Here is a 121,397-nt window from a genome sequence, read left to right on the forward strand (position 1 = left end):
GGCATATAGACACTATTTGCTGGCACATAAACCTAATGTGCATATTTACAAGAAATATTAATCTTACATTCACATTTCATAACTATTAGGCACATAAAACCCCATTCTATAACAATATGCACATATAACTTATGTGTGTGCATACATAGTTTATACAGTTGACACATAGAAGGTATGTGTGCGCGTGATAACAATAGCATTTCTTCTTCATATGAATTTTAAGCGATTTGAAGCAAATAGAATTAACGTTTGGATTTTTTTCAGTGTAGAAGCACCCCACACTCCGGAAGAAAAAAATATTTTCCAAAATAGGAAAATATTTTTTTTTTAGTGTGTTTTGCGCTGTGCGCTAAATGTAAGTACAGGTTTGCCCGCTACTCGGGATCTTATTTGCCCGGCGTACCCTTCGTTTCAGGGCGGCCTAGGTGCTTCTACAGAATTTCGGATTTTCGTTTCACAACAAAAGTAAACAAACAAATAAACTAAATTTACCAACTTTTATTTGCTGTGTCCACTCTCCCTGCACTGCACTACACGCTGATGATTAATCGGTTGCTGCTGGCGACGTGCGGTATCTTCCGACCGGCCGGGTCAACAACGGCCGCGTTCTCCTTCGGTCGTATCTTCGTTGGCTGCTCCGGCAGCGGTCCTTGTCTTTTAGCTAGGGAGGTGAGCTTGGCTCCTTTGTTGGAACCTCCCTAGCGACGGTGGTGATGAATCACCGGATTCTTTGCTCCCCGCAAAGAATCCCGGAAGACACCGCAGTGTTCTTCCCAGGGGGAGCCTTTGTCCACCCTGCTTCACCCTCCTTGGCTATTAGCTGGGAAGGAGAGCAAAGCTCGTTCGGCTTATCCTTCCCAGCGAGGGCGGATTGGTGCGTCTGGATCCTTTGCGGTTAGCCGGGGAAGCGAAAATTCCTTGATGATTAGCTTCCCCCGACGGCGATCCAGAACCACAAAATAAACAAGCGCAGAAACCACGGGCCAGCACTTTACGACGGATAACTTTCCGTCACACACGCGCACTTCACACTACGGCTATTGTGGCTGGAAACTGTCCCGAACTGGTGTAACGGGGACGTCTGAATTTCACCGTGGTCTGTCACTATCTGCCTCTTCACGATGGCCGCCTTTTTCACTCGACTATCACAAACCGCCAACCGCCTTGTCGCACAGCTGTCAACGATGAGCAGCATAACCAGTACACACGAATTTTTGCAAGAGGAGAGCGGTAGCCTACCTAAGCCCTATGTTACTAATTCACAAACATAAAACAAAAATTATCTAACCTATCTGTATGACTAAAACCGTTCACAAACGCGAAAATGAACAAAAATTTACAACTAAATGTGAACGGTACCGAACAGCGGTGAGCATAATTTTACGTAAACAATACACTCTACGGAGTGTATACGCAAAAAAGGGTATATTTCCACCCAGTGCTAAATTGTTACCCTGACGGGTTACACGTGGCAAACGATTCATCAGGAGCAGCACGATGTATGCTTTGTATAAAATGAGTCCTATGGAAGCGCTATGTTCAACATATCCGGACACATCACGGTGATTGGCTATTCGATTGGAACTTCTATGATAAGATACTTGGATCGGTTTTTGGTATCCCCGATGTTCCCATACCAGCCACGTGTGATAAAAATTTGGCCCTTGACAGTTAACTATTCGAACACATGCCTTTCATGTGAGCAACTTCAGCTCCTGTGTGCCTCAGGCACACTTTCGTAACGTACTTGTTCACATTATCCGGGATGCGTCATAATATCCGGAACATTATACTTTGGTCTTCCGGACGTCATGTCACAGTATCCGTTCCGTCTGTTGTTACTTGTCTCTAGGTCTCATGCTACACATAATGCATACTGTTGCTACTTCACTGCTCGATCTGATAATTTAGGAAGTTTTCCTTTGCGATTGAGTTTTTAAGAAATTTAAGGGATATCTGATGATGGAGAAGTTAATGTAGAACTCAATTGCTGTGATGCTAGTGTATTTGCATTTTTTGAATATCTCTGTTTCAAGATCATGATAACTTGGACTACCCAAAGATGGATTCTTTTAGAACACTCCAGCTAGACGGCGCTAGTATTTTTTTGAACTTATGCATTTTAAGAACATGATTATTTCGAAGGCCTTTGACATTTTACATTTTATCAAAGACTACTCGATAGTGGACATTTGGGTTTTTCCACAATAGGTAACGCTAGTGAACATCCAAATGAACATGCACATTTTTTAACATCGTGCATCCAGATAATCCGCCTTATTCTGCATTACGATAGATTGATTTTTCGGACAAATATAGTTTGATCAAATTCTACTCGTTGCTCAATTGCTGGCGTTATTAAGAATGTATATCACATTCATTTTAAAAAGCAACCCATCGTAATGCACAATATCCAGATGATGACTGTGAATTTTTTGAGAATGCGCTATTCATGCGGGCAGCTTTAACATATTTGTGTTATCAGGCACGGCCGGTTGTACTCTTCATTATGAGTTGCATTTTAAAGTACACTCAAAAAAAAGTAAACGTTATGCCTATTGATTTTACACATAAATTTTTGCAATTAACGGAAGCATATAGACTCTATTTGCTGACACATAAACCTAATGTGTGTATTTACAAGAAATATTAATCTTACATTCACATTTCATAACTATTAGGCACATAAAACCCCATTCTATAACAATATGCACATATAACTTATGTGTGTGCATACATAGTTTATACAGTTGACACATAGAATGTATGTGTGCGCGAGATAACAATAGCATTTCTTCTTCATATGAATTTTAAGCGGTTTGAAGCAAATAGAATTAACGTTTGGATTTTTTTCAGTGTACGATTTACACATGTCAGGCTTTCGTCATGGGTACAGCACGTCAACGGAACGTCAAAATTAGTAACATGCAGTTAAATGGCATTCAGATAGCATCAACGGCATGGAACATTTCGACGTACGGAACGTGTGAATGGGCACACGAGAAACGCATTTAACTCATCTTGACGTAAAGATGACGTTGGCGTTCTTTGCCATCGACGGAAGCTGTTCAGCTCTGCCAGAGTTTATGCAAATTGCGACGCACAGTGGGACGAAATATATTGATATTTGCGACGAAACTACACACAGAAAAAAATATTGGTAGAAGTAAGAGTGTTCCGCTCTTAGCAAAAAACAACCAACACCTACTATTAGGTTAAAAGAAAATTCAAATTAATCAAGAAAAATAATCAAAATAATAGTTTTCCTTTTAAACTACTGAAGAATAGTAATCAAAATGAAAGTTTTATTTTCAAACTAAGAGTATGCGTTGGTTATTTTTGCTAAAAGTGAAAAACTATTTTTACCAACATTTTTTTTCTGTGTGTATGGTATGGCATTTCATTGTCTTCGGAAACCCAGTAACGGTCAACCGGAAATGAGCCGGAGTTCTGACTGGTTCTAATTCGTATTTCGGCTCCAGTGATACAACCGATTCTACTAGAATCGGATGTGTCACTGAAGTCAGACCGACCTAAGTGACATTGTATTGGTTTCGAGAAAAATGAGCTTAAAGTTTAAATCTCAGCATCCTTTACATTACAATTCGGGGCCCATATTATTGGCTCGAATCAAAACTCGTCGAAATGTCATTTGACGATAGGTTCATCCGGAGTGTTCATTTGTGTTTACCTTTTGCTAGCGTTGCCAATTTTATTTTGTGTCCAGCACCCAATGTGGCTACGCCACATCGCTTTTGCGCGTGCTGTCCGACTTCGCTACCGCTCAGTCGGACTTAAACTAGGGATAGCCCCTATGTTTGAGTAAGCCGGGCAAACGAGTGGATCACAGGTTCGCTTGCTTCCGACGGCGGGTCGGTGGCCACCTAGCTCGGGCCTCGGTTATGCGGCTAAGCCGCATCGAAATGGTACCCCTTAAACATTCTAACTTGAATCGGTTGTGTCATCGGAGCCGGAATACGAATTAGATCCAGCCAGCATTCCGGCTGAGTTAAACTGGGAAGTTTAGTAAAATTTAATCTGGAAATAAATTTTTTTTGGCAGCGCTCCAGCACCCCGTTGATTTCACCACCTGGGCGCCAGGTTGACGATATGAAATGAACTTTGTTTACTTTCGACAAGTTTTGATTCGAGCCAACAACATCCAGCCACAATTCGAAATTAATTTTAACCAAAATTCATTCTAATTGTAACATATTACAACTCTTTTTTTCTAATTTTTAATTACATGTCAAATAAAACTTATAGCTATTTACATTCTTCTCATTTGCTGGTACGCTTGTCATGTAGCATATCATTGACGAAATTTCTTTGAGGATTTGCTGGCGGGTGCGTCTATTTTGTTGTTGGAAAACCGGGTATATCCAGTCCTCATGTTGCAGCTGTAAAAGCCGTCGATCCATGCCCAGAAAAACGCTTCGTTGGTAAGTCCAAATGAGTTTGTTTTCGCTGCATTTAAATAGGTGGTGCTCGATGCTATCCGTCTGACCAGGACAAATGTTGCAGTTAGGGTCAGCTCTCCTGTTCACCCTATACAAAAACTCGTTGGTTACAATTTTGCGATGTACCACAGAAAACCACATTGATCGTTGGTGTGAGTTTAAAAATTTGGAGTGAATGTTTTTAAAGATTGTCTTCCAATCACGTTGAGGATTTCCCCGTACTATTTTTGGCTCCTTTAGCTGTTTTAAAAAGTGGTGGTATATTGTACTTGAATCCGGTGCTCTAGCTATTTCTTCGGTCAGGAATGCTGTCTCTTTGACTACTGTTCGGATGTGCTCGTATTTTCGTGGAATGCACGACAAATTTGGAGGATTTGCGTTGTGCTCTAGAAAACTCCACAAAAAGGGTAGATCCGATCCGATTTGTATCATGCGGTTGGTTAGCAGGGCCTTTGCTTTGATGGACGGTGAATGTAAATTTAAACCACCTTGGCATTTTGGGAGTATTAGTGTTTCGAAGGCAATTCTGGTCCAATTTTTCCCGTACCACAGGAAGGAGCCGATCCGCGAAATGAATTTTCCAGCGTATTTATTCGGTAGGGGGATCACTGATGCCGTGAACCAGATTTTCGACGTTATGAACGTGTTCAGCAAAATTATTTTCTGTATGAGATTTAGATTTCTGGAGTTGTTCATCCACATACATGTTTGTACTCCCCGTAGTACCGCAATCCAATTTTGTTCTACCGTGCTCGAGAAGTCTTCCGCGAAGTGTATTCCGAGAATTTTCACTGAAGTCTGCGTTTGCAACCACTCACTTTGTGGTGTTATATCCAATAAACCGATCCTCAAGGCTTTTGTTTTCTGGGTGTTGAGTTTTGCTCCTGAAACAGCTGTGAAGTCAGCAAAGATGTTTATGATTGCGAGTAACTGAGATTCACTTTCGATGAACATAGAGATATCATCCGCATATGCATTTAATACTGCACGAGGGAATTGTCTCCGCAGCTTATCAAGCAATGGTTGTAGGTAGATGACAAACAGAATCATTGAGAGTGGGTCACCTTGGCGCACTGACCTTTGAATTTTGATCTCACTTCCCAATTTACCGTTGACCAGAACTCTCGAGAAACTATTATTCATGCAGAACATGAGGAGGTTTATCAGTTCCGGATTGAAATTCATTTGTTCCATGGTTCTTGCAAGAAAGTTGTACTCCACTCTATCGAAGGCATGATCGAGGTCAAATGCTACCAGCATCGAGTTTCCATGCTGTTGTTTTAGCTCACAAATGCGGTCCAGTATGCGGGCGGTAGCCTCAAAAATGTTCCGCTTTCCGTTGCAGCATTTTTGATTTTTTGATAACACCAGTGGAAGGAGGGGACTTATTCTGTTCTTCAGTATCCTAGTGAAGATTTTGTAGTCAGCGTTCAGAAGTGAAATCGGCCTGTACGATTTTATGCTGTCGTCGCTTTTCTTCTTTTTGACTAGCACAATGACACCGTCAAAAAACTCCTTAGGGGCTTGAGAGGACAAGGCTTCATTTATTATAAAGGTGAACTCTCGCTGAATTACTTGCCACGATTTTAAATAAAATTCCTTTGGTAGACCGTCAATGCCAGGAGATTTTCGTGAGCTGCTTGCTTTAATTGCTTGTAAAATCTCGTTGGATGAAATTTCACTCACTATACGCTGGTTGTCCTCATTGTCGTTTGCGATGCGTAGTGTTGGGTTGAAATTTTCGTTTACTGTAGTATGCGTGGAGGAGTACAGATTCGCGAAATATTCCTGTACGCTTTGGCGTATTTCATTAGGCTCCCTTATAGTATCAGCGTCAATCTGCAGCGTTTTGATCGAAGTTTCAGCTCGTCGAGTCTTTTAATTTTCTACGTGGAATATTGATGTACTTTCGCCTCGGATGTATGCTTCGTTCCAACTCCTTGTTTGTTGTGCATAGTTTCGTTGAAGCGACAGCATTTTCCCTTTAATGTGGTTGATAGCACTTAGCTGGCTGGAATCGCCATAATAGCGGTCATAGGATGAACGAAGCAGAGCATAATACAATTCCATTGTGTCGCAGAAGGAACGTCTTTTTATCGATGCTTTCCATTTGAGGAAGGAAATAAGTTTTGGTTTAACGTATTTGATCCACCAATCGATCCAGGTGCGGAAATTCCTTCGGTTTCTTGTCCAATGAGCCCATTTGACGTGAAGTTCATCTATAACTGCTGGATCGTTTACTAAATTTGGGTGCATATGCCATACACCCCGACCTGGTGGATTCCCGAGCGTGGGAAGCACTGTGCGGATAATGTATGCTTTATGATCCGAGAAGGCGGTTGCAGCAAAATGTGCTGTTCTTATCCACTGGCGTATGTTGGGAGTGAGAAGAATCCGGTCTATCCTGGAGGCAGAGTCAGATCTGATGAAGGAAAATTCGACATGTTGACGATGTATAAGCTCCCAGCTGCCGTCAACTCCTGAGGCAACCATGAATCTTTTAAGCATTGGACTGTGTGTATTTGAACCGGTGGCGTCTTTTTGATTCACTACAGAGTTGAAATCACCCCCGATGATTGCAGTGTTCGTTGCATTGTAGAAGTAGTATGGTAGCACATTGTTGTAGATATTCTCCCGAGCGTTTCTATTTTGCGTTCCCGACGGGGCATAAACGTTAATGAAAGTAACATCATTTATCCGTGCGCTGATTATTCTTGAATCTATGCTTCTATCAATGTGAGTGAATGAGAAAAAATTTCGTGCTGCAATCGCTGTTCCTCTTCTGTGCTCGTCCACATTATACTCAATGCTGAAACCTGGTATGCTGAGGCTTGTCGTTGCCACCTCTTGCAGAAAGATAATATCTAGTTCAGCAGACCGGATGAAGGAATTCAGGGCATCAAGCTTTGTTCCGTTTGTTACTGCGTTCATGTTGATTGTAGCAATCTTGTAGCTCATCATATCAGCCATTTCCATTGTAGAGAGGGTGGTTCGTTGGCATGTTTGTGCGACGAGCTAAACGTTGTCACGATAGTGGCAGGAACACGAAGACCTTCGAAGCAATTTATTGAGGCGGCAGTAGCAGCGAGAGCTGAGAATGGTGAAATTTTGCTGAGGATGGCAGTATCATATGTTGCTTCGGCGGGACATATACTGCCCAAAATGCTTACCGAGGAAACTGAAATCGATGCTGTCATATTCGTTCTATGCAAAGTTCCATCACAGCGTGCAGACGCTTGTAGAGAGTTCGATTGATTGCCCCGACAGGCCGGACAGCTGATGGGTGCCGTTGTGATGTCTACGTGAACTTGGAATGATGGAAGCAGGGAGGCAATAGGCGCAGCTTGCATATCCAGTTTGTTGCTGCGGTGTTGAGACAAGCAGCTAGTCAAAATTTTTCTGGCGATGGTCGCTTGCATAAACATTTGAGCGTTGCAAGATTGAGACGGATGGTTAACGAGTGAAACTGCAGCAAAATAATACTGCCTCCTGCATTTGTTCACGTTTGGTTGACACGACGAATAGTAGCAGGGCTCAGCAGCAACGGGGGAGCTGGGAACGGTGAAAACTTGCTGAGGATGGCAGTATCTAAATTTGCTTCGACGGGACATATACTGTCCAAAATGCTTACCGGGGTAGCCAGAATCTTTGCTTGCAGATCCAGTTTGTTGCGAGGCAAACACAGTTAAGGTATTTTGCCTTCTGCATTTGTTTATCTCTCGCCGACACGATGAATAATAACAGGGCTCAGCGGCATCACGAGAAGAATAGCCGGGCGGTTTCCGAAACATCAAATGATTGCCCCGACAGGACGGAAAACTGGTGGGTGCAGTTGTGGTGGCGACGTGAGCTGGGAGCAAAAAAAGCAGGGAATCGAAATACGCTGCTTGCACACCCAGTTTATTGTTGCAGTGTTGAGACGCGTATATTGTCAAATTTTCCTTAACGACAGGTGTTTGCATAATCATTTGAATGTTGCTCCAACTGCACGGGTAGTTGACGAATGCAAACGCAGTATATGTATACTGCATTCTGCATTTGTTTTTATTTCGCGGACTCGACGAATAGTAGCAGGGTACAGCAGGAGCGGGGGAAGCTGCGAACGGTGAAAACTTGCTGAGGTTGGTAGTATCAAGAATTGCTTCGGCGGGACATATACTGTCCAAAATGCTTACCGAGGAAACTAAAAACACTGCTGGCATATTCGTTTTCCGCAAAGTTCTATCACAGCAGACGGACGATTGCAGAAGCATTGAATGATTGCCCCAATAGGACGGACAGCTGGTGGGTGCCGTTGTGTTGTCAATGTGAACTGGGAACGGTGGAAACAGGGAAGCAAAAGGCGCTGCTGGCATATCCAGTTTGTTGCTGCAGTATTGAGACGGGTAGCTATCCAAAATTTGTCCGGCGATGGACGCTTGCATAAACATTTGAGTGTTGCACAATCGAGACGGATGGTTGACGAGTGAAACTGCAGCAAAATAATACTGCCTCCTGCATTTGTTCATGTTTGGTTGACACGACGAATAGTAGCAGGGCTCAGCAGCAGCGGGGGAGCTGGGAACGGTGGAAACTGGCTGAGGGTGGCAGTATCTAAATTTGCTTCGACGGGACATATACTGTCCAAAATGCTTACCGGGGCAACCAGAATCTCTGCTTGCAGATCTAGTTTGTTGTGAGGCAATTGACAATGGTTCCTGCAGATTTCTATCCTTTACGTTGTGTTGGAATTTACGGTTGTTTCGAAATACGTCGGTGGCGAGAGCAGGTAAAAAGTTAGCACTCCTTTTTTGGCAGAGATGAAACCAGTTATAGGTAGCAGTGGTGAAAGGCGGAGAGGAATAAACTATCACATTCGTTTTTTTGTTGTTGATATGACGAGGCTGGTTTAGGTTGGTTTTCCTACTTATTGTTTGTTGCGCGAAGTCGATCGAGTGAGATGTGGCTCTAGCCGTGTTTCGAGCCGGGACGGTCTTTTTTCGTTGTTCTTCCTTTCATTTTCAAGAGGTGATGCCGACCTTTTTGTGCTCACTGTGCTTGTTTTGTTTTTATCTGCGCTCAATTCGTTGCTTTCGTCTGCGAAGCCGGCAAACGGACTCGTAATGTTTACGATTTGACAATCGTTCGTGGATTGGGAAGTACTAATAGTCTCTGCTTGTTGCTGACCACTGCTCTGATGTGATGGCTCGTCTACCATTGCGGTATCACTACCAGCCAAAGATATAATTGACCCATGGTGAGGTGCGCCTTTTTTTAACCCTGCGGAGCTGGCATTTGGCTGACGAAAAGTTTACTACTGAAACGACCGGCTGTCACCGTTTTTTACAATTTCGGCCAGTGTTAAACGACCGCTGACGCTCGGTTTCATAGATTTTGCATACTCAGAGCACTTTTGAGCATAGTTGCAATGTTTGCATGTGGCGACTTGACCTTTGTAGGTTATGAGAGTCATAGTCGTGTCCACCGTCACATATGACGGTATCGGTTTAACAAGTTTCATTCGCATTATCCTAACTCCGTTTGGGACACCAGGAAAGAAATCTTTCCAGACTTCATCACGGATTGACATGATTTCACCGTACTCACGCAACCGGTATGCTAGCTGCCTGTTCGTTGTGCTCGGGCGGAGGTCATGAACTCTAACCTCAATAGATCCATCTTCCATTGACAGTGGAATGCTGTAGGATTTCCCGTCGTGTTCTAGCTGGTGCTTCATGTTGTGTTCTTGTACTATGTCCTGTGCTGTTTTAGCGGAATCGGTGCCCACGAAGACACGTCCGTTGCTGACTTGCAAGTGCTGTAGTTTAGTCGCTTCGATAGCGAGATTTTTTGTGATGAATTCTGCGATCGCGGGAAGGTTCAGTTTAGTCGGTACAACTTTGAAGTTGATGACAAATGTTTTGTCAACCGATGATGCCATATTGGCAGTTGCTGGTTCCGAATATCGGAATTAAACTTCTTTTACTATGCCGGACTAAGTCCGCGAATTTCTTGATAGAAAAACCAATATCGTTGTCGTCAAAACGCGTGTGCTCACGACAACAGTTTGCTGTCAACTATGGCTACTAGAATCGGATGTGTCACTGAAGTCAGACCGACCTAAGTGACATTGTATTGGTTTCGAGAAAAATGAGCTTAAAGTTTAAATCTCAGCATCCTTTACATTACAATTCGAAATTAATTTTAACCAAAAATTCATTCTAATTGTAACATATTACAACTTACAAAAGTGGAATGTAGCTGAAGAAATTATTTATCCAGTGCTATCATTATCTCACTTTTTGATATTTTGCAATATAGTCCGGGTGGGGTGACAAATTTGAGATCATATACTCAGATAAAATATATCTTTTTCATTTATTGTTTAAATAGTTAGGCTTCTAAGGAAGGTTTGTACAAAAACTTATTTTGAGAAACTGTCGAAGATGCAAAATGGCTATCTCTTAAGAGAAAAAAAATATAAGGTGAAACAGAAGTAGGGTTATTGTGCCCTAATTCATCTTGGCTTCTGTATTCATCCCACCCATCTGAATACATTAGTTAGAGCAGTGTCTGCTATCTCTATGGTAGGATGAATAAGGGTGCGTCGTGCTCGACTTTTGGTTCCGCTGAAATGCGAGTATTTAACAATTTTTAAAAAAGATTTTTTATGTTACTTTGAAACGAAGCAAGGCTGCTGATACCTATTTTAGCACAATCCAATCACTGTAAGTCGAGTGTGACATTCTGACTAATGAGATGAATAAGGGCACGTCTACCCTACATATCGGGAACCTCGATTCGGGATACCACCTTGTAAAGAGTTTTTGGCTATAACTTTTTAACATTTTTGCATAGTTTTAGAAAGTTGTAGATGTTTTAAAAACCAACTTTTTTGGGGAACATTCCGACTCATTAATTCTTCGTTTTAAGGATTCATGACTTTTGTACCTTATGTGACCAAAATTCTCACTCACTTTTATCAGAGATGGCGGAAAACGACTTTCACAAACTTAGTCTCAAATGAAAGATACAACGTTCCCATCGACTGCTATTAAATTTATACTAGATCCAGCAGTAATGTATCAACATTCTACATAAGCTGATTGATTTTTATGAGGATCTAACAAACGATTGTTATTATTGTTATTTGTTATTTATCAGTGTGCAATCGGGCTGTCTCAACAACCTATTTCTGCAACCTACGTGCATTGAATGTACACCTACCGTCTCTCCGTTGCACTTGACAGTGTGTGCAGTGCTTTATGGTCACACCTATGACCGCGCACCCGGCTTCCCATGAGCGTTTTGGCGGCTCAGAGGTGTCCTTCCATGTTGCTCAGGGATACATTGCTCCTATACACATCCATGCATACAGGCATACATACGGGCTTACATTCATACATACATACAAACTATTTGGCGCAAGTTTAGAGCGTATAACGTCGTGACATCTAGTCTGTCATCCTATGGAAAATCATCCTACCATCGCCTTGGGGTCAACGTCATATTAGAAAAATTCGAGTTGAATCCGCTTCTGTCTCTTCCTAATCTCCTTTTTGTCTCCTAGGTCCGAAGCGGATCAATCGACTATTAATTGAAACGGTAAACATACTAGCAGTATTAGTCCTTACTCGCGAATACTTTTCCTACAACTGTGCTATTTCTTCTCTATCTTATAACATAACTCGATTATCCCTGTTCTAGTCAATATACATATTCATTACATTATGGACCAGGCAAACCCTTGATTTTTCTATTATTATTATCCTGAGTAGCTATACCAGTGAAGGTATTTTAGGATTTCGCAAAAAGAATCTCTGCCAATAAAGGCGTAAGCAATATTTATCCACATAAAGTTTGCTCGAATCTAATGTCCGCCTGGTTCGACTCGAATAGACCACACCGACCCGAAAGGGTTGCTTATCATTTCTGAGTGTGCTCGGTCGAGTTTAATAATCATAAGAACAAATCCTGAATAATTAACTATCTCTTAGGTGCCAGTCCTGCACTCCTTTCCTGAACTAGCCTCATACTCACGATCAAAAGAGTCGACAACTAGTAGGATCCACATGTCCACATGTCCACCCAAGCGAATTGATCAACTTGCAAGTAGGAGCACATATCTACAAACCAGCCAAGAAGACTTCCGAGTCAATGAGAATGGACCATGCCAGTCGAAGGCCACAGGCCCAGCGCCATCTCGTACAGTGTCATTGTCATTTCTCAGCCCACCCCCTGTCATCCGCCGATCTATACTCTGTCAAGATGAGAACCTACAAAGCCTAACTGTTCGTATGTACTAGTCCGTATAGATTTTGGTTTGCTGAAACGAAACAAGAAAAGCAAAACAATTGTGATTAGTATCGTAGTTATAAGTAAACGATTTCTGTCTGTTTCCCTGTTCGCAGTCCTTCCTCCTGTTCCTGATCTGTTTGGGCCACTGGCTTTCCGTTTCCTTGGCCGTCACGCTCGATCCGCACCGATCAGCACACATCATAGCAGGAGAAACAAATTAAAAGACAAAACAAAACAAAATGAAAATAAATGGACGTCTGCTATCTGTGCCTAAATTGATGTTGCTTCTCAGTTTTGCACGACCCAGGGGGGACTTGGCCTTGATCCCAATGCTCTGTCACCGATGTTACGTGATATTCGTTATGGAATATTCTTTGTTTGGGGGCCATTCATAAACAATATTGTACTTTTTTTTCCGCTGATACGTCTAAAATTCATTTTTAGTTTTTATCCCGTTACGTGACGCTCTTCCTCTATTGTCAATATCCAACATCATTTGAATGGTCCCCTGGTGATATATTTAGAGCAGACAATCCAATGAAAAATAGGATTGACAGGATTTTAGTGCGCTCTTGGCGCCTTGGGTCACATCTTCAAGTTTGTTATACATACTAAGAATACCAAAGCATGTGATGTGATGACCGGGAGATTAGAGAAGCAACTCCTCCCCTTCCCCCCTATGAGGATCTAACACACGATGTGGAAAAAACTGCTTTCTTCGTTTTCGATTATTGCGCATTCTCTGCCCAACCTTAAACTTAGCTGATGACACTTAATCACGAAAACATAAACTGGAGCTAAAAAATACTTGTGTTCCCCACGTTTCAGTTTGCGACCAAGGTGCGGTAATTGATGAAAATAATTTAATCAAATATTGTATGGTTTACTTTGATGATGGATTGATTTTTAGAAATGTGCGGCATCTCTCCCCAAATTACCCTATGATAATTTCAGTATAAGGGGCGAACAAAGCGTGATTGGAAAATCGATTGCCTTGCACAGTTGTGATTCGCTGGTTGGGCCACACCCTCTGTCCTACTAACGAATTTGATTCGCTAGTTGAACCGAAAATGTGTCTGCTCACATCTCTAATTAATGTCAGTTTGAATGTCAAAATGAATTTGACACGAGATTTTGACATTCATATGCTTTTTAGTGGGACAATGGTCCAGCTAGCTGAGGCCCAACTAAAAAGCGGTCCAGTTAAAAAGTGACCAACTAACGAATCACGACTGTACGCAGTTCTCCTGGGATCGATTCTCAAACCCGCGCACAGGTTTAGAAATTTTTCTAACCCACCAAAGAGACAAATGACCAAAGGGTTAAAATCTATAATTGAAACAAAAAAATAGTGTTACATTGGAAATATATTAATTTGGTATAACCAAGGATGCATAATGCCTACCTTTTCTGCGGCTGTAATTTTTCTGCCTACATTCTCATTTCTCTCTTTATGCTGCTGTCGTCCGCTAGTGCAGGACGTCCAGCGCTGTACGGCTGCCTGTGTGATAAGCAGTAACATGACAAGAAACTACTGTCCCCAGTACAGCCACCAGACGCGAGCGGTACAGCTTCTCTTTCCTTATTTTACATTTTTTAATATTTTCAATCTTTTTAATATTTTTATTCAAAAATGACGCCAATGAATGCGGCTCACTTACTCCACGGCTGGCATCAACGCTTTCGTGTGCGGGCCTCTCCCTTTGACTATGCAGAGAAAAATGTACAAAGTGAGAGAACAAACTTTACTACGCCACACTCTCACCGAGCAGTCGGAGTACAGCAGCAAAACAAAAATGTATTCTACTGCTGTACGGGAAAATGAACTCGGTTTGGTTACCGTTCTGGCAAGAGCTGTAGTGATGCGTCGCTGTAGCGGGCTGTACGGCTTGTGCAAATGTAAATATACCGAAAAAAAATGTAGTTTATCGGTACCGTTGGCATCCCTGGGTATAACCTTTAAACGGTATAATAGACGAATCCGTTGTAATGAAAAATAAATCTAAATAAATAAAGCCTTTATATGGTTTGATGAAAATTTGACAGTTTCCCGCTTAAAATGTTGATATTCTATGACTTTATTGTGAAATTCATAAGCTTAAATTTAATTTTATGATAACTTGCGCAAAAGAGTAACTTTTGCATATACAAATTGCAGATGTTTCAATGTTATCCATTTCATGAATTTTAAGTATTTTCCAGATTTTTGCAACTACTTAGACACTGGTTTGACCTGAAGATATAACACTGAACCCTTCAAACATTCGAAGAAATGCAACTTTTTAACAAAATTATTAACTTGTAATTTGTATGTTCACAAGATACCTTTTGTAATATTGAAGCTTATAATGCCCATACATCAAAGCTTGGAGCTATTTCCAACAATAATGGGATTTGACAAAATTACAGAAGTTTGAATCAAGCGTTTTGGGGAGCAAAATCTGCTCGACATTTATTTTGCACCATTTTACGTTATTGACCAATACATCGTTCGCCATTACATCGTTCACTGTTACATCGTTCGCCTCACGTTGTTCGTCTTACGTCGTTCGCTATTACATCGTTCGTCATCACGTGGAGTCCAGCACATCATATTTCAACACGTCTTTGCTATTACATCATTTCGCGTACGTCGCTTCAATGTTGCGATCAGTCGTGTAATATTACAATACTGAACCGAGCGCTCCTTCGTGTAATATCACAGTTCTGAATCTAAAGAGTGATGTGCAGCGATTATGATGTAATATCACAAGATTTTTTTTGCTGTGTTTAATGAATGTTATTGTAAATTGAATCATTACACGAAACTGTCAACAAATCACACAAATGATAACTTTTTATTTCGTGCCATTCTACGACATACCGACGACATTGTTCACAAGGGGCTCACTTACTATCCAACGTTCTTGGCAAGCCACTTTCTGATGCTTGTAATAACAAAATTTCAATTCGATTTTTGTTGATAAATTAATAGCCCTGAAAAAAGCCTTTTGTTTGGGCAGTGCTCGAAATTTACTTGGAGCTGGTGTAAATATATGGTAACAGTATTGGTGCCACCTGAGACGGCGTGCAACTCTTCTGACAGCAGGAAACGGACGGCGGTTTGAATTTCGCGGGACATGCTGCAAACGAACTGCTGCATGCTGATGCTGCAAAAGAACTGAGCGTGAGCATTTATTTTTTTTTGTCGTGACTTACGACTTACCTTTCAATATAGGGGCCCCTTTTCAAAATTTCGGAAGAAAAATGATGTAAGATTTTGAACGCTTATATCTTTTGTTGTACTGAATGGATTTAATCAATTTCTTCGGCATTTTGTCGAAAATATTTGTACTAATGTTGTATTAAATTTTGGAATATGTAGGACATTCATTATCAACGGAAAAATAGTATTTTGAATAATCTTTCGAAAATGACTCGGAAAAGTGAAAATTTTCTGCCCATCCGGCACACAGCCGTCAATATGGTGCAGCAACCGAACAATAAAATAATGAAAAGTTTATATATAGGTCCACTACATGTTTGTTCCTATGATTATTCGTATTGGGTTGCCTGACGAGAGCAGTTGGTGGGGGAAAGCAGGCATATTAGTTTTGGTTATGCCATTAGAAGCCGGACGGAAAGGAAAGGCTCATGCACGCCACGAGAACGAGCGAGAAAGTGATAGTAGTGCATATTAGCGAAAGCGTTACGTGCATTTTGAACCTTAATAACTTTTCTTCTACTAAACGGATTGCTAATCTTGTTTCATAAATCGGAAGGAAAACGTTCAATGCTTGCTACCGATACGTTGTTTGCTATATAAAATTTGTTTAAATAGTTCAAAAACTACTTTAAATGAGAATCAACATTAATGATAAAACCTATAAATAGGGGTGTCGCAGCTTTTCTCAAAGCCAGACGTGTGTAAGACGCAGTGCATAACAGACGTGCGTGGTCGTGAGAAGCTGCATCGGACGACCAATCAAATCGGTTACCACCGGAGAGAAGAAAAACGGTGGTGGCGGTGAGAAGGCCAAAGGCTATGAAACGCAGTCACTGAAAAGGCGGTAGTAACTGCCACTAAAAATGCCACCAAAACATCGAAGGCTGCAAAGCGTACTCATTCGAAAGGGGTAAGATCATATGTATGTACGCAGTAAAAACAATCGGCAAGGTTTGAATTGTTTCAAAAGATTCTCGTCTTGTATCAACATAGTTATCAACAAACCGTCCTTATTAGGACGAATGCAAAATGGAAAAAGAATTTAATTAGAAAGTTTCTTTTATTAACTAGTGTTAAGTTTGCGCTTGTTAATTCTGTACGTTTACCAGTGAATCATAAGAAAATGTTTTTCTAATCTACAAACCCGAAGGTTTTTGCAAATCCTTCCAAGAAAATCAGTGAATGTGGCAACTGCCACTAAGCGAAAGCTACACCAAAACGAATGATGAAAATATTTTCATTTGTCGAACAAAAGGATGGCCTTCCATCTGCATTGTGAAGTCAATAAATAGGAACGCCTTGATGCGAAACGTGCTCATTCGGTGTGAGCTGCGAAAGGGGAAATATCGTATGTATGTACGCAGTAAGAACAATCGTCGGCAAGGTTTGAATTGTTTCAACAGATTCTCGTCTTGTATCAACATAGTTATCTACAAACCGTCCTTCCCAAGTAACAATCTTAATGCTTAGTAGATTTATTCAGATTTTATCATAGTTTTATCATGGAAACTTTCACAAGCTGTGATTTTAAAATAGTTTTATGCGGTCGGCATAAAATAAAGTCAACAAGTATTCTTTTAATCCAGTTTATAACTACTACGATAAAACTTGAATCAATCAAATACAACAAGGTTTTATGATATACTTGTTTATAATCATTTTAAACATTCAAGCACTATAAAGGCAATATTAAAACTTCGATAAAACCGTCATTCTTATTAGGGATATGTGATGCGCCCACAAATTATTGCAGTGACAGTTTACTTAAAATCTAAACGATTGTCTCGAAGTCACAGAATGTGCGCGTGGAAAGCATATGAGGCGAGTGGAACATACAAAAGGAAAGTTAAGGAAAATATAAAGGGAATTCTTAATACAGCGATGCAGAATAACGCTTCATCGAATGCTCCGCATGATATCAGTATTGAATACCCTATCACAGAATTGCTAAATGAAACGGATGGTGAAGTGAGGATTGGCTTAGAATCATATGCGAATACAGAAAATGAAAATTTTATTGACGTTGCCGAATTTTATGAAGATGAGACACTCGCTAACATGGATTTTCTGAAGGATCTTAAGCTTTGGGCTCTATCTTCCAACATAAGACACAATGTAATGAAAGAGCTATTAAAAATACTGAACAAACGGTTATCCAATATACTTCCACAAGATCCACGAACGCTTCTTAAAACAGCACAATCAGTAGCATTAATCCCGGTTGGAGATGGTCATTATTGGCATCATGGGTTTAAGCCTTGCATAGAAAAAGTGTTCAGTGAAATATTGGAACCAATGAATATTTCAGTAAAATTTAATTTGGATGGCTTACCAGTGTACAAAAGCTCCAAAGATGAGTTTTGGCCTATATTATTCAACATCGATGAATATCCTCACATCAAACCAATGGTTATAGGCATCTACGGAGGAAAACATAAACCTACGGACTTAAATGCTTTTCTTAACCCGTTTGTCGAAGAAATGAACGACGTTTGTAAAAATGGCATGTTCGTCAATGGGCACAAAATCATTGTAAAAATTCTTTGTTTCGTGTGCGATTCGCCTGCTAGAGCTTTCGTGAAGGGTGAGTAGTACTAAAATTTTATTTAAACAAAGCGTATTTTACGTTGTCATATTTTATACACAGGGGTAGCGAACTTCAACGCTCAGAATGGATGCCAGAAGTGTGTCACCCAAGGAGAATATTCGTATGTGTCACATACAAATTACTATCCACAGATTAGTTGTCCTGCGCGAACTGATGCCGACTTCCGAACTAAAACATATGGAACACATCATAAAAACGACTCACCATTGTTAAAACTTCCGATAGACATGATAAAAGACTTCCCAATAGGAGATTCACTTCATCTGAATCCACAATTGTCAGAGCGAATTGCGTCAAAGATCTCGGAGTTTTTCTCGATGAACAACTGACGTTTAAACAGCATATCAGCTATATTGTCGCAAAGGCATCACGCTGTTTGGGGTTCATAATGAGAATATCTAAGCACTTTTCAGATATTTACTGCTTGAAATCTCTCTACTGCTCACTCGTTCGATCAACTCTGGAATATTGTTCAGTTGTGTGGAACCCTCATTATCTCAACGGCGTCCATCGAATTGAGGCAGTACAGCGCAGATTTGTTCGGTTTGCCCTTCGTCGATTGCCTTGGAGCAACCCTCACCAGCTGCCAAGTTATGAAAGCCGGGGTTTGCTTATTGGACTCGATACATTGCAAGTGCGACGGGATCTATTCCGTGCTATGACGATTTCGGATATTTTGCAAGATCGAATTGACTGCCCCGAGCTTCTCAGTGCGATAAACATGAACGTTCGCCCTCGCGCCCTTCGCAATAATTTATTCCTCCGATTACCTCTTCGCCGGACTAACTATGGAGTGAACGGTGCCATCATTGGTTTGCAGCGGACTTTCAACAGAGTTTCATCCGAGTTCGATCTTCACATTCCACGTAGCAGATTACAATTTGACTTTTTAAATAGATTAAGAAATTATCATTAGGACCACACTGTGTCTGTTGATATTAATTATAAAATAAAATAAAAAAAATAAAAAATAAAAAATCTGATCGACCTTGGGATCATGAAAAAATTTCTTCTTGGATGACGTGATGGGAAAATTGGGTCTTACAGAACTAAATTCTCGGCTCAAATGTCAGCTGAAATATCTAAGAAATTGTTACAGCTCCGGATGCCTGTAGAGATTCATCGATCGGTACGTGGTTTGGATTGCCTTTCTCACTGGAAAGGTCTCGAATTCCGTACATTTTTGCATTATATTTCCATTGTTGTCTTGAAACCTGTGCTCCCGTCAGACGTATATGAACATTTTCTAGTATTCTTTTGTGCTATTACAATTTGTTCGTCCAACCTGTATTCAACAATGCAAGATTTAGCTCATGAATTGTTGACGCATTTCATTGAACTGTATAAAAGTATTTATGGAGTAGATTATATAGCAAGCAATGTTCATAACCTAATCCACTTAGTCGATGACGTTAAACGCTTCGGTCCGTTATATAAATTCAACGCATATCCGTTTGAAAACAAACTATTTGAAATAAAAAATCTAATTCGAACCGGTAGCAAACCATTAGTACAGATCGCAAAACGTCTAAGTGAGTTGAATCAGGTTACTACAAACGCTAATTTGAACCCAAAAAAGAACCAACCAGTTCTGCACAACGAAATGCATTCATTTCCAAAAAACATCAATCAAAATCAAGGGATTTCTAAAGAGCAATCAAAAAAATTCTCTAAAATTAAATGGGAAACATTCTCCTTGAGTGCAGATTCTACTAATAAATGGTTTTTGGCGACCGACAATCAAATAGTAGGATTAGATTGTGTAACTGAAGAAGATGATATGGTTCAGATCACAGGATCTAGCTTAAACAATATTTACCCTTTCTTTAAAACACCTATTTGTTCAAATGTACTTAATATCTATCAATCTGATAACAAAACCTACTCTGCAAAATCATATGACATTTCCAAAATAAAATGTAAAATGATCACCATTCCCCTTAACGATACGCATTCCGTTTTCTTTCCGCTTCTTCATACTTTGTGATGTTTAGAATGATATAAGAAGAGTCAAACTAAATAAAACATAAAACATTAATCCAATTTATTTAAACGTACCATTTCAACGTAACATCATCATAGTACAAATTTGCTTTAAGAATTTTATTGGGCACCCTGTTGAAGGCTATGTTGACGGGCACCATACTGCAATCTTTTTGGACGATTCTTATGTTTAGATACTGTTTTAGATAGCAATCGTTGTTTGCTAATTTTCAGTACCCGTTTGAAAAATTCATCGCATTTCATGGCTGTGAAACTACTATCCGCTTGAAGAACAAGTTTCAAAAATAGTAGTCTGACTCTTCTGTAAGTCATGAATGGAATTTTCATCTGCGGCTCAGACTCCTCGTTAAGTTCTACTGATGCAGTGTTGTCTCTGGAGATACCAGTCCATGTACATCTTGTAAGGAACTGTCGAGTCATAAAATAATCGATAAGACGATAGCAGCAATCAATACCATCCTCCTTTGAGGTTGTGCCGCAAATGTAGCTCATGTTTTTAACGTATCTGCTTATGACAGTTTCGTCCTTTAGAATACTCTCCAAGTCATCCAACATCTCCAATGACTCGACAGGTTTAAAAAAATCTTTTGTGTAAACTTCTGAAGCACTTTTATCAGGACCTGATTCCATTTGCATCACTTTTTCATTCAGATAATCAAAACTTGCCTTCAATTGAGCAAGGACGGTGATCATTTTATTCTGATTATCAATGATGCGTGCTTGGTTGGTTGCGATGTCTTCCAATGATACCGCTTGGCAGCTAGTGTTATCAATAGTCTCTATATTTGCAGCACTCATTTCTTCTTCAAGCACTGTTGACGGTAAATAAAAGGTGTTCGGAGTGCCAGTATCTTCCTGTGGTGAAGTAACCTGCGATTTATTTATGATTGCAATTAATGTTTTAGTCAACCTTTAATCTTAACTTACCAAAGTGCCTGGAACTTCACCTTGAACGGATTGAAAGTTATAGTCAGCGGGTTGCAAAATTCCGTTGAAGTCTTTCAGGAAATGTTTCATGCTCGTTTTTGGTGCAACTCTTCGTGTGCATGAATTTTTGAAAGAAACCATTTCCTCTGTTTCGGTGTCGGAAAGTGCTTCCATTCGTTCAAGCTCGCTTTCTGCTTCCAGCAGTGTCCGGTACTCTCGTTTCTGAATGCAGACCATCTGTTGCCATTTGGATGTCGGATGAGAGTACTCATCCCGAAGCAATTTGGCAGCACCTGTTGCCTTTGGCCACCACAAGATACCATCTTTCTCCCAGGCGGAAGGAACAATGCAAAGACACTGCTCACCTTCCTCCATAGTTTGCAAAATTTTGAATGACATGCTTCAAAATTTTCTAAATATAACAATATCACTTGATTTATTTATTAGTTTTTTTTACATTTGAGCGAAAAAAATTTGTCTGCAAACAAACGTCACTTTTCACACACGGCAAAATTATATTACCCATTTTATGAAAACAAAGTACCCTGTTTCTAAAATTGTCAGAAGCTGTCTAAAATGAACTCAGGTTAAACCTAAAGTGGACCATATATGAGCAGAAATATTGATAGTAAAGCAAATATTGATCAATATATTGATGGTGTAAAGCCATTTTGAAAATATTTATTATATGCAATTCAAATGAGATTAAAGCAGTCTTTTCAATATTTTTATTGACAAGATTCCTGTCTCGTGTAGAGTCTGATTAAATCGGACGCTACACGAGCAGATATATTGATAATGCACCAATTATTGATCAATACCTTGATAGTGTAAGGGCATTTTGAAAATATCGATCCTGTAGAATTCACCATTGTCAATAAAAAAATATTGACAAAACTGCTTCAATACGTTAATCCCATTTGATTTCTATATGATCAATATTTTTAAGATGCCCTTACACCATCAATATATTGATCAATAAGAGATTTATTGACATTATTTCTGCTCGTGTAGGGTCCACATTGCACCATTAATATATTGGACACTATTTGGTTTGTTGTCAATATTTGTGCTCATATGGGTGTACTAAATGGGATTGACGTATTGAAGCTGTCTAGTCAATATTTTTATTGACAATACTTTTGAATACTTTGGGTACGCTTATTAAAGCAGTCTTGTCAATATTTTTATTGACGATATTCTTGTCTTCATTTGCCTGTCATTGACATTCCAATCAAGCACGAGACCTGTCAATGGTCCTCGTTCAAAGATTCGCAGAAATTTTTCTCGAATTGAGTACTTTTGACAGGTCTCGTGCTCGATGGAAATGACTCTGACAGATAAATAGGTTCTCGAGAAAATGAGCATTTTTCAACAACGTTTGATGACAATATACCAATTTGGAATAAGTCAAGGAGTGATTTCAAAAGAGTTGAAATGTATTGATTATTAGTATCAAAAAGTATCCTATCGTTGCCAGCTTCGAACATGCGAATGGGTATTTAATGTTCAGAACAAAGGTCACGCAATTTTGCCGTGCATAATATCGATCCCCAGTCAACGTGAAAGGCATCTAGGCGGATAAAGAAAACTCACCGACTAGCAATGGTGTAATGTAATTTTCAGGTAAATGGCATCCCTATCTCTACATGCAGAGTTTGACAATAGGCAACATCGCTTTTCCACCGATCGATGGGGGTCAGTTTGACAACGTCAAAATCGCTTAAAATGTCATCAACAAACAATAGTAGCCGTAAACAAAAGAAAACAATGAACACTTTAACTGATTTGATGTAAACTGTAAACTGCTCCTCGTTCGTATTTAAAATTAATTTCGTTCATTTTGTTACAAGCAAAGTTCTTATATTAGCTACGAAAATATGACGTCCCGTCACCCTCTTGGTAATTTTAGTTTGGGCTATTTGCCAGCAATCCGACTCGCTACGGAAACTGTGTTCGGTATAATACCGAATAAAACCAGCAAACGTATTGCCAAAACCACTATAGAACTAGACGCTCCCAAGATGGCATAGAAAATGCTTGGATAAGACCACTAGGTTCATCGAAACCTTTATATTTCCAATTTAGGAATAAATAATCCTATCCAAGTATTTTGAATGCGTAGCAAGTTTTATATAAAAAAATGGCGCTCATGAACAGAAATTTCATAGAATTTGAGAAATTTTCATTATTTAAACAGCGAATCATTTACCAACAGTATCGATGAACGAGGTATAGTACTTGGGGACACATTTTTAAAAGTATGAAGGATAGTATGAAACAAATATTACTGTCTATCCAGTATTTCTTAGAGCAGTGAATTAATGTAAGGAGGAATAATTTTTGAAAATTACTCACGTTTATGAGTATTAACGAGGCGCTTTAATTTATAGTGACTTTTCGTCCAATATTTACCATAAATTTTGAATCGCATGCATTCAATATCTAATGATGAGTTTTCAACATTAAGTAAACTAAATTATTCTATATCAAGATGGAGTACCGGTTATTAATACTAAACTGGCACCATGTTTAATGTTTGCATCTCCATCTACAAAATAAAACCACAATATTTTTTATTTAAATGAACCTGTCAAATTTTGATCGTAACTTTTGATGTTGTCAAGTAGTGCGCATATAAGATCTTATGAGCCAATTGAGGAGTAATTTATGCAGTTTGTATCTAGTTTTATAGCAGTTACGAAGTGGTTGTCCAAACTATCATATCAGCAAAAGGTTTTATATTCATAGTTCTAACAACCACGCGCAGAACGTAATACAACAATAATAAAACCATGACTCCTATGACGGTTGGCATATGAGGTTTTAATGATTGCAATAAATCTGGGCCAATTAGCCATAACATGGTTTTAAAGCAAGCCTCGGGAGGTTAATAGCACTACGCAGTTGTCAGATAAAGTTTTATGGATTGGTTTTATTGACTGCTTTAAAACTTCAATAAAACTAAAATTGTTACTTGGGTTATTAGGACGAATGCAAAATGGAAAAAGAATTTAATTAGAAACTTTCTTTTATTAACTAGTATTAAGTTTGCGCTTGTTCATTCTGTACTTTCACCAGTGAATCATAAGAAAATGTTTTTCTAATCTACAAACCCGAAGGTTTTTGCAAATCCTTCCAAGAAAATCAGTGAATATGGCAACTGCCACTAAGCGAAAGCGACACCAAAACGAATGATGAAAATATTTTCATTTATCGAACAACCAAAGATGCATTGTGAAGTCAACAAATAGGAACACCTTGATACGAAAGTGCTCATTCGGTGTGAGCTGCGAAAGGGGAAAGATCGTATGTATGTACGCAGTAAAAACAATCGTCGGCAAGGTTTGAATTGTTTCAAAAGATTCTTGTCTTGTATCAACATAGTTATCTACAAACCGTCTTTATTAGGACGAATGCAAAACTCCGCTAGCGAATGACGGATCTCAATAGTGGCATGTCTGTAATAATATACGTACATGGAACTATTAAGAACCAGAGCTACAGGTCCAATGCCCTGGTAAAGGAGGATGGTTGTGATGATCTGGGCCGAGGTCACCACGTAAAGCAAGGTAGGTCATAACCCCAATTCCAAGGCGTGAAGCGACCCGTGCCGAGGGATGAGTGATCGAGGGGGTGAAAAAGATGCTCGATCGTTAACGGAGCCTGTAGGGTACCTGGGCAACCCCCACAGTAAGCGTCCCTTACCACGTTAATGCGGAGCTCTGGCGTGGCGGATATCTATTCTCGCGCTACTCGTGGGATTAAACATGGAGTCAACAAAAAATAAAAATAAACAGTCGGAGGTGCCAAACCCCTTCGCTAGAGGTGGTTTGGCGAGGTCTCCCCCCGTGGGGAGAGTAGTGGAGCGATGAGTGCTGCATCTGAAAGCACCAGTGACCCCCCAGCAGCGGAAGGAAATAGCCCTACCAACGCACCGGACGGGCCATTATCGGCGATGCGCAAAGTGGTGGAGCAGCTCGATGCAATAATCGAGTACACTAGCGCAAAGCAAAACATAAGCAAGGAGTTAAAACAGAGTCTCCTGGAACTCCGAAAAACTGTTCGTGTCGCAAGACAGAAACAGCAGGCTTATGCCAAGAGGGTGGAATGTCGGGAGAAGTCCGACAGAGAAACCCAGACAGTGGCCTCCAAGAGGGAGGGAAAAGAGAAGGTCGATACGGGCACTCAGACAGTGGCCTTCACCTTCTATGGAGCAGCCACGTCGCTCGAAGCGGCGGCCGAGTTCCCCTCGAAGGGAAAAGGCAAGGGCAAGGGCAATCGCAAGACGGCGTCGAACGCGAAGCGCCCTAGGAAGTCGCCAGGCGAGGGTGCAAAAAGCGACACCACACGGCGTGCAACCGTTAAGGTCAAACGCCGTCTGGGCGAGGTAAGCGAGGGCGAGAGTGACTTCGCTGAGCAGAGCGTTGGTACCAGCAACCCGGCGCGACCGGGGCAGGGGGGCCCAAACCCCTGGACGCTGGTCACCAAGAAAAAGCCGGCACCGACACCGGAGGTACCGCGGCCCGCGAAGAAGGCCAAGGACAGAGGCGAGGCCTTGTGGTTGAAAACCGACAAGGACAAATATGCCGATGTCTTAAAGTCGATGAAGGCGGCCGAAAGCCTTTCGGCCCTTGGGCAAGATGTGCGTAGCGTGAGACGCACCAACACGGGAGAAATGCTTCTGGTGCTGAAGCGAGGCGCACAATCTAGTGCGGTATACAAGGCCTTGGCCCAAGAGGTCCTTGGTGAGGGCGCCCAAGTCAGGTCGCTAGGGGCGGAAATGACTCTCCAGTGCAAGCATCTGGACTAGTTCACGACCGCAGAAGACATCGTCGCAGCCGTTAAGGAACATTGCGACGTCACAATCGAGCGGGCCTCTGTGCGATTGAGAGATGGACCCTCTGGCACCCAAGTAGCCTACCTCAGGCTACTGAAGGCGGATGCCAAAAAGGTAACCGAGAAAGGGAAGCTGAAGATCGGCTGGTCGGTATGCCCTATTAGCATACCCCAGCCGCCTTCAGTGGATAGGTGCTATCGGTGCCTTGAGTCCGGCCACAAAGCCTACGAGTGCAAGGGCATAGATAGGAGCAAACTATGTCGTCGCTGCGGCGAGGAGGGACATAAAGAGCGGGGTTGCACTAAGGCACACAAGTGCCTTATCTGCACCGCTAAGAAGCAAGTCCATAAACATGCTATGGGCGGACCTTCGTGTCCCTTCGGTGAGTTAAATAAGAAGAAGCCGTGAACGTCACACAGCTAAATCTTAACCATTGTGCAGCAGCCCAACAGCTGCTGTGGCAGTCGGTCTCGGAGTCGAGGACAGATGTCGCCCTCTTATCAGACCCGTACCGCATCCCTGCCGGCAACGGCAATTGGGTGTCGGACGGGTCTGGAATGGTGGCAATCTGTACAACGGGACGGTTCCCGGTTCAAGAGGTAATACACCCCTCCGCCGAGGGTGTGGCGATTGCCAAGATCAATGGTGTGTTCTATTGCAGCTGCTACGCCCCACCAAGGTGGCCAATAGAACAGTTCAACCAGATGATCGACAGGCTCTCGTCGGACCTAGTGGGCCGGAAACCGGTAGTCATAGCGGGAGACTTTAACGCTTGGGCAGTGGAGTGGGGCAGCCGCTGTACAAATAGCAGGGGTCAAGCGCTAATAGAGGCGCTTGCGAAACTCGATACTGTGCTAGCTAACAATGGCTCCGCTAGTACATTCCGTAGAAACGGAGTGGAGGCGTGGATTGACCTAACATTTGCCAGCCCGAGTCTGGCTCCAGGCATGGAATGGAGGGTAGACGAAGGCTATACCCATAGCGATCATTTAGCAATCCGCTTTAAGATCAACTATGGTGTGCAGCATCCGAGGGCGGGAGATCCCTGTCAGGTACGCGGGTGGAAGTCCAATCACTTCGACAGCGAAGCTTTCACCGCGGCCCTGGGACTGGAGGCCAACACAGACAGTCTAAGCGGGGATGCGCTGGTAGCTGTTCTACCACGCGCGTGCGACGCCACTATGCCGAGAAAAACACTGCCAAGAAACGGTAGATGCCCGGTATACTGGTGGAGTGCCGAGATTGCAGCTCTACGGTCAGCCTGCCTCAGAGCTAGACGTAGGATGCAAAGAGCTCGCACCAAGGATGCAAGAGAGAACCGCCGTGAAGTGTTTCGAGCTGCGAAATTGGCCCTTAACAAAGGCTATTAAAAGCAGCAAGAGAGCGTGTTTCGACAACCTGTGTGAGAGTGCCAACGCGAATCCGTGGGGTGACGCCTACCGGATTGTGATGGCCAAGACCAAAGGGGCTCCTCACCCCCAGAACGGTCTCCGGACCGGTTGGCAACGATTATCGAAGTACTCTTCCCGTCTCGAGCCACAAGTCCCTGGCCACCTGCACTACGAGACAGTGCGGGCACGGCCGAAATGGTGGCTCCAGTGACGAATGAAGAACTACTCGCAGTGGCTAAATCCCTAGCAATGAACAAAGCTCCAGGGCCGGATGGAGTTCCAAACAACGCTCTCAAGGCAGCGATCATAGCGAACCCGAACATGTTCAGGCTAGCTATGCAGAGATGCCTTGACGAGTGCCGTTTCCCCGATAGATGGAAAAGGCAGAAATTGGTGCTGTTGCCGAAGCCCGGGAAGCCGCCAGGCGACCCGTCGGCGTACAGACCAATCTGTCTGATCGACACGACTGGCAAACTGCTTGAGAGGATCATCCTCAACAGGCTAACCCCGTACGCGGAAGGTACGGACGGTCTGTCAAGCAACCAGTTTGGCTTTCGGAAGGGTAAGTCCACAGTGGACGCTCTCAACTCAGTGATAAATACTGCCGAGATAGCGATCCAACGGAAAAGGCGAGGTATTCGATACTGTGCGTTAGTGACACTTGACGTGAAGAACGCATTCAACAGCGCAAGCTGGGATGCCATCGCGCTCTCGTTACACCGGCTTAGCCTACCGGTGGGTCTGTACCGGATCCTAGAAAGTTACTTCCAAAACCGCGTACTGCTATACGAGACCGATGCCGGTCAGAAAAGGGTTCCGATTACCGCCGGAGTCCCGCAGGGCTCGATCCTAGGCCCGGTGCTATGGAACCTCATGTATGACGGGGTTCTGAGACTGAAGTTCCCTCCTGGGGTCAAGATCGTCGGCTTTGCTGACGACGTAACCTTGGAGGTCTACGGGGAGTCAATTCCTGAGGTAGAAGTAACCGCAGAACACGCGATCAGCACGGTGGAGGAATGGATGAGCGCGAGAGGTGGGAGAAGTCGCGATCACTTCACAGCGAAGTCTGAAGTCTCTCGGAATCATTATAGACGACAAGCTGATCTTCGGCAGCCATGTCGACTATACATGCAAGAGAGCGTCGACTGCTGTTACGGCTCTATCGAGAATGATGTCCAACAGCTCAAAGGTGTGCGCCAGTAGACGTAGGTTACTGGCAGGCGTTGCCGTATCTATCCTCAGGTACGGCGGCCCGTCATGGTCAAGAGCACTGAGGGTAACCAGTTACCTACAGAAACTGGAGAGCACCTACCGCGTGATGTGCCTCAGAGTTATATCTGCCTACCGCACGGTATCACACGATGCATCCTGCGTGATAGCGAGCATGATGCCAGTCGGGCTGGTCATTCGGGAAGATGAGGAGTGCTTCGAGCTACGTGGAAATAGGGGAGCCCGCGAATGCACCAGGGTGACCTCGGTCGCCAGATGGCAGCGTGAGTGGGACAACTCCTCGAAAGGTAGGTGGACCCACCGGCTGATACCTAGCATATCGAGCTGGGTGGGAAGACCCCATGGGGAAGTTCAATTCCTGTCAGGCCATGGCTGTTTCCGACAGTACCTCCACAGGTTCGGGCACGCGGAGGTCCCAGTCTGCCCGGACTGCCCAGGTGTAGATGAAACTGCCGAACACATACTGTTCGTATGTCATCGGTTCGACGTCGAAAGAAGAGCAATGCTTGACGCCTGTGGCTGGGACACAACCCCTGATACCCTTATTCAGCGGATGTGTCAATCGTTGGAGAAGTGGAACGCAGTCTCGGCTGCTACCATCCAGATTGCCAGTAGGCTACAGGTAATCTGGCGAACCGAGCAACAGACGACGGGCACGGCTAACTAGTGATTGGTTAGCTGGAGCGAAAAAGGCCAAGCGCAAAAAAGGGGGTGAATGGTCTGTTCATGCCGAGGCAGGTTTGGCGCAGCGAATGGCAACCGCGTAAGGGGTAAACCTAGCCACCCCGAAGCAAGACAGAAGAGTGAGTGTATAGGCGTATAAGAGGACTGCCTCATGCCAAGACGGGAGGGTCGTAGCGTAGTATGTTGGGACTTAGCTATCGATACCTCATGGCGTGGCAGAGGAGTGAAAGGGTGAGCATCCAAGTCAGTCTCACACGGCATGTTAAGGGTGAGCACAAAAGTCAGCCTCACATGGTATGGTAGAGGCTAGCACAAAAGTCAGCCTAGCAAGGAATGAAAAAGGTGAGCACACAAGTCAGCCTCGCATGGTATGTCAGAAGTGGGGCCTAAGAAAAATGTTTCACATGGGATGCCAGGGGGAGTGACAAAGGTACAATAGAGTGGCACGATTGAGAGTGAATCAGGTGATAGGGTGAGCACCCAAGTCAGCCTCACACGGTATGGGTGGGGCGAGCACAAAAGTAAGCCTAGTAAGGAATGAGTAAGGTGAGCACACAAGTCAGCATCGCAAGGAACGAAAAAGGTGAGCAAAAAAGTCAGCCTCATGTGGGAGTGTTTGAGAGTGAATCAAAGTGCGATTGAGAGAGCACCCAAGTAAGCCTCATACAGGACGTATGAACGCGTGAGTGAGAGTGAATGAGTACATTTAGTACAGCCATCCCCCCAGAAGTAATACCGAGAGGTAGTTCCTGGGAGTAATGATGGCGGAGCCCAATGGAGTTTAGTCGGTATTAATGGCTGGTCACCATTCGAGCCCGACACGCCCCCAGTGCACCCCGTGTGGTAGATTGGACCCTACCAATAGCACGTGTACTGGGCTAGGACGTAAAGGTCTTCTCCGTTGTAAAAAAAAGGACGAATGCAAAATGGAAAAAGAATTTAATTAGAAAGTTTCTTTTATTAACTAGTATTAAGTTTGCGCTTGTTAATTCTGTACTTTTACCAGTGAATCATAAAAAAATGTTTTTCTAATCTACAAACCCAATTTCCTTCCAAGAAAATCAGTGAATGTGGCAACTCTGCCACTAAGCGAACGCTACACCACAACGAATGATGAAAATATTTTCATTTATCGAACAAAAGGATGGCCTTCCATCTGCATTGTGAAGTCAATAAATAGGAACGCCTTGATGCGAAACGTGCTCATTCGGTGTGAGCTGCGAAAGGGGAAAGATCGTATGTATGTACGCAATAAAAACAATCGTCGGAAAGGTTTGAATTGTTTCAAAAGATGCTTGTCTTGTATCAACATAGTTATCTACAAACCGTCCTTATTAGGACGAATGCAAAATGGAAAAGATGGGTTGGTAATGTATATGACATAACAGGGGTGTCGTGACCACACTTCGAAGTTATTTCAAATCTTGCAAAGCATAAATTGACATAATTTCAATGATTGTTCCTATAGGAATCAAATGACAGATTTTCAGGTCAACACGTCAATAATTTTGCAATTTATAGAACAATTTTATATTTCTAGTTAGCATATAATAACTGTCATCTCTTCCAAACAACTTAACCCTCTGCTGCCAACCCCGTGGTTTTGCGGGGTTAAGGAGAATCATTGTAAAATTCCAATACACGATTTTATGTTGTTACCACCACTAAAACCGCTTCAAAACACTACCACCTGTCATACAAGTACATTATCTGCTTGTTGAAATCATTATATGAAATGATATTTGCGTTTAAAATTGAAATTTTGAAAGAAATGAGAAAAATTTGGGGTATGTAATGCCCGGAACAACCCCGGTGTATTGACGTAGGACAATTATTTTGTGTGAAAGTTTTCTGTAGAACCCTAAAAGATCTTGACTAAAACGTGCATTCCTTAACTTTTATCGACATAAATTTACTGCAAACTACTAACTCTTATTGAGTATTGACAGATGCTTATTGACCTGTATTCAATGCGGAGAACTCGGTAATAAAATTGTTTTACTGAATAGAATAACGAACGGGATCCCCAGGAAAATTTCGCTAAGCCCGGTGAATCGAACTTAATGCGTAAAATTTAGCCATTCGAAAGAGATACAAGCAGAATTTTAAGAATATGATCATCGCGGTTATGTCCCGGACATTACCCGCCCCTAGTTTTTCGGTAAGCGTGATTCATTTCTGTACGCTAGAAAAAAGATTCCGATGGTTGTTTCGAGAGATTTTAACATTGATATTTCAAAGCAAGAAAATATGAAATTTGTTCACTTCATGAATGAATGTCTCAACGAGCATAGAATCCAGCGCATTCCCTATCAACGCAGATGCCAACAACAAAGGTTCTTTTCAAACCACCATAATTATTATAAAGAATAACTTGAAACATTCCCACATATTTCATTGATTATCATTCGATTTGAATTACAAGTCAAACGAGTAGTCACGACACTCCGGTTATGTTCTAGACATTACCCACCCATCTTTTTTTAAATTGATCAATATCTCAACCTTAACTTGACCAGTGTAGGCATTTTGGGTGTCAAATAAAAAGTATTTCTCTCCATCTTACAAAATTTTTCCATATGTGGAATTTACCGTATTATTCTAAGGTAACCAACAAGCATTAGTGTATGCAGTAAAGTAGCGTAAAATTTGCATTCCGGATGCTTCTTGCAGTATGCTGGCATTTGTTATGCATAACTGTTGTTAATCAGCATTTGAAAAACTGTTTAAAAACTTCTTGGCAGTAAGCAGCATTCTGAGTGCACAACAGTAGTAAAAAAGCATTAGCCGTATATTTTGTGAAAAGCGACTTTTAAATAGCATTTAAAACGACTTAAGTGCTTATCAAGTAGCCGATAAGACGCATTCAGCATGCTTATTGGTTACTTGGGTATTGAGATATTTATGGACATGTGTATGATCAACAACTCTTTCGAATAAGAAGTGATAACTTTAATGATGCTATAACCAGTATAACGATTGATTAGATTTATTTATTAATGTAAATGTATGATAAGTCTTGTAATAAAACACTTAAATATAATTTTAGGAACGTGTCCACTGGAAAACAGACAGAGAAATAATGACCGGAACGGTGAGAATGAAGAAACTTCAGCTCTAGTATTTCCATAGAGGGTCGCCTTAGGGAGATCGGTTTCCTGCATTTATTGTTTTTTTTGCACTTTAATTTGTTTATAAAGTGGTTTGCCCGTTTAAAAGTTATCGCAATTGGAAAAAGAGCTATTTTCAATCAAAAAACCTGTTTTAATCCACCTAGAGGTGCAATTGTGCCTTTCTCATTTCTCCAAACTACACACCAAAAAAATCTGAATTTTATCGTTGACGTAATTGCAAACATGACACAATTCAACAAACCGAAATGACGGAACATTACCATGTTCCGTTTAATTTTTCATGATACATATGCTTTACATGCGCAATGGCATAAAATTACACTTCCTACTCTTCAGAACAAACGCTGTATGTGGAGTAAAATTACATGATTTACGAAATTAAACGTCATGTAAAATTAAAATCAAACGTAAAACTAAGTCATTTTTGATGCTCGTATATGTCAGGGTCAGGAGACGTAAATTTACACTATTTTTTCTAGGTGTGTATGATTTAATAGCTGGTTCGTACAATATAACATTATGGAAATGTCTTTCATTCTTATTACACTTGGTAAGTATATATAAGAGCACCTTTTTGCATTCATCGCGGTATCGGTTTGAATCGGAGTTTTCTATGTGATCGCACTCCACAACCCGTAACTCCGGAGCCGGAAGTCGGATGGAGATGGAATTTAATATCAGTTTCCGGGGACGCAACACCTTTCATTTGAGACTAAGTTGATCAAATCGGTCTAGCCATTTTCGAGAAACCAATATAACCGTTATTATGAATTTGGATGCTTCCGGATCCGTCGATGGTGGCCAGTGTGGCCAAAGAGACTTTGAATGACTGTTGGTGACCTAGATCTACAAATTCAACAGTTGTGTTTACATTTTGGAAAAAAATTCACCTTTTTACATTCATCGCAGAATTTGTTAGAATCGGGATTTGCTGCGTGATCGTACGTATCACCCTGTAATTCAGGAACCAGAACTCGGATCCACACAAAATTCAACAGCAGCTGATGGACCTTTTATTTAAAATCAAGTTTGTCAAAATCGGTTCAGAAAATTCCGAGAAACCGCTGTGGACAAATCAACAAATTTTGTTTTGTTACCATACTCTTCAACTCGTAATCCGGAACAAGATGTCGGTTGAAAATGAAATTCAATAGCAACCTATTGGAATATCATACTTTTTATTTGAATCTTAGTTTGTAAAAATCGGTTCAGCCATCTCCGAGAAATCGATGTGGACATTTTGTTAACAAATCCGCACATACACACATACATACATACATACATACATACATACATACATACATACATACATACATACATACATACACACATACATACATACAGATATTTTGCGATCTCGGCGAACTGAGTCGAATGTTACATGAGACTCGGCCCTCCGGGCCTCGGTTATAATGTCGGTTTTTGGAACAATTGCATAACCTTTCTATATGAGAAAGGCAAAAGAATATTTAATATTTAATTAGCTTAATCAGCATGAGTTCAATGTTATCTTCATGTGATTATATTTTGAAATGTTGGTGGAATGGGTTTGAAAGTGGAGGGAATGGGGGGTTAGTAGATGCGTCAGAAATCCTTCATCTTATTTCAGTCATCACCGAAGAACCGATGTGACTTTAATTGTGGAATATGCCCGGACTTCCGGAATCGTCGATAGTGGACAATATATTCAAAGAATGTTTGATTGGCAATCAGTGATCTAGATCTGCGATTAGAAGTAATTTGGTGACCATTTCAATAGTTTTTAGCCTCTGAGGTACTACGATTGTACCGATTTATATGGGAAATTCCAGTGTATCCTTACTAACACCCCCGTAACTCCGGAAGCAAGAGTCAGAACCGAATGAAATTCAGCAGCAGTCAATGGTATTACTGTATCTTTCATTTGAAATCAAGTTTGTAAAAATCAGTAGAGAATTCGTTGGGGAATGGGTGTGATATTAGCTTAGGAACTTGGCGGGTTCCCCGGGGGCGTCATGAACCGTCATAGGTGGCCAATGTGGTCAAAGCTGCTTTAATTGATCATTAGTGATCCAGACCCGCAAACTAGAGTAATGTTACATCAATTTTAATATGTTTTACATCATTTGAACATCATGGTGGTACCAGTTTATATGGGAATTTGCTGTGTGACCGCACTCTTCAACCCGTAACTGCGGAACCGGAAGTCGGATCAACTAAAAATTCAGTAGCAGCTTATGGGAGCGTTATACCTTTCAGATGAAGCTAAGTTTGCGAAAATCGGTTCAGCCATCTCTGAGAAAATTGTGTGAGTTTAAATGACACACACACATACACACACATACATACACACACAGACATTTGCCGATCTCGACGAACTGAATCGAATGATGTATGACACTCGGCCCTCCGGGCCTCGGTTAAAAAGTCGATTTTTACAGTGATTGCATAGCCTTTCTTTATATGAGAAAGGCAAAACGTGAATATCTCCACACATACTAGCGATAGCAAGTTTCCGTCTTCGGCAAAGTAATGCAGTTTAATAGTCCAAAAAATGTTCTAGAACATTTATATACTGGAAAAAATCTAGAAAACTGTTTTTAAGGGGCCTTTAACCAATAATGCCCCATATCTCTAAAAACTTAAAAGATAGAGAGTTGAAGTCTTCAAGTAAAATGTTTGTAACGAGTTTCTCTACAACTTTGCTGAAAGAAGTATTTGTCTATCTGAATCATTGACGAAAAAAAATTTCGTAACTCACTATTGGGGGGATTAATCATCAATCCGATAAGGCAGAAAGAAGGGGAGTTCTACTCCAAGAAACTTTCTTGAAGACACCATTATGCTAAAGTCAACCGTTTTGACGCAATCTAAAACAAAACTCTTTTTGCCTTTCTCATATAAAGCAAGGCTATGCAATCACTGTAAAAATCGACTTTTTAACCGAGGCCCGGAGGGCCGAGTGTCATGCACCATTCGATTCAGTTCGTCGAGATCGGCAAATGTCTGTGTGTATGTATGTGTGTGTGTATGTGTGTGTCATTTAAACTCACACAATTTTCTCAGAGATGGCTGAACCGATTTTCGCAAACTTAGCTTCATCTGAAAGGTATAACGCTCCCATAAGCTGCTACTGAATTTTTAGTTGATCCGACTTCCGGTTCCGGAGTTACGGGTTGAAGAGTGCGGTCACACAGCAAATTCCCATATAAACTGGTACCACCATGATGTTAAAATGATGTAAAACATATTAAAATTAATGTAACATTACTCTAGTTTGCGGGTCTGGATCACCAATGATCAATTAAAGCAGCTTAGACCACATTGGCCACCTATGACGGTTCATGACGCCCCCGGGGAACTCGCCAAGTTCCTAAGCTAATATCACACCCATTCCCCAACGAATTCTCTACCGATTTTTACAAACTTGATTTCAAATGAAAGATACAGTAATAACATTGACTGCTGCTGAATTTCATTCGGTTCTGACTCTTGCTTCCGGAGTTACAAAGGTTTTAGTAAGGATACACTGGAATTTCCCATATAAATCGGTACAATCGTAATACCTCAGAGGCTAAAAACTATTGAATTGGTCACCAAATTACTTCTAATCGCAGATCTAGATCACTGATTGCCAATCAAACATTCTTTGAATATATTGTCCACTATCAACGATTCCGGAAGTCCGGAATTCCGGGCATATTCCACAATTAAAGTCACATCGGTTCTTCGGTGATGACTGAACCGATTTTCTCAAACCAAGTCTCCAATGGTAGGCAAAATATGCAGTTGAGTATTGCGTCGCCGCCCCTCCCCCGCCTTTCCCTTACACCTCCCTCCTCCATCACTCCCCTCCGCTTGGACCACCCTCACGCCCGCATTTCCTTCATCCACCCCCTATACCGAAATAAGATGAAGGATTTCTGACGTATCCTCCACTTCCACTTTACTAACCCCCCATTCCCTTCACTTTCAAACCTATTCCACCAACATTTCAAAATATAACCGCATGAAGATAACATTGAACTCATGCTGATTAAGCTAATTAAATATTATTCTTTTGCCTTTCTCATATAGAATTGCATAACCTGCAATTGCTCCAAAACCCGACTTTCTAACTGAGACCCGGAGGGCCGAGTCTCATATAACATTCGACTCAGTTTGCCGAGATCGCAAAATATTTGTTAACAAAATGTCCACATCGGTTTCTCGGAGATGGCTGAACCGATTTCTACAAACTCAGATTCAAATGAAAGGTATAATATTCCCATAGGTTGCTATTGAATTTCATCTTCAACCGACATCTTGTTCCGGATTACGAGTTGAAGAGTATGGTTACAAAACAAAATTTCTTGATTTGTCCACATCGGTTTCTCGGAATTTTCTGAAACGATTTTGACAAACTTGATTTTAAATGAAACGTCCATCAGCTGCTGTTGAATTTTGAGTGGATCCGAGTTCTGGTTTCTGAATTACAGGGTGATACGTACGATCGCGCCGCAAAACCCGATTCTAACGAATTCTGCGATGAATGTAAAAAGGTGATTTTTTCCAAAATGTAAACACAACTGTTGAATTTGTAGATCTAGGTCCCAACAGTCATTCAAAGTCTGTTTGGCCACACTGGCCACCATCGACGGATCTTGAAGTATCCAAATTCAGAATAACGGTTATATTGGTTTCTCGAAAATGGCTAGACCGATTTGATCAACTGAGTCTCAAATGAAAGGTGTTGCGTCCCCGGAAACTGATATTAAATTCCATCTCCATCCGACTTCCGGCTCCGGAGTTACGGGTTGTGGAGTGCGATCACATAGAAAACTCCGATTCAAACCGATACCGCGATGAATGCAAAAAGGTGCTCTTATATATACTTACCAAGTGTAATAAGAATGAAAGACATTTTCATAATGGTATATTGTACGAACCAGCTATTAAATCATAGTTTGGAGAAATGAGAAAGGCACAATTGCACCTCTAGGTGGATTAAAACAGGTTTTTGCTCTTTGGGACCACTGTGCGTTGCGGTCTTTCTTTCGCTTTCTGTGTTCCAGTGAACACGTTCCTAAAAACCCTTGAAAAAGGAAAAAACAAAGACTCACGTCAAAACTAGGAATATATACTCAAATTGAAACCATTTTATATGTTATCGAATACATATGGCATGATTGATTATTTTGGCCCCTTTTTTCTTTTGGCGATAGTTCGCCAAATTGAATTGAAAAAATGAAATTAAAGGGTTGTGTACAGGACACGACCACGGTGACATTAAAAATGCAGCTTTTTTCAAGAGCGTGCAAATGAATTTTATCTATCACACATATCGACTCACGTTCTTGTTCACTCGCCTGTTTTCATATGTTACAATTTCCTATACACCCTCCCCATCAAAACATAATTTATTGAAGGTCTTTTAACGGTAATCTATTAATTAATCAAGTGTCTCACTAGGTGATTGGCATTATTTGGCTGATCCATTTAGTAAAAATAGGCTGGTCTGTCCAGAAAATATATTCAACAGAAAAGTTCCATATTGAGAGCTGTGATGAGGAAGCCCACGCCCGCCAACGGAAATATACAGATTTTCCATGAAATATGAAATTTCATTTTCCATTTAAATTTTCAATAATGGGCTAATGAACTTAAGTAAACAATCTTAAGTTTAAGTATTTCTTGATCGATTAGTGGTGGAAAAAATGAAATTATTTGATAAATTACATCGTTATGCAACGTTCGCACTACCAGTTAAAGCGGGTTTTTATGCTATCTTGGTGACATTTTTCTTGTTGCTAATTATTAAAACGTGTTATAACTCTGTAGTGTAATCATTGTATTATTAAACCAATTCTGCAGCGTTTTATGTGATATAGGTGTTTTATGTGGTAATAGGACTGACATAATTATATCTTCAGTACAGCGGTTTGTTTCATAATTTAAAACAGATTTATTTAAAAATTTAAATTAGTATACCCAACCGTTCTATTTGTTGTATACTTTAAAACGCAATTAGAACTGTATTTTAAATACATAGGGTAGGACTGATATTCTGACTGGATAAACTGGGAAAACAATTTTAAGTCCAATAACGCTTAAGACATGGCTTGAATTTGAATCGAAAAAGAACACCCGCTTAAACTGCTGCTAAGACGGTAAGTTCTGTTTTAAAATTTTCCGTTGCGTGCAGTACGAAACAAAAGTGTTTGAAACTAGAAAACAAAAAGTTCTGCTGGAAATGTGATTGTTTCCGATGCAATTATACTCAGATTTTCACGCAGGGGATGCAGGCCGTGTAAATGAAAACCGCGTTAATTTAAAAAAAAACGCGTTAATGAAAACCGCGTAAATTTCAAAATCCGCGTAAAAACCTGAGTGTATTCTCCTATATAAAATACTACGCTGCTTAACAGTGCAATAACTACAGAAGCACGTTGTCAGATGCCTTACTCATAAAAAACATATAACCGAAATATGAAACATGAAAACCAATAGGCTCTTTACCCTACGCAGCTACAAAGCGCCGTAAACATGGATTAACAAGTTACAATGCACACGCATGCATAAAAATAAATATATTTTTTTCAAACGCAACACTCTTAAGCAGCACACACCGTATTGAATTAAATCCAAACCACCCCACCCACCCACTTTGCAAATCATTCTGTGATACCGTGCTGGTACCCGAAAAATCCGCACACGGCCACCGCTGCCGAAAATGCATAGCGTCTACCGCTTAGTGTAGTGCCTAGACGCTGCAGCCATGATCTTACCCGTTCGACATAAGAACAAAAACTGATTCAAACGGGTACGCGTCACCTCTATTTATAAACTAACCGTATATGGTTTAGTCACTTAGGTGCGAGTGCGAGTGTGTACGAGATGCTGCTCGTATGGGATAAGAGCAACAACTGATTTAAACGGACATGCGTTGCTTCTATTTATGACTTTTCGTGTGTGATTGAGCGACTAACCTACCCTCTAATGACGGCTGTGTCTGAGAAATCTGCATCACGAATGGTAATTTTCCCGTTTTTCGTGAACTTTTTAATTTTACCAATTTTTAAAAGTCGTCTTTTATTGGGGAGAAATTAAATTATTACCAATATTTAAGTTAGGTGTTTCTAAATCGGTTGGTGTATGAATGATTAAAATCCATCTAGTAATATCGGAGTAATAAGCGTGCAAACCTTACATAGTTTCGTTACATGGGAGATAGTTTAGATTTTAGAATGACACCTAGCCCCAGATAGTGGAGTAAGACATTTTTAATGTCAAAAATGTTCGTCGACCCTCGGTGGATTATTTTCAAACAAGTCTTAAATTAAAGGTAAAAAGATCTGCTATCGAGTAGCGAAAGATTCAGCGATGCTTATTTTTTTGTAATAGGGTCATTTTATATACACGCCGTGCCTAATATGGTTTTGCTGCTGCAAAATACGATTCCTGCGGATATAACTATGTTTTAGCTGGTCGAGGAACTCAGCAGACTAGAAGTCGCATCTGATTTTTATATTGGTTAGAAGAAACGGAATAACAACAAACAAGTTGGGTGAGGCTTGCACATTTGCAGTGTTGCCTGTGACCTGTAGCCTGGTTGCTAGTTGAATTGTTTTCACTGAATTAAGATGGCGTCTCTTTGTTATTCTAGTCTCTTTAGAGGTAACCGCTGTAAATTCAGTCGAACTCAGCCATTGAAAAACATGACGACAATAGCGCACCTGGTTGAGATACCCCAACTACCTTAAAAAACGTTAGGAATTTTTACACAAGTTGAATGCAGATTTGTATATGTTTATTAACAACTTTACGATAACCTGTCGACATATACTAACTCAGGCCAAGGAACCAACATTTTAGATTGTACATGTAGATTATTGTTTACTGGATTAAAAAATAAATCAAGAAAAAGTGAGGGTTTAGAAGATGGACGTCTGTTCTCTGTGACCAGATGGTGCTAGTGCATAGGTCCATATTATTGACTCCAATCAAAACGGCTGGATGTTGTTGGCTCGAATCAAACCTTGTCGAAAGTTATCAAAGTTCATTTCATATCGTCAAGCTGGCGCCCAGGTGGTGAAATCGTTAGAGTTCAACGGGGTGCTGGAGGGTTGCCAGAAAATTTTTATTTCCAGAGTAAATTTTACTAAACTACCCAGTTAATACTACGTTCACACTACTAGTTACAACGTGTTTTAACGCTATCTTGATGACATTTTTTCTTGCTAATTATTATAACATGTTTTAACTCTGTAGTGTGAACATGGTATAAGCTCAGCCGGAATGCTGGCTGGTTCTAATTCGTATTCCGGCTCCGGTGACACAACCGATTCTAGTTAGAATGTTTAAGGGGTACCATTTTGATGCGGCTTAGCCGCATAACCGAGGCCTAGGAACCGAAGCGGCGCAAAGCCGCTGAGGATCCTCCGGGCGAGGTGGCCACCGACCCACCGTCGGAAGCAAGTGAACCAGTGATCCACTCGTTTGCCCGGCTTAGTCAAACATAGGGGCTATCCCTAGCATGCGCAAAAGCGATGTGGCGTAGCCACATTGGGTGATGGACACAAAATAAAATTGGCAACGCTATCAAAATGTAAAAACAAATCTCGCGTGTTTTTTGAATAAGCATACTTGTTTTTTAAGGCTGTGCCAACGTAAGGACTCGATTCACGTTTACAAAAACGCGACGCGAGACAGGACACAACACTTATTGTCCTTACTAACTTTAAAAAAGGATTAAAAATTACCTTTTTGTCGAACGGTTTCGGGCCTTAAACTAAGGATAGCCCCTATGTTTGAGTAAGCCGGGCAAACGAAAGGGTTACAGGTTCGCTTACTTCCGACGGCGGGTCGGTGGCCAACTCGCCCAGCGAAATGGTACCCCTTAAACATTCTTACTAGAATCGGTTGTCACCGGAGCCGGAATACGAATTAGAACCAGCCAGCATTCCGGCTGAGCTTAACTGGGAAGTTTAGTAAAATTTAATCTGGAAATAAAAATTTTTGAATTTTAACGATTTCACCACCTGGGCGCCAGATTGACGATATGAAAACAATTTTGTTTACTTTCGACAAGTTTTGATTCGAGCCAACAACATCCAGCCGTTTTGATTGGAGTCAATAATATGGGCCCATACGAGATGAATCAGAAGCACAAAAAATGAATACTCATTGTCGCGTGGTTTTTATAGGATTCTCGTTCTCATCATTCATCGTCGATCACCAAGGATTGAGCCACTTCAATCGAGAATCTTTACGAAGTGTTTCTCCGTCCATTGTTTCCTTCTTTTTGGTTAAATTAATTGCTGCTTCTAATCTGTTATCTCGTAATTTACGTTTTTGCAATTCTTTAATTACAACACATTCGCCATCTTCCTTGAGAAATGTATAGTTGATATCGCTCTCTATAGGTTCGCCATAAGAAAATATAATAGGGAGAATCTCAATAAGATGTTTAATCTTCCATAACCTTGCATTGTTTTCGGGGATGTTCTTTACTACAGCTATCGCATTGGACTGCAATAATGAAACTAATAAAAAAGCTTTATTTTGAAACAAAGTTCAATGGCATACCTCGTATAGACCAAGATCTCGCAGAATCCGTTTCTCCCAATATGGACATCCCTTCAACGGTTTGATTCGTCGTACTTTAAACAGTTTCGAAGGTTCAGTTGTTTGAGGAATGTTCTGAGGACAGTTTTCTCTGCAAGTATAAATGAAATGTTCATGTTAAGTATTTTGACCAGACACTGACAACCGGTAGAGTTCTATGCAAATCATCCCACACACAGAGACACACATACACACACAGCACTTGGGAGGTTTGTTTTCTTCCAGCTGTCATATGTAAAACCGCTAGCCAATTTAAACGTTTGAAATATTGTGCCTTGCAGGATAATCGCTCGATATGCGAGTATATGAAAGCTCAATTGAGATAGGCGCGTGACAGCCGCCTATATAAACTTATAGACAGCTTTTTCCTTGAAGCTTTCGAAAAGCACACAGCCTGCAGAAAAATAAAGCTCCACTGAAATCTGCTTGCGGAGAAACTGCGGCTATATTTGATGCGCCGTTCAGACGCCCGCAATGTGAGATTTTATTATAAGCGCGACAATAGCTCGCCTAAAGCATTCGCGGCGTTGAAATGCTTTATGCTACTGTAAAACTTATTCCGGAGACGTACAATACCGGTTGGTCAGACCGAAAAGCCGTATGACAGGTGAAGGAAAACAAATCGTTAAACACACTAGTACACAGAGACGTCCAAAAAATTGTTTCAAAATCGTTCAACACGGGTCCAACGATGGACGTTTGTTGAACGGTTATTTGGACGTTGCCCAAATTGGTCCAACGAACGTCCTTCATTGGACGATTTTGAAACCAACCGTTCTTAGAGGGCAGTTACAGATTTTAAAGTACTCTATTCATGTAATGCTAATTCACAAAAACATATTTTAATCCACCTAGCGGTGCAATTGTGCCTTTCTCAATCACGAATCACGAGAATGTGTGCGTTGTTTATATTCATTAAAAGCTTTTAAATGCATATATTACATTTTATTATTGTACATCACATGACAACTCTATACAGGAAAATAAATCATTATTCGAGTTCTAAAATTTTGAAGAAGAAAAAACAGCCACGGTAATATTGAACTGAAAAACCTGTTTTAATCCACCTACAGGTGCAATTGTGCCTTTCTCATTTCTCCGAACTATGATTTAATAGCTGGTTTGTACAATATAACATTAGGGAAATGTCTTTCATTCTGATTACACTTGGTAAGTATATATAAGAGCACCTTTTTGCATTCATCGCGGTATCGGTTTGAATCGGAGTTTTCTATGTGATCGCCGTAACTCCGGAGCCGGAAGTCGGATGGAGATGGAATTTAATATCAGTTTCCGGGGACGCAACACCTTTCATTTGAGACTAAGTTGATCAAATCGGTCTAGCCATTTTCGAGAAATCAATATAACCGTTATTCTGAATTTGGATGCTTCCGGATCCGTCGATGGTGGCCAGTGGGGCCAAAGAGACTTTGAATGGCTGTTGGGGACCTAGATCTACAAATTCAACAGTTGTGTTTACATTTTGGAAAAAAATCAACTTTTTACATTCATCGCAGAATTCGTTAGAATCGGGATTTGCTGCGTGATCGTACGTATCATCCTGTAATTCAGAAACCAGAACTCGGATCCACACAAAATTCAACAGCAACTGATGGACCATGATTCATTTAAAATCAAGTTTGTCAAAATCGGTTCAAAAAATTCCGAGAAGCCGATGTGGACAAATCAACAAATTTTGTTTTGTAACCATACTCTTCAACTCGTAATCCGGAACAAGATGTCGGTTGAAAATGAAATTCAATAGCAACCTATGGGAATATTATACCTTTCATTTGAATCTTAGTTTGCAAAAATCGGTTCAGCCATCTCCGAGAAACCGATGTGGACATTTTGTTTACAAATCCGCACATACACACACATACATACATACATACATACACACAATCTGTACAACGGGACGGTTCCCGGTTCAAGAGGTAATACACCCCTCCGCCGAGGGTGTGGCGATTGCCAAGATCAATGGTGTGTTCTATTGCAGCTGCTACGCCCCACCAAGGTGGCCAATAGAACAGTTCTACCAGATGATCGACAGGCTCTCGTCGGACCTAGTGGGCCGGAAACCGGTAGTCATAGCGGGAGACTTTAACGCTTGGGCAGTGGAGTGGGGCAGCCGCTGTACAAATAGCAGGGGTCAAGCGCTAATGGAAGCGCTTGCGAAACTCGATACTGTGCTAGCTAATAATGGCTCCGCTAGTACATTCCGTAGAAACGGAGTGGAGGCGTGGATTGACCTAACATTTGCCAGCCCGAGTCTGGCTCCAGGCATGGAATGGAGGGTAGACGAAGGCTACACCCATAGCGATCATTTAGCAATCCGCTTTAAGATCAACTATGGTGTGCAGCATCCGAGGGCGGGAGATCCCTGTCAGGTACGCGGGTGGAAGTCCAATCACTTCGACAGCGAAACTTTCACCGCGGCCCTGGGACTGGAGGCCAACACCTACAGTCTAAGCGGGGATGCGCTGGTAGCTGTTCTATCACGCGCGTGCGACGCCACTATGCCGAGAAAAACACTGCCAAGAAACGGTAGATGCCCGGTATACTGGTGGAGTGCCGAGATTGCAGCTCTACGGTCAGCCTGTCTCAGAGCTAGACGTAGGATGCAAAGAGCTCGCACCGAGGATGCAAGAGAGAACCGCCGTGAAGTGTTTCGAGCTGCGAAATTGGCCCTTAACAAGGCTATTAAAAGCAGCAAGAGAGCGTGTTTCGACAACCTGTGTGAGAGTGCCAACGCGAATCCGTGGGGTGACGCCTACCGGATTGTGATGGCCAAGACCAAAGGGGGCTCCTCACCCCCAGAACGGTCTCCGGACCGGTTGGCAACGATTATCGAAGTACTCTTCCCGTCTCGAGCCACAGGCCCCTGGCCACCTGCACTACGAGACAGTACGGGCACGGTCGAAATGGTGGCTCCAGTGACGAATGAAGAACTACTCGCAGTGGCTAAATCCCTAGCAATGAACAAAGCTCCAGGGCCGGATGGAGTTCCAAACAACGCTCTCAAGGCAGCGATCATAGCGAACCCGAACATGTTCAGGCTAGCTATGCAGAGATGCCTTGACGAGTGCCGTTTCCCCGATAGATGGAAAAGGCAGAAATTGGTGCTGTTGCCGAAGCTCGGGAAGCCGCCAGGCGACCCATCGGCGTACAGCCCAATCTGTCTGATCGACACGACTGGCAAACTGCTTGAGAGGATCATCCTCAACAGGCTCACCCCGTACGCGGAAGGTACGGACGGTCTGTCAAGCAACCAGTTTGGCTTTCGGAAGGGTAAGTCCACAGTGGACGCTATCAACTCAGTGATAAATACTGCTGAGATAGCGATCCAACAAAAAAAGGCGAGGTATTGTGGTACTGTGCGTTAGTGACACTTGACGTGAAGAACGCATTCAACAGCGCAAGCTGGGATGCCATCGCGCTCTCGTTACACCGGCTTAGCCTACCGGTGGGTCTGTACCGGATCCTAGAAAGTTACTTCCAAAACCGCGTACTGCTATACGAGACCGATGCCGGTCAGAAAAGGGTTCCGATTACCGCCGGAGTCCCGCAGGGCTCGATCCTAGGCCCGGTGCTATGGAACCTCATGTATGACGGGGTTCTGAGACTGAAGTTCCCTCCTGGGGTCAAGATCGTCGGCTTTGCCGACGACGTAACCTTGAAGGTCTACGGGGAGTCAATTCCTGAGGTAGAACTAACCGCAGAACACGCGATTAGCACGGTGGAGGAATGGATGAGCGCGAGAGGCCTGGAGCTCGCTCATCATAAGACGGAGGTAGTTATCGTCAACAACCGCAAGTTGGCACAACATGCAGTTATCCATGTGGGAGAAGTCGCGATCACTTCACAGCGAAGTCTGAAGTCTCTCGGAGTCATTATAGACGACAAGCTGACCTTCGGCAGCCATGTCGACTATACGTGCAAGAGAGCGTCGACTGCTGTTGCGGCTCTATCGAGAATGATGTCCAACAGCTCAAAGGTGTGCGCCAGTAGACGTAGGTTACTGGCAGACGTTGCCGTATCTATCCTCAGGTACGGCGGCCCGTCATGGTCAAGAGCACTGCGGGTAACCAGTTACCTACAGAAACTGGAGAGCACCTACCGCGTGATGTGCCTCAGAGTGATATCTGCCTACCGCACGGTATCACACGATGCATCCTGCGTGATAGCGAGCATGATGCTTGTCGGGCTGGTCATTCGGGAAGATGAGGAGTGCTTTAAGCTACGTGGAAATAGGGGAGCCCGCGAGCGCACCAGGGTGACCTCGGTCGCCAGATGGCAGCGTGAGTGGGACAACTCCTCGAAAGGTAGGTGGACCCACCGGCTGATACCTAGCATATCGAGCTGGGTGGGAAGACCCCATGGGGAAGTCCACTTCCACCTGACACAATTCCTGTCAGGCCATGGCTGTTTCCGTCAGTACCTCCACAGGTTCGGGCACGCGGAGGTCCCAGTCTGCCCGGACTGCCCAGGTGTAGATGAAACTGCCGAACACATACTGTTCGTATGTCATCGGTTCGACGTCGAAAGAAGAGCAATGCTTGACGCCTGTGGCTGGGACACAACCCCTGATACCCTTATTCAGCGGATGTGTCAATCGTTGGAGAAGTGGAACGCAGTCTCGGCTGCTACCATCCAGATTGCCAGTAGGCTACAGGTAATCTGGCGAACCGAGCAACAGACGACGGGCACGGCTAATTAGTGATTGGTTAGCTGGAGCAAAAAAGGCCAAGCGCAAAAAAGGGAGTGAATGGTCTGTTCATGCCGAGGCAGGTTTGGCGCAGCGAATGGCAACCGCGTAAGGGGTAAACCCAGCCACCCCGAAGCAAGACAGAAGAGTGAGTGTATAGGCGTATAAGTGGACTGCCTCATGCCAAGACGGGAGGGTCGTAGCGTAGTATGTTGGAACTTAGCTATCGATGCCTCATGGCGTGGCAGAGGAGTGAAAGGGTGAGCATCCAAGTCAGTCTCACACGGCATGTTAAGGGTGAGCATAAAAGTCAGCCTCACAGGTTGGTAGAGGCTAGCACAAAAGTCAGCCTAGCAAGGAATGAAAAAGGTGAGCACACAAGTCAGCCTCGCATGGTATGTCAGAAGTGGGGCCTAAGAAAAATGTTTCACATGGGATGCCAGGGAGAGTGACAAAGGTACAATAGAGTGGCACGATTGAGAGTGAATCAGGTGATAGGGTGAGCACCCAAGTCAGCCTCACATGGTATGGGTAGGGCGAGCACAAAAGTAAGCCTAGCAAGGAATGAGTAAGGTGAGCACACAAGTCAGCCTCGCATGGAACGTAAAAGGTGAGCACAAAAGTCAGCCTCATGTGGGAGTGTTTGAGAGTGAATCAAAGTGCGATTGAGAGAGCACCCAAGTAAGCCTCATACAGGATGTATGAACGCGTGAGTGAGAGTGAATGAGTACAATTAGTACAGCCATCCCCCCAGAAGTAATACCGAGAGGTAGTTCCTGGGAGGAATGATGGCTTAGCCCAATGGAGTTTAGTCGGTATTAATGGCTGGTCACCATTCGAGTCCGACACGCCCCCAGTGCACCCCGTGTGGTAGATTGGATCCTACCAATAGCACGTGTACTGGGCTAGGACATAAAGGTCTTCTCCATTGTAAAAAAAAAAGAAAACATGCACACATACATACACACAGATATTTTGCGATCTCGGCGAACTGAGTCGAATGTTAAATGAGACTCGGCCCTCCGGGCCTCGGTTAGAAAGACGGGTTTTGGAGCAGTTGCATAACCTTTCTATATGAGAAAGACAAAAGAATAATATTTAATTAGCTTAATCAGCATGAGTTCAATGTTATCTTCATGTGATTATATTTTGAAATGTTGGTGGAATGGGTTTGAAAGTGGAGGGAATGGGGGGTTAGTAGAGTGGAAGTGGGGGATGCGTCAGAAATCCTTCATCTTATTTCGGTATACGGGGTGGATGAAGGAAATGCGGGCGTGAGGGTGGTCCAAGGGGAGGGGAGTGATGAAGGAGGGAGGTGTAAGGGCAAGGCGAGGGAGGAGGGGCGGCGACGCAATACTCAACTGCATATTTTGCCTTCCATTTGAGACTTGGTTTGAGAAAATCGGTTCAGTCATCACCGATGAATTGATGTGACTTTAATTGTGGAATATGCCCGGAATTCTGGACTTCCGGAATCGTCGATAGTGGACAATATATTCAAAGAATGTTTGATTGACAATCAGTGATCTAGATCTGCGATTAGAAGTAATTTGGTGACCATTTCAATAGTTTTTAGCCTCTGAGGTATTACGATTGTACCGATTTATATGGGAAATTCCAGTGTATCCTTACTAACACCCCTGTAACTCCGGAAGCAAGAGTCAGAACCGAATGAAATTCAGCAGCAGTCAATGGCATTACTGTATCTTTCATTTGAAATCAAGTTTGTAAAAATCGGTAGAGAATTCGTTGGGGAATAGGTGTGATATTAGCTTAGGAACTTAGCGGGTTCCCCGGGGGCGTCATGAACCGTCATAGGTGGCCAATGTGGTCAATGCAGCTTTGATTGATCATTAGTGATCCAGACCCGCAAACTAGATTAATGTTACATCAATTTTAATATGTTTTACATCATTTGAACATCATGGTGGTACCAGTTTATATGGGAATTTGCTGTGTGACCGCACTCTTCAACCCGTAACTCCGGAACCGGAAGTCGGATCAACTAAAAATTCAATAGCAGCTTATGGGAGCGTTACACCTTTCAGATGAAACTAAGTTTGCGAAAATCGGTTCAGCCATCTCTGAGAAAATTGTGTGAGTTTAAATGACACACACACATACACACACATACATACACACACAGACATTTGCCGATCTCGACGAACTGAATCGAATGATGTATGACACTCGGCCCTCCGGGCCTCGGTTAAAAAGTCGATTTTTACAGTGATTGCATAGCCTTTCTTTATATGAGAAAGGAAAAAAGGTGCGAAATCGGCGGCGGTACCAAAAAGTCGATTTTTACAAAAAAAATTTTTTTCGAGATAACATAAAATCTCGACGTTTCATGCATTTTAAAGATGTTTGGCATCAAAAATACGATTTCTGAAATTTCATGGGGTCCCCCCTTTGAAAAAAAAATTAGTTCCGGCTTATATGGGAATTTCATATGTGACCGGATGATTTAGTCTATATTTCCGGCCCCATATAAGCGATTCGCACGAAATTTTATAAACATCTGTGGGGATATTATAGCTATCATTTGGGACTAAGTTTGTGAAAATCGGCCCAACCATTTTCGGGAAACTGATGTGAGTTCGTAAATTTTGAAAGATGGCCGCTTTTCCCGGGCACTTCCGGAACCGTCTATGGTGGTCAATGTAGTGAACGAAAGTTTGGTTGGCCGTCGGTGACCTAGAACAGCAAATTTAAGTTGTTTGACAGACATTTTAGCGAAATTTTTACCTTTTTTGCTTTCATCGGAGTATCGGTTTGAATCACAATTTGCTATGTGATCGCACGCCACAACCTATAACTCCGGAACCGGAAGTCGGATCGGGATGAAATTAAATAGCCATTTACGGGGACGCAATACTTTTCATTTGAGGCCAAGTTTAGTCGAATCGGTCTAGCCATCTCCGAGAAACCGATGTGACTGTTATTCTGAATTTAGATACTTCCGCCGGGGCTTCCTGAACCGATGATGGTGGCCAATGTGGCCAAATAGACTTTGAATGGATATTAGTGACCTAATACTACAAATCGAAGCAGTTGTGGTCATATTTTCGAAAAAAATCACCTTTATGCATTCATTGCAGAATTTATTAAAATCTGCGTGTTCGTACTCATCACCCTGTAATTCCGGAACCGGAAGTCGGATCCATTAGAAATTCAATAGCAGCCTATGGGAACGTTGCACCTTTCATTTGAGACTAAGTCTGTCAAAATCGGTTCAGCCATCTCTGAGAAAAATGAGTGACATTTTTGGTAACATACACACACACATACATACATACACACATACATACACACATACATACACACATACATACACACACACACACACACATTTGCCGAACTGAATCGAATGGTATATGTCACTCGGCCCTTTGGGCCTCCGTTAAAAAGTCGGTTTTCAGAGCAATTGCAATACGTGAAATATTTATTGACTTTTCCCCAGAATTGACCCCCGTTCTACGCATATCCTATGCTTTGTAGGATGTACTATGCCCATAGGAATATACGTTTTGCCTTTCTCATATGAAGAAAGGCTATGCAATCACTGTAAAAATCGACTTTTTAACGGAGGCCCGGAGGGCCGAGTGTCATACACCATTCGATTCAGTTCGCCGAGATCGCGAAACATCTGTGTGTATGTATGTGTGTATGTGTATGTATGTATGTATGTATGTATGTATGTATGTATGTATGTGTGTATGTGCGGATTTGTTAACAAAATGTCCACATCGGTTTTTTGAAGATGGCTGAACCGATTTTTACAAACTAAGATTCAAATTAAAGGTATACTATTCCCATAGGTTGCTATTGAATTTGATTTTCAACCGACATCTTGTCCCGGATTACGAGTTGAAGAGTATGGTTACAAAACAAAATTTGTTGATTTGTCCACATCAGTTTCTCGGAATTTTCTGAACCGATTTTGACAAACTTGATTTAAAATAAAAGGTCCATCAGCTGCTGTTGAATTTTGTGTGGATCCGAGTTCTGGTTCCTGAATTACAGGGTGATACGTACGATCACGCAGCAAATCTCGATTCTAACGAATCCTGCGATGAATGTAAAAAGGTGAAATTTTTGCCTCTCTCAATAGAAAGGTATTACAATTGCTCTGAAAACCGACTTTTTAACGGAGGCCCGGAGGGCCGAGTGACATACACCATTCGATTCAGGTCGTCGAGTTCGGCAAATGTCTGTGTGTATGTATGTATGTGTGTGTATGTGCGTATGTGTGTGTATGTTACCAAAAATGTCACTCATTTTTCTCAGAGATGGCTGAACCGATTTTGACAAACTTAGTCTCAAATGAAAGGCTGCTATTGAATTTCTAAAAGATCCGACTTCCGGTTCCGGAATTACAGGGTGATGAGTACGAACACGCAGAAAATGTCGATTTTAATAAATTCTGCAATGAATGCATAAAGGTGAAATTTTTTCCAAAATATGACCACAACTGCTTCGATTTGTAGTATTAGGTCACTAACATCCATTCAAAGTCTATTTGGCCACATTGGCCACCATCATCGGTTTCGGAAGCCCCGGCGGAAGTATCTAAATTCAGAATAACAGTCACATCGGTTTCTCGGAGATGGCTAGACCGATTCGACTAAACTTGGCCTCAAATGAAAAGTATTGCGTCCCCGTAAATGGCTATTTAATTTCATCCCGATCCGACTTCCGGTTCCGGAGTTATAGGTTGTGGCGTGCGATCACATAATCACAAATTGTGATTCAAACCGATACTCCGATGAAAGCAAAAAAGGTAAAAATTTCGCTAAAATGTCTCTCAAACAACTTAAATTTGCTGTTCTAGGTCACCGACGACCAACCAAACTTTCGTTCACTACATTGACCACCATAGACGGTTCCGGAAGTGCCCGGGAAAAGCGGCCATCTTTCAAAATTTACGAACTCACAGCAGTTTCCCGGAAATGGTTGGGCCGATTTTCACAAACTTAGTCCCAAATGATAGCTATAATATCCCCACAGATTTTTATAAAATTTCGTACGGATCGTTTATATGGGGCCGGAAATATAGACTAAATCATCCGGTCACCTATGAAATTCACATATAAGCCGGAACTCAAATTTTTGAAGTAGAATACTTCTAACGTTTCAATATGGGGTCCCGTTTCAAAAATTTCAGTTGAGAAATTTTCCCAGGTTTGAAATGCGAGTATCTTCCGTTCTACTGGACGAAATCGCAATATTTTTGCACTATCTGATCGGAAATTTGTGCACGTATATCGTATTAAATTTCGGAATTACTGCGACTACTATAAATAAACCAAAACAAGGATTTTCAGAAAATCCTTCGGAAACAGCAATGAAAATGCGCAATTTGTCAGCATATCCCACGCAGAGCCGTCAAAAAGGAGCATGTAAGCGTTTCATTACATACGGGAATGTTATATATACAGGTCACGCGAGCTTGTTTTGTATCAGTGGGTGCTCGCTTACCACACGAGCAACATGCTCGTCCGGACGGTACAATGAGCGGTATCATGTTTGCGTTCCCGTACCAAGCGTCATCGCAAGGTTCTTCGTGATAAAATCCAGGGAATCACCAAATCTGCCAGTCGGCGTCTGGCTCGTCGTGGTGATGTAAAATGCATCTCCAATTTAATCTACGAATGCTGATGGTGTGCAGAAAAATGTCATCCGAGATGCCGTGACCTACACTGAACACGCCAAGCGCAAAACCGCAATGAATGTCGTCTATACTCTGAAGCGGCAGGGACGCACTTTGTATGGATTTGGAAGTTGAAAAGGTAGAACTCACTTGTATCATTATAAAAACGGCCCTTTTCAGGGCCACCAAAATCATTTCAAAGAATGAGTTTGCATTTTCTGTTTCATGGACTGTTTCTCCCTGGAGAGCTATTTGGGTTAAACCCTAAATTATGATTTATTTCAGTACGCAAATTGCAAATATGGTCAGAAACAAACTGGAGTGAAGTGAATTTTTACTAGGCGCTTTCAAAAAAGGTTTCAATTCTCAAACATTTTACAAAGGTGCCGTATTACATTACTCTCTTTACCCTGAGTGTTCGATAATCTCCGTAGTGGAAACACAATTTCAATTTTGTTCTTTATCAAAAATATGTGGTCGACCAACCAAGGGGTGGAGCTACGACGAACACATATTGAGGACAACACAAAAAAGGACGAGCTTACGTTGTGCTGTAGTCAGGTATAAAAACTCAGCATGCTGTTGCTTACGCTCAGTTCGTTTCCAGCATCAACATGCAGCAGTTCGTTTGCAGCATGTTCCGCGAAATTCAAACCGCCGTCCATTTGCTGCTGTCACAGAAGAGTTGGCCAAGCACGCCGTCTTCGATGGCACCAAAACTGTTACCATATACACCAGCACCAAGTAAATTTCGAAAACTGCCCAAAGAAAAGGCCCTTTTCAGGGCCATCAATTTATCGACAAAGAATGAAATTGAAGTTTTGTTATTACAAGCATCAGCTTGTCAAGAGCGTTGGATGGTAAGTGAGCCACTTGTGAACAATACCGTCGCTTTCACGAGAATGGCACAAAATGAAAAGTTATTTGTGATTTATAGACAGTTTAGTGTAATGAATCAATTTACAAAAATCGAACGTTTCGATATAGGGGCTCCGTTTCAAAATTTTCGGCCAGAATGCTGCCTGTTTTTTCAAACGTGAAAATCTGCTGTTGTATTGAATGAAAATCTTCGATTTTTGCGCTGATTGGAAATAGTTGTGACTAATTCTGTAGAATGTACAATTACTGAAAATAACGGATTTTGTGAAAGCAGTGGTTGGTCCATACAATTCGATTCCAAGCCAGACTAGTTTTCGTTGGAAGGTCCACCTCTGACAATAGAAGTAAACTATTTTACTATGAATTCAACTACAACTTCCTGAAAACAGCACAGCTAAAAAACTTTTGGGAAAAACGCGCAAACCTAAATTTTTCACTATAATGGAAACTGCCTGTGCCCAGCCGCACAGCATCATTAAGATTGATAGTAATTCAAGCCGGGAGGAAAGAGGTTGTAAGGCAATGGAAAACGAAAATTTCATTTATATCTTACTGGAATATAATTGGCTGGTCCTGAAAAGAACTTGTTGGTTTGTGGTTTATTTTGGGTCACAATTTAGGCCTGCTCGATTGCTGATAGCTGTGAATTTCTCGCAGGGCGACAGTTTCTGTTCAGTAGTGATGAGGCTTCCTAACGCCAACCGTGACTGGGGCACTTTTACACGGCCTTCGTTGCTTACTGCTTGCGGGGAGGCTTTCCTCCGGTGGACTTACGAGCGGTATGTTTGGTACGGGCCATTTATCAACAAAGAATCGAATTGAAATTTTGTTATTACAAGCATCCGAAAGTAGCTTGCCAAGAGCGTTCGATGGCAAGTGAGCTACTTGTGAACAATATCGTAGATTTCACGTAGAATGACATAAAATAAAAAGTTATCATTTGTGTGTTTGTTTACAGTTTCGTGTTTACTAGGCGCATTCAAAAAAGGTTTCAATTCTCAAACATTTTACCAAGGTGCCATATTACATTACTCTTTTTACCCTGAGTGTTCGATAACCTCCGTATTGGAAACACAATTTCAATTTTGTTCTTTATCAAAAATATGTGGTCGACCAACGAAGGGGTGGAGCTACGACGAACACATATTGAGGACAACACAAAAAAGGACGAGCTTACATTGTGCTGTAGTCAGGTATAAAAACTCAGCATGCTGTTGTTCACGATCAGTTCGTTTGCAGCATCAGCATGCAGCAGTTCGTTTGCAGCATGTCCCGCAAAATTCAAACCACCGTCCATTTGCTGCTGTCAGAAGAGTTGGCCAAGCACGCCGTCTTCGATGGCACCAAAACTGTTACCATATACACCAGCACCAAGTAAATTTCGAAAACTGCCCAAAGAAAAGGCCCTTTTCAGGGCCATCAATTTATCGACAAAGAATCGAATTGAAATTTTATTACAAGCATCAGAAAGTGGCTTGCCAAGAGCGTTGGATGGTAAGTGAGCTACTTGTGAACAATATCGTCGCTTTCAAGTAGAATGGCACAAAATAAAAAAGTTATTTGTGTGATTTGTAGACAGGTTAGTGTAATGATTCAATTTACAAAAATCGAACGTTTTCTAACGTTTCGATATAGGTGCTCCGTTTCAAAATTTTCTGCCAGAATGTTGCCTGTTTTTCTAAAAGTGAAAATCTGCTATTGTACTGAATGAAAATCTTCGATTTTTGCGCTGATTGAAAATAGTTGTGACTAGTTGTGTAGAATGTTCAATTACTGAAAATAACAGATTTTGTGAAAGCAGTGGTTGGTCCATACAATTCGATTCCAAGCGAGCCAGACTAGTTTTCGTTGGAAGGTCCATCTCTGACAACAGAAATAAACTATTTTATTTTGAATTCAACTACAACTTCCTTGAAAACAGCACAGCTAAAAAACTTTAGGGAAAAACGCGTAAACCTAAATTTTCCACTATAATAAAAACTAGTGCCCCCGCCGCACAGCATCATCAAGATTGATAGTTATTCAAGCCGGGTGGAAAGGGGGTGGGAGGTTGTAAGGCAATGGAAAATTTCATTTATAATAATAATACTTTATAATTGGCTGGTCCTGAAAACAACTTGTTGGTTTGTGGTTTATTTTGGGTCACAATTTAGGCCCGCTCGATTTCTGATAGCTGTGAATTTTTCGCAGGGCGACTGTTTCTGTTCGATAGCGATGAGGCTTCTTAACGCTAACCGTGACTGGGGCACTTTTACACGGCCTTCGTTGCCAACCAGCCCCTGTCAAGGACGACGTCTCTGTACAGCCAGCATCACTGCCATGAAAGGCAAAACATTGATTTTGAGCCGAATGATTAGAAGCTGTATTTAGTTACAAAATGTCGATTAAATTAAATTATTAAATCATCCCACAAGATGCAAAACGTCGTGTGAAATGCTTGAATATCGAGCATAGTGCCGAACATAATTCTTTGTTTGGGGCTTTATAGCTATAACGCCCCATATATGTCGGTCGCTGTCAAACTCCATATGATGGTATAGGGTTGCCAGGGAGTTGTTGCCAACTGCTTGCGGGGAGCCTTTTCTCCGGTGGACTTACGGTTTGTTTGGTACAGGTCATGTAGCGAAAAATGCTGACCTGCTACTTCTCTGATGCTGGTAGTAGGACGACGGTCAAACGCTCGTTTGCGTGCCTTCATTCATAAAAGTTCAACAATATTTTCAAAGAATGTTGCAAATTGTCAACTTGATAATTCCAAAAACACTCCAAATAAACTATGAATGTGCTAAAGTCGACAAAATCGCATAGAAATTGCTTATTCCAGAGCAGAATTTACCGGTCTAAAGTGTATTCTACTTCACTCCGGTTATGTCTCTGACATTACCCACCCATCTTTTTTTTTCAAAGGGGGGACCCCATGAAATTTCAGAAATCGAATTCGTATTTTTGATGCCAAACATCTTTAAAATGCATGAAACGTCGAGATTTTATGTTATCTCGAGAATTTTTTTTTTGTAAAAATCGACTTTTTGGGACTTTTCGCACCTTTTTTCAGTTCAATATTACCGTGGCTGTTTTTTCTTCCTCAAAATTTTAGAACTCGAATAATGATTTATTTTCCTGTATATAGTTGTCATGTGATGCACAATAATAAAATGTAATATATGCATTTAAAAGCTTTTAGTGAATATAAACAACGCACACATTCTCGTGATTCATGATTGAGAAAGGCACAATTGCACCGCTAGGTGGATTAAAATAGGTTTTTATGGGTAGGATGGCCATATCAGACGATTTCAAACCCAGGACAGTCGAAAGAGATCTCCCCTCTTACATCATGCTCGAACTTGTATGGCGAAATTCTTCCCAGGTTGTTGGCTGCCAAAAAAATTCTTAATTTCTGACGAGCAGAGCTCTTACAGAATGTTTTTCGTGAGAATCCGATCACTACTTAGGATTCGCGGTTCTTGTTACACCACAAACAGCGAAGGTTTTAAGCTGCTGTTGAAAAAATCTTCAATCATCAATTTTTTTTCCTTTTTTTAGCGACATTCAATTAGCAAGGGACTGAACAATTAAGTATATTTTTCAATATTAAGAGGCATAGTACTGAAGGGAGAACAAGGGGGGTTGAAGGAAGAAAGTTTTAGAAAAGCGTGGAAAGGGTCATGTGAGCAAGCTTAGAGTTTACTGGCGACTTAACCCTTTGTCTGCTACCGCAGGAGTCAGGATCTTTTGCCATTAGAAATACGAATCACCTGAGTCTACGGCATGTCCGGACGCGCGTAAAGTAACTTGTTACTTCATGCTGTCGGAACCGACGAAAAGTTAAGTAACGGTAAACTTCCACACTAAGCTTTTTACGACGTTGAAACTCATTGAATGAGCTAGTTTTTGCCCTCACTAATTGGGTCATTAAATGAGAAAAAAATATTTTTTTATTACATACATCGATAAAGCTGATTTTCGTGATTACAACAATGTTTTTTCCAACTCAGGAAACGTGAAAATAAAATTTAAACCTTAAATAAAGAAATATGTTGGCAGTCTTGATTTGACACTATCAGAAACATTTGACATATCGAATTTCATGACAAATGATGCCGTCAGAAAAAATGAATATATGTTTTCCTGGTTTTCCCACAAGGTTATTTTTATTTGACATAAACCTTAGACATAAACACCATATACAGTCGTGATTCGCTTGTTGGACATTTTTTAACTAGACCACTTTTCAGTTGGACCTCCGCTAGTTGGACCCAAGACGGATACAGGTGTGCACATTTTTTTCGGTATGTGAGTGCGGTTATCATTTTTACATTTCTTATAAAAGAAATGTATAGAATTCGCTCAAACTTTCAAGATTTTTTCCGAGGCCCGGAGGGCCGAGTCTTATATACCAATCGACTCAGCTCGACGATTTGGGACAATGTCTGTGTGTGTGTGTGTGTGTGTCTGTGTGTGTGTGTATGTAACGGACAAATTCTCATTCGTGTTTCTCAGCAATGGCTGAACCGATCTTATCCAAACCAATTTTAAATGAAAGAACTAAAAAACAGTATGAACGCTATTAATTTGTTTTTGATTCTGATGTTTAGTTTTTAAGATATGAATGTTTGAATGCGTAAAAATGGCGTTTTTTGCAGTTTTTTTAAATTATCTGCCAGAATTGACAATATAGATTAACAATTTATATGTTTTTAGACAGCTTTAACGAATACCTTTCGAACAAGCTATAGATTATTGAAATCGGACTATTATCAAAAGAGATATTCAACAATAAATGCGGACGAAGGATTTTTATCATTTCCCATTGCCAGAAATATGACCAAAAACATGTAATCTATTATTAACGCCAAAACGGCTTATTTTAGGTCAATAGTATCTTCGGAGAATTTAATGGAGGTAATACGCTCTTTCTTTTGATATTGTGCTTTTGCTGATTAATCCCCCTATGAGTGAGATATTTTCACAAATTTTCTTGGAAGTGATTATAACGAAATGATGTCTTCAGCAAATTTGTAGCTCTTACTTTTGCGAATAACTTTACTGAAGACTTCAAATATCTATTTTGAATACTTTAAAAGTTATGGCTTGTAGTTTGTGGATTACTTTTCGTCGCCTATTTATTGTTCAATATAGTAATAATCCATTGAAATAAGCCAAACATTATTTCGATAAATCGAATTTTGAATTTCATTTTTCTATCTACAACCGCTAGAAATAATCACCGAACACTTCCAAGTTGTCTGGAAGGAACTTGATCACTTATCAGTGCAAAAATGTTCATTTGTGCGAACCTTCTGACTGCAATTTTTCTAACTTATAACCATCGGATCGATCTGAAACATATCGGAAAATGAAAAGCGAAATAAATAACTCCAAGCAACGGCGTAGCCAAGAGAAGGTTTTGGGGTTCAACACCATACAGCTACCCCCCCCCCCCCCTCCCCCCACCACACAAAAAAAAATTGGATTGGAGTTGAAAATTTATTGAGGCAAACTGATTTAATTCAATATTACAATAACATTATCTGATCCGTAGATTGATAACCTGTTGTTGTAAACATCATGAGGACTTTTGATAAATTGTCGGAATGGGGTCCTGATATGTAACTGATCTATTGGTCTTGATTTTACAGTTGTCTAATAGCATCAATATCAAATTCCTGCCTGAAAACATTCCAATGGAAAATTCCAGAGTTCTGTAATCAATGATAATCCTCAGATTTATTTTCAAATTTTCAGCTTTTTTCCTACACAATATTACGAAAGCTTATTAATTTTTCCTAATAAGTTTGTGAAAATTATAAACCATTTGAAATTTTTTAATAGTTTTATTTTTTATTTAACCGTGATTTTTTTTAATAAATAGTGACCATCGCTTCACAACGTAGTCTATTTTTCATGGTTTGCGGTGAGCACGATCTCTCGAATTGCTGAACTGAAAATTATGGAATAGAAATTAATTTTTAGTATTCTTTCCAGACCCGCTGGTGCCCTAAGACGATTTCGCTAGATTTTTAGAGCACTGTGCACTTAGACTGCCCAGAAAAATGATGAATTTTTGAAAACTCAATCGGCCCACCCCTGAGTCGATTCCTAGTCCCACCAGGAGTACTTGTACCAAATTTGAAGCAAATCGGACAAATCTAACTACCGGACCAACGTGCCTGAAGTTTATATTGGATTTTTCAACAATTTACATGGAGAAAATTCACTAGCTCGTATTTTCGCCGCTAGGTGGCACTGTATACATAATATTATCACTGTAAGTGAAAATAAGAAAGATATTTTAATTGTCTACAACTTTGTGGAAGACTGCTAGTAAATCCGGCTATGTTAAAAGAAGTTATTAAACTTTTAACGAAGTGATGTCTGAGTCAGTTTTGCATGGGGCCTAGCCGTGCATGGTTGTGTATCAGTACTCGAGTCCCGCGAACTATATATTTTTGTGAAATAATGGTTAGATATAGCCGAATAGTATGTTTACAAGAATTATAGTAAATAATACGAGTTATGTTTTGGTTAGAAAATTTTAGTTCCACCTGTGACCGCATAGAGGGCGCCACTACTAACTTTTCATAGAAGAGAGATAGAGTATCAAGATGTTCAGAAGAAATACTGAAAAATGCCTGTTCTATAACTTTGTAGAAGACACCAAATTTCTATCTCTCTCCGTTGAAAAGTTAGTGTTGGCGCCCTCTATGCGGTAACAGGTGGAACTAAAATTTTCTAATCAAAACATGACTCGTATTATTTACTATAATTCTTCTGAACATATCATTGAGCTAAACCTAACGATTATTTCACAAAAATGTTTAGTTCGTGTGAATCGAGTACTGATACACAACCATGCACTATTAGGCCCCATACAAAACTGACTCAGACATCACTTCGTTAAAAGTTTAATAACTTCTTTTAACGAAGTCGGATTTACTTGCAGTCCTCGACTAAGTTGTAGACAATTCAATTATCCTTCTTATTTTCACTTACAGTGATAATACTATGCATACAGTGCTACCTAGCGGCGAAAATGCGTGCTGGTGGGTTTTCTCCATGCAAATTGTTGAAAATTCCCATACAAACTTCAGGCCCGTTGGTCCGGTAGTTAGACTTGTCCGATTTGCTTCAAATTTGGTGCAAGTACTCCTGGTGGGACTAGGAATCGACGCAGAGGTGGGCCGATAGGGGTCATTTTTTTCCTGTCACCCTACTGTGCACCCAGTGCATTAACGCAAGTGACGGAAGGTTATCGAAAAGTTTCGTGAAAATGAAAATTCCAGTAATGATGATGATTTTCCCAAACGGTTCGTTTTCCTGAGGTTTTTATTTGTTCTTTGGCATTAGAATTAGCGATAATAATTCAAATCAAGAATACTACTGGGAAGTCACCTATAGAAAAAGTCGATGTCGAAGTAAAATTTGAAACTATGCACGCATGTACTTCAGAGATAGCGTGATATCAGGAGCTGCGATTTAATTTCAACGCTTTTTTTTGGGAAAAGGGCAATACTTACAAATGTAAACATAGGGCTTTTTTCTTACATGCGAATGAGGGCTATGAAACGCAACAAATTAACCTAACATTTTTGATTCTACGATATTGCTTTCTTAAACTACACCAAAAAATACAACGGGCGAAACTGTATTTTTGTTTGTTTATTTAAAGTTTCGCCCTCAACGCTCCATGCAAACAAACAGGGCGATACTTTTTTTGCTAGCAGTTTAGAGGCGAAACTGTTATTTTCGTATTTTTTAGGATTATCAAACTGATACCAGCTGTAAATAGTAACAATGATCTCTATTGAAAAAACCCGGACGAAATCGGTGGTGTAAAACGGTAGTTATTGTAAAAAAACGCAAGGGCGATACTTCAATGCTGATAGGTGGGACCGAAAAAGTAAACAGTCGCCAAAGGGGTGATACTATCATTTTGTCAATTTCAATAGCAAAAACAAATTTTAATTAATTAATTTCAAATACTTTATGAAGTTTTGGGTTTCGATCACTGAATCATGCAATCTAGGATGTAAAAAACACAATAGTTCTTAAATAGGAAATAAAACCAAGTCTGGAAATATTCACTGTTGATTTTCTTTGAATGGTATCACTGCTAGTATCGCCCTTTTCAAGAAAAAGCGTTGATTTCTTAGTTCTCAGTCGCGTTGGAAATTTGAGTAAAGTATAAACTTCAAATCGATTCAAAAAAAAAAATTCGATTTTTTTTGGCTCAGTACAGTAATCTATATTGTGGTGGGAAAATTCAGTTTTCCCACCACAATATAGATATTTTATTAACAGAGCATTAACAATAAATCGTTGGTATGTCTATTTTATGGGCCATTTTTTCGCTTTCCCATTGATTTGGTTTGTTGTCCTGTTGATGTTGTCCTATGCTGATTTGAGCGATTCTCTGAGTCCTGCCACTTTCCCATGTAGTATGTGTTATCAAAATCATCGCGAAGCATCAAGTTCTAAATGTTCTCAAACGATATAATATCCGAAGAGAGTGATAAGAGTTATAAGAAATGTCTCATCACACTGTTAGGTGGATTAAAACCGTTTTCTTTAATGAAGCCGAAAAACCAAGAGGATGTAAAGAAGAAAAGCACAAATAAATGACGTAGTGGGCCTTTCTGTTGCCGTAAGCTTTGTTTCGGTTCGGTCATAATTAATTTAATCAGTTTTTTCGACGTAGAAAGATTCCATAAGTGTTCAAGTCGGTAGGTCCTAGTTAAAGCTCGGCCTTTTTTAACTTTTCGTCGTGCGCCAAAGAATCAGGATGCTCGTTCGGATGTTTATGTTTACTTCAGGGGCCCCGGCCGCCATGTTTAACTTTGCAAGTATATTACTAATACACTCAAAAGTGTCAAATGTTCCCACCTTTTCCTCCATCTTGAGTTGAACCATCGTCCAACTAAAAAGCATCTGAATGTCAAAATCTTATGTCAAATTTATTTTGACAATCAATCTGACAATTATTAGAGATGTGAATGCCCAGTAAAGTTCAGCCCGAAATGAACTGGAATTCTGGCTGGTTCCAGTTCGTATACGGGCTCCAGTGACACAACCGATTCTAACTAGAATCGGTTGTGTCACTGGAGCCGGAATGCGAACTGGAACCAACCAGAATTCCGGTTCATTTCCGGCTGAGCTTAACTGGGTAGATGCAATTACCAGAGACTAATTGAGACGGCGGACTCACGAGTTTCCCGTGGCTCAAGAGGTACTAACTCATGCAGTACTAGAGGGTCCCTCGAAATGTAAAACAGAAAACTCGTTGATAATCGAAGGTGCTTTGCTTTTCTTTAGCACGTTATTTTGTTTTGCCTTTCTCAATAGAAAGGTATTGCAATTGCTCCGAAAACCGACTTATTGACGGAGCCCCGGAGGGCCGAGTGACATATACCGTTCGATTCAGGTCGTCGAGTTCGGCAAATGTCTGTGCGTGTGTATGTATGAGTGTATGTATGTATGTGTGTATGTATGTATGTGTGTATGTGCGTCTGTGTATGTGACCAAAAATGTCTCATTTTTCTCAGAGATGGCTGAACCGATTTTGATAAACTTAGTCTCAAATGAAAGATACAACGTTCCCATAGGCTGCTATTGAATTTCTGATGGATCCGGGGGTGGTGAGGACGATCACGAAGAAAATGTCGATTTTAGTAAATTCTGCAATGAATGTGTAAAGGTGAAATTTTTTCCAAAATATGACCACAATTGCTTCGATTAGTAGTATTAGGTCACTAACATCCATTCAAAGTCTTTTTGCCCACATTGGCCACCATCATCGGTTCTGGAAGCCCCGGCGGAAGTATACAAATTCAGAATAACAGTCACATCGGTTTCTCGGAGATTGCTAGACCGATTCAACCAAACTTAGTATCAAATGAAAGGTGTTGCGCCCCCGTAAATGGCTATTAAATTTCATTCCGATCCGACTTCCGGTTCCGGAGTTACAGGTTGAGGCGTGCGATCACATAGCAAATTGCGATTCAAACCGATACTCCGATGAAAGCAAAAAAGGTAAAAATTTCGCTAAAATGTCTCTCAAACAACTTAAATTTGCAGTTCTAGGTCACCGAGGGCCAACCAAACTTTCGTTGACTACATTGACCACTATAGACGGTTCCGGAAGTGCCCGGGAAAAGCGGCCATCATTCAAAATTGACGAACTCACATCAGTTTCCCAGAAATGGTTGGACCGATTTTCACAAACTTAGTCCCAAATGATAGCTATAATATCCCCACAAGTGTCTATAAAATTTCGCACGGATTATTTTTTTATATGGGTCCGGAAATATAGACTAAACCGTCCGTCCGTCGAGAATTTATGTTACCTCGAAAAAATTTTTTTTGTTGAAATCGACTTTTTGGGACTTTGCCGATTTCGCACCTTTTTTCAATTCAATATTACCGTGGCTTTTTTTCTTTTGCAAAATTTTAGAACTCGAATCATTATTCTTGTCTTGTATATAGTTGTCAAGTCATGTATAATAAAATTGTAATGTATACATTTGAAAGCTTTTCTATATATATAAAAATCAATGTATGTTTGTATGTATGTCCGCTAACTACTTCTAAACTACAAGTCCGATCTTGATGAAATTTGGCATACGTATTCTTTCCCCGAAGAAGTTGTTCATGGTATGGTTTTTTTTGGGGGGGGGGGTACACTGAGCTTGAGGGGGGGGGGGTTGTTTTTAGGCAAAGAATTATTTTTATCTCCATATTTATCTCCATATTTATTAGTATTTGATATATGTATTTCTCCCACTCAATCAATGGTTGGTGGGAGTGGACCACGAAATGGGGGGGCGAAGAATGTAGTAATCCTTATCTATTCATTCAATGTGATTATTAGCGATGAATTCAATTTTGACATAAGTATTCCTTTCACTAAGGAGATGGTCATGGGGTGGTTTTTGTGCTCGTTGGGGAGGGTGAGAAGTACCTAAGCCGAGGAAAGGGAGAGGGGGGGGGGGGGTACTGAAGAACCCTTTTTAGCTATATATATATATATATATATATATATATATATATATATATATATATATATATATATATATATATATATATATATATATATATATATATATATATATATATATATATATATATATATATATATATATATATATAAAATTAATTTAATTAAATTAAATTAAATTAATTATGACCGAACCGAAACAAAGCTTATGGCAACAGAAAGGCCCACTATGTCATTTATTTGTGCTTTTCTTCTTTACATCCTCTTGGTTTTTCGGCTTCATTAAAGAAAAATGATAACCGCACTCACATACCGAAAAAAAATGTGCACACCTGTATCCGTCTTGGGTCCAACTAGCGGAGGTCCAACTGAAAAGTGGTCTAGTTAAAAAATGTTCAAACAGCGAATCACGACTGTATACATTGGATGGTGTTTATGTCTAAGGTTTATGTCAAATAAAAATAACCTTGCGGGAAAACCAGGAAAACATATATTCATTTTTTCTGACTGCATCATTTGTCATGAAATTCGATATGTCAAATGTTTCTGATAGTGTCAAATCAAGACTGCCAACATATTTCTTTATTTAAGGTTTAAATTTTATTTTCACGTTTCCTGAGTTGGAAAAAACGTTGTAATCACGAAAATCAGCTTTATCGATGTATGTAATAAAAAAAAAGATTTTTTTCTCATTTAAGGTTCAAGTTACCTTTTTTGAGCATGTATTAGTTTTGAACGCTGGGTAGTATGGGTAGGAAAAATTGTGTTCAGCTTTGCCACCGGATTATACATTTAAACCTTTTCAAAACTCTAAATGAAGAATATCAGCCGATTTATCAGATCACAACGATTCAAATCATACAAAATAGCTGCTGGAAAAACTATCGGTTTCGCTAAATGGTGCTTTTGAAAAAGTGGCTGTGATTTTTTGTCACACTACCACCCCGTGCTGGGGCACGCAACACAACAGCGCAATGAAAAAACCACAGCCACATTTTCAAAAGCACCATTCAGCTAAGCCGATGGCTTTTCCGGCAGGTATTTTGCATGAATTGAATCGTGATGATCTAATAAATCGACTGATATTCTTCTTTTAGAGTTTTGAAAAGGTTTAAATGGATAATCTGGTGGCAAAGCTGAGCACAATTTTTCTTACGCACACTACCAAGCCTTGAGGTAACTTGAGCCTTAATGACCCAATTAGTGAGAGCAAAAACTAGCTCATTCAATGAGTTTCAACGTCGTAAAAAGCTTAGTGTGGAAGTTTACCGCTACTTAACTTTTCGTCGGTTCCGACAGCATGAAGTAACAAGTTACTTTACGCTCGTCCGGACATGCCGTAGACTCAGGTGATTCGCATTTCTAATGGCAAAAGATCCTGACTTCTGCGGTAGCAGACAAAGGGTTAAGTCGCCAGTAAACTCTAAGCTTGCTCACATGACCCTTTCCACGCTTTTCTAAAACTTTCTTCCTTCAACCCCTTGTTCTCCCTTCAGTACTATGCCTCTTAATATTGAAAAATATACTTAATTGTTCAGTCCCTTGCTAATTGAATGTCGCTAAAAAAAGGAAAAAAAAATTGATGATTGAAGATTTTTTCAACAGCAGCTTAAAACCTTCGCTGTTTGTGGTGTAACAAGAACCGCGAATCCTAAGTAGTGATCGGATTCTCACGAAAAACATTCTGTAAGAGCTCTGCTCGTCAGAAATTAAGAATTTTTTTGGCAGCCAACAACCTGGGAAGAATTTCGCCATACAAGTTCGAGCATGATGTAAGAGGGGAGATCTCTTTCGACTGTCCTGGGTTTGAAATCGTCTGATATGGCCATCCTACCCATAAAAACCTATTTTAATCCACCTAGCGGTGCAATTGTGCCTTTCTCAACCATGAATCACGAGAATGTGTGCGTTGTTTATATTCATTAAAAGCTTTTAAATGCATATATTACATTTTATTATTGTACATCACATGACAACTATATACAGGAAAATAAATCATTATTCGAGTTCTAAAATTTTGAAGAAGAAAAAACACACATATATATATATATATATATATATATATATATATATATATATATATATATATATATATTATATATATATATATATATATATATATATATAATATATATAGTATATATATATATATATATATATATATATATATATATATATATATATATATATATATTATATATATATATATATATATATATATATATTATATATATATATATATATATATATATATATATATATATATATATATATATATATATATATATATATATATATATATATATTATATATATATATATATATATATATATATATATATATATATATATATATATATATATATATATATATATATATATATATATATATATATATATATATATATATATATATATATATATATATATATGATTGTTGGTTTCAGAATCTGAAGGAGAGGGAGGGTTTCTGATGCAATATCTATAAATTACTTCAAAAATTTAAAATTTTGTTGCATGTATGTTTACCAGAACATAAATGGAATGGCAAACATTTATTTGATAGAGATCTATTACGCAAATGACAATATAATACTGATGAATTGCATGAATTTGTCGAAAATTAAATTGAAAATTGCACTTGCGATCGCTTCATCTGAAGTTAAATCAACATTGCTGGATGATGGACGAACAGCTCTGCCCTAAAATAACTACTAAATTTTGCGCTTGCGGAAAACGTTACTTATAATATCAATCAAAATTCGGGTATAAGCAAAATTCTGGAAGAATGCAACACTGTTATATAGGACGAATTCACGATGACCCATAAAAGGAACCAATCGAATAGTTGGTGGCGTGGTCGGCGATCTTCTCAAATTTTACCCGTTAGTCGACACCTACTGATGAAATCAGTTCTTGCTTAAGGGGGTAGGATTATTGTTGAAAAAATATCGTACTCAAAAAAACAATGGCGATACCGAAAGTGTTAGTCTATTCAGTCAATAATGCAACATTTAGGCAATATTTTCCTAAATGTTCACCGTAAAATATTGAAAATTGGGTGTGTTACAGTGAATCTTTAGGAGACACCTCGAATAAATCCGATGTACAGCATAAATCAAAATCTACTGAACCAAATTGTTTGATTTTGTACAGTTCTCCTTCATATCATAACATCATTAAAGATCACAACTTTGTTCACAAAAATAAGTTTCATGATTTTTTAAACGCAAATTGCATTTTTATCTGCAGAATGGTACGAAAGATTCAAATATCAAGAAAAAAAATAAAAGCTTCGATCAATACCTGGGGATATGTAGAAGAACTGTGCAAACGTTGAAAACGATTGGTCCAATATATTTTGATTTATGATGTGCACCACAAAGCAAGTTTTCAACGAGATACCTCCAGAGATTTTCTGTCACTGGCTCAATTTTCAGTATTCTGCTATGATATTCGAAGAAATATTGTTCAATTGTGCAGTGATTATATGGAAAGTGAATGAATATACTAACATTCTCTGTATCGCCAAAATATTTTTTTAAATGTGCCATTTTTTATGAATTAACTTTACCCACATCCATCAACACTCCGTTATGTCTTCGTATTGTAAATATGTTTCGAAAACAGAACTTTTCACTATATGTGCATACTTTTATTGAATGATTCTTATAGTCACCTTCGTAGGTCAATTCGCCAAAAAAAGTGAGATATATGGATTGTTAATGTTAATCGATGCAACAATACATTGCACCACATTTCCACATGATTTTGTAAAATAATACACTCTGTTGAAGAATCAATCGATTGCGTATATTGACTTCAATTTCATACACTACTCCATCCAAAATAAAACCGATGATAATTCTGTTACGCATATAAATCTATGGATTTACGTGTTGAATTATTTAAGTCAGTCGATCCACCATGCTTTCAGAAGTATTGGTTTTTATATTTAAACGAAAGAATAAAGTTCCTTCTACGATTTTTTTTTATAACATGGTGCAAATTTTTGCTATTATGGAAGTTGCTTAAGGTGTAAATTGATCAAAAATTATTCGAAAATTGACAATAACTTTGTTGATTCCAGAGCTACAGATTCTTCGTTGTTTAAAAAATGTGTATTTTATCGCTTTTAACAATTTTGTAGAAGACACTTTTCATAATAAAAAGTAATCGTAAAAAGTTATATTCGAAAAACTGTTTTGAATGGGTCTATCCCAAGCAAACCTACATATCTCGCTACTGTTACTATATAGAGTTTTAGTAACTTCAGTAAAGATTTTCACAATAATATTTTCTAGAACTTTACTGAAGACAGCGAGTTTCTAGCTAAATTATTCGGGGAAATAAATTTTCTATCTCCCTTTTAGGGGAATAATAACTCAATTCATTATATCAAAAGATGCATCTATTTATATCCAGAAACTTCTTTGAAAAAATCCATTCTCCAAAACCAATGGTTCAGGAATTATTGAATTTTGATCGTGAAAACGTCGTTTTGCAACACTGCGCACCGCATGTGTTGCAATTGAAACTTTGTGTGCCTATTATATTAGTTACTGCGCAACATCGACCCACCACAACTGTGCTTTGGTTGAAAAATTTCATTTAAGCGACCATTGTAACTAGAAAATATAAAGAAGCAGATGTACTGTTACCTCGAATTCAAATGATACCAAGGGATTTCAAACGATTGTGTGTAGGAAAACAGAGCAATTAATTTAATTGTGCTCCAGGTGGTCAAACTAAGAACATTGTCTATCCGCGAGAATTACAATAAGTTTCTTCTTTGTCACAAAAATATTTGTTACTTTTAGTATTTTTAAAATATTTCGTTTAGTTCTGATGGGTGTAGCGAAGCGCACCGGGTTACAGCTAGTAATAAATATAAGCAACTAAAAAATTCTCGTGTTCATGATTGAGAAAGGCACAATTGCACCGCTAGGTCGATTAAAACAGGTTTTTTCTTGACAGGTTTGCATCTAGCATACAAGGTCTGACTGTTCCGATTGTCGAATTTTTTAGACATGGAACTTGTGTGAAAAAATATCTCTGATGTTGGTTTGTGGCAGCAGGTTCTTGATAGTGCGAGACCTGCCGGATGCCGTTTACAATATTGAAAATGTCTTGCTATTGATTGTTTATTGTTATGATTTTGTGTGAGCTATCTGTTACAATGGCCTGCATTTCCAAAAGCGCGATCAGCAGTACAGCGATGCCACATGTTTTTTTGAAATGTCTGTAGAAGAATAACTAAAATGTCTGTAAAAGTCTGTAAATGGTTGTGTAAATTCTAGTTACACTAAAATTTTACTTTAAAAATAGATTGAAAGTAGAATTCTATTGTGAAGGAATCACTCGTATTCGAAAACAGTTATTCTAGTGCAATTTTACTAAACACTATTACCCTTTTAAAAGTCTGTAGATCTCTGACTACGTCTGTAGGAGACATCAAAAGTCTGTAAAATACAGACATGTCTGTAAATCTGGCATCGCTGCAGCAGTAGCGATTTACGGCCGACTGTTTCAGAGTCATCCCCAAGATAAGGTTGAATAACACTAAAAAAATGTTGGTTTCCAAAATGTTCTAAATTTTTTTTTGCATTATGTCATGACGTATCGTACCTATCGCGACAACAATATTGGTACCATATCTTGCCATGCCAAGCAATTACATCTGGAATGGAGAGTAACAAAACGGCCAGAGCAGGATGAGGTCAGTGTAGGGATCGAGAGGGGTATATCATAAGATCCAAAACCTTAATTTAAATTAGATTTTAACAGCGACAGTTTTCGTTTTCGGATTGTACGTTCACTGACGCAGTGATAGTTTCTAATAATATGCTGCATACGAACTGCGTCGTAATATCTCATGTTATTGTCAATCACATAACAACTACCCAGATTGAAATTTCTCTGCGTTAAAACCCGACCCGCACTTCACGCGATCAAGTATAATTTTCCATTTAAATTTTGCATGTCCTCAACTCAGCTTCACAAATCTTTCGATCGTTTTTCTTGTGAGGGTTTTGAAACAGTTTCGTCAGCTCTAGGTGGCGTTTCATAAATGAGTGAATTTGCACGTAAGCATCAACAGAAGCATGTAGCAATGATCCTAGCAACTATTAATAAACAACTGCTACCAACTTATCGAGTCGAATAGAAAGACAGATTATAAAATTTGTTCGTCAAGGTTGGCACAACTGAAGGGACCGTGCTAATAATAGTTTCAAAATATATAGTACACAGTGTACGTGAAGTAATAGCTTCAAAATATATAGTACACAGTGTACCATCAAAGTATGAGTATTTCTTCCTGAGTTGGTAGTCTCGATTAGTCTCTGCAATTACACTACTAACGTCTCCTTTGGAGAGTTTTTGACATCTGTCAGTCGGTCCAACTAACGAATCAAATTCCCAACCAACCCAACCAACGAATCACGACTGTATAGTTTTTTTTCATTTTGGGTGTTGTGTTGATGAGCCAGATGTAAACAATCGCAGTTTTCCTATGTATGGTTATCTATATTTACATAAGATTTATTCTAAAAAACAAAAAATCATTTTTACGTATTAAAACGATTTTTTTTTTGAAATAATGTAATATTATGTATATTGGTCCTAAAATTTATCGAATGGAACGGAAAACTCATCCCCATCATGGTACATTTTTTTCTCCTTTTTGTTAACGACTGAGAGTGAGTCAATTTTCCTTTTGAAGATTCTACTTCTTACGTTTCAATATAGGGGTCCCGTTTCAAAGTTTCTGCTGAAATATTTTCCCAGTCTTCAAATGCGATTAACTTCCGTTGTACTGATCGAAATCGCTATATTTTTGCACTATCTGATCGGAAATATGTGCACGAATACTGTATTTAATTCCGTAAAATGTACTATCACTTTATAGTGATAGTACATTTTACGGAATTAAATACAATATAACAAAAATAATGTATTTTGTGAAAGTGGTAATCATCAGCGCTGATTGGCCCGAACAATTCAACCAAGTAGCGAGCGTTGCTAGGACCGCCTCTTTGCATCCAATGAAACGCGCTCACATATAAAAGTAGCACATAAGAAAAAAAAATCGTCAGTTTGCTTTCTGACCTCGTAGTAGTTGCTACGTTTCATCAGCTCGAAGCAATACATTCCATGACTGCCGCCAGGGATGTACAGGTGCGCCAGTTGCATACATAGGGTAAAGTGCCTATTTTCACCATACTAAGAAGGGTGTCTCACTAATTCGTTAATTTCTTGGCCTACAATCAATCGATTGCGTAAAAATTTACATCAACAGCTTTGCTTCGTTGTTCAGAACCAAGATAATAACAAAAATGCGCTGAAAACGCTGAAATTCTCGTGTTTGAGCGCAACGAAAACTCGAATCGAGTGCCCCTATTGTTACGTTACCATTTGACTCAATGCGGTGAACAAAGATGACAGACACTGCTCTAACCAACGACTTCAAATGGGTAGCGTGATAAAAGAAACATGGCGAAAATGGGCTCGTCACCCTACAATGATCAAAGACCACAGAAAAAACAGAACGCTCTTTCTTTCGGGGATAAATATACGAATTTCAAGTGTTCGCTGGCGGTGGGGTGGTTGGGTGAGAAAAACCCCACTCTCTTGTTCTTTCAATTTTGTGTCGCGTTCTCAAATAAATTCACCAAATTCCAGTATATACAGTACACCCACCGCAGTGCACTCTGGAGCGCGCCATGGTGAATTTATTTGAGAACGCCACACATAATTGAAAGACCTGTAACTGGAGTGTACATTAGAGTGTGCTCTTTGGTTAGTTTTCTTCTGGCATGAGGTAGTGCGGGTGCGATTGACGATTTGATTAGTGCAGGTTGTAGCGTTGTGTAAAGAAGATTATATTGGTTTAGGGGCCATGCATAAATGACGTAGCATTTTGGGGGGTAGGGGGGGGTATACTAAATTTGTGACGAAGTGTGACGAGGGGGAGGGTAGGGTCAGAAGTTGCGCGACGTAGCGTTAAGATTTTTTTTACGGGAATTAAAACCCATTGATTAGAAAAAAAACAATTTGATGGATGATGGGAATGGAGGACCCAAGAGAAATAAATTTAAATTCACACAAGGTACTTTTCATGAAATTTTTAATGTAGTAAGTTTACGTGTATGCGGATTTAACCTGCTACATTAGTTAGCTAATCTTGCTATCTAGTAGACTTAGTTTGTTAGCTGAATTAAGTTTTCTCTTCGGATTCAACCAAACAAAATTTAGTAATTTTATCGAATGTATGCTTCTTAGAATCATGGGCAGCTGCAGCATCGTGAACTGAGAGATCTTTTGTTCATGTTCCATGACATATAAAACTCAAAACAAAATTATTAACGCTATATTTGTCATGAAATGGGTTTATTTTGTTCGCAATTTGCTTTTATAATCAAAATGTTAATAAAAGCCGTCAAAAATTTTGTAAATACATGTATTTAAAAAAATTGTAAAACATTAATTTTTTTTTCATTCCCCGGTCGTGTTGGAAAGGTGGGGGGGGGGTTGTCAGAAATGCTACGTTATTTACAAGGGGGAGGTTAGAGTTTTGTGACAAAATGCTACGAGGGAGGAGGGAGGGGTCGAAAAACGCCGAAAAAATGCTACGTCATTTGTGTACGGCCCCTTATTGAAGTTTAAGTTTCCGCTGTTGGTGTGATACGCGAGGCAAACTGGGTAAACCATTTACATATCATCGTATGTGCTGCTATAAACACAGGTTTATAACGATCCCTAGAACCAGATTAAGGTTGGACAGAGAATGCGCAAAATTCGCAAACGAAAAAAGCAGTTTTTTCCACACCGTATGTCAGATCTTCATAAAAATCAATCAGCGTATGTAGAATGTTGTTACAGTACTGCTGATTGATTTTTATGAAGATCTGACATATGGTGTGGAAAAAACTGCTTTTTTCGTTTGCGAATTTTACCCTTTCTCTGTCCAACCCTCATTGTATAACATGTGCATAACGGTATTTTCATTTTACTTATTTTGTTTGAGAATTTCACTGCTCAACAAGTGAAATGTCCTGTTAAAAGTAATGTACTAGTACTGCATTCGTTGTCAGTTAGGCCATTACAAATCTTTTTTAAAAATTATGTCGCTGAAAAAAATCAGGGGGCAAATAATTTTTTTTAATAACCTCAATTAAAAAAATTGTCACTTTTTATAAAACAACAATAGCTTTCATAGAGTTTTGCTTTTCATCATTGAAAACTATTCTAGTAGATTTGAAAATTGCCATCCCATGATTCATTTTGTCGTGACTTACGACTTACCTTTCAATATAGGGGCCCCTTTTTAAAATTTCGGAAGAAAAATGATGTAAGATTTTGAACGCTTATATCTTTTGTTGTACTGAATGGATTTAATCAATTTTTCTGCATTGTGTCGAAAATATGTGTACCAATGTTGTATTAAAGACTCGGAAAAGTGAAAATTTTCAACCCATCCCGCACAGAGCCGTCAATATGGTGCAGCAACCGAACAATAAAATAATGAAAAGTTTATATATAGGTCCACTACATGTTTGTTCCTATGAATATTCGTATTGGGTTGCCTGGCGAGAGCAGTTTGTGCGGGAAAGCCGGCATATTAGTTTTGGTTATGCCATTAGAAGCCGGACGGAAAGGAAAGGCTCATGATCGCACGAGAACGAGCGAGAAAGCGATAGTAGTGCAAATTAGCGAAAGCGTTACGTACATTTTGAACCTTAATAACTTTCCTTCTACTAAACGGATTGCTAATCTTGTTTCATAAATCGGAAGGAAAACGTTCAACGCTTGCTACCGATACGTTGTTTGCTATATAAAATTTGTTTAAATAGTTCAAAAACTACTTTAAATGAGAATCAACATTAATGATAAAACCTATAAATAGGGGTGTCGCAGCTTTTCTCAAAGCCAGACGTGTGTAAGACGCACGCAGTGCATAACAGACGTGCGTAGTCATGAGAAACTGCATCGGACGACTAATCAAATCGGCTACCACCGGAGAGAAGAAGAAAAACGTTGGCGGATGTGGTGGCGGTGAGAAGGCCAAAAAGAAGACCCCCAAAGAAGGCCGCCAAACCTGCCAAGAAAGCTGCCCGAAGAAGATAAGTAAATTCACGCGTCTCTAATGTTGCCAACAGTCCTTTTCAGGACTAAACTAACAAAATACTTGTAAAGAATTAGTGGTGCTTATTTTCCGTTAGCGCTGTTAATTGTAGATGGATTTGTGTCATAGTTATATGCAAACCGTCCTTAGGATGAATATATAATGGAAAAAGAATTTTATTAATTTGTATAATTAAAAATAATTATATAAGAAAATATTTTTCAAATTAATCTACAAACCCGAAGATTTTTGCAATTCCTTCCAAGAAAATCAGTGAATGTGGCAACTCTGCCACTAAGCGAAAGCTACACCAAAACGAAGGATGAAAATATTTTCATTTATCGCACAAAATGGTGGTCTTCCATCTGCAACGAAAAGTTAATAAATAGGAACGCCTTGATGCAAAGCGTACTCATTCGGTGTGAGCTGCGAAAGGGGAATGTTCATATGTATATACGCAGTAGAAACAAATCGTCGACAAGGTTTGAATCGTTTCAAAAGATTCTCGTCTTGTATCACCATAGTTATCTACAAACCGTCCTTATTAGGAGGAATGCAAAATGGAAAAACCAAAGGTTCTTTTCAGAACCACCATTATTACCATAGAGAATTATTTGACAATTTCCCATTCAAACGTGATACCGATGTATATCATTAGATTTAAATTAACGTCTCCAAGTGAAGTCATGACGCTCCGGCTATGTCACAGACATTACACACCCATCTTTTTTATTTTGACCAAGAATGGTCAATATGGTAGATAGAACCGTCCGAATAAAATCGTCGATCCTAACATCAAACGAAACGTTTACTGTTCGCGGGAAGAAGGACCTGCCCGTGAATTCTCAAACAAACATCTCATGGCAAGGCTAACAAACCGACTTCTGAATCGATTCCATTTTAAACGCAACAGTCGATAGAGATCGGTTGTTGCATTCTAAAATAATTTCTATAACAAAACAATCTGAATTCACGTAAGACTCCTGGCGATTTATATGTGGTTTTATATTCAATATGCATGAGATTTATCGAAAGGCTTTTGAAATTTAAAGTTTTAATATGGGATCGCAGTGTTCATACCGTATTTCCGCACCCATATGTGCGATGCGTATAAACTTCACCAGATCAAAGTCTGCTACTAAACCTTCCATTTAAGACTAAGCTTGTGAAAATCGAATTAGCCGTTTTCCAAGGAACCTTTAGACTTTAATTCTGAAATATTCCAAGAACTAGGAACGTGTAAAATTGTCGAGAAGAACGCTGGAATCAAAAGGAATTTGTCTGACCATCAACGATCAAGAAGGCTCTAGCAAAGCTAAATGTAGATCCTACAAACAAAGGTACCATCAGCACTTACCCCAGGAAGAGCCGGGAATCCATTATCCATGTTAATGTTTGTAGCCTTGGAGTGACAGGAGAGATGAAGTGAAAAGTGTGCGAGGATATACCCACAGCGACCATCAAGCGATCTGGTACTGCATTGGTAACTGAACACGGTTTGAATAACGAGTGAAAGTGGAAAACAGCGATCGTTCACAAGGACGTGTACGTCGAAGAATTTAAATTTGAGGGCATTCTCTTCAGCCCAAATGCGAACGAGTTAATGGCAGTACTAACCAGGCTTCCTTACTGCTCTCGATATTAGCTCATTTTCTCTTTTGCAAGCAGCTAAACGCAGTAGGGCTGTTTACTAGCTCCCACCGAAAGGGAGAGAACACGCTCTCGAGAATCAAGAGATTTTTTTGAGTTCACACAAATCTCCCTACCACACAGGGGGATGCGAAAGTATTAATTCTCGCCCAATTCAAGAGGGAGTGTTCCTCATCAGATGCTCAGTTACAGAAAGAGCATGTTTGGAAAAAATGCCATTAAAATAAGATTGTTTCGAAAACAACAGATTGGCGATATTTTATATCAAATGAGTGCTTTATTTATTTAGTGCTTTGCATATTCAAACCAGCCATTTATATCTACACACTAAGTCAACCCAAAGTTGTTCAGTAATTTCATTTGACGATTTGCACAGTAATATTTAACGGAGATCAGCAATTAATTTAAAAAATTGCAAAAGCGTATTCATTTTTCAGCGACTACGGTAGTTTTACGAATAATTTGCTACTATAACCTGGAATATTTTAACTGAATTTATTATTACTTTTGCTTTTTTCGGTAGATTATCCACCATTCAGTAAAATACTGACTTGTACGGCAAAAATGTAAACATCATCGAATCTCGTCAAAAGCTTATAAAACACGTACCATCTGTTAAATCGCCATTTTCAGAGAAAAACTTTAACACGACGTGTTTGCACATTGCGAATACTTCTTAGTTTTTCGTAAAACCACGAATTTTCAACAGAACCCAGTGAAAGCAGTTAGTAGTAAGATTTTTCTGGTCGTCATTATGTTTGAGGTGCATTTATTCCTTGACTAGGGCAATTTTACACATGACGATGTTGGATAAAGGATTTGACTCGCAAGTATAATAATTAGAAGCCTGATAGTGCAAGGAAGTGTAAAAAGTGGAAATAATTCGGCTTTATTGATAGTTATTGAAAATTTTTGTGAACACGCGATTTTGACGTAGGACTTACGTCTTTCTTTACTATACTGGGTGTCATTTCAAAATTTTCAAAACGGATGCGTTACGTACACTTTGAACCTTAATAACTTTTCTCCTACTAAAGGAATTACTAATTTTGTTTCATAAATCGAAAGGAAAACGTTCAACGCTTGCTATTGATACCTTGTTTCCTATGTAAAACTTGAGCATGACCATGAGCATGATGACCGCACAATTCGTAGTTGCTACTCCGTGATTGACCAGAACAAGCGAAATTGCACAGAGAATCAACGAATGGGGCCTGGGAGTAGCTATCCATTCTCAATGTGCACGTTTCGAGAGTTCTATTCTTTGAAATGCCAATAACGGCGCCGGCCACGTCCTTACAGTCACCGGGGAAGGAAGGGAATGTTAGTGTAACAAACGTTGTTATGGAGACCGTGTATACCTCTGCATCTCCACGTTTGCCACGAGAAGGAGTTTTTGTTAGTAGGATGGGGTAAAGAGTTACATAAATCTGGATTCACTTTGATAAGTGATACGATCTATGCAACTCACAAAAGTGTTATCATGTTTGTGTTGCTCTGGGCAGCCGGCTGCCGAGAATTTGTGATTGATTGATTTATCGTTTGTTGAATTATTTGGAAATACTGGGTTTGTAAAAAAAAGAAACAACACAAGCAACAAGCTCCGGACAGCCGACGGTCTGACGTGTTGTCCATGTTTAATTGAATCAAACGGCATGTGAACGAATTTATTTTTTCTTGTTTTTTTTTATCCCGACGAAAAATGACATTCAAAGAATTTTAATACAAGTATTATTTATCGTGTAATAACTTTACTATTATTATTAAAAGAAATGAAATTGACAACTATGTTTCTTTTTCCGCGAAAGTTTGAATAAGGTTTCGATCCTTAGATTATCATTATTCGCGCGCGTTGTTAAGCTAACTGAAACGCATTTTAACCGGTACGAAACAAACACAACCGAAATACCTACAACGATTAACTTTTTAAGCCGAATATACAATCGGGCTAATGTTAAAAATAAAGAAGGTATATCCAGTTTCGTCCACCTTCAGGACATTAATCAAGCTATCATATCCGTATACACAAGAAGAACCATATTTCGGTTAAAACGACAATCAACAATACAGCGCATGCATCTCTCCAAAGTATATGAAAGTATTCGGCACAATGACCATAATTGATTGATGACCCAATCGACCAAAATAAACCTATGAACGACAATACACCGCCGCCAACTGGTAACTGGCCTCCGACTCCCCTCACGAACAGTGAACTCTCAATCCTCATACATGACTAAACAATAACAATTCCACTCAGACAAGACCTCTATACTCGCGCGCTAAACGCCCAGTGAACCAGTTTCCTAGTTGGCCAAACAAACACCAATCTAACAAAGAAACCAGTCTACTCAGTCCAAAGAAATATCAGCCCAACCGACATCACTCGGCGATCACGCCTTTTCCTTCAACGTCATCAAACCACAAAACATTCAAAATTACATACAACAAAATAATTGCAAAAATAATTATATGAAGTTGTCTATTAACGAAAAAATCAGTTGCACAACCAAGGCGGCCCACCTTCCAAGACAGCACTGCCGACCAATCGCCCAACAAAAACAGGTGTTATGGGATACGGACGAAAATAACTGACCGTCTCTGATCGTCTAATTTTGTTTATTTCGTAACAAATACGATTACTACTTCATTTCTAGCAATAATTCAATCAATTGTAATGGAAATCTTTTCAATACATTCTTGGAAATCGTCGTACCGCTATGCCTCCCTAATAACAATGTATTTTCCACCTGATATTAATCTCACAGCTCAATATTGTGAAAATACCGAATTCCGCACTTTGGAAACGATGTTTCTCCTTCCGCGAACCGATTTTTTTCGATTTCTTATTGAACAGTGGAATTTGAAAATTAAACTAAGGGGGTTGTGCGGACTCATTCAGCTGCATTGGTACTCATCCAAACCTGGAGAAAAACAAATCGTTGTCACGGGAAATATTCAGAAAAGAAAACAGTTTCCAAGCCTAAGGGGATGGCGACAATACCATAATGCGAGATGTAAATGTGCGCATTTAAAAAGTCAGATATCTTTATAGTAGTTCACAGAAGAGAACAACGTACTCTTAATCTGGTTTTCAAAGATGAATATTCGAAAATACAAGGAATGCAGTACTACGCGGCATTATGTGCGGTTACGGTAGTCCCAGATTTGATATATATGACTATGTTGAGAATTATCAGTGTGTTAGAGCGATGACAAATTGACCATTGTATGAAATGCCTTAACCTCACAAATTTGACAAGTGCTGGTACTTTTGTTTACAGTTTGGACTTAACAAATTTGAATTCCATTGAAATAAGCTTAGTGCTAATAATTAATTACCAAGAAATTTAACCGCAAAACTAGTTACCGATTCAGAGAACACTAGAAGTAATTGATAAACAAATAATTAGTTCACTAATTAGATCTTTCATATACATTTTCGCACAGTAGGGAATAGCACAATTTAATTGTAAGGCGCTCATGAGAACATTTGTACTTCTAAAAACATGGTTCCCAATATATTTTAAATGCTTAATTTTGAGAATACGAATAATCTCTAAGTTCAAAATGTAAAATCAACAGGACCACCACCTGTCACATTTAGAGCATGACGTCACTGTGCAGTGACCAATACGCCCAACACCCATTTGCTATGCAGATCTGTGCAACAAATCTCACACACCACTACTTTCGACTTGTACTCCTCCAGCCGTCAAAACATTCTGATACGATTCGCAAACCCCACCACTACAGCCACAGACTAGATGATCCGCAAATCGCACTACTACAGCCACTCCATGTCTATAGCAGCTCATTCCAACCCCTACCCAACACATCAATTCAGGGTTGCCATTATGGCAGATCCATCTGACAAAGTCTTCAATATTTTCCAGGCAAAAAAATAATCCTTTCCCTTGACCTGACAAAAGGTTGAACAAATGTAGCATGTAGGGTATCGAGAACTGATAAATTACAATTACGATCGATTACGTCACATTATTGTAATAATTAATAAACCACACCTTAATCAAAAATCCGCCAATAAGAGAGAGGAGGAATTTATTCTTCCAAATTGCAGCGAGAATTTGGAATGTGTGCTCATGTAAAATGTGAAACGAATCTCGTTATTTTCTACTTTGGACGGTTCATATGTTTTTGAAGTTGCATATTTCGCCAATCATTGGATTGCAAATATTCTTACAAAGTCACTGGCACCCCTGACTACGACAAATGGAACGAGTGCTGCCCATCTTTTGACGACTGGCCCACATGACTCAACGTGAAATGTACCGAGTTATATTATAACTCTTTACTCTTCTGATATCACTGGGAAACAAAACGAGCTGTAATGGTGGGTGATGTGGGTATGGTTAAAATTCCAGCACTAGGATACTCATTAAAGTCATCATACACACACACCAACACGGCCACCAAAAGTGTAACCCATTCAGCCACCTACGAGAGTATTATCAATTTTTCTTACGCTACCAAATAACCCACTCAATACTTTACAACAACTATATGCATCTACAATCTAAGTGGAAAATGTGTTAAGCGAACCCTAAAAGAGCAGAAATATAGACAAAAAATAAAATATCCATCAATATTTTGATTATTAAGGTTATCTTGAAAATATTGATTATAGAAATCAAATGGCATTGGCGTATTGGAGTAGTTTTGTCAATATTTTCACTGACAACATCCCTGACTCGTGTAGGAACCGCTTTAGAAAAATACTCCCTTGTGTATGTAATGGTTCAGAAGATGGCGTATTGCGTGTTCCGGCAATTAGAATTCTGCAACCGCTTTCTATGCACTATGCACCTTTTCCATCTAATATTTTCAACGTATACCACAATAGCTTCACTTAAACTCGACACTCATCAATTTTTTTCACTTTTGGCTATTTTAAACACACCAAAACTATTGATCGATCGGGACGGCAAAAAAAACCTCTCTCGAGCATAATTTTAGTTCATTCCAGACCCCTTGTTTGCTATGTAAAACTTATTTAAAAAGTTCAAAAACTACTTTTAATGCGAATCAGCATTAATGCTAGAACCTATAAATATGGGTGTCACAGTTTTTCTTAAAGCCAGACGTGTCTAAGCCACAGAGCAGAACACACGTACGTGTGCTGCTCAACGAGAAGCTGCATTTGGACCACCAACCAAATCATAGCTACTGCCTTATCGCTGCCAACCAAGAACTGTCGTCGCCCTGCGTGAAATTCATCGGTCCATGAGATTGCACAGCATTTCAAAACCGATCTACTCTTCCGGAGCTCAGCCTATAAGCCTATAAGAAGCCAGCGTAGCCTGCCTGGTTAGTTTGTTGGAAGATACCAATCTGTGCGCTATCTATACCAAGCGAATAATCATCATGCCGAGCGGGAAACGGCGAAATAATATTCACAACAAACGGTCCTTATTAGGACCACAAAATCGTTCTCAGAAGAATTACAATTGAAATTTCCATTTCGTGCTTTGGAAAATAACTTCCCTCTTATCGAGTTAGTTATTTAAATACCTACAAAAATTTGAGTCAGAAAAGTGACATTAACGGAAAAATGCTTCTATCGTTTCTAAGTGTTTGGCAGCTGAAGTTGCCGATGTGTTTTCCAACGTCAATTATTTGCGCTGTTCTGTACGGAACAAACAGATTTTTAGGCGATTTGTTGGGAAATAATCAAAACAATTGTGTAGTAGATTCCGTAGATTTTACCGTAAATTTTGATAGAAATGATTTTGTAAAAGCATTAATTAGCCGTGCTTTGATTGGTGGTTTTTGCAAATCTTTCAAGAACATTAGTGAATGTGGCAACCCTGCTACTAAGCGAAAGGCACACCAAAAAAATGATGAAAATATTTCCATTTGTCGCACAAAAGGATGGACTTCTATCTGCACTAAGAAGTTTATAAAAGAGATCGCATTGCGATATACAATGCTCATTCGATGTGAGCTGCAAAAGGGGAATGTTCGTGTATGTACGCAGCAGAAGCGAATTCGGGCAAGGTTCGAATCGTTAGAAAGGATTCCCGTCTGGTATCACCAAAATAGTTATCTGCAAACCGTTCTTTTTAGGATGAAAACATAATGGAGAACGAATAGACCTTTCTCGTCCGACATAACCACCATTTTTCTTATTTTTAATCAAAAGAGTTTACATTTTTAAGAACAAATTCGTGGAAAACCGATTTTTAACACCTTTCCTGATTTTTCAAATATTTTAAAAAAAATCCAAAATGCAAGAATGTTGAATATTATTTTCACCAAATCAAGAATGGTGGTACACGAAATATTCACTTCAACAGCACTGTTTGAAATATTTCAGATTAAATTATCGGCAACACTGCAATCAATGTGGTGAATCATAATACAACATTCACTAGTGAATCTAAACAATTGAGTGAATAAATTTACTGTCAAATCTTGTTTGGTTTTTTTTCTGATTTTCTATATAAGCTTGGAACTTAACCAGGAATTGACTACCAACAAATCATTCCCTTGCCATCCAGTAATATAGGATTGCCAGAAGATAAGATATTACACGATTAGACTGCTTGTCAGGTCATATGTGAATCAGACACTTGCCATGGTTGACCAAGAGCAATTGAACCCCCGTCCAGGTTGAACCCGTTTATTATGTATATCAAGTCACTCAAAGCGTCACAGAGCATTTACACCTATCCGATCCGTTTCAGTTCCGTGCACGGACACCAAGCTTCATACAAATCAAATGCTAGCATGCACACTTGTCCGGCACGGCACTGTTCCGGACAAATGCGAGCAGTGTATAAAAGATCATTGGCGTCCGTGCACGGTACTGAACCGTCACTGAATCGGATTGGAAAGGTGTAAATTTGGCTTTAAAGTATACTCCCAACACTTACTCGATTTTGTTGTATAGGAGGAGCTTATCGTACCCTTTTCGTTATAATACATCCCGGCTCAATGAATATTAAATATCTATAGAAATCTCATATGTTGGAGCGATATGATATTCCGTTTTGTCCCCTTTAGAGTTTGTATGTAATCGCTTCCCGGTCAAACCAGTCGGGATCCTGAACTAATTCCAAATCAAATACAACGCCCGATTGAGCCACAATTGACTGCTGCAGTTAAGCTGGAATCCATACAGAATTCATTCAAAATTGCGATCCGGTTTCCGAATGGATTTGACCGGGTTATGTATACAATCCACAATGCATATAAGATTTGTAAAGGGCCATATGCATGATTAGTCACCGGTACACTACAGGGTACATTACGTCAAAATTAAGGTATTCGATTCGTCACTACACCGGTGTAGGCGACACCCCACTATCCATTGAGAAGCCCAAAAAATGGTTTCAAAATCGTTCCACACGGGTCTAACGATGGACACCTGTTGGACGGTTATTTGGACGTCGTCCAACGTTGGTCCAACGAATGTCCTTCAATGAAAGATTTTGAAACCAACCGTTCTTAGAGGGCAGTAAAGTTCAACCGAAAAATACGCCGAATTTCCGGCAGGCTGCAGTTAGTATTATGGATCCAGTGACACAACCGACTCTAATAAGAATATTTTGTGTGACCGGAGCCAGAGTACTCATTAGAACCAGCCAGTATTCCAGCTGAACTTACGGGGACTCGTTCAAACATGCACCCAGTGGTGTAATCAACGTATATCTTTTACAATGCAAAAAATAAATGCCATTAGTTATAAATGCAGTTCTCATTAGGACGACCCATCCACAGCATGAAAGTTTTGATATACAGAACATGTAACGTGTCCTAACGGCAACTCCCACCAGATATAGAGTATATGCTTTCAAAGATAGCGGAACACCTTTCCATTCGCGATTCAAGTTGGATTTGTCTAAAATCAAAAACATTGCTATTTCGACACAAACAGTTTCGCAAAAATATATCTTACCCCCGGATCGAAGTGTTAATCTATTTCGATGTGTAATTCATACATACACACCACTACTAGAGAAGCTATTCTTATCCTGAGGGTTTTCAACATTATTCTGGTGGTTCATTGTCCAGTAAATAAACGGTTTATTTTGTTCTGCTGCTCCGTCAGTGATTCCCGCCACTCGTTCTATAAAGCTTCGATTAGTTCACCAATCACCTTTATCTGATAAGCACTATTTACACTCTCGGTGAAAATGAACGTGAACATGTGTTGAATACCTTCCATTCTTCACGGTGGAGGACGTCGTGAACAGTTTCATCAGCGAACACCGATTTCACGCTCAACTGGCAGTTTACAGTTTGTCAGAATGCAATTTGGTATTCGAAGGTGAACGTTCACCGTGAACAGCGATGACATTTATATTCACCACCCCGCATTAATTCCGCCCATCGTCGCGTTTACACTCCCGGCGAGCAAGTGAAATATCCACTGCGAACATATTTCATCGTGGAATATTTAAAATGATCGGCGAATACGAATATTATTACATTGGTTCAATTATATCGAATAATTGTGCATGGATTCGCTAAGTATATTAATGAACTATTGTTTAGTTCCATTTTCATCAATTTCTATGCACTAATAAGTGAGATATTGGAAAAAACAATTTGGTTCGCATCGAGTTCACGTTCATTTTCACCGAAGGTGTAAATAGGCCTATAGTTACAACGAAAAAGTCTATTACGAGTGGCTTGATTCATGCTGTTTTTTAAAAATATTTGCAAGCGCAGCCTCACAGCCCATAGTTGACAGCTTAGTCGTTCATGGTCCAACAATAAAACGCACTTATATTTTAGCGTAACGTGAACAAATTGGTTTTTATTGCGTAGTTGTTGTTTTTCGACAACCTGGAAATAATTATGTATTAATAAGGTACAATATTCGCAAACGTTTTCTGTAAACTTACCTCTTCAAAAGAAAACTGGTACAGAGCCATTGTAGTATCCTATGGATGTGTGCTTTGTTGATATTCTCTAGATATTCTAATGCCGATTGATATCCATCCAGAAACATAAAAACGCTCATCTCGCTTACGAAACGACCCGAACGCGACAGATGCCGACATTTTATTTTGCTCTGCTTGCGGTGAGGATTCATTCATCAAAACCAGAATGTAGGAATATAAAGGTGGGAACATTTTCGTTTTGGCTTTTTGAATATTATGGTTTTTTGCTTGAGAAATTTGACATGCTAGTCGACCCCGCGGAACATTATATCAACGAAATTAAGATTATTAACATTTCATGAAAAAAAGTATGACGGTCAGACCCGCAACATGCTCATTCAAGAAAGAGATAACCGCAATCCTACATACAAAAATGTGAACACCTTTGTAGTTCGACATTATTGGTGACTCTTAAGTGATTGATCAACATTTGTATTGATGGCATAAGGGCATCTTGAAAATATTGATCATATACAAATCAAATAGGATTGACGTATTAAAGCAGTTTCGTCAACATTTTTATTGACAATATTCGTGTCTCGTGTACGGTCTGCTTTAGATTTTGACAAGTATGGATGAACTCATATTTCATATTCCCCACGCGAAATTCATCCAAATGGTGTAATAATATGGGGAAACGAGGTAAGGTAGGGCTTGAGAATGTTGGATGAAATGGGCAGTATAAAGAAGTTTTGATTTTTTCAATAGTTAGAGGCACCAAATCACTGCGGGAATTCGCAGACTCGATTCGAGGATGAACAACGAAGCATTTCCGCACATAAAAATTTTTGACAAGAAAGGTCTATTAGCTTCATTGAATTTTTCAGTATTACTCATCAGAGTGTCGTGTTCGATGCTTCGAGTCAGCTGCCTCGCCGACCTCTTGCTGCTTTTCCGTCCTCTTCTTTTTGTCCTGTTGTGTTGCTTCCTCGAAGTGCTGCTTCCAAAAGTCGCTGATAGAATGCGTGCGTATTCCAATGAAGAGCTATTTATAGCTAAACCGAATCAGGAGAACGATACCGCTCCTTGAGCTGCTCTCGGGAGAGCACTCGAGATTTTGGAGCAATACTCACACCTACATACTTACACGGTGTTGATGCTCGAAAGCACAGAAAGGGGGAAGTTATTATATATTTCAGTTATATTTAAAAAGTGCTATACCTGAATATTTAAAAGATTTATTTTCCGCTGATATTTTATATTGCTATTTACATTTATTTATATCTATTTATTTTTGATATTTATGTTATTGTTCTTCTCACTACACAGAGAACCCTCGAAAGTTGTCACGACCCCTCGATCGTTACATCTAACCATCTATAGCAACCAGCGCAGGCAACACTCTTACCCACTCAGCTCTCGGTCGGGCTCTTATGTCAGCTAGTTTTTCTCACTCAGTTCTCGGTCGGGCTTTTATGTCAACTAGACACTTCGCTGGGAGTTGTCATAAAAAGTAACACCACGAGAAGGGACAAGTATAAAATAGTAAATCTAAAAGTAAAAGTGAATTTATTGTTGCTTAAAATTAACACATGCAAAACACTTATACTAGTTGGTACCTAAATCTAACTAACATCTAGTTACGAGGTAAGAAATTAAAGAACTACAATGAAAAATAGAAGTTACTTAAGCTAATTATTTCCTACTTACCTAACCTTAAAATCTATACCAGAGGACTGTGATTTGCGATTTGAAAAGGTGACAGTGTTCACACAGCTTCCGCAACCGTTTTTCAAGGTAACGATTCCTAAAACTAATACGAATCATTAAAAATATCACGTTACAACGCTTGTTTTAGGAGAAGATAAGAAGAGGAATAGGAAGGAACACAAGGAAATTTATAGGAAGTAAAGGTATTAAACGTAAGTAGCTATTAAAACCTAACATTTCGTACGTTACAATACGATATAATCCTTCCGTAGGAAATTTGTAATCGCGCCATCAATAAACGGATTAACAAATCGGAAACCAACCTTTATTCCTTGTCGACATTCGACATTTACAAATTTCGTTTATCCACGTCCGGGATAACGATGTCGGAAGGCAGAACCAGTTCCGACGTATCAAACCGAGGGGTTTGCAAGGTATGCGATGGACGCGATAACTCATGGATGGTCCAGTGTGACAGATGCGACGACTGGTTCCATTTCGACTGCGTGGGGGTAAGTCAAGCTGTAGAAAATCAAGATTGGCTCTGCTCGGACTGCTACGGGAAGCAGCAGCAGCACACCAAGAACAAGAAGTCTATGAAACCAACTCCCCCAACAGTACCGCCCGTAAGTACACTTGCAACCATTGTAACAACTGGAATACTGGTTCCCAACATTATGAGTACGTTCTCTAATAACGTGACAAGCATTTTTGTCACGTCCTCTATGATATATACGCCAAATACAGTTCTATTCTATCTATGATATATACCAGTTTCTCCATACATGTTTAATGCACCAATGCCACCCCATTCGCTAATGCCACCCTGTTCATACGCGCAGTCTTATTATATGATGCCACCCAATACGTCAATGCAATTAAATACTTCTATGCCACCAATGCCACTGATAACATCATATCGTCTGTCAAATTCGAGGATTTCTTCGTCGGGAGTGAACTACTACGACCGTTGTTACACAGTGCCATCCAGTTTCATTTAGCCCATTCCGTTAGTGTTATGCCGTTCGGTACCTGTTGTTCGCCAAGTTGCGCGCAATTCATTAAAAATCTCAACGCAAGCAAGTTCGAAGAGCAGTATCCAGTAGCCGCGCAAGCCATTATCAAACAGCACTACGTGGACGATATGCTAGTGAGCGTCGAATCTGAACAGGAGGCGATCCATTTAGCAATGGATGTGAAATTCGTGCACGCCCAGGCTGGATTCGACATGCGAAACTGGATTTCTAACTCCCCTGCAGTTATGAAAGCTCTGAAGGAGAATAACAAGGACGAAATCAGTCTAAACATCGGAGCAGAGCTGACGACCGAGAAGGTTTTAGGAATGTGGTGGTGTACGGCTTCAGATTCATTCATTTACAAACTTTCAGCGAGGCACGAGCGGGATTAACTTGATGGGAATCGCAAACCTACGAAGCGAGAGGTGCTCAGAACACTTATGGCTGTTTTCGATCCACTGGGATTGATATCCAAAGTGATGATCTACCTAAAAGTACTGTTCCAGGAAATATGGCGATCCGGAATCGGCTGGGATGAGGTGATACCAGAACGTCTTAACGAAAAGTGGGAGAAATGGCTGGATATTCTACCCAAGGTGCAGACTATCAGCATACCTCGCTGTTACCGGTCTGCAACGTGGTTGGGCCCGCAAACGAACATCCAGCTACACACGTTCGTCGACGCTAGCCTGTCGGGTTTCGCAGCGGTCGTCTACCTACGTTTCGAACAGGGCAGTAATGTAAGGTGCGAAGACGCGAGTAGCTCCCGTAAAGTTTGTTTCCGTTCCAAAGCTGGAATTAGAGGCCGCAGTCATTGTAGTCAGGCTAGCTGACAGAATTACAAAGTCGCTGTCGTTCAACGTTCACCAGCGGTTCTTTTGGAGTGACTCGAGGGACGTCTTATGCTGGATCCAGTCAGACCATCGCAGATATTCACAATGCGTTGCCTTCCGTGTCAGTGAAGTCTTGGAAACCACGGAAATTACTGACTGGAGATACAAATGCTCCAAAGAGAATGTTGCTGACGATGTTACAAAATGGCAGGGGTTTCTCGATCTCACCGAGGACAGCAGATGGTTCAAAGGTTCAAAATGCTTGTGGGAGCGCAGCGATAGCTGGCCATCAAATCCATACGAAGATGAACATACTGAGGAAGAACTACATGCAAACCTATTTCATCATCGAGTTGAACCCGAACCAATCATCACCGTTCAAGACTACTCTCAGTGGGAGTGGTTGCTTCACGCCACAACCACAACATTAAAAGCAGCACAACGGAAGAAGCAGAAGGCAGCAAAGGATCTCTCACGGGCGAAGAATTGAAGCAGGCCGCCAACTATCTGTACCGACTGACTCAAATAGAAGGATTTTCGGATGAAATGGGCATTCTAAGGACTAAAGTGAGCAACAAGGTGCTACCCAAATCAAGCTAGATCTACACACTCAATCCGTTCCTGGACGAGCAACACATACTACGAATGCACGGTAGAATCAGTGCATGTGAGTACGCTCCCATGGATGCTAAGAATCCGATTATCCTTCCGAAGAACCATCACGTCACAGGGCTGATCGTACAAGACTATCACGAGCGTTACCACCATCGGAATCTTACGGAATTCTTCACCTTCGTGAATTAGTTAAGGCAGACCTTCCGGATTCCAAAGGTTGGGCGATTGCTTTAACGAGTTAGAAGCAAGTGTCAGGTGTGCAAAAACCAAAGGGCTGTTCTTCGTCCTCCCCCAATGGGTGATCTTTCTGTGGCTAGCTTGGCGGCATTCACAAGACCATTTTCATACATTGACATTGACTACTTTGGCCCAATGTTAGTAGTTGTTGGGCGTCAAACTGAAAAGCGATGGGGTGTGCTTATAACGTACTTAACTATACGGGCGGTACATATAGAAATCGCACATTCCCTCGATGCGAATTCGTGTATAATGGCGTTGAGAAACTTTATGGCAAGGAGAGGCGTTCCAATAAAGATCTATAGTGATCGTGGCACTAACTTCATTGCTTCAAACAAGGAGCTCAGGCAGGCAAGCGAAGACTTTGAAGCTGCACTAAAGGAGATGAACCAGGAGCTCGTCGTCCGAAAAATCGTCAGTCCAAACGCTGAATGGTCATTCCTCCCTCCAGCATCTCCCCATATGGGCGGAGCCTGGGAAGGCTTGTTCAGTCAGTGAAGAAGAATTTCATGGCATTGAAACCACCCAAGTAGCAATTGAAACAAGTGTAGAAATTAAAATTAGCGAAAGATGTTTTGTAGAAGGCTTATATGCGGTTTTTAGGTTTAAAAAGTTCGAATTGTTTCAGACATATAAGATACAACATGTATTTGTCCTACTGCGGTATTTGTCAAGGAATCTGAAACACATCAATGTTATGTTCCACAGTGATACCACAATAAACTACAAAAAACAAGTTACGCTGGTACCATTTGTTTTCATTTTATTCATAAGTTTTTATGAGTTTATTTTACTGCTTGTAGAACGTACGGATCAAACGATTTCGTTCAACGATACTACATAAGAACATATTGAACACATATTACAACCAAGTGATCTGTAACTTGTGATTGAAAACTGTTGCGCTTGATTCGAGTTTTCGTTTCATATGCGAATGTTTAACATTTCTCAATTCAATTTTATTTATTATATTTGCCATTTATTGCGCTGGTAATTGACTGGAGGCTAGGGATGCCAGGTGCACAGATTTTCAATGTTCTGCACAGATTTCTAAAACTGCAGAGACTTCTACAGTTTTCTGTTTAATGCACAAATTTCCAGTTTTCTGTTATAATGCATAGGCATTTCTCAACTTTTATCTCTCGCAAAAACTAAAACAAGTCGCCACTTCTTGTTTTAAAACTAGCTTGTACGCTTTTCTTAATACAGATTTGCACAGAATTTTACAAAGGCGGTGCCAGATTTCACAAAATATTACCTGGCATCCCTGCTGAAGGCCGAGGAATAAACAATATAGTGCGTCGTTCTGTCAGGTTCCAACGATGTTTTACTGCGATCTCAGAAAAAAATTACATCTGCCTAGGAACATATTGAACATCATAAGAACAACCACAGTATGTTCTACATAAGAAATCAAAAACTTGTTATAAAAACTGTAGCACTCGATTCGAAACTTTGCTTCGCTTAAATGCGAGTATTTTTCGTTTTTCGCCCTAGTTTTTTTCATTGCATTGCTCACAAGGATAGAGCAAAACTTTTAATACCATTTTCCGTGCTGGTAACCAATTGTATGGTAAGTAATAAACAAAATAATATAGTGCATCGCTCTTGCAAGGCTCTACGATGGTCTACAGTGATATCACAATTAGGCATTTCACGAGCCGGGTGTTTGACATTTCACAGAGGGGTTTGACAACCTATTTGTTTCACTCTACTGGTTTTCCCGTGTTTTGCAAGATTACGCAAACAGAAAAATATATCCACCGAATGTCGTTGATCCTATTCATTTGAAGTTAGCTCGAAACGTCAATTTGATCGGACGCCGACCTGAACAAGTCTCACTGATAAACGTCAGAAGAGATAAACAAAAATATCAGCTAATCAGAAACATTTCATGGAATGCCTAATGGAAGATGATGTCATATGAGTAAGAATGCTCGAAAAAGTGACAGTTCAGCGAGCTTGTTTACATGGTGTTAGAATTCGAACCGAGTTTCTTGTACTGGGTGAAACCTGGGACGGGACATGCGAAGACGGTCTTCTTTTTCCCTCTCGGTTTTGTTGTTATTTTGCAAGGAAAAGTTCGCTCGCAATATAATTTCAAGCAAAGGTCAATGATAGAGCTGTGCAGATGAGGTACAGAGTTGTGCCGATGATGTACGGAAAATGATGTAGCTTTCACATGACATAAATTATGTTATCATTCATATGAATAATCTGATTATAGCTTCATTATCCGTAACTGTCAAGTAGTAGAGTTTTGTACCTATTTTTATCTAGAGACATTAATTTTTACCTAGAGTCGAAACTTAAATAACTGTTTACAAGAATTTTGAATTTGTCTTGTCATAGACTAATAGATCGCAATCGATTGATCGATTTCACCGGTCTGATATAAACAGAGCAATTGCATAAGCTTTCTGCTGAGAAAGTTAAACTAATTTCTACGCACACATTATTTTCCACAAATTTGAACGAGAGACGCAATGTTTCATAAGTAGATTCAGTTGTGCAGGTTATTTTTGAGGATTTTGTAAGAGGGGCTTCTAGTTCTAGATTTTCTGTACTCCTCCCTGCGGGAAACGCGGGGACAGGTTACTACGATTATTTAATAGAACTTTGTTGGCTGTTTTTGAATTGACAGAAGTGTGCTACCACGGCTCTCAGAAGCGAGGCCTGCTACCCGCGAATTCTGCGGTGACGTCAGAGAAATCGTTGAGATAAACAGGCGGATTTCTAGAAAGTTGATAATTGAAAAATTTAAGCTCTTACGGTGAAAAAACAATGTGCAACGAATTCTTGACGTAATTTACGCCATAATTACACTAGACACCAGAGGTAAAAATAATCGAAGCTCTTATTTGACGGCTGAAAATGAACCTGGTGCGATTCGCGGTGAATAGAAAAAAATATTCATATGCCTACAAAGCATATGAAACAACAATCATCATCGCTTACATTGTGCCAGGGCCTACTTTGATGCGTTTGATTCGTTACTGTACTGTCACTTCGTGTAATAATCGGAACCGAATGAAAAACTGCATGGATGAATGGCCGGTTTGTTCGTTTAACGTTTTCAGCTGCGTGCGGCTAAATATGATCAATTTTAATTCAATGAATTTGAATATTTTCAACTCTGCTGGACACAAAATATAATCAGTGCAGCCATGTGATTAGTAGCGAAATTTGGGAATTTGACTGCATGTCATAGAAAACATATCTAACCGTTATTTCCTATTCCCAGCATAGGTTTTGGACATCGGCATAGCTTCCTTCCCTGGTAACATTTGAAGTTTTATGGTAGTTTTATAGCCACTCATAAAACTTAGATTACCCTTGTAGCGTGCTATAAAACATTGAATGCTGCTTGGGTTATGATCTATCAGGTGCCGATCATTCGGTGGCAGCAAAGAAAATATGAATTCTATTTAATTATTTTTATTATTATTCAATGAATTAAAATATCAACAAAAGAATAAATTAATAAAATATTCTACAATTACTACTTTAAAATGATTCAATCTACAATTTATTTATCTGACAATCTCCAATCTTATTCACACAAGGTGATGGCAAGTTTCTCATAGTGTTTAACTAATTTTATGAAATAATTATCTCACTGATTATTCAAAAAATACTCCTCAAAATTTTCAATAAATATATTCGGCATTAATTTTTCACTGTCTAATATAAATATGCATTTGTCGGTCGCTAAGGTGATCAAACTCACGAATGGAATTATTTGTTTGTTAGAAAATAAAGTAATAAAAATATTTGTAATAAAGTAACAATTGTAACAATCTAATAAATGCATCCTAAAATAGCCTGGAATTTATTTTTTGATACCAAATTCTTAACTTTCTTAGTTTTGTGGCAATTTCATTATTGAGCTTTTATATAATTGATGCACAATTACAGCAGCGTAAAATCAATTAAACGAAAAGTGACACATCATCATGTTTTACCGGCGTCGGCGGTAAAACATGATGATGAGTTATGTTCTACCGTAGACCATGCGGTAGACTTGGGTGCAACGCCCAACTCCTACTTAGCAGAAGACAAAGAATTCTTCACATTTCCTTTCGATCATGTCCATATGAGCCTGCCTAGTCCTAGTTTTCCGTTTTAAGTTTATAACTGATTTGTTCTAGAATACCTATCCGTCTTTCAATTTCATTGCTTTCGTTTCTCTTAGTCTCAAATTAGTCGAAAATAACCATCAAAATCGATACCTTGCGGCAATTAAAACATAGTAACAAAATCAATTATTTGGAATATTTATTCTTTTTATTAATTGCCAATATACCGGCAGCAGTGCGGATAGAAAAAAAATATTTTCTTTAACGCATTCTGATAGCAATAGGAACTTCTTTCCACCTCAACATATATCTAAATGTTTTTTTAACAAAAGCATATAAATATAGATTCAAAACAAATTTTATAAATGCAAACATTTTGTTTTTAATACGTCATAGACTTTGCCAGGAAATAACGATACTGCCCAAACGTTATTGCTTTCAAGAAAATGAAAATCGTCAAGATAGGTCCGGTTCACAATGACAGGCCATTGCCGGTTCGCAGTGACATTTGCTTTTTTTCACTTTGCACGTCCCGTCCCAGGGTGAAACCAAAAATTTTCTAGGTCCACGTAAACAAGCTCTCTGAGCTGTCAGAAAAGTGAGGTTATACATTTTCATGCAATGCTCAATAAGAACATAATGATCAACATAAGAACTACTCATGTTCCACATAAGTAATCTAAAACTTGTGTTTGAAAACCATATCGCTCGATTCGATATTTAGTTTCGCTCAACCGCGCATATTTGTTCGTTTTCAGCCGATTTTCATTATGAAATTGTATCACGAGGACTTAACAAAACTATTGAAATCAATTGATGCAGAGATAATTATATGTATATTGAGTAATAAACAAAATAGTGCGTCAAGTCCCTACGATGTTCTACAGTGATACATACACAACAAGTGCCATTTGTACCGATGCCTCCCCGGCTATGGCTATCAAAACATTAATAATTGTTTTCAATTCATTACATTGAATTTTTAGCATGAATTTCTGCTATGTGTTTTGGCAATAGAAATTTAATTACGTTTTTTACATTTTGGTGCATTCACGGGTGCGCAGTTAAAATACAATTATTGGAATAAATTTTATAATTCTACGAAAATTGCTATTTTCAGAGGCGCGTTTAAATATTGGAAGTAAATTTCCATGTTTCACAGTAAATATACACATCGTTTAGTATTTTCCCTCTACTGAAACCATGTTGATTGCATAATATGAAATATATTTTCTTGAGTTTACATATTCAATATGGATTCGATGGCGGGATAAATCTTTTTTTTAATTCGACTATCATTTGAAAATAAACTTAGCTAGAACATGTTTCTATGAAATCGTGTTCAATTTGTTTTTTGTAGTAAAGTTTCTGCCATTGCCGTGTTAACATGTTCTATTCCGCAACTTTTGGATTGTAAATAAACCTGCTTGTCAAACATCCTGGGCAAGCGTTTGATCGAGTATATTGTTACTACATGAGAATATTTTTTTTTTTGAGGTTGCTAGCCGTGCATTGAAGAATGCCTAAAACTCTGAACTAGGCCCCGTCGAGTCCAGTCCGTCATCTGTCCGTCTCGTCCTGTCGTGTCTGGGGCTTCCAGGTTACATGCATTCACCAGACGAGACTAGCTTATGTCAGCTTAATTGTGTACTGGTTTCGTAGAATCGAGGCGATCATCGAAATGATAGATCCTACGAGTGAATGCACTTGGCCCAGTCACCTGTCGAGCATTTGTATATTTGCGTGTGTGAATGTTTACGTGTGTATGGGAAGTGTTGCGTGTTGAGATATGTGTGTTACCTGTAAATAATATGTTAATATAAATATGCATGATGTTAAAATACGACATGTATAATATGCTACTTGCAGTTTGTTGTTCGTTCCTACTTATCTGAATCAATTGAGTATGAAAGTACATCTCAATTTTTCTAAAACCTGGCGATGTCTGATGGCAGCGAATAGTCATTGTTGACAGCAATGTTGCCCTTTTATGTTAAATTAACTCGGAAAAGTCATCAGAGGAATATGACGCATGAGACCGAAAATAAATTTTGTTGTTAGTTTTGGGAGGTTCCTTGCGAAAAAAATTGCAGAATTGTTCGAATAGCGGAGAGACGCGGATTGACTGTCCAAACACTTCGGATGATTTACATACATACACACATCCATACACACATACACACACACACACACATCCATACACACATACACACACACACACACACACACACACACACACACACACACACATATATATATATATATATATATATATATATATATATATATATATATATATATATATATATATATATATATATATATATATATATATATATATATATATATATATATATATATATATATATATATATATATATATATATATATATATATATATATATCCCATATATATACACACATACACATACATATATACACGTATTTCTTCATCTGATTCATTGTTTCCTTCATTGTTTCCGAATCTCCCGGGTTAAAAGGGATATCAACAGATCTCCCATACTTAGCCTTCCGGTGAGGGCGCTGATTTGTGCGACACTAGCAGAGCTAAAACGATATGGAAAGGAAAAAGGTGAGTGTTATGGATAAATAAAGTTATTTTGGCCACTCAGTATGGTTCCACGGACATGAAACAGGAACATGGTTATTCATATTTTGTGATACATACACATTTGAATATTAATTACTTTTAATTATATTATATTATAGTTTATTTACCCGAAGCAGTTGGCAAATTATGACAATGTAAACTAAACTGCTTTTAATGAGGTACATGTTTCCATTTCAAAGTCTTCGATTGATCCTTGACAGTGATTGCCATCGGCTCAGGCACTTTTGCGCGTCAAGCATTCACCGACTTACAATCGAATTGTGCCTCGACCAATCTGGCACAACGCGCCCATTCCCCTTACTGAGCCAAAGGGCAGGGACTACATGAGAATATATTGTAAACAAAACTTGTTCTATATCGCACCTCAACGTGCGCTTTTTGGGTCGTACAGTAGGTAGTGATTTAGGTATTCAAAATAAAATTCCTCGTTCCACATCCATATAAGAATAATTCATACCAACAAAGTGTGCTACTTGGGCAGGACGCCATCCAACCAACAAGACACTTCGCAATATGTTAATGGAAGTGGAAAACATCGTCAACTCACGTCCGCTAACGTACGTTCCAGTAGAAGACCCGGAAGCTCCAGTCCTGATACCGAACCACTTTCTCGTGGGTTCATCGAGTGGAGTCAAACCGTACAGTGTCCTCAACGATGATTTGGTAGTTCTGCGGCGAGCATGGTGTACGTCACAAGTCGAAGCGAACATCTTCTGGCGACGATGGGTGCGAGACTATCTGCGGAGTTAACCAAGCGCTCGAAGTGGTTCAGCGAGGTCAAGCCGATAGAGGTGAACGATATCGTAGTCGTCGTCGATCCAAGGCTCCCACGGAACTGTTGGTCCAAGGGACGGATTATTTCTGTTAATAAGGGTAAATATGGACAGATAAGGTCAGCTGCTGTACAGACACAGGCCGAAATCTACGAGCGACAGGGCTCGCAGTTCTAGATGTTGGACGCGATGAACAGTAAGACAGGGATCTGTCGTACCCGGGGGGAGTGTCACGACCCTCGGTCGTTGCATCTCACCATCCCCCAGTTAAATTCATTCCGGAACCGGTTCGGATTTCTGAATGGCAACCGACTCAGAATCGGTTGTTGCATTTGATTTGGAATCCATGCTGACTCCATTCAGGATTCCGAATCAAATTCCGAATGGTTTGACCGGGCTATAGCGACCATTGATCAGCGCAGACAACACTCTTACGCGCTCAGCTCTCGGTCGGGCTCTTATGTCAGCTAGTTTTTCTCACTCAGCTCTCGGTCGGGCTTTTGTGTCAGCTAGACACTTCGCCGGGAGTCGTCATAAAAAGTTAGACAGGTTAGAGGTATAAAATAGTAAATCTAAAAGTAAAAGTGAATTTATTATTGCTTAAAATTAACACATGTAAACTTGTTTTATGAGAGGATAAGAGGAGGAATAGGAAGGAAGACAAGGAAATTTATAGGGAGTAAAGGTAGTAAACGTAAGTAGCTATTAAAACCTAACATTTCGTACATTACAATACGATATAATCCTTCCGTAGGAAATTTGTAATCGCGCCATCAATAAACGGACAAAAGTTTGGAAACTTCATGGAGCAATGATGAACTAGGAAGGTGGTTACATTCGATAATCCCTAAAATATCGACGAAACCTTGGTTCAAAGGGATGGATGCGGGTCGAGATTTCATTCGCGTGATGTGTAGGCTCATGTCCAATCACTGTACGCTGGTCGCTCATCTCCGACGTATTGGGCTCGCGGATAGCGGTATCTGCGTTTGTGGCAACGGTTATCACGAGATCGACTATATTGTCTGGGCATGTACCGGGTACTGTTCTGCCAGATCTCAACTATTCGATTCCCTTCGAGCCCGAGGGAGATCACCCAATGTCCCGGTTCGAGATGTACTGGTAAGCCACGATCTTCTCTATATATCCCTCGTATACACCTTCCTAAAAACCATCAATATCCAAATTTAACTGCCCCTATCATTTCTCTTATCATTCCCAGAAGTGCCCTCTTCCGCCTACCGTGCCCTAGCAATGGTTTTATGCGACTCCAAGACGAGACAAAGCATTTCTGTCGAATGACGCAACAAATATGAGATCTAATACAGTACAACATCACACGCGCAACGCGGTATGTTGCCGATCCGCATCTGAGCTGTACTACGAATCGTCTGGAGGAACCCCTACCGGCCCGAGGAAGACCGCCCGGCGTCCCAATACATGATGCATCCGTCCGAAGCCTTGTCCACCCCCTATCCCATGTCTCTGATACACAGATGTAGAACTTCACTACCCCCCCCCCCCCCTTCAACCCCTTTCTAGTTAGTAGGCCTGTAAAATGTTCCACTTAGTTAATAAATAATTGCCCCAACAATCTCCCTTCTAAAAATCATAAAGTGCACTATTATACAAAGAACACAAAACCCGTCCCCCTAATCTCACTAATATTATATTACCCCCTCTTGTATATGTATAGGTTAGCTGTAAGTTTTTATTAGTTTCATTATATAAAAACAAAATGATATTGAAATGTGTGACCCCCTAGTTTTAGGAAATTCAAAATGTAAAACATAAAAATAGCACCTTTAAGCTAACGCAAACGTGCCTTCAAATAATCGAATCGATTAAAAATATATTAATCTAGAAGTGTCGTATGAATAAGAACAGTACGTGTATAATTTATTGGTAATGGAACATCTCGGGAATTCGGGCCGGATTTTCGTCACGGAAAGTTTTCCGCTGTTATCTCTCCAAACTGTCAAAATAAAACTTCTGCTGCTCCTAAAATATACCAGTTGTTTCAGAACAGCACAGATTTTTAAACGTAATAAAAACATTTTTCCCGACGGCAACAATTCATGTCGAATTGTTTTCGCCCGGTTTTTTGTGGAGAATTTTAAAAATCCGTGACAATTTCCAGAATTGGATTTACACTTCGGGAATTTTGATTTTCCCGTGTAGACTTTTTTCCGTCACGGAAAATCGAAGATCCATCTCCCATTTGAAATGGCTGTGGAACGAAATCCCGTGATCAAATTCTCGAGAAAACTGTATATTCTAGTCCAAGTGACTAACAATCGTATTTATCTTAAAATATGTGGTGAATCATAAGTTTTACAGAAAGATTGAGCTTATACTTTGAAAACTGGTCAATATTGGCCATCTTTAGAGATACAAACTGTTCTCATATCGTCATTATGGGTTTGCTAAGGTCCAAAAAATTATGAAGTCCTTTCAATAAGTATATGATTGCAGTGGAGGAAAAATAAATTGTTGCCGAGGAGAAAAAATAGTGATTTTCATTTCCGAAATCCCAATTTCTATGTTCGCTTCAAATTCACTTTGGTTTTGGTCCGATTTTAGCACAAGTAGTTTCATTTTACGGGGATACAAAAGAACTTGGTTTGCGATTATGAAATATTCTCTCAATTTGCTTGAAACTTTAAATGATCAAATATATATTTTTTACAATTGTCTGATTGTCGAAATAGTTCGGAACGGTCATATATACATTCTATGCGAAATTATCTATTTTTTTAATATACCTGAAAGACAGTGTAAACTAACAGGCTTTCATAACAATGGTAAAATACAAATACAAATAATGGTTTCGTTTTGCGCCTTGGTGCGCAAAAGGGTTGAATATTTTAAATGTTTGATACTGATACGGTGTTTTGTAGGTAAATGTTCCGGCTTTTTCGAAAAATGGGTTTTTGTTTTGGAAATGGTTCTAAATAATCTATTTAAGAACATTCAATGTAAAAAATCATTCGTAACCGAACTTTGTACCGAGAAACAAGTGCTTTTTGTTCTCTCCGGTGTGGTTTAGTTTTTTCGGTAGTACGAAGGTGCTTGCTGTGGCAGAGGCTGCAGTAAAGCATTACTAACAGTCCCGCGAGTGATAATTATTACCTGCGATATCGGTGAAGGTAGTGCAGTGAAGTGCGTTACTAAACAGTTTTCTTGCCTGAAAGACGGCTTTGTTTAGACGAGCTATATCGGACGGATAAAACAAACGAAGGATCAATTCACCTACCAGCTCGCCAGGAACCAACTGGTGAAGTGTTTCGTGTTTTACTTTTCTTATCGATTTTCTTCTTTTTATTGCTTTAGATTTTTTTTATTTTGATTTAAGTTAAACAATGCGGTCGAGCGTGTTGCTCCCGCAACAAAATGGAACAAACAGAAGGATCACCCTCCGAATACGAATCTTATGGGGAAGAGGAACGTATATCTGATTCGGAGACAGATAATGTTATGGTCGATCCACTTCCCCCACTTTCCCCCAATGTCTCACAGCCCCCCCCCCCCCCGAGTCAAGGTTTACCAGGATGGATCCGCTGGTCCTTGGGTGGTATGTTTTCGGCCCAAAAATAAACCGTTAAACAGCATAACTGTTGCACGGGAGCTGACAAAACGTTACTCGGCCGTAACCGAGATTAAAAAGGTTCAGTCAGATAAACTGCGCGTAGTCGTTACTGACTTGAAACAGGTCAATGATATCGTTAGCAATAGCCTCTTTACGCTGGAGTATTGCGTCTACATCCCTTCTCGTGATGTGGAGATCGACGGTGTGGTAAGTGATGCGGGTCTAACTGTCGATGATCTGATGAATGATGGGGCTGGCCGCTTTAAGGACCCTAACCTTCAATCAGTTAAGATTTTGGAGTGCAAGCAATTGCACTCAAAGTCCATCGAAGATGGGAATTACTATCCATCAGACTCGTTTCGCGTAACCTTCGCCGGATCTGCACTTCCGAGCTACGTTGAAGTGGGAGGAGCTCGTCTACCTGTACGCCTGTTTGTACCGCGGGTCATGAATTGTTCCAATTGCAAGCAGCTAGGTCACACGGCCACCTACTGTAGCAACAAGCAACGGTGCGGTAAATGTGGGGAACTCCATGCGGATGATACTTGCAGTAGGCCCGCTGAGAAGTGTGTTTACTGTGGGGAGAATCCGCATGCACTTTTGACATGCCCAACGTACAAACTTCGCGCGGATAAACTGAAGCGATCCGCCAAAGATCGCTCCAGACGCTCTTACGCAGAAATGCTTAAAAGAGCTATTCCACTTATCTCCGAAAACCCATTCGCTCTCTTGCCAACTGACGATAACGCCTCTAACGACCCTTGGGAGGGGCATTCTTTGGCTCCGCTTGGAAACTCTAGGAAAAGACCTAATCAAAACTCACCTGAACTTCCTCGTAAGGGTCCTAGGTTGTCCCAAACAAGGGTACAAAATAAAAATAATTCATCAAATGGAAGTGCTGGTACAAATCCGAAGATAATACCTCCTGGTTTTGGGAAATTGAGATACAACCAGGAGTTCCCAGCACTCCCCGGGGCACCAAAAATCCCAAGTGCTCCAATTTTACAGTCAGAAACTCAACCTAAAACGGGATTCCTTAAATTTTCTGACATTGTGGACTGGATATTCACAGCTTTCAACATTACCGATCCTCTGAAAAGCTTGCTGGTTGCTATTCTACCAACAGTAAGAACATTTTTAAAACAGTTGACTGAACAATTGCCCCTCCTTACAGCGATCGTATCCTTCGATGGCTAACTTATTAAACGGAATCAGGGATCTGATCACTGTTTTACAGTGGAACTGCAGAAGTATTATCCCCAAAATTGATTCATTAAAAGACTTCCTAAATTACAATCATTGTGATGAATTTTCCCTAAATTCTAATATAAACCTCAACTTCCACGATTTTAACATTATCCGCTTGGATCGAGAAGACTCATATGGAGGGGTACTTTTAGGGATCGAAAAGTGCTACTCCTTCAATCAACCTCCCTTCGACGCCAGGCATTGAAGTTGTCGCTTGTCAAACAACAATCAGAGGCGAAGATCTTTGCATTGCTTCTATTTACATTCCTCCTAGGGCCATGATGGGATATCAAAGATTCTCCAACGTGATTGAACACCTTCCCTCGCCCCGCCTGCTTCTTGGAGACTTTAACTCTCACGGTACGGGGTGGGGCTGTCTATACGACGATAATCGATCTTCGACAATTCAAGACCTTTGTGACAACTTCAATATGACAATTCTGAACACAGGGGAAATGACACGGATTCCTAGACCACCTGCGCAAGCAAGTGCACTGGACATACCTTAATGCTCGACATCACTACGGTAATATAAGGTAATATCTGATCTCCACGGTAGTGACCACTTACCAATTGTAATTGCAATCACCACTGGTTCAAGACCATCGGCACCAATCAATGTTCCCTATGACCTCACACGAAACATTGATTGGAAGAGCTACGCTGCTGAGATATCCAAAACTATCGATTCAACACAGGTACTTCCCCCGGAGGAAGAATATAAGTTTTTGTCCAACTCGATTCTCGATACCGCGATTCAAACTCAGACGAAACGAGTACCCGACGTGAACACCCAAAAAAGTTCTCCCAACCCGTGGTGGGACAAAGAGTGCTCAGACGTGTACGCGGAGAAAGCTGCCGCGTATAAAACCTACCGGAACGACGGGTTAGTTGCTAGTTATCGAGTGTACGCGATATTAGAAAAGCGAATGAAAAATTTAATGAAAGCTAAGAAACGCAGTTACTGGCGCCGGTTTGTCGACGGGTTAACAAGAGAAACATCGATGAGCACTCTTTGGGGCACGGCCCGACGTATGCGAAACCGAAACAGTACTAACGAGAGCGTGGAATATTCTAACCGTTGGACATTCGATTTCGCCAAGAAAGTTTGTCCGGATTCCGCCCCGGCACAGAAAATCTACCGCGCCGCGTCGCATTACAATACCGCGAACGAAACACCGTTTACGATGGTGGAGTTCTCACTTGCTCTCTTATCATGTAACAATAAAGCCCCGGGGCCAGATAGAATCAAATTCAACTTGTTGAAAAATCTGCCAGACTCTGCCAAAAGACGCTTGTTGAATTTATTTAATAGGTTTCTTGAGGGTAACATTGTCCCACATGACTGGAGACAGGTGAGGGTCATCGCCATCCAAAAACCAGGAAAACCAGCCTCCGACCACAATTCGTATCGTCCGATTGCAATGCTGTCCTGTATACGGAAGTTATTCGAAAAAATGATCTTGTTTCGCCTGGATAATTGGGTCGAAACAAATGGCTTACTGTCAGATACCCAACTTGGCTTCCGCAAAGGCAAAGGGACGAACAATTGCCTTGCGTTGCTCTCAACAGAAATTCAAATGGCATATGCTAACAAAGAGCAGATGGCATCAGTATTCTTGGATATTAAGGGGCTTTAGATTCAGTTTCTATCAACATTCTTTATGAGAAGTTGCACCAGCATGGTCTTTCGCCAATTTTAAATAACTTTTTGCTAAACCTGTTGTCTGAAAAACAAATGCATTTCTCGCATGGCGACTTATCGACATCACGATTTAGCTACATGGGCCTTCCCCAGGGCTCATGTCTAAGCCCTCTCCTCTACAATTTTTACGTGAATGACATTGACGAATGTCTTGTCAATTCCTGCACGCTAAGGCAGCTTGCAGATGACTGTGTGGTCTCTATTACAGGTCCTAAAGCCGTCGACTTGCAAGGACCACTGCAAGATACCTTGGACAATTTGTCTGCTTGGGCTCTCCAGCTGGGTATCGAGTTCGCCACGGAGAAAACTGAGCTAGTCGTATTTTCTAGAAAGCGTGAACCAGCGCAACTACAGTTTCAATTAATGGATCAAACTATTGCTCAGGCTTCAGCATTCAAATACCTCGGGGTATGGTGCGACTCTAAAGGTACCTGGGGATGTCACATTAGGTATCTGAAACAGAAGTGCCAACAAAGGATCAACTTTTTCCGTACAATAACTGGAACATGGTGGGGTGCCCATCCAGGAGACCTAATCAGGCTGTACCAAACAACGATATTATCAGTGTTGGAGTACGGATGTTTCTGCTTTCGCTCCGCTGCGAACATACACTTCATCAAACTGGAGCGAATCCAGTATCGTTGCTTGCGTATTGCCTTGGGTTGCATGCACTCGACCCATACGATGAGTTTCGAAGTGCTGGCGGGCGTTCTTCCGCTGAAAAATCGATTCTGGGACCTCTCATATCGATTGCTTATTCGATGCGATATTCTGAACCCATTGGTGATTGCAAATTGCGAAAGGCTTGTCGAGCTTAATTCTCAGACCCGATTAATGTCCTTGTATAACGTCAACCGTGCTCATCTCTTAGATACTTCTGATCCAACTGTATTTTTCGATACATCCATGAAGGAAGAGATTTGTGAAATTCCGGATTATATTCGCCCACAAGAGGTCCCAAATATTTTCTATAACAAATACCATCAAGTCGACTGCGCCAAAATGTTCTACACTGACGGATCAATTCTCGACGGGGCCACAGGCTTCGGTATTTTCAACGAAAATCTTGCTGCCTCATTCAAACTCAATGATCCTACTTCAATTTACGTCGCAGTATTAGCTGCCATTCAGTATACTCTCGGGATCATTGACACCCTGCCCTCAGACCATTACTTCATCGTTTCGGTTAGTCTCAGCTCCATTGAGGTCATCCGTGCGGCGAAGCCTGGAAAGCACTCACCGTATTTCCTGGGAAAAATACGGGAATATCTGAGTGCTTTATCTGAAAAATCTTACCAGATTACCTTGGTTTGGGTCCCGTCACATTGTTCTATTGCGGGCAATGAGAAGGCGGACTCTTTAGCCAAGGTGGGCGCATTAGAAGGCGACACTTACGAAAGGGGAGCACGTCGTTTGGCATAAGTTCGTTTGGCATAAGTTCATTTGGCATAATGTTCATTTGGCATAACAGCAGGTGACACATGCTTTCGTTTGGCATAATGTTCATTTGGCATAATGGTCATTTGGCATAATGGTCGTTTGGCATAATGGTCATTTGGCATAATGGTCGTTTGGCATAATTTAAAAAATTCGTTGAATTTTCTGTTACTAGCCGGAAACGCCTAATGTGGCTACGCCACATCGCTTTAAACCCGGAGCTGTCCGACATCGCTCCGCTCCGTCGGACTTGAACTAGTTGATAGCCCCTATGTTTGAGTAATCCGGGCAAACGAGTGGATCACAGGTTTGCTCGCGAGGGGCCGCCGACGCACCATTGGAACCCGGCGGATCCCGCTTCGGTTCCTTGGTCTCAGTTATGCGACAATGCCAAGGGTTAATTGGTATATAGGTTCAAATAACTGCTCATATTTGAAAGAAGAATCAACCCTTATGTTTAAGTCATCCGGGCAAACGAGTAAATCAACACTTTGCTAGCGAACTTATTAAACATGCAGATTAAAAGAGCTGCTAATTTTTGAAAGAAGGAGTCAACTCCTAATTTTGTGTAAAACGGGCAAATGAGCATATCACCAGATTACTTGCGAGGGCCATTTGGTATGCAAATTTAAAGAACAGCTCATAACTGAAAGAAGGAATCAACCTTCTGGCAAATATACACGTATATATTTATTTTATTTATTTATTCAAGGAAATACTTGTAGAGTAAGGACTTCTCCTTCTTTGGTTCTACAATCGGAATTCATTTGACCACATACTAATTATTACTAATTCAATTTCATTCATCTTATTACAAATTAAATTTAAAATAAAAAACTAATTTAAAAACTAATTCCTTTCTCTTAACCAATCCAAATATATTTGCCAGAAACAAGGATTGATTCCTTCTTTAAGACATGAGCAGTTCTTTGAATTTGCATACCAAATGGCCCTCGCAAGTAAACTGGTGATCCACTCGTTTGCTCAAACTTAGGGGTTGATTCCTTCTTTCAAACGAGCAGTTTTTTGAATCAATATACCAAATAGCCCTTGGAAATATCGCATAACCGAGACCAAGGGGCCGAGGTGGTCATCGACCCGCCGTCAGAAGCGGCTACCTCTCACCAGCAACTCACTCGTTTACTCAAACATAGGGGCTATCAAATAGTTTAACTACCATACTTAAAGCGATGTGGCGTAGCCACATTAGGCGTATTTCAAATTATGCCAAACGACCATTATGCCAAATGACCATTATGCCAAACGACCATTATGCCAAACGACCATTATGCCAAATGACCATTATGCCAAATGAATATTATGCCAAACGAACGTATGTGTCACCTACGGTTATGCCAAATGAACATTATGCCAAATGAACTTATGCCAAACGAACTTATGCCAAACGACGTGCTCCCTTTGAAAGACCAATTTGCTTCAATGAATTTTTCAGTATCTCTCGTCACAGGACGCTCGATAGTCGGCAAACCTCATGGAGCAATGGGCATCTGGGACGGTGGCTACATTCCATTATCCCGAAGGTATCAACGAATGCTTGGTTTAAGGGGTTGGATGTGAACCGGGACTTTATTCGTACGATGTCAAGGATCATGTCCAACCACTACTCGTTTCACGTGCATCTCCGTCGTATAGGGCTTGCTGAAAGTAATCATTGTGTTTGTGAGAACGGCTATCACGACATCGAGCATGTTGTTTGGCTGTGCGCAGAGTACTGTGTTGCCAGGTCCCAACTAATAGATTCCCTTCGGGCCCGAGGTACATCACCCTATGTGCCAGTCCGGGACGTCCTGACAAGCCGTGACCACCCCTATATTTTTTTATCTATATCTTTTTGAAAACTATTGATGTCCAAGTTTAATGCATTTTTCCCTCTCTCATTCACAGTAGAATCTCACCAACCTATCGCTGTATCTAAAATATGTCATTGCTTCACGAGTTTTCGGTGCATACCCTTCTTGATAACCGTCTATCCAGAACATCATGACATACCTCACATGCAGATGATATAGAGAACATCATGACAGCATCAGAGTGCCAATAACTATCCGAAATATCGACCCTCCCCTCGCCCCTGCGATTACAGGCTGGAAACTACAACACTACAACAAAGTGTGCATATCCGCTACAATGATCAATCAGCAAACGACGATGTCAATTACACAATATGTATCCCACTTCCTACCTTTTTCCTTTACTTACATAAGAGGGGAGCAAGCCGCCCCTAAATACGGCTTTCCCTTCCCCCACTAACATGTGACATGTAATATATAAAAAAAAATGAATTATAGGCCTCGTTAAGCTACAGCATTTGGGCCTAAATAAACGTATATAAGATAAAAAAATGTTAAAAATTGTGGGAAAAGCTTTAAAGTAGTTTATTCTGAAAAAATAAGTTGTAGTTACTCGTCCGGCGGATTCTCAGCGGCTTTGCGCCCCTTGGAATCCTTGGACACGACTATGCGGGCAAGCCGCATCACACTACCTTTCCTTGACCTGATGTACAGTGTAAACTAACAGATTTTCGTATGCAATAAAATTACAAATTACTACCTTCGCCCTTAACGTCACTTTCTCATGCGCAATGCCACTGTTAGTAAGGTAAGTGGGAACAACTTATTTTTCCAGTTGAAGCTGCTTTAAAGCTTTCCCTCGATTTTTTTTCATTGCTTATTGTAAAATAGGCCATTTAGAACCATTTCCACAAAAAATTGAACCCTTTTTTCACCGCAATTCGGAACAACTACGTATTGCCCATATTGGTGAACATTAACGGAAAATATACCATAAAATTGGGATCAGTCATAAGAAAGGTTCAGTGACACTGTATGGAAAAATGAATCTAATATTTTATGACTTTTGATGTAAAAATGAGCTCAGCACTTCAAAATTAGCTTATAGCAACATTTTAGGTTTTGTCCAAAGATCCGCCACTGTGCGTTGTCTTATAAACCGAAAAGTACAATCTCATTGTTTTACATTGAATCGTGGTTTCCGAACACGATTCAATGTAAAACATACATACGCGAAATTACTCTTATTTGCCATCAATGTTTACCTTGGATAATAGATTATGTTTTGCACTTTGATGCCATCATTGTACAAAAATTTCTTGTTGTGCTTTCCAAAATTTCTAACGAGCGTTATATGATGGATGTTACTGGAACATATATTAATAGTAGATTTAAACATACTGTATTATTTTGCAATTACGTAAAGTTTAACTATTTTGACGGTATTGACTTGACTTCCACGCTTATTCTCAGCTACTTAATACCTACACGCAGAAAAAAAATTAGTAAAAATAAACAAATTTTGGTTTTAAATAACAATTGGGTCATTAAATGAGAAAAAAAAGTTGTTTTTTATTACTTACATCGATAAAGATGATTTTCGTGATTGCAACAATATTTTTTTCCAACTCAGGAAACGTAAAAATAATATTAAAATTTAAAATAAAGAAATATGTTGACAGTCTGGATTTGACACTATAGGAAGGGTTTGACATATCGAATTTCACGACAAATGATGCCCTGTCAGAAAAAAATAAGGCATGTTTTCTCGGTTTTTCCACAGGGTTATTTTTATTTGACATAAACACCATACATTGCATATAGTTTTTTTCATTTTGGGTGTTGTCCTGATAGGCCAGATGTAAACAACCGCTGTTTTCCTATGTATGGTTGCCAAGTTTACATTAGATTTATTTTAAAAAACAAAAAAATCGTTTTTACGTATTACAACGAAATTTTTTTTGAAATCATGTTATATTATGTATATTGGACCTAAAATTTATCGAATGGAACGGAAAACTATATATATATATATATATATATATATATATATATATATATATATATATATATATATATATATATATATATATATATATATATATATATATATATATATATATATATATATATATATATATATATATATATATATATATATATATATATATATATATATATATATATATATATATATATATATATATATATATATATATATATATATATATATATATATATATATATATATATATATATATATATATATATATATATATATATATAAACATACATATATATATATATAGCCTAATGACCCAATTATCCCGTTTGATATAGTGACAAACAAGATTCAGGATTGATTCAATCAATACTGTTGGTTGAAATTACCAACTAATTCATTTGTTGGCTTTTCAGTAGTTTCAACAAATATTTCGTTTGAAACAACAAAATCATTTTAAGTTTAACCGAGCAAACAAGTTTGAAGAAACAAAAACAAATCGTTTGTATTAACCAAAGCAGAGAACAACTCAAATTTAGTTGAAATTAAACAAAGATTCTGCTGGTTTTTAACAAAGGGATCAGTTAGATCTAACAAATTTTATTTTGATTCAACAATGTTTCTATTTAAAATGTAAACAGAAGTATTTGTTGAACTAAACCAAATACATGCTTTCGAAAAACGCCCATTTCTGTTTGAAACAGTCATTCGTCACGTTTTTGATTCAACTAAACGTTTTGTTGATTCAAAAAGGCCTGATTCTTCTGCGTGTAAGAGAAGAGACGACAACAGGCACTGTTTTCCATCTCCATCCCGATTGTAAATATAATGAACGCTCATGACTGGCAAAATGACCAATCAGAAGCTGGTTCAATATTGAGGTTAGGACTGAATCAAATTGGCTACGCGATTGTCTTCTCTTCTCTTAGCTCAATACGAAAGAGAATAGAATTCTCTTTGCTCAATATATACGCGCTCATTGAAAACTACTCAAAATTTGAGTTTCCACTACTCAATTTCAAAAACCGGGGCAAACTGTCAAAAAATGAGTATCGATTTGAGTAGAATTGACTGAACTCTGGAGTAACCATTCAATTATCAACTATTTGAGTGAAAAAAAACTTACTGGTGCACGAAGTGGAACAGCCCGCACACAAAAAATTGAAAATAGTCTCAAATGTTGATTCAACAGAAAAAAAAATCAACGAGGAGACATTCGGAAAACTAAAAGGTAAGTTTTCGCAAGTGTGGTTTCTTTTTTAAAATAACATACCTTCTTATTTTGCATATCCAGTAGCACGAGATCCTATTTACAGGAAAAAGGAGAAAGGACCTCGGAATAAATTTATAAACATCGTATTAACAGCTAGAGATACAGGTAAGTGGAATTTTGTATACAGATTAATGCGTTTGTTAGTATTATTAAAAATACAGATCGCTTAAATTTCAAATTTTGTCTTTGCGTAAAAAGTACTCAAAATTGACATTTTGTACCCGAGCTCAAAACTGAGTAAGTGAGGAAAACTCAATTTTTGAGTGGCTGGTCACTCACTTTTGAGTTATTTTCAATGAGCGTGTACACGAAAGTAAAGAAGGGATCCCGGAGTAGATTTCTAGGCATTGCATTATGGCCTACAGATGCAGGTGAGTGGAATTTTAAATAGAGATGAATAGCTTTATTGCTATTATAAAAAATACAGAAGGTTATTTTTCATATTCGATCTTTACGTAAAAATTACTCAAATTAGACATTTTCGTCCCGAACTCCAAACTGAGTAAGCGATCATAACTCATTTTTTGGCTATGTGCACTTTTTATGAAATTGAGTGGTTGGTCACTCACTTTTGAGTTATTTTCAACGAGCGTGTAATGTGGTTTTTGTTTGAGGCGAAACTGAGTCAGTTCCTAACCCCAACTGCTGTCAAAACGTGTGAACTGACAGCGGTTGGGGTTAGAACCTGACCAGCCCCCTGCTAGGCAGCCATTTTGTCCTAGCCAACATCTGCCTTTGTTAAAATCAAAACAACCCAATGCTATTGCACGGGCGACGTGGGCCTAGATGCAGCTAGGCCCATCATATGTTGACTACTGTCAAAGTCCGTATATCTCCATAGCGGATGACAGGAGTGACACCCTCCTGAACCTGAATCAGTTTCAGGTTCAACATTCAAGCGAAATTGCCATAAGAGAAGAGAAGACAATCGCGTAGCTAATTTGATCCAGTCCTAACTTCAATATTGAACCAGCTTCTGATTGGTCATTTTGCCAGTCATGAGCGTTCATTATATTTACAATCGGGATGGAAAACAGTGCTGCTGAATTGGCTGTTTTTCATGCACATTAACAAATCGTGCAAATTGAATAAAAGACCTGAATGACGATATAGTTACGTGTATTGTTAAGAGAGACATGAATAAATATTTAATTTAATTTTTAAATGCAGCTAGCATTGTAAATTCTTGGTAGAGGTGCGATCTTTTAGGTACAATTATTTTCGGCAATTGTAATAAACATTCCAAGGGAATCTGGCAACGATGAACGCTTGTTGTCTCCAGATTTACGGCAGGGTCAAGTCGAGAAAATTAAGAAGAGCAAGAAGCCTGTTGTCGTCTCTTCTCTTCAATACTAGAGCACTCTAGTTAGAGTGTGGCCAAGAGGCCATGACGTATCCAAACAAACATGAAATTTGACGTATTTCTATTGTGTATACGTCAAATTCCATGTTCGTTTGGATACGTCATGGCCTCTTGGCCACACTCTAACTAGAGTGCTCTATTCAATACAACCAAACGCCCAGTTAAACTCATTCCGGAACCGGTTCGGATTTCTGAATGGAGTCATTATGGATTCCAAATGAAATGCAACAACTGATTCCGACTCAGAACCGGTTGTTGCATTTGATTTGGAATCCATACTGACTCCATTCAGGATTCCGAATCAAATTCCGAATGGTTTGACCGGGCGCTAGCTAGAATCTACACGCCACCGAAAAACAACTCAATATTCAGTACTTTTGACTCAATCTAGTGGTATCGTGCAGCAAGGTAAAATTAGGTAAACCGTGTTGAAGCTAGTTTCCATTTAACTACGGCAACAATAATAACTCAACCTTGAGTTTAATTTACTTAAATTTAAGTTGAAATTACCTAATTTTGGGTATACTCCAAACAACTTAAAAGTACCTTACACGCTCATTGAAAACTACTCAAAATTTGAGTTTCCACTACTCAATTTCAAAAACCGGGGCAAACTGTCAAAAAATGAGTATCGATTTGAGTAGAATTGACTGAACTCTGGAGTAACCATTAAATTATCAACTATTTGAGTGAAAAAAAAACTTACTGGTGCACGAAGTGGAACAGCCCGCACACAAAAAATTGAAAATAGTCTCAAATGTTGATTCAACAGAAAAAAAATCAACCAGGAGATATTCGGAAAACTAAAAGGTAAGTTTTCGCAAGTGTGGTTTCTTTTTTAAAATAACATACCTTCTTATTTTGCATATCCAGTAGCACGAGATCCTATTTACAGGAAAAAGGAGAAAGGACCTCGGAATAAATTTATAAACATCGTACTAACAACTAGAGATACAGGTAAGTGGAATTTTATATACAGATTAATCCGTTTGTTAGTATTATTAAAAATACAGATCGGTTAAATTTCAAATTTTGTCTTTGCGTAAAAAGTACTCAAAATTGACATTTTGTACCCGAGCTCAAAACTGAGTAAGTGAGGAAAACTCAATTTTTGACCATGTGCACTTTTTATGGAATTGAGTGGCAGGTCACTCACTTTTGAGTTATTTTCAATGAGCGTGTAGCTGGTCATCAATGATGCTGTATGGTACTATGGTTCTCCTTTCGTTCCAGACAATGGAGTTGGTGTTCAAGGATTTACATTAATTACTAGATACAGTACCATTCACCATTCGTTCATTGGTGACAATCATTTTCAGCGGAATGCAGTGATCCTCTTGGTATTTTGATTCTTGGGGAGGAACGCATCTGACACCAAAAACCTTCCGCACCTAGTCCGACTGATCCAGGAAACTGAACAAACCGTCCCAGGATGGCTACAGATAACTGCTCGAAGTGGTTTCTGTCACCACTGCCGGCTTCCGTCAACCATAACTGCAAACTCAAGTCAAACAATAATTTGACAATTCTCGGCCTTTACATAATGAATAAAAACTTCAAAACTGCAAGGACTGAAAAATACGTGACAGGTTGTGAAAACGCGTCCGTCTTTCGCCAAATCCTACTCTCTTTCAGTTACCAGTGTAATTATCCGGTATAAATACGAAATAACCGACACCTTGTAGTCTAGATGACGCCATAGTTTGCAATACCATAGGCGGCTATCGAGTATTGATCTATCTAGGGTTTTCCGGAGAAAACATCACCACAAATTCCTCGCTCCTATTTATACCGATTTAATATTTGATTTGATATTATTGATGCAGTTGAAAACTGAAAAATTCAGCAATATCGATATCGGTTAGCTCCAAAGCACGTCCAATTTATTCGGTAATGGAACAACGACAAATATTACATGAAAATCAAAATATTTTCATACTTACACTACACAACCTGTTACTCGGTTTGTTTTCGAAATGAGTAATTTCCGCATCATTCCGCACTCAAAACCAAATCCACGATAACCGCGCTACCGAATTTCTCGAGAACCTGTAGAACTCTAGATAATATGTTTTACTTCGTACGCAAAATAAATATTTAAAGATTGACTATATAGAAAGCGAAATCTTGAGAAAATAAAAACACAGCACAATATCTGACAACACTTCCAAGCAGCCAGCAGTGTTACTGGAGCCGGAATGCGAACTGGAACCAGCCGGAATTCCAGTTGATTTCCGATTCCGGCTGAGCTTAACTGGGTAGTGTTGTCAAAAACAAAACGAGAGATTCGACTCAGTCGAGGCAGGGGTTCCAACAGTACAGCCTTGCGACAGTATTTCAGAGGCTGTCGTCTTCTTTTCGCTTCGACAGTTTGATGACCGAATCAAGCACGACAGCTCTCAGTAAAACTGTTATGCGACTTGCAACGTTGCCGTCTTGTACCGCACACGACAGTTTGCGCATACGTCTACAACTATAGTTGATGTGCGATGACAGCCTCAGTTGGTTTTGCGTAACATTTCTATCGTTCTTGGTGGTAGAACCGACACATCGATGCAATCAAAGAACATTTTTTTTCTGTGAAAGTCGTGCTCTGTACATTAGTTAAGCCCAGTACGGTGCGGGATACTGAACGATTTAGAATGAATGCTGCATGCAAGGTTTTCGTTTTTTTTTTCATTCATTTCCCATACGGGATCAAAACCAGTGGCTTTATTTGATTTGATTTCAAACAGTCAGCCTGTAGACCAACAGCATATAAAGTGTTATTCGGAATGTTAACCGAACGTGCGGAAATTGAAGATTTCAATAAAGTGAACAAATAATCTTCGTTTTCTAGGATCTCGTCATCCTGCAGGGCTATCAATTTCTCTCGACACTTTCTATGACGAAGTTTTCGGACAGCGGCTCCAAGAACGTAAACTAAAGCATTAATTTCCTTAGTTTGAACCACCTGAGAAACGGATACATCAAGGGCTTCAAATTCATAATCTGAATACTGGTCTTGTTCTGCCATTGGAAAACTCTCCAAATCTTCTTCGTTGAGAAGAGGTACTGCCTGATCATTTTGGCAATTTTTGCCATTAAAATTTTGTTCAACTGCTGCTATCATACTATACTTGAATGCGCTGGCAAATTGAAACGCATTGGGAGCATCATTAAAACCGCAACGACGCCTAATTTCGGAAAAAAAATTTTCCAGGCAGTCTTGACAGAGCGGATTCGTACAAAGATAGCAACATTTGTAGTCCTCCTTCAACGTTGTCCACAGCCATCGCAAAGCGTAGATATTACCAATTAGGCCACTTAAATAGTGTGGGTGTTTTTGGGTAGCCTTCAGCCTGTTTGATTTCTCCTTAGCCTATAAGAAGCATAATGAATATTTTAATAACGTTTAAGCGTTTAGTATTCAGGAATGGTAGCGCGAATACGCATAAATGACGGAAGTACATAACCAAAGTGAACGTACGTCATTTATTTGAATTCTACAGATTTATATATCAAAACTACCTCGTTCAAATCGAAGCAGGAATTCGGAATATAGTACATGCATTTCAAGATTTTCATAGTCTTTGTAAGAAAGTTCATGTGATTGGTTCCGTCAGTAATTGCAGTTCGGTACGGCTGGTTCAACGAAAATAATAATACTCATGAATTATAAAGTTATAAAATTTTAAATCAATCTCTTTTGATAACTAATACCTTGCCAATGGAATCTGTATATTTATCCTTTGAATTAAATATGTCGAACAATTTATCATGGATTTCGACAAACTCTGCTGTGTCCAGTGCTTCATTTGGTAGTTCACCACTTTGTACATAATATCTCATACCAATCGCACAGGTCTCACTCGCACAGGTCTCACTCGCGTTGCTAATGCAACGTTCATTGATGAGAACGGTGGTAATTCAATGTTTTTCAGTTTCAGTTTTGGAACTAGTCTTAAAGCAGGATCTTGCTGTACATCCACATCAAATAACTGTTTAATGTGAGTTTTGGAAGCAATTTTATTATCAAAAACAGCGTTGTACTTAAAAATCGCATTCCGGGTATTTTTTATCAGATGAGGCGTGTCGTACATAACTGCAATTTTCGAGCCATTTAATTCCAAAAATGGACTTGTAACAGTGGCACCAGCTTGGCGTACCATTCTCATGTTGGTACTACACTGGTCCATGGTTAAAACAAGAGGAATTAACCCACAATTATGCACAGCACGGATACTCCTCTTAACCATTTTGAGTTGTTTTTCATTACCTAGACTATTGTGAGCAAGGAGGTATCCTATGGGCTGAAATTTTGAGCAAATATTTGAAAATTACATGTGAGACGGCATTTGAGTGGTATATAAGCTTTATACAGTAATCAGTGTACTCAGAAACAATTGGGAATATTTGGAAAGAACAGTAATCCCATAATCGGGGATATTGTTATAGAGAACTATCTCAGTACAAGACAACTCATTGGTTGTTTTGGTTATTGCCTATGATAATCATCAATTACAGGGTGACTGTGGATAGACCAAACTACAGACTCTTTACACAGACTTGCGGAGACAAAAACCATAAAACCAAGAACCATGCATATATTGGCATCACGCAAGATCCCATAAGCTGTAGGGCTTCCTGCCATATTTCACCTCACAAACTCATCATGCTTGTTTGGCTGCATTTTTGACCCTTCGCTAGTCTGTGTGTAGTCTGTAGACCAAACTGGCTCTGAGTGCAAATAATGATACAGCACCTGTTTAAACCGAGAATATATCCCAGACACCATAAATGTTATGGCCTCGGTCGCAAGTTTCATCACATCATTTTTTTCGATTCTGCGTTTAAGGCCGTCATCTGGAAATCCATGGAACTTGTCAGCTTTCGCGCTATAGGAAAGTTCTGATTTAATGGCCATTCCATCGAATGAAATCACAACAGTTCTGTCCTTCTTTGCCTTTATTCGCTTTATTTTTTTGTTCATTATTGCAATGATAGCGACGTTTAGGCCCGGCTCGATGCGGATGTGTTTATTATGGTTATACACTGAATTGTTGTGCGGCAATACAAGGTGACCAGAGTTCTTGATATGACGATAGGTTCGTGGACCACTTAAATAAGTCGAAGCAGCGAACCTCATAGTAGGTGCCTGATATCTACGCCCTTTTGGCTTTCGCAAAGCATTGCGCAGTGAATCGAATATCACAGGATTGTTTCGAGCTCGTTCACCTAACAATTCATTCGAGGTTTTATGTTTTTTCAAAATCTTATGCTCAACTTGTAATTTGGCAAGCTGCAGTTTCCTTTGTCGTGCAGATTTCAACCGACGTTTACTGGTTTGTGTTGAAACAAATAAGTGTCGTTTAAGTTTGTTCACCTCATTTTGCAATCGTTGCGTCTTTGCTTGTTCCATTTTGAATTGGGTATAGAAATCAGGCACAGAGCAAATGTTATTCGTGGCGGATTCAACCGCATTGTGTTTGCCATCATTTGAACAAAAATCACAGGTAAAAAGTTGTTGCTGCGACGGATCATAGGTGGAAAGTATCGTCATAAGAGACCCCGGACTGTTGATATGTACGTTCACATCATCCGGCTGCATTTTACTAATAGGGTTTTCGATTGATGGCACTGACACCGCGCCAGTGTTTTGCACTGGAACGGTGCCAATGGAACACTCCAATGCAAATCGAGTGCAGACTTGAATGTGTGCGTGTAGTTGCCCGAGCTGTCATTTAACAGCTGATGTTTTGCACTTTTTCAACATTTAACTTTCCCGTGCTGTTTAGTGGAATGTATATTCACTTTTTGCTATTTACAAGCGGAAAAAAGTTTTTCTCCCCACAAACAGACCGATCATCCGGTCGCTTCTGCAATATGGAAACTAAACAGAATAAGGAGGTAGGTAATGCTGATGCTGTTGCTGGACAACAGCGGGCATAAGTTATTTCGAATCTCGCAAATGTTACAATTTTTCAGGATACTGCTCGTGGATGCTTAGCCACAGTGTGGCTCCCTGGCAATAAACTGATATCCTAATTTTGTCAATGAATATTCAATACCTTTCCGGAGATGGTTCAGGATTGATAACATGATGAGGGAGTTCAGGTAAGTAGGCGCGAATAACATGACAATGAAAGCCGATCTTTGATAATTTTTCTCATTTCCAGCAATTCACACCTATCCATATCTTTACTTGACGCAATGTTGAATTTTTGTGCCTACCTGCGGACCACAATGGGCTATCGTTGCGCACAATTCGTAAATTAATTTCCTGTCGAAGCTCGCAGAAACTGTTACGATGCAAACCGACAAATAATCGAATCGATTGCTATAATGAGCTGCGGAAGGCTGATGACGAATTTGTTTCTTAAAGCCTAACTAAATTACCATGTTCTCGAGCTGGTGTTGCTTCGCCAACAACGACAAACAAGAAATTAAAGTGCTGGACGGCTGGAGAAATTGGTAGTGAATTTTGATTTTGAAACCAGTTTAAAAGAAATTACGGTCTGTATCAGCTAATTTGGCATTTTATTGAATACAGGCAACCGGAAGTGACGTAACTCCACTAAAGTATTAGAGCTAAACTGCCTGTAATTGGAAGTCAGTCCCATATAGTTAGAGATCCCTTTAGAACATGGGACTGACTTGCGATTATGGGCAGTAAATGCTGTACTCGAATTTGTTCCGACTGGGACATTTTCTGCTCTTATTTTAGTTATTTGTTCAATGTTTTATGAGAAACATTAATCGGCTGGAATAAAGTTCAAAACACTAGAACATGAACTAGTATCATTTGAAAGAAACCGATAAAGAAGTACGACCGCTATTCTGTCCTTCACAACCGTTTTATTCCATGGTCTAGTAGCAACTCGAAGATGTTCGTAACAAATCCCGACTGTTACGATTCATCAATATCTTCGGCTCTGTTAGTGCTAGTGCTAATTTTATTAAAATATCCCTTTAAAAGTGAGATTGTAACGTTTCAATATAGGGGTCCGTTCCAAAATTTTCGGCCAGAATGGTGTCTGTACCATTCTCTATTGTGTCGCCGAGTATTGAGCGCATTTTTTCTTAAACACCGTGAACTCGATAGTCTATGACATGATCAGCGATTTATGTAAAGCAAGTGCGTAGACTACATCATACGAAATCGTCGAAAACCTTGTACCTCATTCACTCCCTGATATCATATACTTTCCTCCTTTTTGGAAGACATACATGTTTTTCTTTACACACTAAATCTTTGTATCGCACCTTCAAGCACTATGTTGAACAATAGATTAGAGAGTGCATCAACACTGCTTGAATCTATCTTACGTCACAAAGCAGTCGGATGTCTATTATCTTCCACAATTCATTTCGTTTCACTGAATCGTACGCGGAATTCAAGTCCACAAATAGATGGTGAGTCCGCAAGTTATTTTCCCGCAATTTACCCATAATTTGTCTTAAACATATTGTTCGTCGTTCATCTCGAAACCGGTTTTGGTATTTGCCGACCAAAGAAGCTGGGGGTCTGTCTGTTAAATAGAATACGGGACAGTACCTTGTAAGTTGCATTGAGAACCGTTACGCCTCGATAGTGATTGCACTCGTGTGTGTGTATGCTTTTTTAAAAAAAATTTAGAGGGCATTAAAAAGTTTCAAGAAAACCGTGAGACGGGAAAAAAATGTACAAAAACCCAAATGTTTCGGAACGGGTTTGGGCTGCCATCACCCGACCCGCTAAAAACAATTGCTCTTGCCCAAAACCTGATTTCTCCCCGGCACTACCTTACGGCATTACTTCGGGGAGGGAATTTTTATGTGCATAGCACCCACTCTAATTTTACTACTTAGTTGTTAGTTCCTTCAGTAGGGTTACAGCCCCACTCCTCGACACACCACCATCCACACAGGCTGCCAATTTCTGCATGGCAGTTGGAGAGCTGGCTGTAAGTCGAGACTTAGTGCTTTACTCCTACGAAGACAATCTGGGCGGAAAACTTCAGATTGTCTAATTCACCAAGCCCTTGGGCTCCCTTATGCCATTCAGCACCATGACTCGACTCCCTTGTGCCAGTTAACACCGCACAGAACAGAAGGGAGTTCTCCTATAATTCAGTGCCATTTACTCGTAAAGCTCCCGACTTGTTTATGTACTACTCGATCTAGTCCCCGACGGTGGACTTAGCCTACTCCGACGGAGAATTCCCCGGCGAGAGAAGTTCTCCCGAAACCGAGCTAACCAGCCAGGTGTCGAGGTCAGTTCGGCGATTCCGGTGGAACAAGGCATCCGGGTCGTTAGTGCCCCGACGACCCGCGACTAGTGGTGTCTAGTCGCGGTCTACTCAGTCTAGCTGTCAATCTAGCTTACGCCGACGGAGAGTTCCCCGTCGAAGGAAGTTCGATACCGATTCTTCTTTGGTTTTAGCACCACAATTTCTTGAGCCCTCAGGTTCCCCGTTCCATTTCGCTCTACTTTTCCGATGAGCCATTCAGCTCCTGCCCTTACTTGTTCGCGAACTACTCGGTCTAGTTCCCGACAATGGATCTAGCCTACTCCGACGAAGAATTCCCCGGCGAGGGAGGCTCTCCTGAAACCGAGTGGTAGATTTCTCCTGATACCGATGTTCGTTTCCGTGAGCCATTTAGTGCTCCGCGAAGTCCCGATCTGCTCGATCTAGTCCCCGGCGGTGGATCTAGCCTACTTGACGGGCCAGCCAATAGTTGCTGAGGTCTATTCGGCGATTCCGGGCGGAGCGTAGCTTCTGGTTCACCAGCGCCCCAACGACCAATTGCTAGCTGTGCGACGCAGTCTACTCGGTCTGATTCCCGGTGGTGGATCTAGCCTACTGACGAGCTACCCGGGAGGGTGTCGAGGTCGGTCCAGCAATTCTGGTGAAGCTTGACGTCCGGTTCACAGGCACCCCGACGACCCAAACTCTGTGCTACGTCACGTATTACTCAACTGGTTCCCGGCGGTGGGCCTAGTCTACACAGTCGGAGAGTTCTCCGACGGCGGAATTTCTCTCGAAACCCAATATTGTCAACTGTCACACCATATATACCCCTACGAGCTTCTTCGAACCTAGGGCATTCGGAAACCACGTGTTCCGGTGTCTCCTGCACGGTCGCACACTCCGGGCAAAGGGGTGACGAAGCATGTCCAAACCGATGCAAGTACTTCCGGAAGCAACCGTGCCCGGACAAAAACTGCGTCAAATGGAAGTTCACCTCTCCATGCTTCCTATGCTCCCAAGCGGACACATTTGGAATGTCAGTGGGTCCACCTTTCTTTCTCCTCGTTGTCCCACTCCTGCTGCCATTTAGTCAACTAGTCCGCTCGGACCAATCTCCTTGCGTTACGTGCGTTTCTCCGCTGGTAGCATTCCACGTCCTCCGCCAGGGTGATGCAGATGGGGATCATCCCAGCGATAACGCATACTGCCTCCGACGATATTGTTCTGTAGGCACTCGCGACTCGTATGGCCATCAGACGGAATTTCCTGTTCAACTTTTCACGGTTCAGCTTTTCACGGTTGGTTTTCAGCGCAGCACCCCAGGCAGGAATCCAATATCGGAGAATCGATGACGAAACAGTAGATAGCAGACGTCTCGTGCTGCTTCTCGGGCCGTCGATGTTTGGTTTTGCTATTGCTTTCGTTGCCTTTGCCGACTTTTCGCAGGCTTAGTCGACGTGGTTGTTAAAGCTCAACCTGTCATCGATTATTACTCCTAATTGCTTCAGTGCACGCTTCGATTCAATCAATGCCCTCCGACGTCGATCTGCATCCGCTGAACAGCTTTGCACTTGCTGACCAACAACACCTCCGTCTTGTGGTGGGCTATTTGCAGCTTGATCCCGTTCATCCAGCTCTCGATCGCGTCTATTG

General features: G+C 40.0%; 2 protein-coding genes and 2 long non-coding RNA genes across 7 annotated transcripts; 1 reads left to right on the forward strand and 3 right to left on the reverse strand.

The window, feature by feature from the left end:
* Positions 1–20,566: 20,566 nt before the first annotated feature.
* On the reverse strand, positions 20,567–21,976 carry LOC131692899 (uncharacterized). Of its 2 annotated transcripts, none has more exons than XM_058980272.1 (2): positions 21,482–21,976; positions 20,567–21,409 (listed from the first exon to the last, which is right to left on the reverse strand). In XM_058980272.1, exons 1-2 carry the CDS (start codon positions 21,878–21,880, stop codon positions 20,654–20,656), a joined length of 1,155 nt encoding a protein of 384 aa, XP_058836255.1. In that variant the 5' UTR covers positions 21,881–21,976; the 3' UTR covers positions 20,567–20,653. The 2 variants fall into 2 exon arrangements, with proteins under 2 accessions (XP_058836255.1, XP_058836254.1); XM_058980271.1 differs by having other exon boundaries at positions 20,567–21,424.
* An 18,535-nt stretch (positions 21,977–40,511) lies between these two features.
* Positions 40,512–108,377, reverse strand: LOC131692901 (uncharacterized). 3 transcript variants are annotated; one of them, XR_009306099.1, is made up of 4 exons: positions 108,159–108,377; positions 42,307–42,436; positions 41,902–42,249; positions 40,512–40,617 (listed from the first exon to the last, which is right to left on the reverse strand). XR_009306099.1 is itself a non-coding variant. In XM_058980275.1 (3 exons), exons 1-3 carry the CDS (start codon positions 108,290–108,292, stop codon positions 41,953–41,955), a joined length of 561 nt encoding a protein of 186 aa, XP_058836258.1. In that variant the 5' UTR covers positions 108,293–108,377; the 3' UTR covers positions 40,512–41,952. The 3 variants fall into 3 exon arrangements, 1 of the variants encoding a protein (XP_058836258.1); XR_009306098.1 differs by having other exon boundaries at positions 41,871–42,249; XM_058980275.1 differs by having other exon boundaries at positions 40,512–42,249.
* Positions 84,135–85,391, reverse strand: LOC131692904 (uncharacterized). Its single transcript, XR_009306101.1, has 4 exons — positions 85,230–85,391; positions 85,008–85,170; positions 84,278–84,448; positions 84,135–84,220 (listed from the first exon to the last, which is right to left on the reverse strand). It is a non-coding gene; the product is annotated as an uncharacterized LOC131692904 (long non-coding RNA).
* Positions 108,378–113,849: 5,472 nt separating the features above from the next.
* LOC131692903 (uncharacterized) lies at positions 113,850–118,299 on the forward strand. Its single transcript, XR_009306100.1, has 3 exons — positions 113,850–117,420; positions 117,499–117,627; positions 117,690–118,299. It is a non-coding gene; the product is annotated as an uncharacterized LOC131692903 (long non-coding RNA).
* Positions 118,300–121,397: the final 3,098 nt, after the last annotated feature.

Source organism: Topomyia yanbarensis, chromosome 3 (genome assembly GCF_030247195.1).
Source record: "Topomyia yanbarensis strain Yona2022 chromosome 3, ASM3024719v1, whole genome shotgun sequence".
In the NCBI taxonomy this organism is placed as follows: Eukaryota; Metazoa; Arthropoda; class Insecta; order Diptera; family Culicidae; genus Topomyia; species Topomyia yanbarensis.

Excerpts from the sequence above, each read along its gene's own strand:
- LOC131692901 (XM_058980275.1), bottom strand. The coding sequence starts at position 108,292 with ATGTTTAAATCTACTATTAATATATGTTCCAGTAACATCCATCATATA. Across the intron at positions 42,437-108,158 it reads AACATAATCTATTATCCAAG|AGAAAACTGTCCTCAGAACA; the intron begins GTAAACATTGAT and ends TTATACTTGCAG. Across the intron at positions 42,250-42,306 it reads GAGATCTTGGTCTATACGAG|TCCAATGCGATAGCTGTAGT; the intron begins GTATGCCATTGA and ends TCATTATTGCAG.
- LOC131692899 (XM_058980271.1), bottom strand. The coding sequence starts at position 21,880 with ATGTCATTCAAAATTTTGCAAACTATGGAGGAAGGTGAGCAGTGTCTT. Across the intron at positions 21,425-21,481 it reads GTGAAGTTCCAGGCACTTTG|GTTACTTCACCACAGGAAGA; the intron begins GTAAGTTAAGAT and ends AATAAATCGCAG.